Genomic DNA, 143,428 nt, shown 5'->3' on the forward strand with positions numbered 1-143,428 from the left:
TCATCATTTTTTTAATTCAGTACTTAATATATTTATCAAACAGCTTTTCAGCTTAAAAATTTCAGCATTCAGTTTCCAGTACTTAATTTTTCAGCTTTCAGTTTCAGTTTTCAGTTTTATCAAACAACCCCTAAACCTACAACTACGACCATCAATTTGCCTTGCCACATGCCAACCTTGGTACCCCACCGAAACGAATCAAAACCCAAACTAGGAAGTATAATATAGTTAATGAAATATATATCCAATACAAAGAAGAGAAAAAGACAAGGCAAAGATTATTACGTAGGGACTTCTCGGCAATCTTCTCAACAGTCCACTGCTCCTATCGAACTCCACCGCTAACTCTCTCTCTCTCTCTCTACCGCACACTCTCTAACGTGATGTATTAAAAACAAACCCTACCACATGCCTTCCCTATATAACTAGCCACGTACAAACCTAACCTTTCTAGTCTAATTACACGTTCAGCCCGAAAATTCTCTTCCGCATTCAATAATCACTTGTCGGGGAAAAATACCTAATTATAACCCAACTTAGAATTTCAATATAAGTTATTCGAGTCTAGATAAATTTTCAAAATGCATGAAGTAAATAACAGTTGACGTCCTTTTTTTTATATTAGAAAGGAGTTTGAAAAAGAAAAATGAAAGAATTATTTATTTGAGTCAAAAGTATTTCTGTTTTTTTTTAAAGGAAAAAGCGGGGTGTCACAAAGACAAAGAGAGATCAAGAATTTGCAGCACAACCCATTCCCCTGAACCTCTTTTCTTTTTTGCTCCATGGTCCGATTGATTTACAAAGTTTCCCTTTGTCACATGTCAAATATCGAGGGATGTATGTTAGCAATAGAAATAGAGTGATGGTTACGGAGGTGTTGCTCAATTAAAGACGCACGCGTAAAAAATCACTGTCATCATAAGCAAAAGAAATCGTCGGTGACCCGGTTAGCATGCGATTGAATAGATGAGGTCTTTTTTGGGGGATGGTTGGAGAGCAGATCTAGACCGGCAAATCTCAAATTATCTGTTACGCCCTCGATTTTCAGCTAAAATAATAATATATTTTCCATAACAAAAGTCTTCCTCTCAAACTATATTTACCCTTAACTGACATGCCAATCCAAATAAAGAATCAAAGTCTCTTCTTCTTCTCTCTAAATTTTTTATTTTTTTTACGTAAAGTCTCCAAAACGTCTTCTATTAAAAAAAGGGCTTCACAATAATCAAAGAGATGAGTTTATACATAGCTTTACATATGTTCAAACCAAAAGATACTACATTCAATTGCAGGTGAAGTACACAACGTGAATTAGACTAGTTGATAAACAAGTCCTTAATAATTCCAATGAAACTCCCAAGAGACGTCTCCATCAATCCAAGCTAAGTGCCATGGCGAGTACCTGAAAGGATAGGATGAGCTACACTAGCTCGTAGAGATATCCATACCTAAATTACATGCAGAAGCAAAGACAGATCACAAGGGAAAACATTTTCCAAAAGCATACGTGTTTTGTCAAAAGTGAAGCTCAAAATGTCATACTCATGCTGGAAAATATTTAACTCCATTTCTCAAACACCAACACTCTCAACCACACACGCCAATATTCTTAAATATCTCAACTTACCGCTACGGCATTACCCAACCCAATCCCTGCTTTTTCATTTCCATTTTAATGACCTAAAGATTAGTCTGAGTTCTTTAACAAAATGTTTTACTTTCTTTTCTCATACAACTAACCAACCTCTCACCAAAAATATACACACTAGGCATGAAGAGCTAGAACATAAGGTAAGCAATGACAAGTCGAACAATATCGCACCTCAACAAGGAAACTCTCCCGTCAGTCCCAAATCAAACTTCAAATCTCAACATCTAGCCTCCACATTAAGATTTCCCTTATAAGTCTAACGAACAAATACCATATATGAAACTCTCACAATGCATCACACCACGAGGTACCAATTATACATTCACACAGAACACGATGCCCATCACACATCAGGAGAACAAGCCACAGTGATTTGGAGGTCTAAAGGGAAAAATAAAAGAAAACATGTATTAACACATTAGACGATCAAAGTTAACAACTCAAACTGACATTTTCAATCTTAGTATGATAATAAATAATAACAAGATTCTCCATTTTCACCATGTCACGCGTTTCGATTTTATTTCCGGACATTAAGGACCCCGTGCGTCATAGTAAATGTCTTTTGTTCTAAGTGCACATTCCGGGTATTTGGGACCCCGTTCGTCCCCTGCCGGTCATCGCACCAATAGGTGGACCCGTTCACCTACTACTGGTCATCACACCAATAGGTGGACCCGTTCATTCCCTGCCGGTCATCGCACCAATAGATGGACCTGTTCATTCCGGGTATTTAGGACCCCGTTCATCCCCTGCCGGTCATCACGCCAATTGACGGGCCTGTTCAAGTTTCCTTAAACCGTTTCATTACTCATGTCGTTGATTATTGTTACCTCACCAAGTCACGAAGTCACGAGGTTCACAACTTGCATTCGGCGTTCGTGTGCTCCGTTTCAATCATGTACCTCACATAAAGTGGCTTTAGTTCTCTTTTCGGCAGTCGGCAATCGTATCCATCAAGCTATCGTCAAACATCCCGTTAAGTGTAAGTTAACGTCCTTGAACTCATAAAGATACATACCATCACTTATGGAAACAAACCACGACATTAGAATATGAGGACAAGAGTTTTTACAAAAATCTGCAGTGGCTACGGGTAGAACCAAAAACGGACTACGGGTAGCAGGACAAATGTTCAGTTTCTGATCAGTGGCTACGGGTAGTACCAAAAACGGACTACGGGTAGCAGGACAAATGTTCAGTTTCTGATCAGTGGCTACGGGTAGTACCAAAAACGGACTACGGGTAGCGCCTGGAAATTTCAGCGCGATACACAGATTTCAAGGGCCAACAATACACTTCAAAACAACAATCAAACACGAGATTTTAGGTACAAATTCAACTCATCAACGTATAGAACAAGTAAGAAATCCCTACATATCAAATTGGCGAAATTAATCATTTACATTTGACCATATCCAATTAAACAACATGAATTCCAGGGCGACACTTAAACCATTGAAAAGTAGACTTCTTCTTCTTTGAATCCATAGGTCATACAACAAAAACAAAGTTCGGGTAACCTAACTACGGCCTCGCGATTATAGCTTCAACATAACAGTAAAAACTGGTGCAAAGGCAGAATTAGGGTCAACTTTGGATGCAAATCTGTTATCGCTCGGACATACCCATGATGCATGGGATGTATCGTTGGAAAGCTCTATGTGTCTAGTTTCTAACAAAACAAACGGTGCGTCATTTCAGGTCCTGAGCTAGGAGTTATGGCCATTTTACCAAAGTCCACCGGTGCTGTCAGATTCTACGCGGGAATAAGTAAAATTGATTGAAAAATCATAACTCTTCCAACTTAAACCCAAAAATATTGAAACCAACGCCAAAAGTCACACCACTACAAGCCCTACACTCAGTAAAAATCCCAGGTTCAGAAACAAGAGGAGATTAACCCAACAATCAAAAGAAATACAGATTCGCAACCATTTTCGCCCTAGTCGACCAACCCTATGTTAGAAATTCACCAAAAATTGTATACTTAACCAAATCACTTGATTCCAACGCCAATCCCTTCTTAACTTAAATATGTAGCTCTTGTAAAAGACCCAAAGCCACCAAATTGTTCATCATGCCCAGAAAATTAAAAGAAGACAGCCACGCACAGATTCGCCCATCCAGGGAACAGCCGGTATTCAAAAATTCATAACTAATTGTGTGATTATCCGTTTTTCATGATCTTGGTACCGAAATCTTCGTATTGAAACGTACTTTAACTGTTATGAAGACACTAAAAATTGGTTCCTAGCAGAAGGGCTCCCAAAAGACAGATTTCCAAAATCCATGAAATTTTCAGCATATACCAGATTTGTTCAAGACTCAAAATAAATGATCAAACTTGATTCTCGCACATTAAACCAACACTTAAACATGTAAAGAAGGCAGGAGATCCCTACCTCGAAGGTTGAAATTAAAACCCCAAGAATCTCCAGGCAAAACCTCTCCCGAAAACACCTCCTCCGAGCTTTCCAACGCGATCAAAGGCTAGAACTCGACTCTAGGAGAAGAATACTCCAAGATCCCTTGGTTAATTTGGGATTTGGGGAAGAAATTTGAAGAGAGAGAGAGAGAAGCCGTGGGAGAGATGAGAGAGTGGCGTGGGTGAGTGTTGTGTTTATTGTGAGAGAAAAGAGAGAATTATAAAGAAAATTATCTCCTACACCCACATACATCTATCACATGCCATACACTCACATATTTCACAATTGCACCGAATTTTCAACTTCTTGCACATCAATCCCCAATTCATTATCCACCATAATAATCAATTCTTTTAAAAAGGGTCCTCTAATATCCCCAACATTAAAAATAAAAAGGTTTTTAATACGGGTCTCTACATTATCACTCTCTCCACGAAGATCTACGACTCCTCGGCAACCATTCCACAACACAGAGAGAACACGAGTGACAGAGGTGAAAGAGGAACAAATGAGATTCAAGGGAAATGAATAAGAATATGTATAATGGAGGGAGGAGCGCTGTGTAAATTTTGTTGAGAATGAAAGAAAGGAAAACAAGTAGTACTAGATCAAACATCGGAGTGTAAAGACCCCGTATTTATGGAATTTATTAGAGGGTTTGATTAATGTTGGAATATGGAATAAATGAGGGATTTATTGAATAATTTGAATTGGGTTTAATGTGTTAGGATTGTTATTTGAAGGAGTGTTTGTGCAATTTAAATATATGCTAGTATATAAGGTGTGTGTGTGTGTGTGTGTGAGTGTGTTGTAGGAGATAAATCTCCCATCTTCTATCTCTCTCTCCTAACGCCTCCCCCTCTCTCTTCTCGGCTCTCTCCTCTCTCTCACTCTCTCTCTTGAAAAACTTCACTAAGGCTCGAAACCCACAAAGTTCAACCTTCATTCCACACTCTAGACGTGATTTTAAGCTCGGGGTTCGTTGGTTGAAGCTCGAAAAGAAGTATCCTTGGAGGAATTCAAGTTTCAAGTTCTAGGGCTCGATCGATTGAGCTTGGATCTTCGTTTTTGTTCATTGAGGTAGGGATTTCTTGCTTTCTCTTTGCGTATATGAGTTGATTGTGTGCTTGAATCGTGCCTTGATTCGTTGTTGTTGTTGGGGTTTTGCCTTTCGAAATCTGAAAAATTGCTGAAAAGTTCCGGGGGTATTGATACTCGAGCCTTCTCTGGACCAGCCGTCGCCCAGGTATCGATACCTCATTTTGGGGTATCGATACCCCCCTTCATTTCTGGATTGTTTTCACATGTTTTGCTCTTCTCATGCTCGTTTGAATCCCGATCACTTTTAGCGCTCTCTAAGCACCTTTGAATCACTTCTAGACTTGATTGTTGGTATCTCGAGTCATTCAATGATCTCTTTAATTCTTTTGGCCCTCGTTGGAAGATAAGAACATGTTGAACTTAATGACCTTAGTGTCCGTTGGTCGTTCTTGCTTTAGATTGATTTAGAGAACATATTTGGCATGATGACATGATCGTATTAGAGTTGATATATGTTGAACTTGAATTTATTAAAAATTGAGAAATGGTTAACATGAATGAATATGAAGGAACGATACGAAGAAAGTCACGGATCCACTGTAAGGTGTGATGCCGGAAATGGGACGCACGGGGTCCCGAATGCCTGGAAGTGCACAAGAAAGCCACGAATCCACCATAGGGTGTGATGCCGGAATGTATATGGGACACACGGGGTCCCGAATGCCCGAAAATGATATTCAAACACATAACTTAACGAATATGGAGAACTTTGAAAGTCCTTACGCTACGTGTAGTTGAATGGAGATGGTTTTTAGATGCTCGTGTCCTTATTGTCGAACGTATGGAAATATTGTTGTTGCTCATATTCCTTTCGGTGCATTGACCACCTCATTTACTTATAGCTTGAGCATAGTAATCTCTACTGGGTTAGTGTAGCTCAACCTATCATCATTTTCAGGTACACCGCAAAGGCATTGAGTTCGGAGTGCATGGAGTGCTTGTTTAACTTCATATCTTTTGAAAGCCGACATCGAGAAGTTATTCTAGCATCTTTTATAAACTTCCTTTTGAAAAGATGAAATTGTAACTTCGTTTGAACTCTTTTGACTTTGAAAATTATGTAATAGTTGAACTTATCGTCTTTTGACTTATTCTGAAAATTTGGCCGAGGTGCCAATATTATAAATCCTTTTAAACTTGATCTTTTTCTCTTTGATGAATTTAGGGAATCATTTTGGGGTACAATGACGTATTATTGCGTTAGACCTTTTATTGGAAATGCTATTATTATTATTATTATTATTATTATTATTATTATTATTATTATTATGTTGAAATTTCAAGGCGTGACACGGAGAGAAGCATTCAAGGATAAAAAGGACAGAATTGTCAGACTTCAAGAATTGTCGTGGCTCTAACATAAACTATTGTGGCATTAGCGCCACCCATCCAATAAACATAAAAGAAAAAACATATCTCCGAACAAAATTTACTAAAATTGTCGAAGGGGGAGAGGAGAGAGAAATATAAAGGTAAATTTGACAATAGATGGGGTGGGCGGTAATATTGATCTAAACCCAAGAAGAAAATTTTAAAAGCAAAAATTTTACAGCCACACCCAAAATCATACCCCCCAAATACACACCCTCTCACAAAATACAAGGGTTCCACACACACTCTGTGTGCATTAGTTACCAAAGGGTAGAGGAGAGACAAAATTAAAGGTGAACTTTGAGTATAAATAGGGGTGACAATGTTGCCTTCCACGTTGAGCCGTCATACTCCTAATTAGGGACGGACCCACACAGGTCCGGTGGGGAAACGTGTCCCACCCGATTTTGTAAAATTATAAATAAATCATTAAATATTTCAATTATATTTAATAAATTTGTGATAGTGTTCTAATAAAATTGCTCTAGATATTTTTTTTTGAGAATATTTGTCTGATCTATTTCATAGAGCACTAAATTTGTTATTGACCGGCAAAATATGTTAATTAAGGAATGATAAACGTAATTTGTGTGCCTCCACTAATGCAAACTTTTGAATCCATCTTTGCTCATAATTGCATCAAGTCTCCAAGGCGAACAACTTCTGGTCAATGGAACTAGCTACGTTAGGTCCCGTTCCGTTAAGGATCTTATTTTTTAAGTATTTATTTCTCGTTTTACAAGACATGTCATTCTCTCATAATATATGCATCATCTTTAATTCAAAAAATCAGTACTCATTTGAAAAATAAATAAGTATTACTTATTTTTTTTAGCGGAACAGGGCCTTAGTCATCCAAGTACAAGGCTAGACGCGACATCTTGTTCGTTTTGGGGACTCAAAATCCTTGGACACGGTATCCAATAAATCTTTTCTGTCTCTCTCCACTTATTATTTTTAAAAACCTTCCTCAAAACCTAAACCAAACAAGGCCGGCCTGTATGTCAACGAGCTAAGGCCCCTCCCTTCCCTTGAAAATACAGGCATCCTGCAAGCTGTACAAGGTTCAGCGCCACACCACACCTCTTGTTCATGACCACCATCACACCAAAAATATATGCACTTCCAACATTTGCTAATGCCACTCCAAATTTTATTACCGCTGCTCCAAGATTTACTAGCTCCACAACAAAAAATACTAACGCTACACCTTTTGGATGAACATGTATTTAATGTTTGCCGGGCAAAAAACAAACAAACATGTATTTAATGTGTAATTTGGACATGTAATTGGGTCAACTAACAGGTTGGGTTCAGTTTAAATAAAGGGCACCGTTATTCGCAGCCCTTTATTTTCTCTCGTAGCTCACTACATTTCAGTAAATGGTTGTTGAAAATCATAAATAACATTTCGGTAAATTGCTGTTGAAAACAAGATTATATTTCGGTAACTACATGTCGAAAATATGTTCAACTTTCGGTAAACAACTGCCGAATATGCATTTTCGGTAAACATCTGTTGAAAAATATATTATATTTCGGTAATTGGATACTGAAAATATATCTCAATTTCGGTAACTAACTGTCGAGTATAATTAGAAATTTTTAACGGGCTACGGGAGTAAATAGAGGGCTGCGAATAGCAGCGCCCTAAATAAATGGGTTGGATTGCATATAGATAAAATAAAAGAGAAAAAACTGTAATAGTCCTTATAGTTATGTGTTTGTGTCAATTTGGTCCCTGTAGTTATAATTGGCTTGATTTACACTCTGTACTTTCCATTTTGTTTCAATTCGGTCCAATTGCTAACTTCCGTTAGTCCTTTAAATAGCAAAATCATATGGCTCCCTTTTTTGGGGTTAAAACAGATCCGTTCGGCTAAATAAGCCAACTTTCTTATTTTTTGTCCTTATTCAATTTTTTTTTTCGTATTTGTTAATTTTTCTTCAATTTTTTGGGGGTTATTGCATCGTCATGATGAGAAGAATCTAAAAAGTAAAAAATTATTATTGAAATTCAATTTTTTTTGAATAAAGATGAAAAAACTGGCTTAGATTTATTTTTCAACATTCTTAGTCAAGAATCAGTGCATGAGCTAAGTGTAGGAAAATGAATGGAATGACAGGGAACTATTTTTTGTAACTACTTGGACTGTTAAGTTAGGTTTATTGTAACCTAGTTGAATGATTTGTTATGTCTATGTATTAAGTTATGACATGGTAAATTTGGAACTGAGTTTATATAATATTCTGACTTTTGGACATGATTATTTATCATGTTATGACTTTTGGATTTATATCATGTTGTGACTTTTGGACATGGTTCTATATGCATTTTCAGTATTATGTAGAAAAATAAGGCATCTCAGTATTTGTCCACAAGTTGAACATGTAGACAATATCATGGGTTATGATGACTCATGGCTGATCATGAAAATGCTGAATTCGATGGCAACATTTTGTAGAAAATTATAACCAAATTCTTCCCAAGTGCCTCTTTATCAATGGAGAATGGAAGAATGAGCTGTGTTTTGGTTCAGAGGTATATTAGGGCAAGAGAGGAATGAGTAATCCTATTTAGCTAAATAAGCCAACTGGTTTTTTTTTTTCCTTATTCAATTTTTTTTCGTATTTGTTAGTCTTTCGTCATTTTTTTGGAAATTATTGCATCATTATAACAAGAAGAATCTAAAAAGTAAAAAATTACGATCGAAACCTAATTTTTTTGAATAAAGACAAAAATTAGCCAATAAGCCAATTTTTTCATCTTTATTCAAAAAAAATTGGATTTCGATCATAATTTTACTTTTTAGATTCCTCTCGTCATGACGATGCAATAACCCCAAAAAAATTGACGAAAAACTAACAAATACGAAAAAAATTTGAATAAGGATAAAAAAGAAGAAGCCAGTTGGCTTATTTAGCCGAACGAGTCTATTTTAACCCCAAAAAAGGGGGCCATATAATTTTGTTGTTTAAAGGACTAACGACGGACTAACGGAAGTTAGTAATTGGACCAAATTGGAACAAAATGAAAAGTACAGAGTGTAAATCGAGCCAGTTGCAACTACAGGGACCAAATTGACACAAATACTTAACTACAGGGACTATTTCAATTTTTTCCCCTAAAATAAATGGATTGGATTGCATATAAATAAAAATTTCCTAGCCAGTTATTTAAAATAAAACCAATAACGACCCAACTCATTTAGAATTCTTCCAGTCTCACAAAGACTCGTTCTATTGTTCCAATTGAGTTATAACTTACTCCCTCCGTCCTAATTTAATTGTCATTTTTGGGAGTTCGTGCCACTTTTTAATTGATTATATTTTATAATTTTATAATATTTTATGCGGATTTAAAAACATCGTATTATAGAACAAAACGAAATTTATCAAACAACATTCATATTGGATATAAAATTTATTATTAATTTAAGATATAACTAATTTTTTTATCCAATTAGAATAGAATTGAGACAAATAAATTAGGACGGATGGAACATTAGTGTATGTAGCTAATATACGAATGCAATGACGACATGAAATTCATTCACATTGAAATTGATGAATTGCAAAAAAATTGCCTAAGTAGCCCCAGCGAATTGTATCAACTAATGAAAAGAAATATATTAGTATTTTATATCTTAATTCAATGCAAAATGATCAATCAATTATCTCCATATCCCTCCGTCGTACGATAGCACAACCCGACAAACTTTCACGTTCAAGTCTAGCTGTGTTTTTTTTTATTCTGTCAATTAAAAAAAAAAAAGTCCTGCGTCCTTTTTTGGATGAAAGTCTTCATTCAAAAATCAATTACTCAAGAGAACATAAGAGTATTTTATTACTTAAGAGAACATAATTATTTCTTCAACTCTTATATTTTGCAAAAAAAAAAAATGGAAAATGGAAAAGTTGAACCAATGTTGCATTATAGTTTGAAAAAACTTTTGAAAATGGAAAAGTTGAACAATTTACGCGGGGTGAAAAGTCTCCTATGTAACATATTCACATAACATGTATTATATTCCCCTCCTAATAAAATGCAGTGGTCAATTAATGCAGTGGGGGAGCGCTTTCTCTCTTTCTCTCTCACATCTCACGAAACTCAAGCGGCCATATGCGTTTCACCAACTAAAATAAGTACTTATATTTCAAATAAATATTTACTTTTGAATTAAAAGTGATATACTTTATCAGAATGATTTGTCTCGTAAAATGAGAAATAAGTACTTAAAAAATAAGAATCTTACCGAAACGGAGTCTAACCTTTCTTCTCCCTTTCCCTACCCGGTTTTACAACCCTAATACGACAGCAGGAGGGGAAGACCATGATACTAGCCAGTTCTCACTCTCTTCTTTCTGTTTTCTATTTCTTAGTTTATTTTTCTCGTGTTTCTTTGAATCAGCAACTTGTCGTCTGATCTGTGAGAGTTTTCTCTCTCCTTTCTGTGCTAGTTTTTTCTCTCCTTTTTTAGAGTTTTTGGTTTCATCTTTAGGTGAATATTACGTTAGCTGATCGGGTTCTTTCAGATACTACTGCTTTACAACGGCATCCATGTCAACATGCTCTACTACCCCCATACGATGTCTTTGCTGGAACAATGTATGGTGGCTTGTCATATCTGTAGTTTTGGGAGTTTATTACCTCATTCATAATTGGTTGGAGTACGTCTGATCGTATGGGTATTTGTGTTTCTTTTTTCTTGGCTAGCACTTTATGTCTTTTAGAGATGGCTAGAAAATATAAAATTTCAGCAAAATGTAAGCCAAATGATGTCTGGGTTGGGGTGAAAGATATCAACCGCCATGTACTTTTTTGTTCTTATACAATTTTTTTTTTTTTTTTGCATTTGTTAATTTATTGTCAATTTTTTTGGATTATTGGTTAGTTTCGGCAAGAGGAACCGAAAAAGTAAAAAATTATAATCCAAATTAACCAAATTCTGTTAGAAAAAAATAAAACAAAAAAATTGGCTTATTGATTAGGTGGTGTTCCAAATGAATAGTAAAAAGAACTTTTAGAAAAAAGAAGGTTTTTCAAGCTCAAAAATGATGTGTTTACGCAAATAATTTTTTTACCAATATGGATCTTGTTTGATAGATCTCATTGAGATCTTTTAAACAGTGCAAAAAAAATTAAAAAGTAATTTTTCTTTTTCATTATATTTGAGCTTGAAAAATCTTCTTTTTCTAAAATTTCTTTTTACTGTTCATTTGGAACACCTTAGGCTCCGTTCCAGAAACCTTCTTAAAAAATAAGCAGTTTATTTCACATTTTTAAACTCAAAAATAATGTAAATGAAAAATAATTTTTTAATTTTTTTTGCATCATATAAAAGATCTTGATGAGATTTTCTAAATAAGATCCATATTGCATATTTTTAGATTTTAATAAGTTTATAATTTTTGAGCTTAAAATTGTCTTCTTAAAAAATAAAGATTTTTTTAACATTTTGGAACGGGGCCTTAATACCCTTAATAATAAAGTTAAAGATGCTACTCACACAACAATCTAAACACAACAACTTACACAATCTCTCATATTTATGTGGGGCCCACACATAATAGTATGTATGGGCTCACATACATGTGAGAGATTATAGAAGTTGTTGTGTTTGAATTGTTGTGTGAGTATCATTTTTAATACTAAAATACCCGTCGCGTAAAATACCCTCATAGACCCCTATGCGAATAGCTGGTTTTTTTCTCCTAAGCCCCAACCAACAGCAAACTTTTTCTTGTGGGCGAATTGTAAAACAAACAATTATTCTAAGACCACGTCCAAACACACACTTAAATACACGCTCCATACACAAGTGTATGTGGGTGTATTTGGACGTGTGTTTGGGTCGTGGTAGAATTACTCCCTCTCCAAAAGTCCCCCCACGCCTTGTCTCTCTCTCTCTCTCTCTCTCTCTCTCTCTCTCTGCAAATTCCTAGAGTGACGCCCTCTAGCCGTTGAGTTTCAGTTTTTTTCCGCTTCATTGCCAAAACCAACCTCTCTCTCTCTCTCTCTCTCTCTCTCTCTCTCTCTCCAAATCAGTCAGACAAAATCTCCGTTGACTCCAACTAAAACCTCTACTATATCTCGGTCATCACGTCCTCTTTTATACCTGTCTAAAGCCCTAGCCCCACCCCGTGTTTTGATCAATTGTTCAAACTTAGTAAACAATGCTCAAATTCATCCCCACCGTCTGATGATCAATCGCCGGCTGCCGTGATGAGCGAAGAAAGCCCCTCCTCCTCCTTCTCCTCCGATGATTCCGGTTCACTCTCCGCCCCCGCCGCGGCGGCTCAGCAGGTATGCATACTCCTCCCAAACATCAACCTTCAATTCGAATACACACACACTCTCTCTCTGTTATAGATGTAGATATGAAGTCTTGTCATCTATAAAAATAATAAAATCAACTGAAAAATTGAATGAATTTCGTGCCTCAATCGGTAATTGGAGAAAAAACTTATTGGGACCGTGCGCAAGGGTGAGGTTGGGTTTTGAGACCCAAAGCCAAAGCGAAGTGCTCTCTAACACGCACACTCACAAATACGTACGCTTGCATCGTTTCTCATTTGGTTGATGTGTTAACAAATGCAATTTCAAAAAAAAATGTGGTAATAAATTATTTATAACTATTTTTAGAAATAATAAACACTCGTTATTTTTTGGGATTTTTAATGTATTTATTTTAATGTTCTCTTAAAGATTGATTCTTTTCAATAATATTCCTTTAAATATAACAAGCTTGGATATCTTTCCACCAAATCCTGTGCAAAACCCCCTTTTTTTTTGGGTGAAAGGGCAAAACCACTTTGAAAACGGTATGTGCGTATGTGGGGATGCTTGCGGTAATTTATTATTGCGTGGTGATACCACATGTAATTGCCCAAAAAACTATTATTTATATATTTGCTTTGATTGTAATAAGTAATAACCCGACTAGTTGTTGTCTACAAGTAAAATGACTGACTTAGGTTAGGGTGCGTTTCCACTATATTATTTGACTACAATTTAATGACAATAGTCAAGTTGTTTACGCTAAATGGTATTATAGTTGATGTATGTGAAGAGAATGATCTGCTAAGAAATCCGTGAAAACATGGGCTTTAGTCAATTTAGTCCATTTAGGTTCAATGAAAAAGCCCATGGAGATAAGATATCACTGTCGCAATTATGTTTTGCTCCAGTTAGGAAATCACTCAGAAGAGTATCTGAATCAATGATTGTGCTCATCAAATTCTTTTAGCTGGAATTTTACTTAGAATATAAGTGCGTGGTATAAATTCAAACACGGTCTGCTTTGAATACTTTTGATCCATATGTTTCAATTATGGGTGAAATCCTCTTTAAGTTTTTAAATTTGTAACAAAACTATGGAAATCTATATTATAAATATATTTTTACTCGAAAGTGTTCCAGAAAATTGTTTTAAACACCAAACTAGGATTCCTGGTTTCTGTAGTGAATGACAGGTCTCGTGGTCTTTTATTCTGGCACAATTGCATAATTGCCACCTCCACATGATTATGCAAGAGTTTTCTTGATGGAATTTGGACATTTGAGTATTTTTGCTTGCTCATATTCTCATTGCTTTCTGTTCAAAATTCTAGAGTATGGGGCGGAGTCGAAGAAGCACTGGCAGTGCTGATTTGATTGCTCCCGGATTGGCTTCGGAGGGGCAGCGCCATTGGCGGGATGTTTTCTGGCTAGGTGTATTTTTGTTGCACATGGTTGGAATAGGTTTAGTTCTCACAGTGCTTGGATTAAATAGGCTTAAGAAGAAGGATAGGCTTAACATTGATAGGTACACAACGGGGTTGCTTCAGAAGCAGTCAGGATTGACAGAGGATTATTGGCCGTTGTACGGCGTTGCTGGTGGAGTTGGGACTGTTCTCGGGTGCCTTTGGTTGATGTTGCTCGGTTCGCGTGCAAATCTAATTATGAAGTTTGCAGTTCACATCTTGACTACTTATCTGGCCGTGATTAGTGTCTTGTGTTTTTGGGGGGAGTGGTTCTTCTGGGGTGTTGCATTTGCTGTTGGAGCAGGGTTGCAGTTCTTGTATGTCATATCAATTATAGACAGGTAAAAAAGGTTTGAGCTTGTACAACTTTTTCATCTGATATAGATTTTTGGTACATTGGCTCTGGTTTGTTTCATTATGTCATGTGGGATATGTCATCAGTCATCAGATTCATCACGTCCATTATAGTTTTCCACTGGTTGTTGGGATTGTAGGTAAGACCAAATTATTTGCAATGTTGGGATTTGGGACAAAGTGGTGACCTTATCCTGTTGACCTATCGAGACATTTTAAGTATGAATAATCACTGGGGGCTATTTTGGATCACTTTCTCTCTGGTAATGATATGGAATTTCTCATGGGAATGGTACAGATGAAATGCTTAAGGTTAATACCCGGATTGTATTTTGTAGTTTGTACATCACCAGTGCCTGTGGGTACCATTTGTTTTTGCAAAATTTATCTTATTCAGCATGAGAATTGAGAAATGCATTGATTTCTTCTTGTCTTATGGAAGTTTGATTAACATGTATTCTTCCTCTAGTTCTAGAAGGTGTTTATTGAAGCAGTCAGAGGCTCAAGTATTGCTACTCTTCATGCCATCTGATAGATTGTTAATGCTAGGAGACTACGTTGTATGTTTTGGTTTCCAACACAACAGTAACAATCGAGTGATGCAACACAAATATATTGTGCAATGAGTACTGTGAAATTGATGGGAAAGTCATTTTCATAAAGAAGCTTTCTCTTTTCCTCTAAAGGAATACCATGAAATTTCTGGAACCCGTACTTTCAGTTGTTGACCACGTTTGTTTTTAACGAGGAAACCACTTTTCGGTGCCCATAGGAATTTCATTTTTATGCATTCTGCCAACTATGTGATTTGTTACTCTATGCTCTGCTGGACATGTTATCAGAAAATGGTTGATGACAGAAGCAACAACAGGACCTCTTTAGTTTACCATACTTCTAAGTTAAATTATGAAGTTACTAACAGTTGTTGGTTTACTCTTGCGACTAAAATGGGAGGTTATTATAAAAAGAACAGAGTTTTTGTTTATTGTGTTACATGGTATTTTGTTTCCTGCAACCAATTATTACATTCCATATTCAACACAAAAAGAGGGCTTCTCCCCTGTTTTAATGCACCTGCTCATTCATTCCTCGAGGTAGAATCTGGTGCTGAAATCAAATCTGCCAATTTTTTCTTGAGTTCTACTTTGATGAAATCATTATGTACATAAATCTGTTGCGTAAATTAAATGCTAGTGGGGATTGGATTCATGCCCAAATTCGCAATCCTAGTACTTCTCTTTTGTTGCTTTTAATATGAAACAATACTCTGTCACCCATGCTAATGCTCGGGAGTAGCCTTGAATCAATGTTCCCAATGTTGTCTGTTCTTGTATTGTTTCTATGTAGAATTCCCTTTACCATGTTAATTCTGCAAGGAGCTGTGAAGATGGTATGGAGTCTTCCTGAGGTTATGAGAGTAGCATGTGCTTTCATGCTAGTTATGCTTTCATGGCTAGCACTATGGTCCTTTGGTGCAGCTGGTGTTGTGGCTTCAAGCATTGGTGATGGTGGACGTTGGTGGCTTCTTGTGGTGAGCTGGCAAGTTTTGCTCTTATTTGAATTTTTTTTACTTCCGGGTTTTGTCTGGAAAAAGTACTATCACTATGTTTCTGCCACTGAGTAACAAAAGGGGTTATTAATGTATGCAGGTATTTTCTGTAAGTTTATTTTGGACAGGAGCAGTTCTCTGTAATACTGTTCATGTTGTTGTTTCGGGTATGGTGTTTCTTGTTCTCATTCATGGTGGTAGAGAAGCAGCATCAATGCCTTCTAAGCCAGTGATGAAGTCTCTGAGGTATGCTGTGACAACATCTTTCGGTAGCATCTGCTACGGATCACTCTTTACAGCTGCTATCAGGACATTACGGTGGAAGGTAACCAAATGCTGCTTTGTTGATGATTCATATTATGAAGCATCCAAAGGTATGTCTAATTTTGCAGTTTGATTGACAAATTTCAGATTAGGGGATTCAGGTCAAAGATTGGCACGAACGAGTGTTTGTTGTGCTGCGTTGATTTCCTGTTTCAGCTTGTGGAAACCCTTGTGCGATTTTTCAACAAGTATGCGTATGTGCAGGTGATTATAGAACATTTTTACTGCCATTTTGTCACTTGTACCTTTTCTTTCCAGTGGCAACTTTTTACTTCTGCAAGGTTTCGCTTCTAGTGACCAATTCTAGAGTGTATCCACATGACCATTTGGCAACTCAATAAAAGGAGGCACACGACCATGTTGACTGAAAAATTGGAGACAAAGTGATTATGTGTCCTCTTGCTAACATCACGTGCCAAATCCACAAGACTATTTCGATATTATAAAGAGTAAATTCCATGACTCGTTTGACATTAAATTTCTAAGGAGTTTCAAATGACATAGATTGCGAATGTGTACCATTTTATGAGAGGGAGACAAGAAAACCTTTTCGAGATATATAGGTGAAAGTGTACTTCACAAACTTGAGAGGGAATGTGGCTCAGGACGGAAACCGACAACACTACCATGTGTGTATAGCGAACACCACTATGTAGATGTGGCAGTTTGTGGTAATTGTGGGATGACGTGAATCTGTTCGGTACATACTTCGTAGTTGTCAAACTGTGAATGGAATCAAGAATTGAAATAGGTCTTCCTCGAATCATGAATCGGTCCGATTTGGTCATGATATCTAGGATTGAAGAATATATTCATATCTCTGGATGAGAAAAATATATTGTAAAAAGTGATTGTTTTTTACCAAATTTGATAAAAAGGCTTGTTTTAAGTGATGAATTGAGGATCATGTGGTCCAACAGGGAAACCTTTGCCTATTTTACAAGAGATTTGGATGAATAGTACAATTTTTGCAGTTATGTAGTCTTAATAGTGACCTGAAAAGGTTTTTTCAGCTTTATGATTTCAAATTATTCATTTTGCAAGTGAAACATGTCTATTAAGCGAATAGAAGTTAGGTGTGTCGAACTAATTCATATAATACGTATCGCCAATCGTATGATTTTTTGTGCTCCAGCGGTTCACTCTACAGATACGAATCCAAATCTTGGTGTATCATACGATGTGTAATGTGAACTGTAAGGTTCTGATAACAGAGGCATACTTACATTTACATGGCGGGGTACAATGCACACATGTTACCTGTTGGCGCAAAGACGTGGTGCAAGGATGACATTGAAATATTTCTCCTCCTAGTTAATTAATGGATCGTCATTCCCTGTGGCGTAGTCTACAACTTTGAAGTGAGAACTTCCACGCTGTTATTCTTTTAAGTGTTAGGCTAGCACTATTAATGTGATTGACAATCAACTTATTACTTCTCTGATGAATATCCAATAATTCTTTGTAAAATAGTTTGAACCAAACTCTAATTTAACATCAGGAAAGCTAGTTGCAAATTGTATGGTTCTTGGGGGGTTTACATGATAATTTAACCGTCAAAACAAATAGGAAGTTATTATTTATCTCGAGCGATATCCTTACTCAAAACTTGCACTTGTCTCCTGGAACTAATACTTTACCTATTTTAGAGTTTGTTATCATGACATTCATAAATCCTTGTTTCCTTTGCTTCTTGTACTTCAGGCATTAGTACCCACAGCTTCTCCAGCTAGAAGTGGGCGTCTGCATCTCATGATTTGCATTTAAACTTCTTTCACGACAGTGGGCTCTGATGCCCCTTCTCCTTGGGCCATTTTTTAAAATGTTCTGGGAAGGTTTGAGTATCCTCTAGTCATAAATACCTGTCAACACTTAGAAACCTCTATTGGGCTTTGTTAAATGCCAAGTTTTTTTATTTGGTTTACCATTGTTATACGTATTACGGTTACTTTCGATGTTCCTATTATTATTGTTCTTGCTTTTCTTTAATTTAAAGAACATTTTGAGGTACTTTTGTGTCCCAAATTTTCTCGGCAGAAGTTTTCCTTCTGTGCTGTATGGATGGTAATATTTAGGCAATAGCTCTGTGCTTTTTAGTTTAATTGATTCATTACCTTAAATTTTGTGTCATGTTGAATCGGAAATCTTCAATTGCTGACCAATTTACAAGTACACGTTTATTCCAATCAGATTGCAGTTCATGGCAAAAGCTTTAATCACTCAGCAAGGGATGCTTGGGAGTTGTTCCAATCAACTGGTGTCGAAGCGCTTATTGCCTATGACTGTTCAGGGGCTGTTCTACTTATGGGTACTCTTTTAGGTGGGCTTATAACTGGTACATGTGCTGGAGTTTGGACAAGGATTAAATATCCTGATACAGTGGCTATGGTTGGTGCCACTGCCATGTTGATGGGAATGATCTTGGTAAGTTGATGTAATTGTGCCCACCAAAACTAGTCAATTTCATAACCAAAGCAACCCGACCAACTTTGGTTTGTTGGTGATTGGATTATACCACTTTCACTTTAGGTTGCCAGGCAAGTGATCTGACCCGCAGGCAACGCTTATCCTTTCCCATTATTGGTTGCTGGCTGTAGCATATTTGAAGTTTCAGTTTCACAAACCATTGAACTGTTCAGAACCATATTCTAAGTTTTTCCATAGTGTGTGCGAGCAAGATTTCACATTTTATGAAAAATGGTACCATTTGCGTAGACTTGTCAATAACTTGAAAAGACTTGACACGTGTATAATCTATATGAAGCAACGACACTCCTAGAGGCCAGATACATATGGTCACGCCATGTGGCGTGTCCATTAAATTTAATTAATTTTTGAGGGGGGCATGGCTAGGACATGGTGGGGGCACAGAAGGGCCACAGCGGGGACACAGGACGGACACGTATTGGCACACGGCAGTGGTTTAATATGCAATTTTTTAAAGCTTTTTCGAGGTAAATGTGTATTACTGGAGTTATTTTTGGGTTAAAGGGTAATGTGATGTGTATATGATGCTTGTTTATATGTATTGATGTTTCATGCGTATACACATAACTATGTTTCTACTGGTATAAAATAAATATATTCATTTATTCTTGCTGTGTCCTTGTGGCGTCAGTGTCCCCATTTTTTTAGAAACCCCATTTCCATGTCTGTATCCGTATCCGTGCTACATAGTGTATAAAGCGACCGTATCAGCTGCTAAGATTTGAACTTACCCTTTAAGGGCTTCAAAATTTAATTTGAATTTCACCAATTATGTCATCATTTTAATCCCAACAGCTTAAAATTTTTAGTCTATGGCACAGAATTGATATTCATCAATGTTTCAATCACTGGACTTCCAACTTATGATTCCTATGAAACAAAGAGTTTGTCAGGCGATCTATTGTCATATTTTAATTGTTTTTTTTTTTTTTCGAACTTTGTAATCATATGGAGGATTAATTCCAGTCATTTTGCTATGCAAAGTTAATATTTATTTTTTCATGGATTCTTCAAGTTGACCAACATGGCATGATATGAACTTTGTACAAACAGGTTCCTATCTGATTTCTGCCCAAGGCTTAATGCATTTTGTGTCTTCTCTTTAGGTCGGACTGGCAATGGTGGTTGTGGAGAGTGCAGTTACATCCATATACATTTGCTACGCGGAAGACCCCTTGTTGATCCATAGATGGGATGTTGAATTCTTCAACCAGATGAACGAGACTCTACATCAGCGGCTGCAGCATAGGAGCGCGCGAGCAAGGGAAGTACTGACAACCCACAGCCGGCTTGACAGTCGCGCACAACAAACACTTCATATTTGAAAAGTCACCATTGTTTAGATAATACAAGTGTAATAGGTTCCCATTTCCCTAGGCAAAAAGTATAGTGGAGTAAGTTTCCGTTTAGTTTCACTCTTAATGGTGGCTGGGTGGGCTTAGAACTGTATGGTGGTTTTGGGGTGTAGAGTAATCAGATGTACAGCAAGAAAGCCGACAAATGTACTACAGTTGGGCGTGGTTTATTGAAATCATTTTTTCTCAGCTGCATATGTTCATTGTTTTCCAGTTTTATGTTCGGCTCAAGAAGATTGATTGAGCTTATAACAGTGCTTTTTTATTCGATTTTTCATTTTTCATCTGAATTTGATTGGGTTATGCGGACTCAAATTGAGTAGTATAGAAATGAATTGAAGCTGAACCTGAATAATGTTTGATCTTCTTTCTGGGTTGTGTGGGAAAGGGATATGTGAAATTTGTTATGTTCCTTTGCACATTTCTGAGTAGGGTAACTCCCAATCAGAAAGGGGCCACCTTTGTGTAGTTTGTGATTCGTGATCCGATGTAGATGTAGGGCTTGTTTGATAACCTAAATTCAGCACTTAAAACTGAATCAATTAAGTAATAAGTGATTCAGTAGGTTTGATAACCACATTTTACATTGCTTAACAAATTAAGTACCACTTAAAATATAGGCTAAAAAGTTGAAAAAAATTAAGTAGCTTTGAGCTACTTAATTCTGGCTGAATTTTTATGTACTTACATTCAACCATCATATCACCGCCACAACCACTCCCACCAACACCTCCACCACTCTACCACCACCACTACCACCACCACCACCTCCACTACCACCATTACTCCCCCACCACATCACCACCACAAGCTCCACCACTCCATCACCACCACCACTCCACCACCACCACTTCCTCCACTACCACCACCAACTCCACCACTCTACCACCACCACTTCCTCCACTACCACCACCACCACCAGCTCCACCACCACCACTCCACCAACTCCACCACCACCACTCCACCAACTCCACCAACATCACTACACCACCACCACCGCCTCCACCACCACCACCAGCAGCAGCTCCACCACCACCACCGCTCCTACCACCACCTCTACCACTCCACCACCCACCACCACAACCATCACCACCGCCGCCACTCCACCACCATTACCATCACTACACCACCACCACCACCACAACCACTCCACCACACCACACCACTCCACTCCTCCACCACCACTACTCCACCACCACCACTCCTACCACCACTTTACCACATCCACCACCATCACCACCTCCACCTCGACCACTACTTCATCACCACCACCACCTCCACCTCCACCACTCCTCCACCATTACCAGAAGTATACTGTGACTGTTAGAAAATTAAGAGATAATTGGAACAAAATTAATTCATCATTTTTTAATTCAGTACTTAATATAGTTTATCAAACAGCTTTTCAGCTTAAAAATTTCAGCATTCAGTTTTCAGCACTTAATTTTTCAGCTTTTAGTTTCAGTTTTCAGTTTTATCAAACAGCCCCGTACTCTCAGATAAGTCTCTTCTTCTTAACGGGTAGCTTCACGCGGCCATCTATATTGAGTCCAAGTTGGTACTATTAATCAATGTCATAGAATATAGAGCATCAGAATGGCCTTCTATGCTTTCTCACTAATGTTTAATTGAGCATATTTGGCCTTCTATGCTTTCCCATATCCTTTTTTATCAAATGAGTTCAAACGCATCATCTGTGAAACTCTCCTTGGAGGTTGTGAAATTGCAAATTACAGGTATCTTTGGTGGTAGCTAGAAACTATCTATTTTGTTATGCGCCCAACATGGTGAATTTGCGGACGAGCGAGACAAAAAAAACGTTGTCAACCGTAGTCAAACACAAGACCAATATATTTGGTTGATCCCGGTAACAACCCTAGATCGATGGCTACAGTTGTACGCCTGCTCAAATATTATTGTGGATCGATCACTGCAAAGAATCAATCCTCACATCTGCAAAGCAAATACTAATGTGTATATGCTTTGTATCAGTGCGGGATATTGACCCTTGCGAGTATTCCAACAGGCAACAAGTACACTTTGTTTTGACACTCTTGGGAGTTCCGCAGTCATGCTTGTATATTCTTCCTTCCTCCATCAGAAAATTATCTTGCTTAGATATCGATATGTGCGAATAAATCGTATGCTTGTTTATAAAATGGACCGCTTGATCTTTTTTAAAATTGTATTTGAAAAGAGTTATTACATAAATATTGATATTTGATCAAGATGATTTTTTTGCTAAAATGTACTTTCTCGACTAATTTACGAGATCAAAGGTTTCAGTTATGAATGTGGACTCGGGTACCACCGAAGGTGGTAGCCGAGTGGGTAGGGTGCCCTTCATCCCCAGACTCTGTTTCGAGTCTTGTCAGTAACAAGGGGATCTGGAGGTAAACACTTATGCTCACTTGTACCTAAGTGGTGTTGTGGTAACGGTCTGTCCTCTTGGACAATAGCTATGACTTGAACCTAACATTCCACAACGTATATGGAGCCCCTATAGTCACGCCCAATGGGGGTTGCTAAGCTGGTCACCCCTTCCCACCCTTGTTCTAATAAAAAAAAAAATGTGAACTCGGGTGGGGTCCATTAATTAAAGGGGGATAAAGGAGTATTGTCACCTGCACCCTAAAATGAGAAGTGACTGGCTGTAAACCACAATGCCATCTCATGGAACACGCAGCCTAAAATAAAATAAGTCGTCGATCAATAAATATTTTTTTATTAAATAAATCCCAATGATAAGCATGGGGCACAAACATCCCACAAACCAAATAATCTCAAAAAGATCCAAACATCTGGAAAAAAAAATGTTTCAATTGCGGAAGCGATAAATAAAATTATGATGAGACACCTAAGGTCATCCACAGTGGTATAATCAAATGTCAATTGTTTTTAAAGTTAACAATGTTGGTGCAAAAGATTACTCACAATGGTATAATCAAACTTAGGAACATCCTTAGAAATAATCAAATTTTGGGCTTTGGATAACCAAAACTAACAACCTTTTTCAATAATCAAAATTTGTGGATCCTACACCACATAAGTTAATTAGTTCCAAAATTTGTATACACACGTGTTTCAACTAGTATTTTCTTCTTCCATTTTTTGCCCACTCTTTTTTTTTTTTTGGTTAAAAAAATAAAATTGAAGAATAAAAATTTTATGTAACCAAGCTTTTTCGCTACTCTATATCTTTTTCACTTCGCCAACAAACTATTTCTCTTTCTTTTCCTCCAAAAGTGAAACTCATATCTCTCGATCATCTACAATTCAATTCATCGTCGCCGGATTAAAGTATTTCACTCTTCTTTCCTGTTTCTACTACCTACCCCCGAAAAAAAAAAGGAAAAAATCATAATAGGAGGGAAGGAAGTCACTGATTTTTTTTTCAAAATTAAGAGAGGGAATCGATATATTTTAACTCATAAAAAACGTAAATTGAGGGAAGTGAATGACAGGAAACAGGGAGGGAGAGAAAATGAAATTGTAGTGGACCCCATATTTTGATTATAGACTAGAAGTAACCATAGTGAAGCTTAACATTGTTAAGCTTAGCAACCTCTTAAGTGAATAATCAAAAGCTGATGTGTCAACTTTTGGTTATCCTTTTTTAATTATACCACTGTGGATGGCCTAAGGAGGTCAAACAACAGAACACCCCGAGATACCGCCAGAGTCCTCCTAACTACCCAACTTGCCTAAAAAAGAAGTTGGAATAAATCCGTCAGCTGACGATCAATGAGTAGTAAAGCATGTATATTAGAATAAAGTTCTGAAACAGGGATCAAAATAATTTACCATGTCAATATAAATTTGGCATAGAGGTGAACAATGAAATAATCAATTAATCTAATAAACGATTCATTCGATAAATCTTAATGTTGTTCTCAATCCAATCTCCAACAACAATGGGGAACCACAACCAAAACCAATAGTACCAAATGCCAGTGAATAAATGGCTCGTAAGTATGGAGGATGGGTAATACCCAATATTTACTACCCCCTCTCTTCCCACCATCACCACTATTTATTACCAAACTTATTCACGGCGGAGTTGTAAACAATTTCTTTATAGCAGCAATCAATTGCGACCGTCCAAAAGTGTTCTTGACGGTCTGGATTTTAATGAAATCTTTTCAGGAAAAAGTTTAACTCTTCCTCGGAAAAGTTTCATTAACATTCTAACCGTCCAAACACTTTAGGACGATCGCGATTGGCTCCGTAAATAATTATTCTCGGCTCCGCCGTTAAAAAGATTTGCTCTTACCAGTTTCACCGCAAAAATGTTGGAAAAGGAAATGAAGTATCTTGGGTTAAGTCAGAAATATGAATGAAACCTGAAAAAATATATTTATAAAATATCTAATTCTTATTTTGCCACTTTTGAAAATAAGAGAAAAAGAACATTTATAAAGTAATAGTAACATGCTAGAAGTCGTGACCCACACAATTATACACCTTTCATTTTACTTTCTAGCTACTAAAGGTGATTTAGCGGCAAAAACTAATGGAAAAACAACTTCGATTTTTCTTAAATAAATAAATAAAATTGAAAAAAAAAATCAGAAAACGGTTGGCCAACCGTTAAGACTTAAGCGCGCGGTATACAACCCATGAACCGTTTTCACAACCTAACCTCTTTTGTTGATTTCCAATTCTCTCTCTCTCTCTCTCTCTCTCTCTCTCTCTCTCTCTCTGCCATGTATTCTTCAACCTCAAACGAGATGATGTACTCTCCGCCACCATCAGCACCCCCTGAACCACCACAGCCACCGCTATTTACACCACATTCTTTCCATTCCATGTACCCCACACCACCAGTAGTACCAACCGCCAATATTTCAGCGAATGTGTCAAATAAAAAAGTTGGTATAACCGCTCCCAACTTTCCTTCTTCTCATGTTCCGGGGCCTTGGTCCACTGGCCTTTGCGGTTGTTGTGAGGACGTTGGCAGTTGTAAGTGCATGCTCTGTTCGTCTGTTTCTATCTCTATCTTCCGCTAGGTTTAAGGGTACATATGGGAAACAACATGCTAATCTTGACATGCAAAGTGGTTTTACTTGCAATGATTTGTCAGTGGTACTTTTGTGGTTGAAACTAAAATTGACGGTTGGCTTTTTTTCAGTAGTTATTCAGTAGTTCGAGAGCCCCAGCCGCCACTTGGTGCGCTCAGAACCATTAATTTCAGAATCTCATATTCATGTGGGGTTCATAAACTTAGTCATGGATCCTACCAGAATGTGTGATTGGAGAGTGGTCCGGAGCATTACTTGGCGGTGCTCTCGGGTTGCTTAATAATTTCACACCTTTGTTTTTGTGTCAACAGCTGTGCAGCATGCTACAAATACCAAATCATGTACACATCCACAACACCTATTGTGATTTATTCATATAGATCCGATACCGGCTATTAATTTGTACGTTGTATAGTGATTGATGAATATTATTACTATCTCGGCCACATAATTTTTGTATGATGTTTTTCGTTTTCATATGGTAATAGTATTACGTACTGCTGCCATTCTAAAAACAATAAAAGTCGTCCCCACAGAACACTGGCAGCATTCCCTATTTTGTACAAAAGACCCGGCCCCTTATATATACCTTTTGGGAATTTCATGATAGAAAGATATTTTTATAGTCTATAGACTTTGGATCCTACTTAGAGCTTGCTACAATATATGCTACCTAAATTTAACAAATGTATTAGCTAGGGGCCATCCTTGGGAGCTTGTTTGGGGAGCCCATTGAAAGCAACGATTACGAAAATGATCATTTGCTAAATTATTAATTACTAGCCTCACATATATACTCATTTTAATATATAGTGCCCTGAGGATGCTCTTTTTATTATATATAGTACTAATAACTATATATATATATATATATATATATATATATATATATATATATATATAATTGCATGCCGGCCTCTCTCGTTTTGTTGCTGCAGGTTGCTTGACATGTTGGTGCCCTTGTGTTGCATTCGGTCGAATAGCAGAAATCGTTGATCGAGGATCCACTTGTATGTATGTCTAATTTATTACTGTAGTAATTGCTTATAGATGAGATGAGATCATGAACCAAATTAATGAATGAATTGGTAATTAAATAAGACTGAAATTAATTAATTAATTAATTTCATGACTTGCTTTTTAATTATACTATATGCACGTATAGTAGTACTACTTAATTGGTTGCATGCAGCATGTGGAGTGAGTGGGGCAATCTACTTATTGATGATGTCCGCCACGGGGTGCTCATGCTTGTACTCTTGCTTTTACCGATCCAAATTGAGGGGCCAGTATTTCTTGGATGAGAGCCCTTGTGCTGATTGCTGTGTCCATTGTTGTTGCGAGGAGTGTGCTTTATGTCAAGAGTATAGACAGCTTCAGAACCAGGGTTTTGACATGTCTATAGGTACCTCTCTCTCTCTCTCTCTCTCTCTCTCTCTCTCTCTCTCTCTCTCATACATTGGGGAAAAAAATTACTAGGTGCTCTCATGGGTCCCATACTCCCATGAATGTGTAGAGTGTTGAGGCACCAATCGCACATGAATCTGTAATAAGAAAGAGTAATCCGATTGAGATACTTCGTTGTAGTGTCCTAAGACCACTTGATAATTTCTCCACATAGTGGCGGCTAAACGGTGAAAGCTAGTCTCCTATGTAACGGATATGTATCTCCCTCCTCTCACAATGCACAAGGGGATACATATACGTTACGTGAAGTACCCCTCGGCTCAAGGAGCGTGTATACCACAAGTCAAAATGAAATTGGAAAGTGAAAAACATCCATTAATTAAAACTTTTCTGGTCAAAAGAGTACTAATGTCGTGCTACATTTTTACCTCACTGGAAGGCCTCATAATTACTTCTCCATTTCCCTTTAATGAATACAGAAGTGCTATAATACACACCCCTTATTTGTTATCAGCTATGTTAAAAACGCATCGAATGAACTGGCAGTAAAGAAGTAGGAATCAAGTTAGTATACACTATATATGTAATATGTTTGCCACTGCATCTTTTTAGTATACATGTAGCTCCTGACACTGACATAGCGTTATGTACGTTGTTTATTCATAGGGTGGCATGGAAATATCGAAAGGCAAAAACGAGGGATAGCAGAGCCTCCATCAAAGCAAAATGAGATGAATCGCTGGGAATGACAGAGATGTGTTTTTGAGTTTGTTCATTGACATTACGATGATCGATCTATCAGGATACCTACTTAATTACTAAAAAATGACTAATTGATGTTGCACGTACAATGTTTATGGTTCAGTTTTGCACATTTCTTGTGTATCAGCAACCAAAAAAAGTATTATTTGGGAGCTTCTTCTTGCAAGATTAATTTAATTTCAAGGGATTAGTTTTGTTAGTTTTATGACTTTATTCTAGTATCTTTTTTTTTTGGTCCTGAAAATTGATTAATGGGTCTGGAGTTAATGTGTAGGGTGGAACTAAAAAAAGGGAAATCGGTAAGGTAAGAAGTTGACAGGAGAGGAGAGGGAATTACATGCGTAGTAGGTTGATTATTATTATTATTATTTGTACATGTCCACCACTAATTAATTAATGCTAATTAAGGTGCTTTTATATAGACAGGTTTTACACTAATTACAGACATACAGATTAATTTAGACGAATAGGTACGTAGTGCATACTTCTTCCTTCTTCGGTCTATATATACTGTAATTCCTTCCTCAGAAGTACTCTAGCTAGCTTCGAATTCAAAAGAATATTTGGCGATCGAACAGTTCTTTTCAAATAGTACCCCTGCGCGCATTATTCTTGACGTCGTGTATTGCGTGATTGTGTTGCCGGTACTGCTTGTGTTAGCAGTGCAACGATAGAGAGCTTTTTTAGTCCTTCATTCGATTGATGATCATGATACTTTGGTATTCCATATCCTCTTTCATAGAACTATATATTTTCTGTAATTGCTTCGTATATAAGATAATGTGTAATAAATATTCCTTTTTTCCGGTGTTATCACAAAGGGTAACGGTGTTTGTCCCTTGAATTTGTGATGCATGCTAACTTAGCGGTATCAGAGTATTAATCCAATATTCTTCTAGATAAAGATTGTGGATTAAGGATTTTTTTATTTTATTTTAACGGAAACAGTTCATCCCATTAGAATAATGATTAAGGATTTACGTCTTGTAGAATTTGTAATTTTCTCAAATTCCTAATCTTGAGTGGCACCTTCATCTACCAAATTTGGCATGGCTAAAACAGTAAAAATAATGCTCTCGTTCACGCTAACCAACAGAGCTTAAAATCCTGAATGCAAAATATTTACCCCATTGCTCACCTAGAATTTTCCTAGCTCACTCAAAATCGACTTTTGGGAAAACAAGAGTTTGAATTAATGCGAATGTGGTTTATTGCTAAGTATTTGTTTGAGTGATTTGCTTATATACCCCTTCGACGTTTAACAAAAGCTCAATTTAGTACTTCAAGTTTCAATTTCAACAAATAAAACCTTCGATTTGCAAATTGGATTCAATGGCTTCTGTTAACAAAATTGATGGAAAATGGGCATGTACCCATCATGTGAGCCTTCTCCAAGGGCATATTTGCCAATTCTCCTCTCCAAGGGAATATTATGGTCAATGCAAATGTATTTTTCTTCAATGCCTTGTAGATGTTTTTTTCTTCAATTCATTACGGCTATAATGCAAAATGGTAATTTTTTCTTGAACATTATGGCAGCAAGGAGGTGTTTTATTCTTCAATGCCCTGAACATGATCATCATCATCTTCATAGTTCTGTGCGAGCCTCGGAGTGGAACCCGCAGGCCCGTCGGTTCATGGTCGGTATGGAACCCGTCGGTCGTCTTAGCATCAATGTTTTTTAAAATTCTTTTTGTTTGTTGGTTTCATTTTGTCGGGAAAAAAAGAAAAATAAACAGATGTAGTAAAGCTAACGGCTAAATAATCCATTATGGATCATTTTTTGTCCTTATTCAAAAAAAAAGTTCACATTTGTTAATTTTTTTTAAGGATTATTGCTTCGTCTTAACGAAATGAATCTAAAAAGTAAAAAATTACGATCAAAACCTTTTTTAATAAAGATAAAAATTGGCTTATTGGCTTATTTTTGTCTTTATTAAAAAAAATTGAGTTTCGGTCATAATTTTTGCTTTTTAGATGTCTCTCATCAGGACGAAGCAATAATCCACAAAAAAATTGATAAAAAACTAACAAATGCGAAAAAAAATTGAATAAGGACAAAAAATAATCCACAATGACTATTTTAGCCAAACAAGGCTTAAGCTCATTTACAGAAAAACACAAAAAACAAAATGTGGAGAAATTGATAGTACTACATGCACTAATAGGATCACTAGTTTAAATTTCTAATAAGAACATATCTATAAACCAATGGGGTTGGTGGTGAACTAGTGGTAAATAGAACTTTGGAGAAAGGGGTGTCAATAATAGTGGTCCAAAATGGCGGTATAAAGGTAATGGTTTCCCTTCAAAACCAATAGGGTTAGGAAAGGGAGAGGGAAATTGGCAAATATGCCCTTGGATAAGGCTCACATGATGGGCACATGCCCATTTTCCGTCAATTTTGTTAACGGAAGCCAACTGGATGATGACATTGAAATTCATTTGCAAATCGAAGGTTTTATTTTGTGATAACCCAATTTAAACCTTCAAAAAATTTCTTGCAATTTTGTCACCCTAGTCATTCTCGGAATAAATATCCTAACTTATGATAAATTTTGAATACTTCTTAAAGAACAAAGACTGAGCAACTTAATCAATCAAGGACTAAAATACACATTGCTAGCAAATGCATTAGTTGTCGGCGGATATTTTAAACCTCATTAATACTTGGATAAAATATTGGGAGAGCTAGTTGGGTTATAAAAAGGCTGTGGTTTAAAATTGGCTAAAATTTAATCCATTGTATCAAAATATATTTTCCTTTTCTGATTTTTCGGTTCTTCTCAATGATTGGTAGGAATTAGTTGGGAAATTAAAATAGTTGGGCCAGGGCTATCTGGACACATTGACTGAGTTGGCTCACCGAGTTACTCTATAAATACCCCTTGAGCGTCTTGTAATTCACCGAGCAATCACACTAATTTTCTTAACTCTATTTCCCCGAACATCACACCTCCCTGACACCCTCCAACTGAGCTAACATTTAGCAAGTCACTTACCGTTAAAATTTTGAGAATATATTAATTCGTGACTTAAGTAGAGTATTTTCCGATTATCTGTCAATTTTTATAAAGCTTTACAGATATCGCCATAACCTTTTAAACAACATCGTAGTACGGGAATAAGGCACTAGCCACTGCGAGGCAAAAAGAAAAATCCGGAAAGAATTGGATTAAATTTCCTAGATTTTGTGGATTTTATTAGATTCTCTAAGATTTGATATAGATACACTTGGATTTTATTAGATTTCATAAGATTTGATATATATTGTGTTTAGATTTTCTTAGATAATGTAAGATTATTCTAGATATTAAAAGATATGGAAAGATTTCATTAGATCATTCTAGATCTTGTGGTATACTAGTATAAATAGGCCACCCCTTCCCTCCCCTCCATACACCACACCACATACACCACACCTATACACACATTACACACACGACACTTAGCTAAATGAAGGAAGGAAGGAAGGAAGGAAGGAAGGAGAGAGAGAGAGAGAGAGAGAGAGAGAGAGAGAGAGAGAGAGAGAGAGAGAGAGAGAGAGAGAGAGAGAGAGAGAGAGAGAGAGAAATTAGGGAAAGAGGAGAAGGAAAAATAAAATTTAAAACAAGAGGTTCCGGAATAAATATGTAGATTTTCGCATGGTAATTGTGCTTCTCAAATGAGGTGAGTTACGAATATACTCTGGGTACATATTATTTTTCTAAAACTCATTTTGTGATTGTTTTATTAAATCTTATGTTGAATAAAAATAAATTATATAAGTATAATTGTGAAAAGAAAAAGATTTATATAAAAAAACATGGGATTATTTTTCTTAAAAGGAAGTTTAATGGATATTGGTGTAACATCTGGGCGAAGAGCTCTACTGAGCTATGTTTGAATTGGCGCCTATGGATTGTGGAAAGGATACGGCCGGGTATCCATTGGATTGATATCAATTCCATTGTTTTGCTGGGGTCGCTCCCTGGGCTACCGGATTACCGCCTATGATGGTTAAGATGATGGTCAAGGTGAAACTATGATCGTCAAGAATATGATGATTGATATATCTCTCTTTATCTCACTTGTGGTGATTGAAACTTGAACATGATTGTTCTATCTCTTACAATTTTGCAAGCTGATGGATTATTATGCTATGTTTTTATCCTACTTAATCCCATGCATATTATGTGGCCTTAGTATATCGTAACTTACTGGATTGGTTTTTTGTTTCCTAAAACCTTTTCAAGAAATTGGGGTTAAAGAAGGTTTATCAGTGCGAGTGAAAGATATCAGTTGTCATGGCTAAATAAGGAAATAACGTGCTAGAGAGCGGCGCTCTGTGTGTGAGCCACAATTATATAATTTTAAAGTTGTAATCGGTGAGCACGCTAGACAGCTCTGAATATAATATTTTATTTTTAATTTACAGTCCTGGGAGTTTTGAATAAAAAGAATAATGATAATTTTTTTGTTGTTGCGTGATATCTAGGCCTGGGGTGATTTTTAAATCACCGGCTATGTCACGAATTTCTACCCATCGGATTTGGGTCGTGACATATTTGTTGAAATTGAAACCCGAAGTACTACATTGAACTTTCGTTAAAAGTCGAAGGGATATATAAGCAAATAACTCTATTTGTTTTTTTAAACTATTGGTTTATATATTACTAAATAGATGTTTGGTTGTTAGCCGTTTTCAGGACTTTTATTGAAACAAGTAAAGACTTTCAAGAGCAATAACTAACTTATTTATCTTAAAATCAGTACAATTTTTGGGCTTTTTACGTGCAGGTTCAGTTTTGTGGACCAATCCACTCCCAACTCCAGCACAATTTGAAAATGCACCGTTAAAGAACCCAATTTTGTTTTGTTTTGAGGAGTTAGTTCAGGGAGATGTCTCTTGTCATGTTGTTTGGAGTCTTAGGTGTCTCTTTGGGTGTTAGGTTGAGTCTTAGTTGTCATGTGTCTCTTGGATGTTGGGAATGGTGTTGTTTTGTCATTGTTGGCTTATTGCCAACCTTGGATTGTTATTTCTCCCTTTGGGTCCATGCGGCATATGATTGTTGGAGTTTGTTGTTGCCTCTTCGTGTGTTCACCCTTCTTCGGCTTGATGCCTTATGCTTTGGGTTCTTTTAATCTTTATAGTTTGTTTTCCAAGGTTAATAAAAAATTTTGCCTTTCAAAAAAAAAAAAAAAAGATTCCCAACTAGTGGGTGCACTCTAAAACCCTATAAAAGTATCTAAACTACGAAAACCCTATGAAAAATGCCTAAACTACTAAAATCCTAGGAGTACCTTATGAAAGTACCTAAACCTTATGGGTACCCTATGAAAGTGTCTAAACCCATAAACCGCTAACGCTACTAACTACTCTTAAAGCAAGAGTTTAAAGCGAAGGGGGGACATGTGGGTTTGCATGTAAAGTACAGGGGTGGAAACCGTAAACTCACCGAAGTTTCAAAGAACTTCAATCCTGGGGGTGTAAGAAAATCGGAAAACCGGTAAAATGAACTCATCCGACCGAACCGTGACTTTTGAATTGGTTCTACGGTTTAGCGGTCAAGTTCTGGTCAAAAAAAAAAAAAACTGATACATTTGGTTTGATTACTGATTTTTTTTTCTCAACCAACAAACCGGAACCGATTTACTAGTAATATATGGACCAGGGAGCGTGCTTAGGTGGTGTTGTGCAATCTCAACAATTCAAAAGTGTTATGGATGGTTCAGATTTTAAAAAATTTTTTCTGGGAAAGAGTTAAACGGATAAGTTTCATTTTAATCCGGACCATTGATTACTGAGACGGCCGGTCCAGATGGTGCGCAGCACACTGCACAGCAGAGTCCCCGCATCCGTAATATATACTTATATATACCTACATTAATATGTGTCATACTATTTTCATGTCTACTTTACCCGTTTTTTCAGTTTATGTAATCTCTTTTGGTAATTCATTTTAATGGTGGTAGTCTATAAACTATTTTGTATTTCCTCTATCCCATAATGTTTGTTTGGTCCGTAAAACAAAAACTAAAAAATAATGCATTTATTTCAAGAAAAAATTCAAAAAAAAAATCACAATTAAAAGAACTTATCGATATCAAGTAAATTGTTCAATTTTTCTCGCAAAAATTGTATTATTTTTACGTCCTCGTTTTGCAGACTGAACAAACATTATGGAACGGAGAGAGTATTCATTTTGGTTCAAGACGTGAAGTGTTAATGAAGTTGTTAACATATGTTACTATGTTTTCTAAGTTTCAATATTATATTTTCTGTTTAGACTAGGTTAATATTTATGTTTTTTTGGTCTAGGTTTCTTGGTTACCATTTTTTTTTTTTTTTCGACATCAAAAAAGAACTTCATAGATAGAATAAAGAGTCAATACATGAGATCACAAATACAGCCCCAATCAAAAGATCAACCTAACTAAGAGGTTACAAGATAAGAAAAAAACATAGTACAACGAGCAAAACTAGGTAAGCAACTCCCAAAGCAAATAAATCCACTTGAGAAGATTATCCGTTGTCAAAGGAATATAGGACATGTCCACTTTCGAGTGAATTCTGGAAGATGCAGCTAAACGAGCCGAAAGGTATGCCTATTGAATTTTGATGCGATCACAAAAGGTGATACTGCAAATGTGGACTGATTGAGCGATGAAGCAAAAATCAAAAAACAAAGAGGCTGCAATTGCTGGAAACTCCTTTAACGCTTCTCAACCGTTGGAAAAGGGAAGAGTCATTGGTATAAATGTTGATGTGAAACATGTGATGTTTGGTTACCAAATTGTGTAGACTATATAAAGGCGTGTTTGAGTTACAATAATACACATCAATGAAAACAAAGTTCTCTTCGATTCTCTTTTCTAACTGAAATTAAGGGCTATTTTTATGAGCACTTTTGCGATTATGTTTTCCAATATGATCATAGTTTATGAAATTGTTTGAATGCTAATAGGGTAGAACCGAAATCAAATCGAAACTGGACCGGTAGAACGGTTTGGTTATAGTTAGGTTTTACATTTGCAAATTTGCAAAATGGTTAGGTTTCAGTTCTCATTTTTTCGGTACAGTTAAAAATGGTTTGGCTACTGGATTCTTATGGAACCGCACCAATCCGAAGCACAAACACACCAGTCCACCACATGACGACAGCGTATTCCTATTCGACGACGTCGTATTATCACCGCCCCTCTCTGCTCTCCCGTGAATGCGAATTTGAAGGCATTTTAAAGGCACAAAACAAACAAGTAGTACTACACAAGTTTTCAGAGAGATTTCCCGCCTGAGCTTCGTCTTCTTCCCGCATTTCTCAGATCCAATGGCCCCGAAGTCCGACAACTCCGAAGGTCAAATCTCTCTCTCTCTCTCTCTCTCTCTCTCTCTCTCTCTCTCTCCTTTGAATGAAGCTCATGTATTTGAAGACTGATGACCAAATCCTTACCTCTGGATTTCTTCTCTTTTTTTTTCTTTTGCTTCGTTTGCAGGGATTGTGCTCAACTTCGTGAACGAGGTAAACTGTTTTTAGAATACAGTGTTGTTTTTCGCTTGATTCGTAAATTAACAATACTCTCTGGCTATTCTCCCAAATTAATGGCTTATTTTAGGTCTTCATGAATGGAATTATCTGTTTGTGCTACTTGCTTTGAATTCGTAATTCAAGGATTCATTCAGATTAAAATATGTGTATGCTTCGTGTTTGATTACCAAGTGAGTGTTAGTGGTAAGTGGAAGGGTTGACTGTAGAAAAATGTTGCTGTTAAGCATATCTGCCATAACATAACGCAAGGATGTATTAAAAATGGTATAGAAGTATTTCCAAACCCAAAATAACAAGTCAGAAATAAATGAGCACTTCAAATCTCATGGCAGGTTTTGAGGTTGATTTTACAGTGGTAGGTGTCCCGAGTTCTATTTACGGCTCTTGTGGTTTCTCTTGGGTTAATGGGGGCATTCTAAGCTCCATTTGTTTGTTGAGAATAGAGGAAAAGGGAGAGGGAAAAGGAAGTGATTCTTTTGGTAGGTTATTGTTGGTCCCAGCGTTCACCCTCTCTCCTAAAGCCAATCCGGCTTTGGGTGAACTTCAGCTTTTTGCATTCAAACTTGTGTTTGTGTTTATATGTTATTTGTTCACTTAGAAATGAGAAGCCCTCCCCAGCATCTGTCAACTTCTGCATCCCTCATTGGACTGTGCTTTCAGTTCTTCCGAAACAACGAACCACTTGAAGTTCAAACATCCACACTAATAATTTCTTGCCTTTTCTCACAAAATAAAACGTCCTCTTAACTTTCAGCCAATTTCTCTCTTACTGGTACTTATTCACTTGGCAGAAAGACTGTACGTGGGTTACAATGTGGTAGTGGGGAGAAGAAGCTAAACTACTCAATTTTAATGCAGTGTTCATTCTTCCCTGCAACTGATTTTGTTTCATATCATCACTCGCTACAAACACCGGTGAATAGAGCCATGTTATCCTTACATATCGATGTCGGAAATTATTACCTGAATAAGATAATGGGAAGAAAACAAAGCCCCCTCTATGCTGATGGATGTGCTTTTGTGAGTCCAGTCTTGAATAAAATACAAAGAGACTCTCTCAAAGCTACCCTGGAATTATTTTCTGCCATAGCAAAGAGAATGTGCTTCTGAATTACTTTGCTTGCTCTTGTGAGTACTTATGAATACTTTGCTGCAGCTGATCTTAATTGCTGTTTGAATTCATTGCCCTTGGTAATTATATAATTATTCTCTATCCAGCAAAATAGACCATTAAATTCTCAAAATGTGGCTGATTCTCTTCAAAAGTTCAACCTCAAAAAGGCTGCAGTACAGAAGGCACTGGATACTCTTGCTGATAGTGGGCGGATATCATTCAAGGAATATGGTAAGCAGAAAATATACCTTGCTAGACAAGATCAGTTTGACATTCCAAACAGTGAAGAACTTAACCAGATGAAGGACGAAAACACCAAGTTACAAGAGAAGCTGAGTGAACAAAGAAGAGCAATTAGCGAGGTTGAGGGAGGTATTTCCTTTAAACTCCTAGGCAGGAACATGGAGTTTTGACAGAATAAAAATTTGCATGCTTATTGTTTAATTTTCCTAACTTTTCGGTTATAAGCGCTTATTCTTTGATGCAGAAATGTGCTTCAATGTGATAATAGTCTGAGTCTATGATACAAGTCTTCTATTTGGCTGATGAAATTTATGCTTTTTGCAGAAATTAAAGCTCTGCAGTCAAATTTAACTTTAGAACAGATACTTGCTAAAGAAGCAAGTCTGAGAAAGCAGGTATATGATTTCTCCTTCATACCTGTATCAAAATGTTTGTGTTCGGGATTTGGACCAACATTAGGAACTGTTCTGTATCAGGTAGAGGAGATGGAGGACAAATTGACTAAAATGCGTGGTGGAGTAACTCTCGTTAGCCCAGAAGAACGCAAAGCTGTTGAGGCAATGTACACGGATACGATAAGCCAGTGGAGAAGACGGAAGAGGATGTTCAAAGATGTATGGGATGCTATAACTGAGAACTCACCTAAGAACCTCAAAGATTTCAAGGTGCTCTAACGTCCATGTATTATGCTCATGCAAACTAATTGCAAATAGTCTCTTTCAAAAAAAAAAAACTAATTGCAAAAGTTATTGCTTAATGGTGTCTTCTTTCACAGGAGGAACTTGGCATCGAGTATGATGAAGATGTTGGCGTGAGTTTGCAGTCTTTCTGTGATCAGCTGCAAAATGGGAAGAAGCGAGCTAGGGGGCAGTAACTTTTCAGTTCTCTGCAAAGGATAATATGGTAAATCAATTGATTGGTGCCTTTGTAGAGGTAAATCTGGCACATATGTCACTGATGCTGTATGTTGAGAGTTTTATCTTCCTGCGTACCAGTAATTTACCGTCTAGAGATAAGCCTTTCACTTGTTTATGTACAGTGCTTCAGACAAATGTTTATGTAGTTGGAACTGGTCGTAGACATTGTTTGGACCAAAGAATTTGAATTTGAATTTCTCAAAGGAAGCTTAGACAGCCTGCTCTTTTTCTCAATTCATTGGTGAAATAAACAATTTAAGGAAAGCAAAGCACAAAGCAAGTTTACATGCCAAGGAAGTAGAGAAAATCACCATGACACACAGACATAAACCTATCTCCTATGCTTTACAGCCCTGGAATGCAATTACTAGAAGTACAAGCTTTAAATGCTCACCACACTTGAAAACCATATTCCTCTTCTAAATCGACAGTAGTTTGTTTTTGTGGTTCTCTTCTCAGACTGCTCTGCTCTAGTGTATTTTCTGGAGGTCCTAACTTAAACACCTAAAAAGAACCCAAGGTAGTGCTTATCATAATGGACATTGATGGTGAAAATAGCCCTTGGATTCTTTTCAGTGGAGTGCCATGGACTTGCTTGATACGTTTCTATTCTTGTTATCCTTCTTCTTAATAGGTCTGATTTTGTTGTTTCATGGGGTTTTTCTTTTTATGTAAGTACTCAATCTTATAAAAGCCCAAACAAAAGAATACAAAATCCAAGGGGCACACCCCAGGTCATAACCAGGACTAGCAACATATGGGTAAACCCATAACCAAAACACAGCTATACAACTCTATCACTAAACTTCCTACTGCCAAACCCTATACAGAATCTTTAAAATGTTGGGCAACGCCCCAGCTGCTACACAAACTCACTTCTCCTGGGATGACCAAGCTAACTTCCTCAAAAAAATCTCTAACTGAATTTAAAATGACTAAGGTAACTTGCTATATGTTTGTGCTCTGAGCTTGGAAAATCCTCTTGTTTCTTTCCCTCCATATAGCATATACAGCAGCTGCAAAAGAGCACTTCAAACTGGTACTTCTGAAACTCTTCCACTTAGCATTCAGAAGAAACCAATCAATAACCAAATCCAGATTACCAGGCACTCCAGACGGATGCTAAACTCTTCTCCATAAGTTTCCTCCAAATTGAAGAGGAGAAAGGGGCAGTCAAAAAACAAGTAAAAAATCAAAAAACTCATATAGTCACAACCAAAACCATCACACTACAACTAAGCTATTAATATGTGCAAACAATTCAGATAGTAAATGTGCACACAGAACCTATACCGTTACTAAGAACAACTACTCCCTATTATGGTATTACGATATGCTTCTCAACGCCCTTGAGCTCGTCTAGTCCTCAGAGATACCGGCCTTCTCCCGGTGTTCAACCGATACAAACTTTGTACCCTGGATCCTTCACTAGAATCTGCTTTGGCATTTTCAAACGCTGACTCTGTTTCCAGCCCTGCTTGAGATCTCAAAGGAAACCACTTTTGAGATCGAGAAAGCATACTATCCTTCTCTGATAGGTCTTCATCTTGGTTTGTCTGAAACTTACCAGAACCCAAGCCTTCATTTATATTCAAACGGTGCTTAATATCAAAACCCAACTCATGGATCCTTGACACCTTTTCTCCACCTCTTTCGTTCCTTGTCTCGTGATCACTCGCATAACAATGCCCTCCAATGGCCTAGAATGAGCTACGTACAATTCTACCCTCTTTGGTTTCTTCATCCTTTTAATCACCGTGAATTTCGTCTTCAGAATCAGAATGATACCTCTGAATAGGATGAACCTTCCCAAATCCAATAACATTATTCTGATCCTTGGTTCTTCGCAAATTATTTTCCTCAGTATTTTGAATTTTGAATTTCTTCAAATTTTTCTCGTCAGTTACCGAATCAGAACTATTTTGATCAGCAGGGTCGTGGGATTCAGATCTAGAAAGTTCCACTGCTGCTCTTGCTGCTGCTGCAGCATAAGCTGCCGATTTAAAAGCTTCTTCAGCTGCATCAGTTACATCCTCGTATTTTCTTGTGCCTTTCAGTGATACCAACAAACCTTCCATGCTTTCTATCTCATTCACCAAATTACGTAAACCATTACGATGCTTAGATCCTCCTGAAATAGCTGTCGACTCTGGGTCATTCTGCTTCTGTTCTGTTTTGAATTTCTCCTGCAATTATGCAACATCTCATGAGAGATGTGTCTAAATATTACGGTTAATATATGATTCTCATACCAAAAACATTAAACAAGATTTGTGTGTAGAAGCATTAATGTTTGAATCAATGAACGGTTTTCACAATGTGTTCTGATCTTCGGGAAAACACAACAAACTTAATTGGTCTGATTTTTCACAACTTGTTTTTTGGGAATTTTCTCAAGACCAATGTTATTTTAAAAGCATTCCCGCTAGTCGCTAGATAATCAGTCAGATTCCTGTGACTTTTGTTTCCAAAGTCAGTTTCCGAAAAGCATTCTACAAAACTTGTTTTGAAAAACTACAAGAGATTATTATACCTCAGTTGCCGCTGAAGACTCTTCCTCATTCTGCAAAACTATGTTTTTCTCAGAAGCAATTTCCTTAAGCACACTCAATCTGTTTTCCAAACTTGGCGGTCTAGTTGACAGCTTCCATATCATCTAAATTTACATCCACACAAATTGCAAACACATGAATTCCATGTTCTTCCTATTCTTCATCAACCCAAATGAATGTAAAGCTTGAATATCAGGTTAGTAAATACATACAGTGGGATGCACCCTACAATTGTTCGTTAATTCAATGGCACAAGTCACAAACTCCTTCCCGAATCGAGATGTGAAGATCATTCTCATCTCCTGAAGCTCTGGAAACTGCCCACATTTCCTAGCTGCATAGACCAAGCTTGACACTGCCTCCTTCAACTCTTCAGGACATACTCTAGATCTACATAACCGAAACTCCTATGCTTTAAACCAGAAACCAGAGGGACTGATTAACAAATCAAAGGTGGTTTAGCAAACTAACCTCTCTTCTTGAATGAGCTCGATCCTATCCAGCAACAAGTGACAATAGCCTTCAATCATGACAAAAGCGTCTAATGTATTCTGCTCCTTGATAACTGGCTCTACCTGTAATGAGACACCAATTCAACCCCCAAGTTTTCTAGAAAACAATATGTAGGTCTGTTAGGTATTTTGTTTTGGCAAGTAGCTCTATTTGGTATTGTTTCCAGTTCGTCTTTGTTTTCTGTCTTCGTTGTTCATGTTCTTGGAACCGAAAACCTTAGAAAGATCGAAATATTCATGCTTCATATTGCCTTAGTTTTCGCGTGGCAATTTGAAATCCTAAGTTAGCAGCATGTTTAACTTAGATTGTTGTCAGTATACTTCCCCGCATATAAAGTCTTCAAACAGCTTGGTAAACAATTTTCCGCATTTTGGCTCCGTTTGTTTGGACGTAAAATATTTTCCAGTAAAATGTTTTATCTATTTTTTGGTGTTTGATTGTGTAAAAAATGAGGAAAATATTTTACATGTAAAATATTTTCCATCAATTGGATGAAAATGACTTACTCTTTAATCTTCCGTAAGTTATTTTCCGAAATGAACCCGCTGCTTTCTACTGCAATTCTCATTACTCAGTTTTATCGATCATCAGTTCTGACCCACGTTCAATTCCAATAATCTTATATCTCTCCACCGTTTAAGCCCCCCTCTCTCTTTACACTATTTTGTTGATTTTTGAAAATATTTTCAAGTGCAAACCAAACACCGAAAAATAAAAATTTGAAATTTGTTTTCTGAAAAAATATTTTACATGAAAAATATTTTACATTGTAAAACATTTTACATCAAAACAAACGGAGCCTTTATGAAAAATAAAAGGAGAAACTGTTGGGGACAGTTTGCATGGTAAATTTTTTCAACTTATTTCTTAGAAAGTTCAAACTTTTTTGAACTGTAGAAACTACAGACTGTTATCTCAAAAAAGAATTTGCGGTGAAGTTTTCCTATAACTTGACAACCTGAATGAAATGACGACTGTGTTGTATCTTCTAATGGTTCTTCTTTCCAAGAACTTCAAAAATAAAAACCAAAAACGAAGAACCCGAAAATAGCAATGAGTCTGAAAGTTACCCGATGTAGAGCACGGTCATGATGGCCAAGGTCAAGTAGCTGAACAACGTCGGCACGGGCAATAGAACACCGAGCCCGGCGCTGGCTCTTGAGGACAGCGAGCCGGTAAACGGCAAGTTTGACGAGAGCCTTGAACTTGGATTTATTTAAGTGTCTCCTTCCCAACAGAGCATCAAGCTTCTTTCCCATGCCTCTGAGATCTTTCCTTCCTTTTTTTTTCCCCTTATTTTGCTTGTTCTTTCTTCACAGGGCCGTGTATTTAACTGTCTTGGTTTGCTTGTTTGATGGGTGCTTTTGGTAGTTATTTTTGTTCTTGTCAAAATACGGATAGAGACTCTGGAGTGTGGAGAAGGGAGTTGTGGTAATGTAGAAAAAAGCACAAGTTGTGACGATGAGCGTGTGTTTGTATTTTGGGTTTTATGTGTTCATAAAAGTATAGGGCAGGCCCATTCTCCCTTGCTTCTTTTTGTCTAAATGGTATTTTTGGACTCATTTTGTCTTTTGAGTTAAAAGACAACTCATTCTCCCTAATTTTCGGTATTTTTTGATTTTATCTACTCTTGTAATTTGTTTTTCTGCCATCACTTTTAGGATTAATTATTCTTGTCAACGAGAGAAATCAGAAACATAAAAAAATAGGAACTAAAGTTGAAAAAAGTTGCACTAAAGACAAAAATATCAGTTTTTTCTAATTATTTCATTTTTAGTGAGAATTTTTTTTGCTTTTAATCATAATTTTTTACTTTTTAGACTCCTCTTATAGAAACAGATGATTAATTCAAAAAACATAATACAAATCTAGCAAAAATTCAGAAAAAAACGAACAAATTGCACATAATAAAGAAGGGAAAAAAATTTACACGAGGGGAACCTTAACCTTCGAAGATGGCGAGTGAGGAAGCAGAAAGAAGAGGAGGCCTCAAAATGGGAAAGAGGTTCCAAAAGCGGTTCAGCCGTCAAAATCGTGGAAAGGGAAAGGCCCCAAATGGTCCATTGTGTAATTACATATACGAGAAACTTACTTATCTCATGCAGTCAAGCATTTTGAGCTACGTGATGAATGAACACACCACCTACCCCCCCCCCCCCCCCCCCCCCCCAAAAGATCAAACGAATGGCCTTTCCAGTCGTACGATCTATATTTTTCATTTTTTAAAACTCGTCAAGAACAAAATAATACGCCAAAAAGTACGAGCATCTTGACATGAAGTGGTGAGTAAATTTTTACTTTAAAAAGATATAGGAGCATCAATACGCCAAAAATCGTGCTTGGGTGCAGGCGTATTGACATGAAATGGCGAATAAATTTTATCCTTGAAATAGATAAGAGCATATCTAAGACATGCATCAAAATATGGCAGTATACAATTGTGAAGGGAGAGGGTGAGCTGCATGGATGGAATGGGTGTCGTTCACGGACGGTAATTGAGGCTCAGAGTAGCATTTAGACCTGTTGTTGCCTTCAGTTTCTGGTGAAGCTTCCTAATCCAAGTTTTACAAGGAACCTCAGAAAAAAGGACCCTTTCTAGTAGTTTCTCAAGAGCCACAGAAACTAATTAGTCAACTTTGGGCTCTTAACTGAGATCATAATAATAATTCATCTAAGTTGCATACTCATTTAGAGATAAAATGTGGAGTCCACCAATGTGTGCGCGGCCCAAATTTGTGTGAACGTATGTACAAATGAGTAACTATAATAAGTACGGTTGCAACATGATTGTTAAACTTGTGAATCACATTTGATACAGAATTCTAACAATTGTTACTAAATGTCTGAATGTATAATTTGCTAACGCATTAGATAAGAATACCCCTGACAAAACCACAATATGAAGGTTCTTGAGGGTTTTTCTCAACAAAACCACAGTTTGGAGGGGATGGCGAGACTGTTGTTGATGCTCCAAGAAGCCAGTGTCTTTGGTGATCACGAAGAAATCGTATTGAGGGACCCAAAAATGGGAGAACCCCACAACATGAATCACGTCATAGGCCTCGTAGGCTCACTGCTGCATATCAGCATATGAGAGCCCCACAACAAAGGGTGGGGTTTCCAGCTCCACTGGCCTGCTCTACCAATCTCTCTCATTCTGCTATTAAAAATGCCAAGTCAGAGAAAAACAAATCCATCGCGTGTATGATATTACTGTGTCCCAGCATCCTGAACTCAATTTAACACCAACCTCCATATTATAGTTGCACCAAAGATTACCAGTGCAACGCTGATATTTGCCCAACATACCGCGACATTGATATTTGCCAAACTCGTGTCGTTGACAGACAATGTCAAACTGACTCCTCCCTGAGTCCAATAAATTGCACACGACTAGACTTTTCTACATAACTTCAAGAACAACTACTATACGAATTATATCGTATGCCACATAAAAATTGCTCATGTGCATTCACCTCCCAAAGGTTAAATAGTTCGTGAATTCATCATGGTTACACATTGGATTGCTCGTACTGAATACTTCCATGTTCCAGATCACCAAAAAATACTACCAAGATACAACCTATAAGACAACATGGAGCTAGCATGAAGTATTGAAACCATAGATTATCAGCAATTGTAATGTAGAGTCGAGCAAACAAGCATGCGTCCATCTTTTCTCAATAGTCATGGCTAAAATGAGCAACAAACTACAAATGTTAGTAATATTTAAGGTCTCATACAACAGATTGTGTTGCTGAAATATACAGAAAAAAAATGTCAATTACTCCTTTAGAATCTAATATAATTTTACACATAAAAGCATTAACATCAAATCCAACACTTCGTATTCTCTACGGGTAAAAAAAAAAGTAAAGGATGCAACTTAATAATTTTTCTATAAGAAAGGCAGGTCAATAAAGCCTCTGCAAACTCTTTCTATCTTTTATTTTTATCCCCCTTCAAATGGGACATACTGAAATGTCCTCTGTACGCATTGAAACCACAGAAAGATATCAATCATTAACAAATAGTACACGTCAAATCCTTGGTGAACATATAATTTCACTCTGAGCATCATCAGCTGTTCAATGCTACAATCCAGATCCAAGACTCGCAGAGTCGCAGTATTGTCTTGAATGCTAAAATTTGAAACCAAACCACAAAAAACACACAAAAACAAATAGCAAAATAGGCCCACCCATCGGTCACTGTTGGGATACTTGGCTCACCCCAGGCATTATCCAAGTGCATGTGAGACATTGCATAGCAATCAGTCAGTGGTACTTAATAGTTGCAAGCACCCTGTTACCAAAATTCTTCTTTCAAAAGTCCCATTGACAACCCAACCAAAGCACTTCACCTCAATTACAATTCCATTATTCCAGCCCCAGGACAGCATACCATTTTTATAAACCAATGACAAAGGGAATATGTGCAATAGACTGGCACGAGGCTTGTTTTTGTTTTGGTATAGAACGGGATTTCATTTCCAAGTTCCAACAATGCAACGAAGGATCTAATTAAAAACTTATTTCTAACAGAGACGCATCTCAAATCGAAGTGCCACACAGGATCACCACCCGCAATCCATCTCCATACTCGAGTGATATATCTCTTGGGCACAGCAAAGATCCAACTTAAGGTTTAAACCCCACAAGGCAGGCCTTGGTGATTCAGGGGTGGGAACATCATGGCATTCTCAAAGCACTAAACATACACGTGTAAAAAATGTACAGAGAGTTTAGTATCCATTAGTGAGAGAGTGAATGTGTGCGTATCTACAGAACGTATAAATAGCTGGGGGGAAAACAACAGAGGGAAACGAGAAGAAAACCCAGTTACAAAGACAAACAATAACAGTACCCATGTAATCCCCAATTTATGGGGGCATGGACGGGGAGGACCAGAGACTGATCTAAACTTTGATATATGCACAAAGTGGCTGCTTAGGCCATCCACAGTGGTATAATCAAAAAAGGATAATCAAAAGTTGACACATAACCTTTTGATTATTCACTTAAGAGGTTTCTAAGCTTAACAATATTAAGCTTCACTATCGTCACTTCTAGTCCATAACCAAAATATGGGGTCCACTACAATTTTACTCTCTATCCCCCTCCATTTTCCGTTATTCACTTCCCTCCATTTACGTTTTTTATGGGTTAAAATATATCGATTTCCTCTCTTAATTTTGGGGAAAAAAAGGTGACTTCCGTCCCTCCTATTATGTTTTTTTTTTTTGGTGGTGTGTGTGTGTGTGTGTGGGGGGGGGGGGGGAATAGTAACAGGAAATAAGAGTGAAACACCTTAATCCGGCGACGATGAGTTGAATTGTAGATGATCGAGAGATATGAGTTTCACTTCTGAAGGAAAAGAAAGAGAAATAATTTGTGGGTGAAGTGAAGAAGACGTAAAATAGGCGAAGAAACTTGGCTACATAAAATTTTTATTCTTCAATTTTATTTTTTTTACCAAAAAAAATAAGAGTAGGCGAAGAAGAGAAAAAGAAAATACCAGTTGAAACACGTGTGTATACAAATTTTGGAATTAGTTAACTTATGTGGTGTAGAGTTCACAAATTTTGATTATTGAAAAATGTTGCTAGTTTTGGTTATCCAAAGCCTAAAATTTGATTATTTCTAAGGATGTTGCTAAGTTTGATTATACCATTGTGAGCGATCTTTTGCAACAACATTGTTAACTTTAAAAACAATTGGCATTTGATTATTACCACTGTGGATGGCCTTAGTGCTTACCACTAAAATAGCCGGCCCCTATACCTCCAAAAATTGAGAAACTCAACTGGCGTAGGCCATGATGAACCCATATCCCCAAATCAAAGCCGGAAGGCATTACAGAGGGCCAACCAAGAGACCCGATTCTTGGAACAAAGTAAGCAAATTGCCAGATGCATTCAACAGGTTGACATCATCCAGAATGCTATACATGACCAAAACATCAGAAATGAAAAGAAACACGAGGAAAGTCTTTTTAGGTCAGGGTGAAATTAGTGTATACAGCTCTATCATTTAAAAGTAGCCTATGCAATAACTATACATACAGAATTGCAGGTTGGAAATAAAGCAATGGTACAGTGAGTAAAATGCTGGTGCATTCCATATGCTATGCATGCTCTAATGTAGCTGTTGTAAAATGTGAAAATGCCAGTGTTCTAAAAGTTGGCCGCCTAGGCAGATTAGTCCCCGCCTAGTGCCTAGGCAGTGGTCCAACGCCTAGATTAGGCAGCCAACTAGTCGGGGTCTAGGCGGCAGACTAGTCAGCACCTAGGAGCTAGATGCCCCTTTCTGCCCGACTAGCGCCTAGCGATTATTAGAATATTGGAAAATGCAGAAGTAGAACGCTCATAAGTAGACGGTACTTCATGAGCTATTATGAGCCACTAAAAGTACAAACGACTTAACAAAGATGCATGTTAACAATTAGGTCATATTTCACAAGCAACAGATCCAGCATAAACATCTAATATCTTATAGCAAAACAAGTGCAGCATAGTATGAAATTCTGAATAGAGATTATGTAAAAGATAAGATAAGAGGTGTTATGGGGGAGCATGTTACTGAAGAGATTTAAAGGGTAGAGTTGTTCAGATAGCGTGAATGCTTAAAGTGCACAGGTTACTACCCCCAATTTTGTTTTTCATGTAAAAGCACAGACACGACACGGGACGAGGCAATTTCCTAAATGTATTTTTTTTTTTTGGTAAGAAACATCAAGGGGATTCCACCCATTATGCTAAACGGAATGACATAGAGACAAAAGGAATTCAACAATAGGTAATAATCCCGTATATTTTTCATGTTCCCACAAATGCGAATCTCATATCCAAACATTTTTATAGTAAATATCAACTTAAAATATGAAATATTAAAGAGGGTGACCAATAGCATAAAAAAGCCGCCTTGCAAACAAAGAAAATAGCAAAAAAGTAACAATGGAAGTATAAACCTCTAAACTGCATCTTAGTTTAATCCATGACTTTCCCTAGTATATATCTAGCTCCTTCAAATTCCTTCATCCCGTCCATCTTAAGCACAGTAAACCACTTTTCCAGCCAAAAACCACCATTGTTAATAATCACATCATGATGATGAATCTAAAGAACCTCTTTCTCCCAAAACGTGAACTGTAAAGATTTGATCATAAATTTGTAAATAAATAGAAAGCACTAAACCCATTCAAGAAGCATTACAAAATGATCCAACGCATGTTTGGTCATCGGTCAGCTTTGTCTGATGGGAATTGCCTTTTGGCTAAAGGTCATCAGTGGGCCTAAATTAACGAAAAGTTTGTTTTGAATGATGATAATGTAATCTCCATATGTAAGGTGTTGACTTATATGGCGGGTGTGATCTATGATCCAATATTACTTGGTTGATTCTGTACTTATACACAAAACTATTACTCACAGACACTTGCATTTTCTAAGGTGGTGGCATGCACACGTCCGGCAAGTTTTGTACCACAAGACTCTCTAGACAATAATAAGTCTTCATCACACAATGAAACACATGTCCATGCCATATTGTGAATTTCAATAATAAGTTATTTCACACAGATGACACTCTCCAAAGATGATTCCTATTAGTTGTTTCTTGAACAAAAGCGTGCCACACAAGCCCATCACTCATTGGAGGTATGGGCAGGGGAGAACTGGAACCTTCAACAATATATGCACAAAGTGAATGCTCTCATAATACCATAACTGAAACAGTGGCCCGCCTATACCTCCAAGAACCGAGGAGCTAAAGGGACGTTTTGCCGCAGAACCATACCCCAATCGAAGCCAAAAGGCATGGCAGGCCTAGAGAGCCAATTCAATTTCTGTGCACATTATCATGCTTCCTTCATTCATAGTCCAAAGCATAGTTATTGCACAAGAGGATGAAACACATTAAGTTTGGAAAAATAACCTGCAATCCAATGCACCAATGAAAAGATTCTCATTTACATTTTTAACTTTTAAGAATTCTAAATCTTGAACTTCCAATTTGGTTATTGAAAGGCAATCCAAGATAGATATTGTTTGTTTAGTTCATAAACGCTTACCAATCCGAGTCAATACACTTAATGTATAAACTCAAATCATCATTATTCTCATACTTGCATAATAACATACTCCCTCCGTCCACCTTTGTTGGTCCATCTTGGAGATTCCAACTTATTAAGGAAACAAAATATTTGTAAGATAAATTTCCTTTTTTGCCCTTCAATAAAAAATTTGGACCAAAAGTGAAATTTTAAATACACAAAAAAAAAAAAAAAGAAGGGCGAAAAAGGAAAATCACTCTCTTTTGCACATTGATGTGACTAGATGAACAATCTTTGTGGGACTTAAAAAAACATGTTTGTGGACTAACAAACGCGAACGGAGGGAGTATGTATAATGGTAGCCATGTACATGGCATGTCGGGTCCTGATCTTTCGTGCAAATATTGTATCAATGTGTAATATGTGTAGTGTTGTCCCAATTATTCGACATGATAGTCCCAATGATTCACAACTTGTTGTCCAGAAGAAGTCAATAGAAAAAGTGTTACATAACCATTTGAATCCAAATGATCCAACTCATATCACATTAAAGTAAATTCATCTTTACAAGAATGGCAAGTATTTCAGCCTTACACAACTTTAACCTATCAATGTTCTCCAAACATGGTTTAAAACCTCTTTAGTGCGTGTTTGCAAGAATTGTTTTTGCAGATTTTAAGATTCTAGCTTTTCAAAATCAGTAGGAATATTTGCCAAAAATTCTAGATAACGGATTCTAGGATTCTACAGATTCTGAAAAAGCCAAAAAAGGAATAAAATTCTCAAAATCCCAAAACTCAGTTTGGGTACCTTTCGGGATTCTGCAACACAAATTCTCAAAAAAGGAATGAAATGCTCATAATCTTGCAACTGCAACAAACAAGTTTCTCAACTTCTAACAAAATCTGAAATATAAAATCTGCAACAAAATTTGAAGCTAAAATCTAAAATCTGTATCTACAGCTATCACAAACACAGCCTTAGTCCTGTTTGGCTCCAACCAAAATTTTATAATCGCTAACGAACGCCAAATACGCATGGGAATTGTTAATAGCCAGGATAAACACTCCACCAAGTCATTTCTCAAACTTCAACAGCAAAAAAAAAAAAAAAAAAAGTTTCAAAAAACAATACGAATTCTAAGGCAACAATTTCAAGAGACGAATATATCGCAAACTGTGAATTAACCCATGAGTTGTAGGGTTCACCACCAATACAAGGCCAAAATGGATTCATCTATCGAATGTACTTATTTCGGTTTTTTGAATTGAAACAGAAACTGAAAATTAGGAATCATAAATTTTTGACAGCTATTGTTGCATGATCACTTAAGTGACTAGCCACATTACTCTATAGGGGGTTGACAACTAAGCATGAAGGCTTTGAGTTTGGCTCAAGTTGCTCAGGTGCCCGAACCCTTCACTCATTTTGAAGGATGATTGCTTGAAACTACAACCTGGCCCCCACATCTATGCATGTGAGAGGGTTGTGGTTCTTTCTACTCCTGCATTAGGAATCACAATAGGTGTCCTAATAAATAATAATTGTTTGGTAAGAAAGAGAAATATCCGCAGGGATACAACAACGTATTGGCCCTGAATACGCTGGCCATTTGGGAATTCTTCAAGCTCTAGCGGATGAGACAAAATTGATTTTCGAAGAGAATCTTCTTTCATTAAAGGAGATACTCGTTTATTCAGGATTGGGCTCCATAGCAGTTATATCCATTTTATTAAGTTATTCAGTAATTCCTTGTGGTGGGATCTATCTTAAATTTTTTCCATTTTGTTCCATCTCTATTGTTTCTTCTCTACTGCAACTACTGCATCCCTCTTGTGCTACAGACACTATTGCTCCCTACACCCTTTCCTCTGTTGCAGATCTAGTCTACGATCCCCGTCTGCTGCCCCTCTCAACCATTGCTGACCTCTGCTCTGCTACTGCTGCCTCCATTTCTCCTACCGTTGCCACTGATTTTTTTCCCTCATGGCTTGGTGCCACATTGGTTTCAATACAAACTTCATCAACATAGGGCACTACATAATCGTTAATCGACAATGTTGAATTGAGTTCCTTTGTTTATTCCACACAATATCTTCGCAAATTATGTGGCGGCTTAGTAACCTAATTTTTGCCTAAATATTTGGAAGGAGCTTGCTGGATTTTACCGTAATTCATTGTTTGAAACATTAAAGTTGCATGGAGCAGTCAGCGTTCCACACAATTGCCTATTCATGATATCTCGAAACCCCCTAAATCCCAATCTCTTCATCCACCCTCAGACAATGGTTCAATAATTTCAACCTTAGTAGCAGGAATCTTCTAAAAGGGGTGCGCTCCCTAGACGGGAGCTCACTCCTAACTTATCGGGCCGTTAAGGCAATTATTCTCTTACTTCTAAGGGAATTATGCCATTGTGGAAATAAGAAAATGAGAATCATATTAGTCAAGAAGTTTTGCAAATTGAAAATATATATCTTCCAATAATTACACTTTAAGATCGGAAATTTTTTTGGTATCTGTCACTTTTCCTTTAATGGTTAATTATTTAAAGATTTAAAGATATTTTATATAATTTATATATGCTCCTTGGGGCGCTACCAACCTTAGGAGCTTCTAGGTGCCTCCGCTCTCCTGCCCCCACTTCATGCTACTAAGATTTCAACACAAGCTTCACCCACATTAGTTTGCCATAATCAATTATCCTTAACTTTTGGTGCTCACTTGGTGGTTTAGTACTATGACAAAAAGTCAAAAACACTGCACTTGTCTTAAAGGAAAGAGATTAGTTTGCACCCTATCAATAAACAACATTCATTGCGCCAAAATAATGCTTCAGTAACTATATCAAAAGAGGCAAGATAGCGTGGCACTATTGCACATAGCATTCATTGGCAACCAGCCTAGAACCATACATTTTCATAACTGAGGTTATTTATCCTTTCCTACGGATACCTGCTATCAAATATTGCATCCCACCCCCTTTCCAAATAGGGGAAGAAGCAAGTTACCAGCATACCTCGACCACTAACATTCCTATTGAAATCCTTTCAGCATATCAAAACATCAATAGCAGATTTCCCACAAACAACAAATTTTTAAGTTCTTATACCTACAGTGCAAAAGCATGAACTTTTGCTTAGACTCCACTTACTACTTTATTTAGTTGTAAGAAAAGAATCCCAGGATGGAGGTCCATATCAGATTAGATCACAGAAACATGACTCTTGAATGCTTTCCACGGCTAGGGTTACAATTCACGATTCTTCACCATTCAATACGGCTAGGGTTACAATTCACGGCTTGACACAATTCAATGGGTCATCACTCATCGATACGAATAGGTTCCATGAATCAGAAATAGCTGTGAGTCGTAAGTGAATTGGTGGACCCAATCGGTGAATCATTCAATTCACTTTCAATTTGCTAAATTCAATTTTGACTCTTTTTTGGCCTCCTCATTGTTGTAGAATGGTTCAACTATTTTTTTAAGGTCCTTAGCATCGTTATAAGCCATCTTTTGACTATATTTCTCTTATTTAATCTCAAATACAGATTTCCCTTTTGTTAAGTACTATACGCAATAAAGGGGAAGATTTATTATAACCACCCTAAGGACCTTCGAAGGGTTTGTTTTGTACTTTTAACCTTAGTAGCAGGATCCTTCTAAAATAGGTGCGCTCCCTAGAGGGAAGCTCGAATCAGCGCTCCCAAGACGGGAGCTTGATGGTAGCTTGCTCCAAGACGGGAGCTTATCGGGCCGTTAAGGCAGTTATTCTCTTACTTTTAAAGGAGTTATGCCATTGTGGAAATAAGAATATGAGAATCATATTAATCAAGAAGTTTTGCAAATTGAGAATATATAACTTCCAATAATTACACTTTAAAATCCAGAAGATTTTCAGTAAGTATCACTTTTCCTTTAATGGTTAAGTATTTAAAGATATTTTATATACATATTTTTATATAATCTATATACACTCCTTAGGCACTCCCAACCTTAGGAGCTTCTAGGTGTCTCTGCTCCCCCACACCCACTCCCGCTCCCTCTCCCACTTCGTGCTACTAAGCTTTTAGCTCTTTTCCATAGAGAAGACCATAAGTACGTTTCACGAATCCTTACCTATTACTCCACATGATTATCAATTCATCGTTTAAAACAAGCTTTCAACTGATTTAGGTCTACAATTTTCCTCATCTCTTGCAAGTTGCAATAGAAGCAACTTACCTATTACTCCACACTCCACATGATTATCAATTCATCGTTTCAAACAAGCTTTCAATTGATTTAGGTCTTAAATTTTCATTTACAGCACATACATAAAAATATACACACATCTGTCACCAATTCAATAAATTTTCATTTCGGTCTAAAACATTTGTTACCCAAACCCATAAATATACTTTCCCACGTACTATAGAAATAATGACCCAATCGGAGTGATTCACGATTCGACTCAATTCAAATCATGATTGGACAACCTTGCAACCATGTCAACTAAAATGATTGGGTGCATAATACAACCAAAATTTTCCAATAGAAGAAAATAGAACAATTTGCATCTCAAACTTCAACTCCGACAACCTTAACCAAAGAACAAGGGGATTGCAAGGTTATATTGCGAAGTTATCAACATTGCTAGTACAGCATGGGCCAGGGTGAGAACACAACACCTTAGAACAGAAGAACTTGCATCATTATGTAATTCGATGTTGGTAAATAGAGTAAACTGAAAAAGACATACCGAATCTACATCTACAAGTATAAGAACTTCAAAAAGGAAGATATAAGATTCTACAAGTATAAGAGACATAAGAATCTACAAGTATAAGAACTTCAAAAAGAAAAATATAAGAATATCCAGATGGAACCACGTAGCAAATCACACAAGGATCTAGCCAACATAAAACATAACACCAGGAACCTTAGAACCTAAAATGATACTCAATAACTAGATGGACAGTTTAACACCAACCAGAAAAAATTTAAGGATACTTACATGTGTGGCGGAATGGAGACATGACCCCTGAAAAGATGATAGGCATATTAAACACATTTTACTTTATATGATATGCATTTTGATATCATCTTATAAACAAGAAAAACAGGAAAACAAACAGGGTGACTCACTGAAAAGTAATTTTACGTCAAGGCTGCAGCAATACACCTCCTGCGCGTAGTCCTCCAGAATGACAAAGCCATGGATCAGATGCAATGCAACTTCATTAGAATGTGTATCTATTTGAAGACGCGAATAATACAAAACAACAGCAAACATTCATAGACAGCTCTCTCACTAAGATAGCAACCTCACTACAAGGTAATGAACACATTTTAACTAACAAGAAGAAACCATTAAACTAAGAACATGCTAATGCATGTCCAACTAGCAAACATAGTTGCATAGTTAGAAAGGTTCAGCAGATGCATTTCACTCCTAAATGGTACAAACTGCAACAACCAGGAACCAATAACCAGAGAAATTCGCCAAGTGAATTACCATTCTGGGACTACCACGTCACTACTACTAAAAACCATCATGGAAAAACAGAAGCACAACTTCAATACACAGATCAAGCTATGTAGTTCAACGTGTCATAGAAAGCTCCTAGAAAACAAACCAAGGTACCTTCTCCAGAGTGCCTTTTATGCATCTAAAGCACTGAATGGTTGCTTCATAGCACTGGTAGAATCTCCTGAATGAAAAATAGAATTAGATTCTCCAAGATCCAAGTAGAAAATTAAATTGACAAGATTGATCGATTAAACTAAGAAAGACAAAAGGTAGTCAATGTACTACTGCCAAGGAACACTATCAATTCAAAACCCCAGAAACAGGATAAAAGTTCATACAACCACAATTAACCTTCAGGGCAAAGGAGGGAAAAGACGACACAGAAATGGATACCCAGCAATCTTGGGAAGTAGTCCGAAAAGCTAAAAAATAACAAGCATCTACAACTTGTACTCCAATATTCTGAAGCATTTCGTACCCACAGATGAAGTTCCAGGAACTCATCCGAAGTACAAACATATCAAAGATAAATGAGTATTTCACGTTTTTATTTTAAAAAGAAACAAAAAAAACTATTAACGGTCACCATCAAGAATTATTACAAGCGGAAGAAAAAACGCCTTCGGCGAGTTGTCTTACAATAGAAACAGAAAACATTCCACTGCAAGGACCGCCAAGAGGTCTCCAGACTCTCCACACCAAACATCTTCTCTTCCAACTTCCACCACGCCAAGAGCTGTCCCCGGAGCTCTTAAGCCAGCATAGAGAAGATAAAGAAACATAAATGCTAATGGATTAGAGACTCATATAAAGATAGCCATTATGCACAAATATCTAGTGCAACTGCGTTTCTGGACTCAGAAAATCAGCATCATTTTTCACTTGCCCGTGATGAAAGGATGGCTCAGTGCCTGTGATACTGTTATCCTCTTGTCTGGATCTAACACAAAAACTTTTTCCAGAAGATCTCTGAAATTGGCTAGCATCTTCGGATCCTCACCAGGAGAGCTCGTAAATACTGCAGCTATATCTTTTGGTTTGATTGTAGGGATCAACCTCTTCATAGTCTGCATAACAAATAAGAAGATCAATTAACTTGTACGAACAGGACACAGGTACATCTCAGAACAGGAAACAAGACAAATATTACTTCAGGTTCTATGTCTACCTTCTTTGTAACAGGATCCTCTTCTGTGGCAAGAAAATTCAAATCCTGGTCAAAATGCTGTTCTGTAAAAGCTCCCTATCAGAAGTGGAGAAAAAAGAGGAGAGAGAAATTAATCAGAAACAAGAGAAGTGATGATGAAAACTAGATACCTAGTTAACTGCTAAATATCCCAACTAAAAGTGATAAATGAACAAGAGAAGTTAACAAAAAGAGGAACTTATACACAGCTCTGAATAAGTGAACCTGATACTTACCTTTCTGAGCATCTTCTTTGGGAATGAACCTTTTAATTCCATATGAAGGCGAAGCATGTCATTATTTGTAGCACCTGGGAAAAGGACTTTCCCGGTATAGAGCTCAAATAAACAACAACCAACTGACCAAATATCCATTGGGTGGTCATAAGACAAGCCCAGAACTGCAGTAGAAGCAAAAGAATTTCTAAATGGTTCTCTTCCAGAAAAATAAAACATTATCTAGACATCCAGTGACAATAAAACAACTACAATACTTCGCTTATTGAAAAAATCAATAACAAAACTTGAGAGTAGTACGTACTTATTTCAGGGGCACGATAAAAGCGGCTCACAAGGTAAGGCGTAATTTCATTTTTACCAGCAAACATGGCATTACCAAAATCACAAAGTTTCAGCACATTTTTCGCTTCATTTACCTGAAAGGGAAAATGATCAGGACTGCAGAAGTTAAGATCAGCAAAGCAAATAAGTAAGCCAACTTTAATAGAATTCTCTGTACCTACCAGCATATTGTCCGGCTTTATATCACAGTGAAGAACACCACAGTTTCTGAGATGCTTTAGAGCAATAAAAAGTTGCTTCGCATAAGTTCGCACCGCAGTTAATTTAAGCCCAATGTTACGACCAAACTTCTTTAAGACCTCACGCAGATTCATATGAAGGGATTCAAAAACTAAACAAAGATGATTCCGGTACTTAAAAGACGAAAGGAAACGAACACAGTGGCGCTTGTTGTCAGGATCAGCACCAACTAGCTTCTTTAATATGATCAATTCCTCCTTACCAGCCTTATGCCTGCATACATTCAAGTAAGAAAAGTAGTTAATTCACAGAAAATCAGGGCCTCTAGCAGTGTTGCCAAAACGGGGAAACAAAAAAAAAAAATCCAAAATTAGCTCAAGAAAGCAAGAGGAAAGGGATTCATTAGTTACATGGTCTCATTGTTACGTATTATCTTAATTGCCACTTCTTCTGGATCACCAGGTCCAGCCTTAAGATCCTTTGCACGCACTACAGTTGAGAAGACACCTTTTCCATGAGCAGCAGTAACCTCATATCGGCCATCAAGTATTTCACCAAACCGGTGGCCTGCATACAAAAATGTGAAAGCATGAGAAGAGGTGAAGATAATCAACTCAAAACATCACAAGGCAACAGGTTGTGAGACAAAACATTGAAAACATACAGGGAAATGATTAATAAGCAACGAATTACTTACTATAATACCCTTCAGCATCATCCCAATTGTCATGAATACCACTTCTTTCAATTGCCAAACCATCTCCTTTCCCCTGTAAGACCAAAATACATGCATGGAGACTCAGTATAATTATGAACGACATCGGTCACACATGCATAGCGCAGAAAGCAATGTGGGAGTACCAACAAAAATTTAAAAAGCTGCACATCTACTAGAAAAATTTATCACAAGCTGAACTAATCATCATTGAGCCAGGAAAATGCAATATATTATGCGGATTAAAAATGCAACACGGTATTAACATGAATAGATCTTAATTCATCCACAGCAGATAATCATCCGTCCTTGACTCAATCAGATGGAAGTCAGCAATCAATTATCAATATAGAAAACGTAGTTTTAGCATCCGATAAGCGAAACCTTTGATCAGTCAAAATATCCAATCAAAGTGAGCTGGATCAACCATTATTTAGTGAGTAGTTGTCGACAACTTCCCAAAAAGAGCTGTCATTTGAGAGGGGCATCTTCTTCTCCAATTCTAAAAGTAAGACACTATCCGAAAGTAAAAAGGCTTGGATAAGAAATATCAGCCTAAAACAAACAATAATAGGTAGGCAATGTAATTACACTTATACAATATATATACATGTAACTTTGGAAACATATTACATATTCAATAGTAATGTATAACACATTGAAAAGCAGATCTTGTTCAGTTTCTGGAATACTGACATCGTCTAGCTTTCTAAAAATGTCAAATAGGATGTTATAAACACAACACTTACTGTTTTACGAACTCCAGCAGGCGACTCTCCAAAAATGTCATCCCGAAAGATATCATCTGACCTTTCACTCTGCGAAATCAAACGGAAGAAAAATCATTGACCCATATAGAAACCACCATAAAAATATGTAGATATGATACTAACAATAAAATAATATGGGAATCAAGCTTTTTGTCAGAAATCAGAATCAGGGACACATAAGAAAAGAGGCAATCCAAGCAGTAAAGAGACGCAATACTTCAACAAGTACATTAACTTTTTGGCAACAAATCACACCTTAGGAGTACCCTCTCCCAGTCCTCCAGCACCACAAGTCCTCTCGAAAGAAGATATCCCATTTTGTTGCGGAGATTTTCCCACATTAAATGATAAGTCAGTAACACAGGTATCGACACCTACACTCCTGTCATCAAGAGTTTCTGGAGTACCACTGACGGTAGCTGCCACCTGAGAAGTTTGTTCAACATCGTCTGTACCTGTCCATGTCCATTAATTGTCAGCATAAACAGATATCACATCGTAATACAACTAACATTGAAATGCAAGATAAAGATATGTGTTGAACTGTCAGCATCAATTATCAATGTCCCTAAAAACATAACTCGCAATTAAGCACATCCAAATACTGGAGGAACTCAAAGCATTTATGCTAAATCCAACTAGTTAAAAACACTGGCTAATTAATGAACAAATAAGGTATTGCACAATCGACCCTCATGTGCAACACGTGGCAATTTACATGAATAGGTCACACACAATAAACCCATAAAATGTCAGAAATAGAAAGGCCTAACAATACTGGCACACAATATTTATCTAAACTTCAGTGAGCTCAATGCTTGAAAGCAAACTAGACCAATTGATCCACTAAAAATTCTAAAATTACTAATCTCTCCAACCTAAAGCAACTACTTGACAATTTTTAGACATGAAATAGCAAGGTGTGTATCTCAAAGAAACTCACCCTTATCCTCCGACTGAGGCTCGTGTCGTTGATTTAACTGCTTACATTTATATTTTTCAAGGATAGCTTGCCTTCGCCTTCTACTTTCCTCCTTGATTCTGTTAAGATCTTCTTCCTCTTCCTGCTCCTCAAGTTGCAAAACCATCCTTTCTTGATACTCATCTTGTTCAACTTTATCTCTGCCACCAAAATAACAAAAGATGTAAGCATCACAATGAAGCAAAACTCCAGTTCCCAAAACAAACAGGGGAGTGATTTTCACTCCCTTTATGATATCCACGCTTCCTTTATTGTATTTAGTGTTGGAAGTGTATCTACTTTTCATCACTAAAAGACAAAAAAAGGAGTGTGGATATAAAAAAATGGAATGTGAAAATCAATTTCCAAACAATAATATGAATGTTTATGAAGAACAACTACCTTTTAGATTTCTCTTCATGCTCAGCCAGAGTACCAATTTTAGCAGAATGAGTTTTTTGTGGATCATTTTTCCTGGCCCCGTCCCTGTGGTCTGTTTCATCACGTCTCCTACGCCTGGAGTCATAGTACCTATCTCGATTATCAAAACCATCATCAGCGTGTTTCTCGTAAATACGATGCCTGGTAGACATTTCTTTATCCCTTTCTCTGTCTCTACTTCTTTCCCTTCCGCTCTCCCTATGCCATTTCCTCTCCTTCTCGCTCTCCCTCCTCCTCTCTCTCACCCTTTCTCTGTCCTCTCTTTCCCTGTCCTTTTCTCTCTCCCTATCTCTATCTCTATCTCTATCTCTCTCTCTATCTCTATCTCTATCTCTATCTCTCTCTCTATCTCTATCTCTATCTCTATCTCTCTCTCTATCTCTATCTCTATGCTTGGCCCCACCAATTCCTCTCTCCCTGTCCCTGTCCCGGTTCTGTTCCCTCTCCCTTTTTCTATCCCTATCCATGTCCCTACCCGCCCTATCTCTGTTCCAAGTCTCCCGACTACCCTCCCTATCTCTGTCCCAAGTGTCTTGGCTGTGGTGCCGGTCCACTCGCCTTGTAGTAGATCTGCCATAACTAGAACTACGTTCCCTTTCTTTATCCCCAAACAAATCTCTATACTCATGTCTGTGTTCTCTATTCTGTCCAACCATTTTGTCATCATCAGAATCACAAATACTTCTCCTGTTATCCGGGTACTGTGGAGAATCCCTTTGATTTGTTTTTTTCATGAGGGAAGCCTTTTCTAGAACACTTTGCGACCCAGACCTTCCCCTTTCCTCATCATGCGACTTTGATCTATTCCTACCAAGAACCTCTTCACACAATTTGGCATTTAAAGGTGAGCCTGGCACATTTTTCTGCCTGTCCCCATTGTTTTCAGACGTCAAGGACTTCATATGGACCCTCAAATCAATGTCATCATCATAGTAGCTCCTTACCTTGATGCTTCCTTCAAGAGGAGGGGACTCAGACCCTGTATCTGGCATATAGTTTTCCCTAATAGATTCCAGTCCAATATCACCATTCATGCAAAGATCAGAACTTGCATTCCCCAGCAAACCAACCTCTTTAGGGATTTTACTACCATCAATCGAAATAAAATTTTCAGTTGGGGTCACATTAATCACCAAAACCTCATCACTCTTGTCCTCCTCTGACAACTTTGAGTGAAGAAAACTTCTACCCAAACTGCCTTCCACAGTATGACTAGATTTAAGGCCATACTCATCATGAGCTATGTGAATTTCCTGCATAAATAACATACATAAAATTGATCAAGGGCACAAATTCCAGGTACATAAGCACCCAACATGAGGAGTAAAAAAGGATGCTCGATAAAAACATGTAAAAAACAAAAGCTTCTAACCAGTTCATAAAATATTGAAAGCCATCTGTCTTCAGGACACAGCTAGAATAAATTCTGCCTGAAAAAATAAAAAGAAATCGTGGAGTGCAAATCTGTTTGGAATACAAGTCCCGCATCTGTACGGTGGTTCTAACACGTTTAGAAGGAATCAGAAACTCCATGTACTCCAACAATGTCATTATGAACACAGTTTACGATAAAATCACTCAGGAAAACACAAATCAATAGGCAGCTCTGCTTGTTTGCTGAGAAACCTACCTACTTTGGTTTCTAACTTTCTAACCCACCCAATTTAGTGTCCAACTTGATTTAGAGCATCTCCAACACTACAAGAATTTAGGTAGTCCAAGAACCTTAAAAAGTGTAGAATTCCCAACTACCCACCGGCTACGAACATACTCATACCTATATTCTCTATTTTAGCTATTCATCCAATCTAACGTAACATGGTTGAATGAACTTGCTTATCCCCCAATGGAGGTCTAAACTTAGCTAGTGAAAAGAACCAGAGTCGTTTTAGCTATTACACTTGGTATTTACTCTGGAAAGAATGTTCCAAAATCTCATGAAACGCTAAAAATTTAGTGATCCAAAGCGACCCCCGTGGTTTTAACTTTTCCAGTAATGTCAGATGTTATAAGCTAAACCATACATGGATTGGAGTTTTGGTAAGACAACATATGAATTGGTCATTGCTCCAAATATGTGCATTCCAATATCTTAACAATAACCCACAATCAAGCATGTCACTTATCACCATTCCAGCTAATATAGGGCCGGAGGTATTTTCCCTAGACAAGTAAACTAGGTCACTAGAGAGTAGAGTTTTGGAGCAGTGAAAACAGCTCGTGGCTGGCTATTTTCATTTGAGCCTTCCTTAACAGGCCTTTTGGATTGAGAAGAAGCGATAGAAAAGAATAGAGTTTGGCATTTCACCAAAATAGATAGATTTCGCGGGAGATAAAGTTGGGATTCAGATCCTCACAATGCACAAGAGTATGAGTCTTCTGTGGAACCCATACGAGATACCTCCAACAAACTGTCTGGAGCAGTTACAGGACAGGATCCTTTTCTGTAAACATACTAAACACAAACCAATAAAAACTCGTACTTTTTCTTCAATTCTCACTTCTTCAGTAATTCCAACAAGTGATAGAATTCTACTTCTATTCCCCCACACGAACAACTACCCCCTCCCCACCCCCCCCCCCCCCCCCCCGGTTCGAGAAGCTCTACAACTACAAAGTGAAAAAAATTTCAGAATTCTACTTCTATTCCCACCCCCCACCTGTTTGAGAAGCTCTACAACTACAAAGTGAAAAAAATTCCCTATGACCCAATTACCAAGACATAGAAAGAACAAATTCTGCGGACATCTTGCCCGGCGTCTCTCACAACCAAGCAGATAACAAAAGAAAATACGAAACTTATGACACCGAATTGCGTTTATGGGATTCACTCCGAACTTCAGCCGCCTTAATTCCACCAGACTCCACGTCCACTCAATTCTCCTCTCTTACAAAATTGAAATTTTTACTCTCCCCCAAATTTACCAAGTGCAAAAAAGAACAGATTTTGCAGATACCAAGCAGTTAATAGAAGAAAATACCAAATGTAAACGAACAGTAAAGAGGAATTTCAACCCACCGAATTGCGATTATCGGATTCACTCCGAACTCCGCCCAAGTCCTCGTCTTCTTCGACAATCTCCCCTTCCTCCATATCATCATAATTAGGTCTCGAATTCGAGGACGGAAGAGGGAGAGGGAGAGTAACCTCCCCCACCTCTTCTTCTACCTCCCGTTTTCTTTCGTCTTCGACTTGGACTTCTTCTTCTTCTCCGTGCTTTCGGCTGCTGTGGCGGCGGTGGTGCCGGTGACGATGGTGCCGGTGCTTGCGGCGTTTCGAGGGCTCTTCTGCGTCGCCGTCGGGAGAGGAACGGCGGTGCTTGCAACGGGTGGGTTCTTGGGCGTCGCTTGCCATGGTACTCTCTCTCTCTCTGGAAGAGGAAATCTAGGGTTAGGGTTGGGGGAAAATTGGGGGTAAGATCGAGATGAAATTATTGAAATTATTGGGGAACTTGAATATGAAAAGGAACGAATATGTGATTTGGATTAATGGAAATCTGTTAAGGGTAAACAACGTTAAACCCCCCTCAACTAACCCTCATTTTTACTTTGCCTCCTTAATTTTTGAACTCAATACTTAACACCCTCCTACTATATGTGTATCAGAAATAAGTATTGACGCTGTTAACTGGCCCAGACCTGTCATTGGCCTAGCTCCGTCCGGATGGAAACAACTGCAACCTCAGGATCCGTCGTCCAAAGACTGAATCGAGCCAAAACTTCTAAACATGTTTCCACGGCATAAAAGTCTGTTTTAAGTTCTTCAATCCTTCATGAGATGGTCGCTATTTCATGACAAAATTATTTTTTGAGGTCGGCCACTTTATGCATGTATTGTAAAAATTAGGTCGACTTTCACTCTTTCACTGATTCGAAATCACATGAATATTGTTATTGTTGTCGTGATAAGGTGAAAGTAGTGAACTTTGATAAATGTAAAAATAGTAAATCAATCTACTTCCCTATGCACATTGATTGATTTTATTGTGTTATTTTTGGCATTTGAACAGATGGAGCCCACCTCAATTCAAGTGGAATGAAAATGGAAGAATTCCGACCCATGCTTATTCAAAATTGGTGCAATAATGGAGAGTGCACCTTCAGGGAAAACAAAAAATGGAGAGAGCTAATTAAGAAGGACCAACCCTATTAGAAGCACCCGAAGGGGTACATTTGAAACTTAATCTAAGCCATTCATTCTACTTGATTCGATTAAATAAATTTAGCTACCAAAAATAAGCCATGCAGTTGCGTTTTGCGTATTGGTAGGCTCCGTTCCAGAAACTTTCTTAAAAAATAAACAGCTTATTTCACATTTTCAAACTAAAAAATAATATAAATAAAAATAATTTTTTAATTTTTTTGTATCGTATAAAAGATCTCATCGAGATCTTTCAAACAAGATCCATATTGTATATTTTTAGATTTTAATAAGCCCATAATTTTTGAGCTTGAAATCGTCTTCTTAAAAAATAAGCAGCTTATTTTGGTTATGGAACGGGGCCGTAGTGATATAAATAACAAAAGTTCAACCTATGACTAAGTTCTAAGAATATTTACAATACTATAACCAAAAGTAAAAAGTTTTTAAAGTTAACAATGTTAGTGTAAAATATGACTCACAATACTATAATAAAACTTAACAATCTCCTTAGAAATAATTAGAAATAATCAAATTTTAAACTTTGAATAACCAAAACTAGCAACATTTTGACAATAACTAAATTTAATAGACCCTGATGTCCGAGATGTTCGGCGTTCTCCGGGAGATGTGTTCCGGGAAGTGAGTTTATTACTGTTTTTCTGTGTTTTTTACCGGCGGGTCTCCCCCGTCCGGTATCTGTACCAGGTTGTATCGGGTGGGTGATAATCTTGTTTGTTTTTGGCTAGGGTTTAGCTTGTTTTCTTAGGGTCTGTTTTATTTCGTGTTACTGTAACCTGGATTTCATTTTTGGTCTCACCATGGTCTCGTGGGTCTGGCTTTGCCGGTGTATGTGTCCCCGTGACTGAAGCTCGCCATGACAGCGGGGGCTTGCCCGGAGTGGCATCCTTTTGCTCGTGGCTGCGAGGGCTCACTGATTTCGTCGGTGACTCTTCGCGCTATGAGCCGGCCGATGTCGTGTTCAAAGAGCAGTTCCATGGGGGTTACTGGAGATTGCATCAGTGTTTCGTGCCTATGGTTTAAGCTGGGTTTTCCGCTGAATACTCTACTACCAAATCGAATGGCCAAACCCAAGTCATAACGCATGTACAAGTGCGCAAGCAATACTATGAGCGTGTCTTTTACAATGTCCCGAAGGACTAAAATTTGCAATAGCAAGGATTGAGAGCGGAGGGCCATACTGAAGGATTATGTGACTAGATCCAAACCCAAAGGGATAGAGATACCCAGCTAGCACAGAAGAGATCCAGGAAGTGACAAGTTGAGGCACTTATAGCAACTCCTCGGCACACATTGTTAGCTGCAAACTCCGCCAAACCATTAGAAATCGCTTGGGCAACCAGAATGAGTAGATAACGCGAAAGGGGATCCCCTTGCCGAATTTCACAAGTTGGCACGAAGGATCTGGATCTCTGCCCATCAACCAAAATAGAGAAAGACACCGTGATAATACACTGGCGTATCCAACCCACCCATTTCTGACGAAAACCCATAACCCGCAACAAACTAAGAAGAAAATTCCAGTTAACTCAATCATACGTTTTATTCTTATCCAGCTTTAAAGCAAAGAAAGTTTTCTTGCCATTCCTCTTTTTCCGTATAAATTCCAAGGTTTCATGCGCAATCATAATATCATCTGAAATGATCCGCGAAGGCACAAAACCATTCTGAAATTGGTAAATCAAGCAACCCAAAATGGACCGAAGATGATTAACCAACACTTTCGAAATCAACTTGTACAACACATTGCACAAACTTATAGGCCTAAAATCCCCTACCCTCTATGGAATAGGGACCTTAGGGATAAAGGTAATAATCGTGTAATTCAATTCCTTTAATAAATAACTAGATTCAAAAAAAGAAAGCACTGCAGCTGTAATCTCATTGCCCAACCAATCCCAGTTTTTCTGATAAAAAGCAGTGACAAAACCATCTGGCCCTGGCGCTTTAAAGCCAGACATTTGGAACAAAGCCTTTTACACCTCTTCAGCTGTAAATGGACGGTCCAACTCCTGCTACTGCTCCTCCGTGAGCCTAGACTTAACCATCTTGAGCAAATCCGAATCAACTCCCACCTCACTGCCACCCCCCAATTGTAGAACAGAAGACCCACTGCCAACTCCTCCACTAGGTCCCTTGCATTTGAAAAGCTCCAAAAAATGCTCAAGAAACATTTCCTCAATACGACCTGGATTTGTCACTATATTACCCGCTGTATCCATAAGAGCAACAATCCTGTTTCGTCTTGACCTGATGATCGCCGAATGATGAAATTTTTTTGTATTTCAATACCCCACCTCCAACCACCTTTGTTTAGAGTGCTGAGCCCAGTAAAGTTCCTCTTTTGCTAGCAAACCTTCCAACTCCTACCTAACCCCCACATCTTGCTCCAACCACAAAAATCTATCCTCTGAACTTAAGCCTCTGTTGAATTGGGATTGAATATGCGCCAACCACTTTCGCCTATCCTCAATTTCACCCTTCAAAAAACCAAAGGACAACCTATGCTAATTCGCAAGATGCCTCAGCAAAAATTTTTGCTTTTGCACCATTCTAAAAGGTTACTGATCCCGCTATGGGAATATCCCAAACTTTCCTAGTAACTTGACTAACATCCTAACAACCAATCCGGCCTTCCTCAAACCGAAATGACCTCCTCCTTTTCGGCTTTTGCCAGTGAGTATCCAAAATAATAGGACTATGATCCGACCGCTGGATCAGCAAAATAGAAAGAGATGCACTCGTGAAAATCTGATTCCACAAAGAATTCCCCACAGCCCTATCCAGCTTCTCAAAAGTAACAAACTCGGCACTCCTGTTATTAGACCAAGTAAAATTAACTCCAAAACTGGGGATATCAGATAACCCGCACTTGTCCACAAAATCTTGAAGCCAGCTCAACCCCAGAGTGCTCCGCCCAGAGCTGGACCACTTCTCCTCATGATTAAATACTTGATTATAATCGCCAATAATCATCACCAGCCTAGAGAGCTGACCCACCTCATCAATCATCAATTTCCAGAAGGTCTCTCTTTCCCTTAAAACCAAAGGACCATACATCAAAAATAAAAACCAATCCCCATTAATAGCATCCAAAATCTTGAAAAGAAGAAACCTCATGGACTTCTTTATGACACAAGCATTTACCGAGTCATCCCAAGCCGCCCACAAACCACCCCGACTACCCATAGCATCAACCCCAGAGTAAAATTTGAAACCCATGTTAAGCCCCATTTTTTGCAGAGAGTCCACACTACACTTAGTCTCCATAAGGAAAAGAAGATTAATTCCATTGCCCCGGGCTAGAGATTTCGTTGTTCAAACTGTGAGGAGATGGCCCAGCCCTCGATAGTTCCAGCTCAGAATTTTCATGGCAATGGACGAGGTTGATAAGGGCCAACCTCCTCCAAAACCCCATTTTTTGAATCATTGACCTTACCTTGACTCAAGTTCCTACACCACGACCAGATGAAATGCCGAAACTCTTCTGCAAAATGTTGGTTGCAGTCCAATTCTTCCACACCTTCATCCCAAACGGATAACCGAGGCCTCCTCACCCTGGTCTCCGACCCAAACTCCTCATTGACAGAACTCTGCTGAAATCTTTGAGTCAAAAGAGCAACCGATCAATTCCACTGAAACCGCTGCAAATCTTGATTGTCTTTTTGTATTGAAACATCCTCAATTTCCTCTTCCCAATCCAGATTGTCATACTCATGCACAGACCCAACTCCCTTCCCCCCCCCACCCAAGTCAACACCTAAAATCTCAGAGGTCGATCTTTTCCTTGAAGAGAGAACACACTGACCGTCTCCCTAGGACGCATTGAATCAAAATCGCTCCTTTGCTCGCCTGACCTCCACAACCCCAACTTCCTTTCCTTCCGCAAAATCCCCAGAAAAAGAGGATCCCGAAACCAAATTTGTCCCAAAAGATCAATTTTGCGAAGTCGGAGTTGTTTGTAAGTCGTAATATGCAATTAAGAGATGTGGATTGGTTAAAGCGTATATTTGGTGTCAGATGTGTTGATAAACCTGGGGTCTATTTGGGTGCTAATTTGGATTTTTCTTGTCGGAAAGGGAGTCTTTTTTCTCCAAAAAAGCTATGTGCACAACAGCGGTTTTCTCCCGCCTCGAGTAGCAAAAAGATGATCAGAGCCGCTCATGTTGTTCAAAATATGTCGTTTAAGGTCTCTGTAAAAAATGAGCTTCGTTCGATATCGTTAGAGGCGTTAACAAAACACCCAAAATCACTATAAAATTTAGGCTAAATTCTGAAGTGATTTTGGGTGTTTTGTTAACACCTCTAACGATATCGAACGAAGATCATTTTTTACAGAGACCTTAAACGACATATTTTGAACAAAATGAGCGGCTCCGATCATCTTTTTGCTACTCGAGGCGGGAGAAAACCGCTGCTGTGCACAGCTGCTGTGCACGTAGCACAGCTCTTTTTTCTCGCGTTTTAGACAGGATCCAAGTTAAACTTAGCAATTGGAAGATCCCTTTATTGCCTTTTGCGGCCAGAGTAGTTTTGGCTAGGCATGTCATGCTGACTATTCCAATCTATTTGCTCTTTGTGTTTTCGGGCTCCTGTGTATTTTTTGAATCAAGTTAAAAAGGGTGGTTACTCATTTTTGTGGCGTTGCTTCGTTCGCTCCGATATAAGAGATAACGCCCCAAGCGTAGGGCCTAATACGTCAGTTGAAGCATGATAATCCGGAAATCCGGGATCGTACCCAGGGGAAAAATTAATACAGCTTTGCTGGATTTGTAGATGTAAGCAAGGGCTTTCGGCTTTTAGACAGCCAACTTGGTTTTACGTGCGTAGTGGAAATGAAAAGGGTTAAATTGGAACGCGAATAAACTAAGATAAAAGACAGGTTAGGTCTAGGAATTACTAACACTCACGACTCAAGTTAAAATTGCATTTCTTACCCAAATACGCAATTCAGGATACACAATTAAGGTTCCCGAATCGGAAAATAGAATGGTTCGATCACCAAGTTAGCTCTAGAATTTATTTAGCAAATGCCTCGTGCATTAGAGCTCCAAGTATCATGTGTGGTAGGTAGGCGATGCTCCTACCTACACATGATCAAGGAGATTAACACCTTAGCGATTTGACAAATAAACCTGAACCTCACATCGATTCCCGAACCAAAGGTTTAAACTTTATGGTGAAAAACGCAATTCTACTTGAGCCATGAGGTGCTAATCACCCCATGACCTAACATTGGTAAACTACTCACCCATATCTATTGAGATAGGAGCAAGCAAAAATCTACTTAACATAATGAAATAACAAAACTTGAAATAAACTAGAGATTAAGATAGATTGGGAGTAAAGCGACAACTTTAATTAAGGCGACAACATCAAAAATTAACAACTAAAGGCAGAAATTAAAATATTCAAAGCTGAAAATGAAGAACACTCAAGAACAATGCAAAAAGATTCAAAATCTATTCTAGATCTAAAAATTATACTACTCAATCTATTCTACTTGTTTGTACAAAATGATGACACAAGCTTTTATACTCTGGGGATCCACGCGCAGAATATACCGCGAGATGCTCTGAAGATTCGCCCCTAAGGCCCTCGGCATCGATGGAGAATGGCTTAGATTGCTACGCTAAAGGCTTCGGCATCGATGTAATGTATTTCTTTCCATCGATGCCGAGCACATTAGTGCCTTCCTGGATAAGCCCTTCGGCATCGATGTAACTTATTTTCTCCCATCGATGCCGAGGCCATTATCCCCATCACTTCAGCTTCATAGCTCCCAGCAGCTTCCACAGCACCAAACAGCTTTCACAACATCTTATTTTCATTCTCTAAACTTAAGTAAATATTGCAATTTAAACATTTCTTTTACCTTTTCTTTACTTTAATTTATTTAATGAAAATAAGAAAGTACCCCCCATTTGGAAACAATGGCATTACCAGAATTTTGAGATTTCAATCCAATCAAAATGTTGACCCCCAACTTTTAGTGTAAAACAGAAAACAGCACACTTTTCTATCGAATAAATGGCTCGAAATATGACCTTAATCTTTGAATAAAACCTTGCAATTTTGAAGTTGCTCTTAAAAAAAATTCAAGGATCAATTACCGCCATTTTTTATCTCGAAAATCGATATTTTTTCGAAAAGTGATTTTTCCATACTTAGACAGATTTTCAGAAGCTGACAGGGTCTTCATTGGTTCCTCGGGTACTTGGACGCACTCGGGCCATGGATGATGTCAAAATATGCCTTATTCACACGATTTACCTGAAAGCACTAAAAACATACCTTATGAGTAAACGCAATTAAGAAGCAACTAATTAAACGATGAAATTAACTAAAGCTAGATACTAGCGCATCCTGCATTGCATTAACGGGTGCTTATCAGGCATGGTGAGAAGGAAAAGGATATAGTTTGGCGGAAATGGAGTATTTGTTGTTGGCAAGATTTGGAGTGTTTAAATCAAGCGTTGTTAGCTAAGATGGCGTGGAGGATTTTAAAATTCCTAACTCACTTCTTTCGTCGGTTTTGCGTGGAAAATATTGCTCCCACACAGATTTTCTTAATGCTAAGGCTGCTTCTAATGCGTCCTGGGGTTGGAGAAGCATTCTATGGGGGAATAAGTTGTTGAAAGAAGGCTTAAAATGGAGAGCGGGTAGTGGGAATAAGGTGGATGTATTTAAGGAGGAATGGATTCCTAAATCCTCTAATCCTTATGCTGGTAGAGATATGTCTCGGCTTTTTACTAGTTTCAAAGTGGCTGACTTGTTTGATCAAAGCTCTAGAGTGTGGCGTATGCCATTGGTCTCTACGCTCTTTCCGGGAGAGAGAGCTCAGAAAATTTCGGAGGTGTATGTTCCAATCTCTAATGTGGAGGATGATGTGGTGTGGGAGCATTCTAAAAATGGTGTTCTTTCAGTTAAGTCAGCATACCTGTTTTAGTTTTCAAAATCTCATAGTCAAGTTATTGAGAAGGTTGGAGATCTGTTTGGACCATGGGGGAGAGTTTGGGGCTTGGGTTTGCCTCCAAAGTACTACTTGTTTATTTGGAAGGTGTTGCACCAGATTTTAGCCGTCAAGGATGCTTTGTTAAGGAGGAATGTGAGTGTTGATCCGAGTTGTCCTGTGTGTGGTCAAGAGGTGGAGACAATTGAGCATTTATTTTTTCAGTGTTGGTTTGCTAAAAGGGTGTGGCGGGCTTCACATTTGGGTTTTAATTTTGATGTGGGCTCTCCAGTTTTGTTTGGGGTTTGGTTTGCAAAGTAGTTGACGGAGGCGCCCTCTTTGGAGTTGGTTTGGGACTCAGTTTTTATTTTGTGGTCTATTTGGTGGGTGTGTAATGACGACGTATTTCATAATGTTGACTGCGACTTAGTTAATCCTTTGGATAATGCGTTGGCCTGCTTTTCAGGCCTCAAGAATTGATGCAAGTTCAGGAAGAAATGCGAGTTGCAGGATGGTTGGCATTTTTAGTGTTGGTTGTGGAGCTGCTCTGAGTTGCAGTTTGTGTTTGGAAGAGGAGGGGATGATGTTCGGGGTTTGTTTCTTTTCCTTACGGATGGTGCGTGGCAGGCCAATACAAAAAAGGGTGCGATGGCTTGGGTTCAAGTAGGAGATGGTGGGCAAGAGGTGGCATATCAAGTAGCCAGGTGTAGCTCCTCTTCGGCAGCTATGGTAGAAATCAGGGCTGGTTTGTTAGTGCTGGATTAGGCCTTTGGTCAAGGGTTGTGGGAGATTTGCCTGATTGTGCAGCTTTTGTGTAGGGGCTTCTCAATCCTGCAGATGCCGAGTTTAGCTTGCAAACTGCTCTTATGGATTTGTATTCCTTATGTAGTCATTTTAATGTAGTTAAAGTTGTTAAGGTGAACAGGCCAATAGTGCAGGCTGCTCATGTGAAAGCAAGGGCAACTTTATTGAACTTGTCATCTTGTGTTTTAATTTAATGCATTGAGTTTGTTTGTCGAAAAGTTCTATTCACAGCGGCTCTTGTAGAGATTACTTACTCAACTGTTGAAGAGATCCATCAACAATCTGCAGTTGAGAAAGACCTTTACTGTAAGACACAGTAGTGGTTCTACCAAACAGCTACACGAGAAGACTTTGGAGCTCCAAAACATAATAAATTGCATCCAAAAACTGCTGCCCATGATTGGAAAGGCAATTTGGCCCTTCAGGCTACTGTTATGGTACACATCGATACAGGGTAAAGAATTTCCTTCCATAGATATATCATATAAGTCACTAAATCCTAACCTAGCCTAAGTCACATCAACGGATTACATGTACATCTAAACCGACTAACCACTTCTGAGAATCAGCTAAACCGAGAGAAAGGCATCACATAGACATAACCAAGCTGGTCATAGGAGGGACAGCCGAGGAACGAAATGGATATTCCCGCAGGTACTTGCAGTTGTCACGGTCAACTTTCAAGGCTTTAGGAATAAAGAAACCATCAAAGGTGCCTGTTGCCACAGCTTCTGGACTGCCTTTATTTTTATCACCAACATTATCAAGCTTTTGAAATGAATTTCCACGCCTTCTCTTTCCCAATGACTTCCACCTCAGTTGAGCAAGCATTGCATCTTTTGAAAGATCGACCACTTCAAACTCTTTTACCTTGTGCACGACAGAGTCCTTCTGAGGTATGCTGGATCCCATTTCATCGCTGACGGTAGCTTTTTCCGGTTCCACATCGACCATAATATTCTTCGTATCAAGGCCAGACAATATCGAGGTCACAAGATCTGGTCTCTCCTTAATATTTTGCCACCTATTTCCCAGCCATTCTTCAGAAATTCTCAAGTCGGAGATGCCACAGATCAAGTCCCGCTTCTCTCCTGCAAGAAACAAAAAAAAAAGAAGGATAAATAAATATGGTGCATCAATCTAATTTTCAATGCAATCCTGAAATATTTTTTTCCCACTATCATAAGAAGAATCTCAAGGAGCTAACCATTTCATACCTGGGAAATAAACACAAACACTATCCTGAGTTTCTTTCCGAAGCACAATCCCCTCCCACCATCCATCATGCCACCAGACATCAACAACTGCCCCAGAATTTACGTAAGTTTTGCACTTATTAGACAATAAGGTTGGCCTAACTGTTGTCCTACCACCCATTCGGAGTCCCAATGGATCAGGAACAGCAACCTTGGATGCCAAAACCCATTCCTGCAGTATCAATTAAGATAAATGGTAAGATAAGTATAAAATTTGGGCCAAAGTTAACAGGAGAATTCAACATTTCAATGTTGCATTATATCTAGTTTTCCTGATCAAAGGCAAGGGGGAAAAAAAGAACTAAGGACTACTAGTATTTTCACCTCAAGATAGTTAGTTTCATTATCACCATCCTTGATGTCTTGATATTGCACCTTGACTTTATCCTTGTGCTGCTTGATGATAAGTGCTCTAAACCAACATCCTCTCAGGCCACTGTCATGTGAGAACACTTCAACTTGAGAACCTCTGGCTAAATGCTGTGGAGGATTTTGCAAGATGGCTTGCTTTCCAGACATACAAGTAGCAGATTGGCCATTCTTTGTATTGCAAACCAAACTGCCATGAAAATTACGGATATCCAAATAGGGGCTTAATGACTCTTGTTTGTTAAAAGCCAGGTCACCACCGTCCTTTGACAGCCAAACTCTCTTCTTGGGTCTACTTTCAACGCCTTCGCTAACATTTCTAACCACCTTCAGACCTTGCTGAGACTTCACAGGACCTTTTGACGGGGAAGTACTGTACATATATCTGAGTATTTCTTGTTTCCAGTAACCTTTAACTTGGGTTATATCGAAAGGCTTGATATCATCATTGTCAAACTGTCTCCGGCATACATATGGCTCCAACTGATTGCATTTAGCTTCCTTCAGATATTTATCATAATGCTGGGGACTGAGGATAGCTGTTAATCCATCTACACATTCCATGCCGAGATCTTGAAGACAAAGAGAAAAGAAAATCTCTCTGTCATTATAATTATGAGGCAAAATGATACCAACCTCATCAATCTTGTGAAACCACCGTACCACAACCATCTTCTTGCCTCTCGAGTCCTCGTACATATCCTCCAAGTAAGCAACAATTCGCTTGTCTTCTTCAGCCAGAACATATACAAATGCATGAACCTAATAAAAAAAGAAGCAGCGAAAGCAGTCAACAAATAAGTGACGATAACAATGAATACGTTGGGAAAAAAGAACAAGAATTCAGGTAAGCACTCACAGGAATATGAACACCATTCCGGATAAATGATGGATAATGCCTTCGCCTTTTCCTGCAAGTCCAAGGAGAACCTAACCATGAAAATTCTGTAGTATGATGGCCCAGCTTCCTTGACTGAACATCCTGAAGGGTGAAGCGATTAATAAAAGTCAATGAAATGATATTTCTACATCAATATGAGAGTCAGAAGTAATATGAGACTTCAACAAATAGAAGTATAACCAGCTAGTGTCACATACATACCTTCATTGTCTCTACATCAAAAGTGCAAGCATTTTTTCTATCTGAGGTGACAGCAGCATCTAGGGATGACTGATGAGGAGGTAAGTCTGCATTCACAAATACGTATCATTAGTACTATAATAATAAGTATGCACACCGTAACAAAGAAAACTATCAACAAAATCATGCAAATTTATCTTGAAAAGAATATCTGAAGGTATGATTAGCAATCAGAAGCTAAATGCCAAAAGCCCAAAAAAAAAAAAAATCTTGCACAATGCCATGAGATGGAATAAAAAACGATCAAACAATGGCAAAAGATAAACAGAGTACCTAACACGGGAAAAGACTAATTAAAGATATTAAAAGGCAAACTTAGCCATGAAAGACCTTGTAGATTTTAATCTATATTGAGGGCAAAGGAATTCTGACGCTCTCAACCAGCTCTTAGAAATTGATTGAAAATCCCTGCCACCGAGATCAAGTCAGTTTTCCATATCACGAATACCAACAGAATTGACTTGATCATAGTTAGGGGAAAAATCATACACAGTCAAAGATAGGAGAAGATGAATGTCATATGATTCATATCCCCACAAGACGAGGGGGAAGTAGCTTATACATAACAACCAAGAATTCCAGCAAATAAGAGGAAACCTACTTTCATTTATTTGTGGAAGTCGGTGACTCAATATATAACCCCAATTCCACCTAAAATTTTCCAATTTTACATCAGATACTGAAAGGGTAATGTAGTTTCAATATGTTTGTCTCACACGTTCAAAGGGGATGGAACGTCGACGTACATACCTTTTGCATAGCACCATCAACAAACCAAATAGTTGCCGATAAAAAAACAAACCTAAATAATTAAGAAAATGATGATATACAAGGAAAAATAAAAGGCATTCCTTCGAAAATTGGGTCAAGAAAAAAATCAACGACTATTTCACCAAGACGCACTCCTCTGCCAATGAATAATTGAAATTAAGAAATTCGTAATCAAAAGAAAACCTCCAATTCCAAAAGATTTTCTTTTGTGCAGGCATCATATGTTCAAATCTTTTGGGCAGGGCATCATATGTTCACCAAATACTAAAACGGGGATTACCAATCACATGAAATTGATCCTTCAGGTTGCAATTTTCACAATACATGTATATTGTTAAGTGAAGAGATTAAGGGGACCTTGTATATCAATTGTACATGGACTTCATCAAATCCATAATTCCGAAAGGCCAAAACAGAATAAGGGTACCATGAAAAGAATAAACAAAATAAGGGCAATTGAAAATTTTGGATATTCTGCCCATGGGGAGAGAGAAATGATATTGTCTCATATCAAAACTTTATACGCTGACCTAAAGACATCAACATAGAATAAAACAGTTAAAATTTCCCTTTTGAAATCGCAAAATTGTTTTCCTCAAAACTTAAATTCATCTGCCCTCGATCAGATCTGGCTGGTACTCCCGCACCATAATAAGCACAAACGCAAAATTCACAAAACCACCCCCCCCCCCCCCCCAAATAATCAAACCCACAAGAAACAAGGTAGGGAAAGAACTCATAGAACTACAACAAAGCCATGCGCCCATTGAAGACTTATTATAATTGTAACAGCAGAATTTCCATCTTTCAGGTTCCAGGGAAAACAAGAAGGGAAAAAAATATCAAATCAGGTCGAATCCATAGGAAAGCTCGCATCCCCTTCTGTACAAACCCTAGGCCATGGAAACTGGAGGATGTCTATCACTATTATCAGGGGACACCCCTTTTGGTGTGAAGGGTGGATATTAAGTCGGCTCGCACTTTTAATTTCTACCCCTCTTTATCTGCTCAAATAAAATGTCAAGAAGAAGGAAAAAAAAACTGCTACCTTAATATATTCCTCCCCTCTTTTCTACTTAACATCACAGATTTCATTACGGATTAAGCTCAATTAAACATTTATCACTTTTCTTCTTTTATCTAATACTACATGATTTGCACACACTTAACACGATTTGCACACGCATCGCGGGCAAGAGGAGAGAACAGATACCAATCGGAATCCATCAAATTCAATACAAAATTAATTTCGACAACGTAAAACCAAAATAAGAACGCAAAATTGAAACATCTAAATCGAGATCAAACAGGAAGAAATTGACGAATTTCCCTAGATCAAACAGGAAGAAATCGATGAATTTCCCTAGCCCTTCGGTTTGTGGGATTTGATTTGATAAGATAAGAAAGGATTAGAGTTTCTCGGCAAATCACACATTTGGATTGAGTAATTTGGTGATAAATGAAGAGAAAATTACAAAAATGGCTTTTTTTTATTGGTTCCTTCCCTTTTCTCTCCCAATCTAACAACCCAAAGGGGTTGTAGCCGAAAAGGTATATACAGTACTTCACATCTAGGGAAAAATCAAATTAAATAAACAACAGAAAGAACAAAGACAGCAAAAGTAAAAGGAAATGTCCCTTTTTCTCAGAAGAAACATTCAAACCACACATACATAGGAAAATTAATCCCCAAAAATGGAAAACAACTGATTGTGTATGTATGTGTACCTGAGACGAAGGAATTCAACCAATCAACAACTTCTCTTCTCGATCTCAGCTTCAACGAATACGAAGAAGAATAAGGTGAAACCGAAATCGAAGAACGCAGAAACCTATCTTGAATAGCGTAGTGATAGGACGATGACACGTGGTGGTGGTTCGAATAAGGAAAATGTCCTTTTTTCTTCTGTTTACCTATGACGGCCAGATCTGATTTGCCGTCCCTCCGTCTGAGATAGTAACGAACCTCCTCTCTCCTTTTCTTTCTTTGGTCGCTCGACACGTGTACCTCCTCCCATCGAACGTACTCGGACGACGTCGTCTCCGCCGCTGCCGTTCTCTCCATCTCCGTTTACGCCCAAACAGAGCCCTAAATTGCAAAAACAGCTCCTCCAAGCCTCTCTCTCTCTCTCTCTCTCTCTCTCTCTCTCTCTCTCTCTAGAATTTGATGTTCTCTCTCTCTCTGGATTGGAATGGAAGATAGAATTGAGGATTGGTAACCCCTTCTCTCTCTCTCTAGAATTTGATGTTCTCTCTCTCTATGGATTGGAATGGAAGATAGAATTGAGGATTGGTAATCCCTTCTCTCTCTCTCTAGAATTTGATGTTCTCTCTCTATCTGGATAGGAATGGAAGATAGAATTGAGGATTGGTAACCCCTTCTCTCTCAGGATTGGTAACCCCTTCTCTCTCTCTCTCTCTCTCTTTCTCTCTCTCTCTCTATGTGGTGGAAGAGAGTTTGAATAGCGTTATTTGAAGCATTATATATGCAGCGGATAGAACTAGGGTTCGGAGGTTGAGATTGAGATGGACGGTGGAGAACGTTTGCCACGGCGATGACACGGAGGAAAGACGTAGGAAGTTGCGGGTTCTTTCAAAATGAATTGTTGGTTTTCCGAAATTGCCCCCGAGAGACTTTTTAAAAAATGGGTTGACGGATATAAAGTTCAAATCACAAGTTGCAGATTTTCATTTTTTTTTTTTTGGGCAGTTATATATTTGACATGAAATAAAAAAATTGAATGCGGAAACGTTTGATCTGATGAGTAATGCTACTGGTACATACGAGTACAATCTGTGCACAGATTGTGCACAGATTTTGTGATAGGCCCACCATGGGTCCCACAAAATGATCCAAGCCGTTCATTAAATGTAAAATATTTTTTCAAGAGTCCTCGTAAAAAATCAACTCAATCTAATACTTATAAGTGCTCGATCCAATCATCTAAATTTTCATTCAGATTTTCGGGTAATGAAAAGTTAGATGATTAGATCAAGCATCTATAGGTATTGGATTGAACTGATTTTTTACACGAATCCTTGAAAAAATGTTTTACATTTAATGAACAGTTCGGATCATTTGTGTGGGACCCGTGGTGGATCCCACTACAAAATCTGTGCACAATATGTGCACAGATTGTATGTACCAGTAGCATTTCGGTGATCTGATAAGGGTTTTTATTACTTTTGGAGCTGAAACCTTTTCTTGAAACGTCAAAATTTCTTTCTCTAACATTATGTTTAGAATTTACACGAATGAAAATGAGATTACAAGCAAATTTCGGATTTTTAATTTCTGTGCCTGCGGATAATAATAAAAAACAAAGTGGTGAGGAAAAGGACTTTTGGGTGTTAATTAATACAATTGGATATGTCTAAATAAAGTAAAAATAATGTTTCATGTGTATCAAATTAATATTGGGAAATAGTAATGCCGGAACTGCTTTTGTTTGTACCAAAACTCTATTACACAGAAGATTTGTACCGTATTTGGATTTCAGGAAACAAAAAATGTTTAACCGTATGTATTTATATACACTTACACAAACTCTCAAACATATGATACAAGTGAATTTGTGCAAGTAGGATGTATTATTGGACAGTAGTAAATTTATTTTTTACAAATAAAATATGCTAACCACACCTCATTAGATAGTGATTAAAATAAGATTCTACTCAAATTTTATATGATAGAGAAAATGTCTAGATTAGTAGATACTATCATAGATATTTTACAATTTTTTATAATTATAGAATTAAAAATAGTTGTTTGTGCATTTTCTGGCCTCGCCCTTCTTTATACCACAATATTAGAGCATCCGCAATGGTATTAATCAAAATCAATAATCAAAATGTGCCACGTCAGCATTTGATTATCCATTTAGTTCATAATCAAACTTAACCAAAAAAAATCCAACAATACACAATGCACATTTGTTCAATCGCAAACGAGTTTTAATCACGCACCCAACCACGCCAAATTATTCGTCTCGATGAGACGATTCCAATATGGGGTGTTTTTGAGTTATTGAGTTTTGAGTTTAATTGTTGAGTTTGGTTATTGAGTTTTGGTTATTGGTAAAAGTTGTTAAGTTTGGTTATGGAATGAGTGGAATTTAGTTATTTACTAAAAGACTTGTAACTTTGGTTATTACAATGTGGGGTGTTTTTTGAGCATTGTTGTTAAATTTGCTTATTTACATCCATTTGCTTATTACAATGCGGATGCTCTTAGGGGAGGTAAACGAGTCAAACAAGCCAAATAGATAGTTGATCAAGCTTAATTTGAAATTTTAACGAGCTTTACAAAAATGTTCGAATTTAGTTTGTTTATGAGACAAGTCGAGCGCAAAATAAGCTTTAATCAATCAAACACGAGGCAATTTCGAGTAATTTGAATTTTTTTATACATAATAAGTCAAACAAGCCAAATAATAACTTGTTTAAGCTTGATTTGAAATTTTAACGCGCTGGGAAAAAAATATTCAATTATAACAAATTAACTTGGAACAAGATTTTAACAAATCAACACGAGTTTAAATTTGAATAGTTTGATAAGTTTAGCAGCCCAGTCCCGGACACCGAGTATTTTTATTCGAAAATGCTACTCACACAACCTCTCAAGCACAACAATTCACTCAACCGCTGACGTCAGCATGACGTCATCGTAAAACGACATCGTTTTGCTTTAAATAAAAAAAAAAAAAAAACCAAGTCGCGTACTGTCACGCCTTTCCCTTCCCCTTCCTTATCCTGTTTGACAGAAAAAAATCCCCTTCCCAGTTCCCCACCACCACCGGCGACCACCCCAACCTACTTCCCATCACCACCGGCGACCACCGCAACCCAACCCCCCAGCGCCGTAGGCCACACAGATCCAAAATGATATAGACTCGCACCAAACCAAGACAAAAAAAACACAAACGGAAAAACCAAAACTAAAAGAAAAAAAAAAAAACTAGTAAGAATGAGAAATTGCACAAAATTGGAGAGAGAGAGAGATTCTCAAATATGCATTTTAAGTTTCGTGGCATAGAGATCCAAAAACCTCATAAAATTTCCATCCCCAACACGCAAATGAGAAGAAAAAAAAACAAATTAAAAAATTATTTGAAAAACCATAAAGAAATTGTGCAAAATTGTTTAGAGAGAGAGAGAGAGAGTGTGTGTGTGTTCGTGGGTGACCAAATCTGCCATTTTGATGAGGCCTTTGAGCCTGGAATCGTTCTTGATGTTGATGCGGTGGAATTGGATGCGGTCGGCCCACGGGACGGACGCCTCGACCGGTTCGAGGAGGTGCTTGATCTTGTCGCTGCAGCCGCCCACCGCCAGCACCTTGTGTGGTGTCTCCGCCATCAGCTTCTCGTCTGGGAGGGGATCTTCTCTGTCAAATTGGGAAAGGAAGGTGAAGGGAAAGTGAAAGGTGTGACAGTATGCGATCTGTTTTTTTTTTTTAAAAGCAAAACGATGTCGTTTTACGATGACATCAGCGATTGTGTAAGTTGTTATGCTTGAGAGGTTGTGTGAGTAGCATTTTCTTCTATTTCTAGTTACTACTCGTATTTGAATAAAATACATTAATCCCGCATTAATGAAGAGCGGAAACCGGAAGGATCTAGAAAAGAGGTGACGTAAAGTAAAGTAAAGCAAAGGAAAGATTCCAAATGACAGCTAATAATCCGGGCCCCACTCACTTCGGGCGCGCATTTGACTATTCGAAAAAAGCATTTTGGCGGAATCTTCTCTCTTTTTTGTCCTTTTCGCATCAGATCTGACCCGGCACGCAGCCTCCTCTCTCCGGAGTCCGGACTAGAGATGACGATCTCATTTGAACGGAAACCAAAACTTACTGCTGGAGTCGTACAAGAGCATTTTTTTCAGTAACTCATGAAAAATATTTTTAAAATAGTGAGCGGTTTAAATATTTTTTTAGAGGCCAGTAGTAAAATAGATCTAACAAATGAGAATAAATTCTTTATATCACCAGTGTAAACATTTATTTTCTTCAAATCAATTGCATTGTGACATATGTCAAAACAGTGATCTCAATTAATAAAATATGGCGATGTGGCGCAATACAATTGCTTTGGAGGAAACAAATATTTACACCGGCGGTGTAAAAAATTTATTCTCTTAACAAAAACAACAATGCTACTCACATAATAATCCAAACACAATAACTTACACAACCTCTCACATACATGTAGGGCCCACACATAGTAGTGTGTGTGGAGCCCACATGTATATGAGAGGTTATGTTTGATATTGTGTTTGAATTATTATGTGAGTATCATTTTTGCAACAAAAATCAATAAATCGTTAAATTGTGTCGCTATGCCAAACAAGGGCCTAGCAACCAAAAGGAGGGACCCCTCAAAAAGCATCAAAACGGTGTCGTTTCAATGGTTTGGGACGGCAGAGTCTCACATTCTAACCCAGCCGCTTCCTCTCTCCAAGCTCGGGATGATAATTTCCATTCCAACGGATGGTTAGCTAAACTAAACCAAACCAAACAGATTGGGACAATTTTTAACCGATTTGTTAGTCACGAAATTAAAAAGCCTTCTTGACAAAAATGCATTATTTTGGTCTTGTTCATTTGTTAGTTTTGGGTATTATAGTTTGGCAGTGGGTGGAAAAAGAAATAAGATAATGATTGAAAGGAAACGTAATGAGTAAAAATAGAGAAATGAAAATAATAATTGAAAAGATAGGGTACTGATTAGAAAACAAAACTAATACAAAGTTAAAAAAAAGAAACAAACTTTAAGTTCTCGTTTTGCGGTCAGAACAATCCTTTTGGAGGAGAGGTGGAAGCATAGAGCATCCACACCCATGCATGTCATTTTGCCATTATCATTTCCATTTTTCAACAATGAATTAGAGGGTGAGTTCCAAATCGTTCCTTCTTCTTTTTTTTGTCAAAAAGAATAATTTTTGAAGACTTTTTATAAAAAGAAACTAGCTCATTCAAGTATCAGAAATGACTTAGTAAATCAATTCGAATTTTGATCTTGTCATCTCATTTGTTTTTCTTATGCTTCTTAGGTTATTTTCCTCAGTGACATCTCTTTCAATTTTTTGATCGAATTAATAAATCAAGGTCTTACCGATCTTTGATTTGGTTGACTTTCGTTGCGACCCTTGAAAAATATGAACAGCTTGAATCATTTTATGCAAGATCCTGAGATAAGTCACACCCACCCTTGAAACATGTGGGCGTAAATTGCCAAATGGGTCCAACATTGTCTCTCTTCTTCTTTTTTTGTCAAAACGGTAATAGCTTCATTGATAGAAACATAGGTACACAAGAGGAGTAGAAAGCCATAATTAAACCACAACTACCTCTTCTAGCGAAAGAATAGGTCACCCTATTCGCACTTCTACGCAAACAACAGTTGCAACGAGGATGACAAGCCAATCGATGAGATTCGTTATTGGATCCCTGCCACCACCGCCTTCCTTTGTCAGAGAACCATCACCACCGCCACTGTCAGGATCTGAACTGCCATATGGTGATGAAGGAAAAGCCAAGAGAAAAGAAAAGAGGAAATAACACGAAGAGACTCTCAAACCTGAGATCAAAAGAAAAATCCCCCACTTTAAATGAGAAGTTATTGAATACGAGAAAAACATCACTATGGAGGAAAGAAACACCGGTCAAAGTGCAAAACCCTCTCTCCTGCCGCCACATATGGGTGCATTGGGAGGTGAAATCCCTAGGGGGAGGGAGGAGAAGAAAGAGAGATGGCTAGGGTTTTCAGAGAGAGATGCTCTACTATTTTGGCAATTGATCTACCTCGGATCTTGGTTGTTCAATGTCAACTGGGCTCTTTCTTATTCTCTCTCCACCGGCATTTTTGTCACAAATTTTGCCTTATATCTCCTTTGTCTAAAAAAAAAAAAATCTGTGCCTCTAAATTGAGGGGTTTTCTAGCCGTTGGATTGTGTCAAAAAAAAAAAAAACCTATTCCTCTGTATCGAAGAGGTTTTCTAGCCGTTGGATTGTGTGATTTTTTTTTATGTTTTAAATCCAACGACTAGAAAATCCCTCGGCACAAAGGCATAAGGGTTTTCGGCACAATGTAACCCTCATTTTGCCATTTGGGACTCACTGATGTAGCGTCCCTCCTGATACATTTATACAAAACTCCTAATGTTTGACCCTCAAAAAAATTGAAAAATCATAATTAGCCTAAAGAAATTGATCAACATTCAACCTTAGGCTTGACAGTTTCCCTTATAATTCACGAACTTGGACCAGTTTGCTCCCGCAACTACCCATTACCAGGCATCTTCTTTCTAGGCATCTTATTAAGACGAATGGTCATGCGATTTTGTTCTACTATCAAATTTGGAAGCACCTTTTTGTTATGCATGTTCGTTTTATTTTTCAGAATCAATGTTATGAAACTATTCAGAACACTCGTTCATTGACAAATTTCGAAACTTCCTTTTTGAGGATTTCACAGAGAGTACCCAAAAAGGTACCTTCAAATTCTTAAAAACCATTTCTGCTTAGTTTTTTTAATTGGATGATACTATACAACAACGAGTGCTTAACTTATCAAATACTTCTACATTTTTTTCCCTCCACACATCCCTTCCGAATTCAAGGTCCAAACTCAACCTAAATGGCTTCTGACTAATAATTCCTCATTCGTCAACAGTGAAAATATAAGGCATATGTTTGTCTAATTTCATTAGAAATGCTTACTTATACAACAATGTTTGCTAATAGTTTATCAAAAAGAAAAAAATATGCAGCTGACTGGAGGAATCTATTTCATGTACAAGCAAAACAATGAAAAGGGTAAACAAAAGTGTATACAATAACTCAGCCAATCGCAGGAATACTATCACCTGGCTACTACCAGAAAGAACTGCCCGACTTCATCAACCAGATCAAGCGAATCAAGTACTCTGGTTCGTTGGGTTGAAAGAATGAATGACATACTTAATGGCAGCAATGGCAGTATGTCTTTACTCGTACTTCAATTTCTTGGAGAAACAAAATGTAGGTTTGAACTTGGCTTAACGTCCAGACAAGAGGTCTGTTTCATCTGATCCCTCCCGAACAGAGAAACAAATTACCAATCCAAGCTGATATTCCTTCTAACATAGAGCTTATCTATGTATTCTATAATTGGGAGTGAGGCTTCTATATACCTTCTCATCTCCTTTTCTGCGGACTCATCTGTGACGAACATGATATATATCAGTTGAAACCTTATGAGTTCCAACATTAACGGAACACAACACAATGAACACACGCGCGCACATTTATGGGCATATCAATAGGGCTGTAAACAAACAGAGCCGCTCACAGAGGCTCGGCTTGAGATGAGCTCGTTCAAGCTCAACTCGAAACTAAAATGAACAAGCTCGAGCTAGAATACTTGGCTCGGCTCGTTTGAAACGAGCCGAGCCCGAGCTAATAGAAGCTCTTCTCAAGTTGGCTCGCGAGCCGAGAACATAATTTATTAATTTATTACTAACTATAAATATTACTCCCTCCATTCCAATTTAAATGTTCCATATGGATTTCCGTGCATTTTCAAACCCAAAAAATATATATTTGTACATATTTTTTTATTTTCTCACACCAAATTAAAGTCAGAGGGAGTAGTAATTATCAATATATAATAAGCCTCCTAATAAGCATTAGGCTGGCGGAAATGACAAAGTGCAAAGGTGCTTTATAGATCTGGTGGATGGCTCTTGAGTTCTTGGATTTCCAAGGATTTATCCGAACGGAATACCAGCTTTATTCTCATTTAGGCTTTAGTCCCACATCGGTTGGTTTCCCCACATGAGAAAATCAGATTTCGTTTAAAAGAAGAGCCCATCCTCCCCAACTCACCCACACCCCTTGCCCGTGACATTGTAACCGAGTCACAGCAAGCCAAGCTCGAGCCAAGTTTTTGTAGCTCGTGTCGAGCTCGAGCCCAACCCCATTTTTTACAAGCCGAACCTGAGCACCTCAAAGCTCGGCTCGGCTTGCTTACACCCCTATATTATCAGTTAGATATTTCCTTCGGATGTGAATGGGGCCGGAGGATCCCAAATTTACCAAACCTGGCATATAAAGCATGCCAACAAAAAAGGAGAACCCCCCCATGACCACTGAACGAGCAATTTCAATATTTACCTCATGGACGTGTGTGTATTGCTAGTTCCTTCTAGAAGATTCTAGAAGAGTTCTAGTTCACGAGCATTTAAACTGTGATTTCCACTGAAAGAATTACAGTTCTTCGTAAAGAGAAATCAACAATGATTCCTTCTAACAATCATCTTTACATGCTGTCAACAAGCATATGGACAATTTGGAGATGGATTTTATTTCCTAGAAGTAAAGGGAGTATTCCCATTGGAAACATTAAGGCAAGGAATGCTCCCCTTGGCAAATGGTTATGGAGATTTCCCATCGAACGGAATTTTTTCATGGCATTCCATTAGTAAGAGCAAATATTGGGTTCAAGCAAATGATTGGTGCTTCTTTTGTGATTTTAATTTTTAAACAAAGACAAGTATTAGATAAAGAATGCTACACAAAATATATTGCGGTAAACAACTGAACGTGAAGTGTTCAACAAGACACCCAAAATACCCCCCCAACATCTGTAAGTTATTCTGCTAAATGTATTAGCCCACAATGTTTGTATGTACTTGCGTTGGCTTCTCCTTATATGCCGATCTATAGACACAAACGGGGCCAACATAGACAATAGAGCGACAGAAGTTAAAATGGCTGTCTTTGATGACACCAACAAATGAATCTCTCCCCCTCTCCCTCTGCGTGCGTGGTCGTTACCTTGAGAAGGCTTATTAGCTTTTGTTTCCGCGACCAGACACATATTATTTACTTGGGCTCCTGTATCGGAGGTTTTTTTTCTCTCTACAAGCACGCACGAGCACACAGAGTGTACCCCGACATCACCTCTCAACAACAGACCATAGATTATTACGTTGAGAAGGCTTATTCAGTTTTGTTTCCATGACCAAACACATTATTTACTCGGGCTACTGTACCAGAGTGTTCTTTTTTTATTAGCAGGAGCTCCTGTACAGGAGTTGGGGGTAAAATTCCAACTTCAACAATGACCTATTTCTAATTGCCAATAACCTCAACTTTCCACGTTTTAATCTTATAGAAAACACCTGTTCATATTATTCTGGCAATGAAAGCAATGGCATACTCACCTGTTTCGTTTAGCTTCAGCAGAAGTTGTTCCCGCGTTGGGAGAGCATACATTCCAGTAGAAACTGCTGTCCGGACTGCCCATGTATGGTATGGTGCACAAACTTCTGCGTAAGCTGTTGATGCTGCTTCTTTTAAAGTGCAATATCTGCGAAACAAAGAAATATGAGATTATGTTGCCATGGATAAATAAAAGTAAAGATCACAATAATCGCATAAATGGAGGGAACCAGAAATCATCAAAGAACTACTACCTAAAAGAACTAAAGTTGATCTAAGAGTTCAGTAACACGTGATTTGCGTCAACCTACGACCAAGAAATTCCTTTGTACATAAATTTTCTTGGCATTCTTTCCATATTTTCCCACATTAATCGCTTAAATGCATTAAGTAGCACGAAAGATTTTTAAATGACTGGGGCAATTAGACTGTGCATGTTGTTTCAGAAAATAACACGATCAAGAGATATTTGATTCTCCTGAAGAAGTAAAGTTTAATTAGAACTTTGAAACCGGATTTCAAAAGTTCATATAATGCAATGTTAGCATGATCTTGCAGCATATACACTCAAAAATCCTGTTTTAATCAAAGTTATATACTCGTGCAAGTCATATCTCTGCAACAGCAGAATGCAGCAATGGTAAAACAGATCAGACAGGCACCCACTTATAGCATCATTTGGCAAGGGAATGAAGGGGACAAAAGAAAACATATATTTCAGCAAACCAATACAAGCATGGATAATATTGCAGTGAAAATCTAATAAAAGAAGTAGAATGTTCTTTGATTACAGCGGCATGTAAACAATTTATGATGAAATTTTCCTGTTAAAGTAATAGTTGTTGATCTCTAGAGTTTATGGTCATTTAATTTTTGAGCAAGAAACATCGGAATAAATATGCAAGCAATAGTGCAATACACTGTAACACAACCAATCTTAACCATGATGTCTATAAAAGGAGAATGTCTTTTGTTAGATATAGTGCATAGCCATCTGCAATATAAGACTGGGGACTCGAGAATACCAAAAAGCACATTGTACATCAAGGAGCCTGAACAACAGGGGAATCCAGATTTTTGTTCTCAAATTACAAATGGTATAGTGAATTGGGGAAAATGAAGATGCTATGGAGTGGAACATACTCTGAAGACAAGAAGTTTTTGAATAAAGCTCTAATGAGGTCGAGGCCCTGCCTAACTCTGCGTAGATTACGTGAAAGGCTTCCATGTGTTTTCACTGTATCATTTTTGACATCAATGTCAAGTATATTATTTAAAGTTCCATATATCTTTGATGCTTCCACAAGATCACGCACCTGAAATTATCAAACAAGTATATTAGATCCAATGAGACATTTTCGATTGGAAAGAAACAGGGAGAAGTAAAAAATTTGGAACCTAATACACTAGGAATCATATATATGTCAAATATATTGACATATATCACTTGACCTCAGAAGGCAAGAGACAATAACCCCATCCTGTCACCCACCCCTAAGTTTCGGAATTTGTAAGTGCACACAAGAGAACAAATTAAACAAAATTTTCAAACAAAGGCGACACTTGAAATGAAATTTGCAGAAAGATAATAAATGAAAACCCAAAGGTCCCAAATTAGTCAAATTCAGTGACCATAGCCCAGCCCACACTAAACTTATGTCAGTTTTTTCAGCCAGCTAAGCCACATATTGGCCTTTACTATCCTGTAAATTTATTTATTACCCCATATCTTGACGACAGAATCGCACATTGCAAATGACAGTACATTTGATTGAGCATTACAATGACAATGAGCCCCTCTAATTTAAAGCATTAGCGGAACATGTTCTAGAATGTGGATTGGCCTAAGTATTACTGTATTTACCATTTTCGCCTTCACAAACTTACTATTGTGTGACAAATGAAATAGATGTAGCATTTGGTCAGGGATGGATCCAGGAATTTGTTATAGTGGGGGCACCAATTTCTACTAAAAAAAGAGTTACCACCTAATCAGTGGCGAAGCTTGAATTTGAATACGGGGGTGGTACCAATTGAAATCAGGGAAACCACTACATCCCGCTTTCTCTCCCGACAGACATCATAAATTCAAATCTCTAGTAGGGGGAGCCGCTACATCCCGTTTTCTCCCATAACAAGTAGCATAAATTCAAATCTCTAAGAGGAAGAGCCACCACGTTGTGCTTTCTCCTTTGGTGAGCACCAAAAAGATTTGACAAATAAATTGACAAGTTTGAAGGGATGCCAGGGAAAATGAGAGTCCCTCTTTCACCCTAAGTGTAAAAAAGGAAGGAATTGTAATTCGTAATTTATTCATATAACTCTATAAATTGACATGTTTGTGAATTTAATTTACGTGTTTATTAACATCATCATAATCCGCAATGAAACATGCAGTAAAAATATAAATTGTGAAAAAAAATTAATGCTAAATGAATCATCTTTTTCTAATTAGTGAGAACTTATGCAGAGAGAGAGAGAGAGGGAGAGAGAGAGGGGAGAAGAGTTTTTGGGAAGGAAAAAAAGGTTAATGGTGTCAAGCCGTGGGAGTCGAACCCCCGTTTCGGACACCTGTAACACAATCACCAACCACTGAGCCAAAGTTCTACTTGTGTAGTATTTCCACATATTTATATTTAACGTTTCTAAGTAAATTTTTATAAAAAAAATACATTGAGTGGGGGCATGTGCCCCTATGTACGTCCGTGCCTGGCATTGGTTTATGCAGCAGTAAAAACTCAAAAACTCTAATATGTAATAAATGAAACAAAGTGGGCCATTGCTTAGTGCAGCGGTAAAAGCTCAGGCTGTTGAGTGTTAAGCAGGGAAACCAGGTTCGAGCTTGAGAAAAGCCTCTGTGTGAATATTTACGCAAACATGCCATTATCCAAGCTACTACTCCCAAATCCCTCGACTTCTAGGAGCAGCACTAGGATGGCCAGATACCCGCCCCTTCCTCCATGGGAGGATGTATCCTTGGCCAAATACTTACCCAGAGGTGGTTTCTCGGAAGCAACCTCGCTCATCAGGTGGTAGAGTGCTCGGTGGCATGCTTACTTGGGGTTCCCTTGTGAACGTGCCACGTAATGGAGACCTTCCAGATACGATTGGACTCCATCTTACACAAGCATCCCCGAAACTGCATAAGCTGATGTAGGGCCATGCAGTATCTACATTTTGCGGTAATAAATGCTTCACAAGAAGAATCTCCAGCTAGTAATCCAACCTAAGTATGACATACCAATGGCCCTTTTTAATTTGGATCAACATAGTTCTTTGCTTCAATATGATAAATATGAAAGACCAAAAAGAACAGTTCATCCAAGAGGTGGCTGGATGTTTATATGCCATTGGTCTATAGTAGCCATTTCTACTTATAATTGTCTTCTACCTCTTATCCTTCATTTCTCGAAACATTCTATATTCTCTCCTAACCTTGTTTAAACTGTACAAATGGAAACGAATTGTGCTCTCAGCTGGATATATTGAGGAACCCTGAAATAGTCGAATTGCTAACTCAAGGCACTGCGGCAGCCACCAGAAAAATAGTAGATGGATTAGCATTCAGGCTATACAATATATTTAGTTCCAGGATCCGATATAATTTCTACTCGAATCTTTACTTATTCCATATAGCTTGAAGATGACATGCAAGCAGGGGCGACGCCAACGTGTAACTACTGGTGTCAGCTGAACCAGCGGAATGAAATTTGATAAAAACTACCAAGTATAATTTTTGTTGGAAAATGATTCACTACACATGTGACACCACTCCTAAACCCCATTGAACCCATGTACTCATCTAGTTCCGCTAAACAACAAGCAATTTGACTGCCAATCTTTTTCCTTTCACATCATGACTGCTATGGACAATACCTATTGCATGACAATGGACCAGTCTAACCTTCCTTTCTTCATCAAATGATTAAAAGACGCTCACCCTAAATGTTAATCTAGATGTTAATGTTCATGACTTCAAGTACTCCAGTACTGATTCTTGTGCAACAGTGGAGTGATTTTTTAACAAATATCATCAAAAGAAGATTTCTCACAATTGTTTTTTATTTCAAAAATGGCATATTACATGCTAAAGGATTGGTTGGATACTCATATTGCAACAAATGTATTTAGCGCCTGTTGACTTTGAAGCCAATTGCCATCCAGGACAATTATAAAGTTCGTGATTTGATTACATTTTATTCAAACAATGGCATTGATATATGAAAATAGCTTCTTCTTTTTATGACTTAGCAAATGTAAATTTATTTGTTCATTATAGTAGAAGTATGCGGCGGATATTGTACTTATAGAAAATGACACCACTCATCGAAATTGATGGAGTCGCCACTGCATGCAAGATGCATTGATTTCTACAACTCACACCATTGCCTTCTACCATAGGAAAGCATGATCCCCAAGCTATATAATCAATGCAAGGTAACTTAGGGAGCTAGCCAAATGGCAACGGTTCAAAATAAGGAATTCCGGCTGGTAATCCCACCTAAGATTGACAAGTAAAAACTAAAAAGCTCCTTTCAAATCAGGACCAGCGTAAATTTTTCAAAAACATCAGTTTCATGAGAGGTGCTTGTGTTAAATGCTCTGTTCATATGACAACTGTAACAACCCACGCACTAGCGATTCAGGCATAAATCATCCACAAAAGCAATGTCTCCTAACCAATTCCAGGACAACGCACATTTACCTAAAACTTCAATATTGAAGGAAGTAACTTATATATTATTCTCACTCTAGTTACCAAGGACATATGGGATCGAGTGAGTAGCACCATAACCAAGCAGCTCACTTCGCCCTTTTCCTAAGTTTCTAGACCTATGAAATTATTTCCAAAAGACCTATTAAAGTCATTGAATTTTTGAACTTTCTGGCTATCATATAGCCTACTTCACCAGCTTCTAGGGTATACCAACGCTGGTCTAATAATCTCATTTCTGCTTATCATCATCTTCTCCTACCTCCTATCCCGTGTTTCTGCAACCTTTTACATTCCTTTCCAAACATTCCATTTTAACCCCAAAATGAAGAAAAAACGTATGTTCAACTGGATATACCTTGAAACCCAGAATTAACAAACGTGCTACAACAACAACCCCTTTGCAACCCGCTCAACGTTACATGCTTTTAGCTTGAAGTACATCAAAAAATTAAAATCAAAATGTAACCCCGGTTATATTGCTTTATGATTACCACGAGCCAATTCAAAGAAAACAACTTCTTCTTGCGTTTCCTGAAGCAAATTCTTTAAGTCATCGTACTTTAACTTATCAATGTACTCATTTTCAATTGAGATCATACTCAATCCACTTAATCTCTTGTGTGACATGGTAGTCCTAAGGTAGGTTTTTATCGACTTAACCTAAGAAAACTCCTCTTCGCCGAAGCAACTGTAACCGCTATATTCAATTAAATTCGATAAGTAACCACATACCATTTGGAAACCACCATCTTCTCAATAAGACCTTATAATCACACAATTGAGAGACACATATGAAGGAAATTTGAACTTGAAACTTAATGAAACTTAACCCTCGAAAAAATTAAAAAAGTACAAATCATTTTTAGCAAAAATGCCTACTAAGGTCAAAATTAAGTGAGTATCAATATACACATTTTAACGTCTATACCAGTTATTGTAATTAAAAGGAATATGAAAGTAAAATAGTTTGCCCAAAACATAAAATGATTTATTACAACAAAATTTAATTTACTAAATAAACCCTTTAACTTTTAATAGTAGAAATCACATTTTAAAAAATAAACAAAAAGTGTTGGAAATTTTTCAGAAATTTCGAATGAATAAAATAGAGGCATACTGAGGAGGGTCTCTTGAGGCAACCGAAAGGCCTCTATTTGGTTCAACGAATCTGGATGCATGGCTGAAGAGTAAGGAGTTACACCTGGCTTATAACTCCCCATGATGGGGTTTATGGCTGAATTGAATTGAATTCCCTAATTCATTGTGGGAGTTACTTGTAGAGGCATCTCTAGGCATCTCAGAGACTGAAATTCGTTCTTGTGTGAGAGACGTTCGTTCAGTTCGCCAAGGCAGTCGACGGTGGTGTTCCGGAGGCTTACGGTTTAGCCGAGTCAACCCTAAGAGGAAGACGCCGATGAATCTTACAACACCCTTGGTAGGTAGTGAATCTTTCTTAAGGAGACTGTGATATCACACAGGACTCGGCTCGTGTTTCTGAAATACTGTTTGTATATCGTTCATATCCTATCTGTTTCGTTTATGTATTCTGTAATTGTAACATTATCAATGAAATTGTTCTCTGGAATTTTCGTTATTGCCGAATTTTCCCAACAAAAAGAAGTAATAGTAGGAGGTTTAAGCAAATAATAAAAAAGAAGATGTTCTATGGAAAGACAAAGATGGAGGGGCTCCCTCCTTGGCTAGAACAAAAAAAACAAAAACAAAGGGGGACTCCCATGACTCGAACCTGCACATGACTTGAACCTGCACATGTTCTATAGAGAGGCATGACCTTTCCGCTGGGCCAAAGACTCTGACTTGTTTTTTTGTGCAAACTTATGGAGTATATTTATTATATACTTGATGGTTTTTTTTTCTTTCGATTCGCCAAAGCCCGGGGCTTGTTGAGCTTACCCCAGGGCCGGCCCTGGACCTGCTCAACCCAATAAATTTTAGGCCTTGCCGGACACACTCTTTTTGTGTATTTGAACCAAATCACCCTATATACACTTGGTTTTCAGGGGTTCTAGGTTTTTTCTTGCGAGTTATATTCCACTGACTCATCGTATTCTCCCATTTCATACTGAAAATTTCTCTTTGATGGAAGTAGGTTTTAAGTCGAACCACATAAGCCCCTTGTTTTAAATCAATCCACATAAACCCTCGTGCAATTGCTCTAAATTTCCATTTCTGTGATAACAAATCCCACATATCTATTATCCATCATCCATTACTCTTATGAAGCCGGCTCACACTTGTAATTTCCTAAAGTACCCCTTCTACTACCCAAAGAAACTGCCAAGAAGAGAGAAAAAACTGTCGCCCTAATTTTCTTCTCCTCTCTTCTCCACTTTCACATCTCATCAGATTTCAGTACGGATGAATCCCGATTCGAGATTTCACCTCTTTCCATCCTCTTTCTGAGCATCTCCAATCAATGTGACTTATTGGGAGAGATTTTGTAATTTATTCCCTCTTTTCTTCACTTTATGTACTTTATGGAAGAGTTTTGGAGGGATCCATTTTCTTTTTTAAGGCTACACCCCACCCCATTTTGGAGACTAAAACCTCTAAAGAGGACAATAAATCCCTCCAAAATTTCCCATAGAGCACAAGAAATTGAAGAAAATGGTCAATAAATTACAAAATCTCCCCTATGTCACATCCATTCTCCATTAAATGGGGAATAGAGAAGGGTTGGAGATGCTCTAACATGATTTGCAGGTGTTCTAAAGCCTCCATATAGAAGGACATGTGCGTATAAGAAGGAGAGGAGGGAGATGAACCCTAACCTTGGAGCAGTATTCGTACTCGGCGAATTTAAACGCGATGCCGAGGCATCCGAAGAGGACCGAAACGAGAGAACAGGCGTCGCAAAAGGGCTTCAATCGGAGACAATCGTCCGAGCAGCCGTTGATGTTAAACTTCCCCACCGTTCGGGAGAGCTCCTCGAACGCCTCCGCGATGGCGGAGAGCGGCGTCGTCATCGTCGTCTCGCCGTTGGCGTCTTCGAACGCACCGCCACCGTCTTCCTCTTCCATTCCCCTGTTTTCCACGAATCAAAAACAAATTCTCAACACCGCGTTCGAACTTTTAGTGCATCAAAGAAACAAATCTAGAGAGAGAGACAGAGGGACTTACTGATCCCTATCGGTGCGGGAGAAGAGGAATCGGAAGGCCATTGATTTGCTGAAGTTGCGGGGTCTGGGTAAATGGGAATATAATTTCTAGAGAGAGAGAGAAAGGGGGGGAAGGGAAATGCTGCGTTTGTGGATCGTTGGAAAGGGGGTTTTACTATTCTACTTTCGCGCCAACCCGTCAAACACACGGAGTGTGTCCTGGAAGTAATACAAAAATAAGATACTGTGCAGTGTGCGGGGATATTTTGCTTTTTCTTTTTTCCAGTCGGAGATCTCTTCCCCAATTTACGAGCACCTTTATTGTTTCCCTCTCTGATTCGGTCCGGTCCGGTTCAGTCCGATCAAATACAAAACTACGAAATTTACTAGAAATTTTTTACTCGCGGCCTGACTCAAGATCAATTGTATAGAAAGTAAATCCAGCAACAAAAGGAAGAATCCTGGGGAGCTGGGATATTTTTTATGCCTTTATGCTTGTTGGCACGATGTGTGCGTATCATGTCATTTGAAAAAGTCTTTGTACCATTTTTTGTTTTTTATTCTTAGGATAAATTACAAATTTACAAGTACCTCCTAGGCTCCTAGCGGATGTCCACATAAACACTTTATGCAAAGATTGTAAATAGATTTTTTTTGGGTCCATCATTGGTCCCACATAAATAATCTGAGCCGTTCTTCAAATGAAAAACATTTTTTCAAGGGTTCTCATAAAAATCAGCTTAATCCGATACTTAGAGGTGCTTGATCCAATCATTTAACTTTTCATTATCCTCAAATCTCAATGAAAAGTTTGATAATTGGATTGAGAACTTAAAGGTATCGGATTGAGCTGATTTTTCACGAAAACCCTTGAAAAAGTGTTTTACATTTAATTAATGTCTCGGATTTGGAATCCACGGTAGGCCCCAAAAAATCTGTGTACAATATGTGCACTTTTATCTGTGTGGGTAACAACTCTCCAAAAAAAAGAAGTAAACCCTCCTAAACTATTGCTCGGAAACGAGTTGTCCCCTTAATGTTTAAACTTGGACACTTTAACCCCCTTCAAATTTATGGACCCAATTTGGAGCGAATGGTGGTAATGGAAAATCTAAGAATTTTCTTTTTGTCATCACATTTTCCTACCGTGAAATCCCAAAATTCGCAGAAAATCAAACCGCCAAATTCTGGCATCCTGACCACCCATAGCCAAGTTATCTTTTCAGTGCCAGTCATTTTTGCCTATAGCTGCCACCTAAACCAAACTATCTTAACGGCACCCAACCCCTACCCGACAATGAATGCTGACACCACCAATAAACCCACCATACCCATCCTCAATCCGCAATCCAGAAAACCCGAATTTTGTCCGTAATTATGCTAAAAATCCTTCCCACCCACTCGTAAATCCATTAAGAGGGTTAACTGTTTGAGTTTGAACATAAGGGAGACAACTTGTTTTTGAGCAATAGTTTGAGGGGGTTCATTGCAATTTATACTTATTGTTATAATTAGGCAACACGGTTCCATTTCTAGGAGACCTTCTTAAAAAATAAGTATTTATTTTATATTTTCAAACTAAAAAATAATGTAAATGAAAAATATTTTTTTATTTTTTTGCACTGTTCAAAAGATCTATCAAACAAGATCCATATTGCTAGAAAAATTATTTGTGTAAACACATTATTTTTTAGCTTGAAATTACTTTCTTAAAAAATACTACTTAATTTAGGTTCTGGAACGACCGTGTTCAGTTCCGCTAAGGTTCTTAAAAAATAAGTAGCTTATTTGCAATTTTAAAACTTAAAAATAATACATCTATGAAAATAAATTTTTTTTATTTTTGCATCTTTTAAAAAATCTCATCGAGATCTAAAATTTATAGAACAAAATTTATATTGCACAAAAAAATTATTTTAGTAAATTTATTTTTAAGCTTGAAAATTAAAAATAAAGTACTTATTGGAATAAGAACCTTAGCGGGATGGAGACCGCTAAATTTGGCTTTAAGGATTTCTTTTTATTGGCTAAAGTTAAAAGAGGTCTTATTATATATAGTACTAACAAAGATACAGATTAATATCTAGACCAGAGTCCTAGAGTTGGCCTAATATTCATGGCTAATATTTAGGTTTGAGCAGGCACAGACGCAGGATTCAGGTGTGGATTAGGAGAAAATTATAACAAAATATAAAACATATGAAAGACAATATCAATTAAACCGATTCAAATTTCAACAACATAATCAACGAAATTACTCTATCTCATATATATATATATATATATATATATATATATATATATATATATATATATATATATATATATATATATATATCTATGTCTATATCTAGCTTCAATCGACCTATATGATTACAAAAAAATATGATCGTAAACAATTACGTTATCCGATAATTCAGGTGTTCGGATCAGCTTACGTGCATCTCGACTAATCTTTGGGACCTAGCCGTCCACCTGCAGAGGTCCCATTTATTAAAGTAAAACTCTACATGGACTGATCCCAAAGGAGTTGATTGCACTAGAGGTTTTAAAACTGAGATCTTAGGAAGAAGCAAACCCCTAAATACCAAGTTTTGATCACTAGGCCAACACCTTGGCGTTATCGTAAAGAATTACGACATGCATACATTATAGTGCACTAATCAATTGCAAAAGCGAAATGTATGACCTAGCATTCCATCCTTGTGCAAAAGTAAGAACCTAAAACTACGCTCGACGATCTTTCATGATGTAAAATGCATTTACAATGGCATAAATATCAACGCAGTGAACATATAGTAACTCGCAAGGAAATTGTCCTCCATCCTATTCTATTGTCTAGTATTCATCAGTTTCATGCATGGCTTAGAATGCTCACTTTGTTGTCGCCGTAGACTAAAGTTCCCACAAGATGACTAAATCTATCAACAAGGGGATAAATGATCGACTTTCTTGTTTTCATGAATACTTGGTATTGGGTTTTGCCCATGTGATATTGAAAACAAAAATGCTAGAGATAAATAAAATTTACCCCGAAACTACCTCGAAAAGATCAACTAGTGGTTAAGATTTACTTTGATGTGTGTGACACAATCATCAAAGTGATTCTCAACCATTGATTGCTGTTTTCGGGGTACTTTCGGGGTAAATTTTCTTTGTACCTAGCATTCCCCTTAATGCTGTGCTGTTTCGGATCTCAAAGGAGTCTTGTGATGCTTGGAATTTCAAGAGTCAAGTGTGTAGATTCTTCTCATGTTCCTATTTAAATGAGGCTGTGCATGTGTGTGACAAAAAAAAAAATAGCAGAGAGAAAATTGTGAGAGATAAAAATTGTGTGAGTTTGAGGGAGATAAAAATATCGAGAGCTTGAGAGCTAGAGTAAGGTGTTTTGTATCTCATTGTACCCATTCAATAGTAATGGAAGTTGTTCTCTCTCCGTGGACGTATCCGAGCATGGGGAACCACGTAATCTTGTGTCTCTTTTGTGTGTTTTGTTTTTCGTTACGCTTCCGTTGTGTGGGTGATCGGGTATTTTATCCCACAAAGTGGTATCAGAGCTACGGTATGGCGGGAAAAAGCACCGGGTTCGCGGTTGAGCTTTTCAATGGGCACAATGATTTTACTCTTTGGCAACAAAGGGTGAGGAATATTTTGGTGAGAGAAGGTTTGGTGAAAGCACTCAAGCCAAATCCGAAAAGCCGGAAGAAATAAAGGAAGATAAATGGGAGGAGATGAGAGAGCTTGCAAATAGCACCATCCAATTGTATCTCGGGAATAGCACTCTCCGTGAAGTCATCAATGAAACGGATCCGGCGGAACTTTGGGCGAAGTTGGAGAGTAGGTACAAGTCCAAGTCTTTGACGAATAGGTTGTCGTTAAAGAAGCAGTTGTATGCGTTAAGTATGTTTGAGGGAGGAAATATTAATGAGCACTTGGATGAGTTCAATCGGCTGATAACGGAGTTGGAAGCCATTGGCGCAAAGATTGAGGAGGAAGATAAGGCGATTATTTTGTTGGTTTCCTTGCCGATATCGTATGAGCATCTCCAAACTACATTGATGTTTGGGAAAGACACTCTCGGACTTGATGAGGTTATTGCTACACTCCTATCCCATGAGTCGATGCGGAGGAAGGAGAGCGAGAGGATATCGAAGGAGCGTGTCATGGTTGCGTCCTCTGGAAGTCAAGCTAGAGGGCGGACGATGGAAAGGCAATATGGCTCCAAGCCAAGGGGACAATCACACTCGCGAGGTGGTGAGTCGCGGGCCGTTGACAAAAGGAAATGCTATTTTTGTAACGAAGAAGGCCATATATTGAAGTTTTGTTGAAAGCTCAAAGCGAAGATAGATGAAGAGAAGGAAAAATCCAAAGCGGCGGTTGTTGAGAGCTTCGTCGAAAATGAAGGTGATTTGCTTACGGTGACTTCCGAAGGTACGGCGCATTTTGATTGGGTTATGGATTCTGGTTGTTCTTTTCATATGTGTTCAAATAGAAAATATTTTTGTTCTTATAAGCCTTGTGATGGAAGTAACGTTAGGATAGCAAACAACACGGTGAACAAAGTTGTTGGCATAGGAATGGTACGTTTTCGTATGGCCGATGGAAGAGTTGTGTGGTTGACCGGAGTTCGACATGTGCCGGGACTAAGGAAAAATTTGATTTCTTTGGGAATGTTACATTCAAAGGGTTGTAGCTTTGCGACAAGGGACGATGTTCTTGAGGTTTTCAAGAATGATAAAGTGATGTTGCAAGGAAAAATGGCGGGCAATTTATACAAGCTTCAAGGTCGAGTTGAAGTGTGGCGTGCAAATAGTGGATACCGAGCAAGGGAAAATTATGGGCGTCGGGTCACACAAGTATGGCGTGTGAAGGCGCAAACAAGCAAGTCCTTATGTGTGGAGAGCAACATCGAGGACGAAATGCCGCAATTGTTGGTTTTGGAACAAGGTGAAGAAAAATCGTGTGCAAGAAAGATGGTCTCTTTCGCACTAAATTTGGTCTCCGATATTTTCAATTAGGCACCCGAGCGAGGGGGTGCAATTTCGCATGAGCAAAAGGAGGTGTTTGTTGAGTTTTGCCCATGTGATATTGAAAAAGGAAAAGAAACAGTTGGTTGGCTGGTCATATATTTATTGGCCTATGATATTGTGTTCTTTGGAAGTGGAATGCCGGCTGTGCTGTTTCGGATCTCAAAGGAGTCTTGTGATGCTTGGAATTTCAAGAGTCAAGTGAGTAGATTCTTCTCATGTTCCTATTTAAACGAGGCTGTGCATGTGTGTGAAAAAAAAAAATAGCAGAGAGAAAATTGTGAGAGATAAAAATTGTGTGAGTTTGAGGGAGATAAAAATACCAAGAGCTTGAGAGCTAAAGTAGGGTATTTTGTATCTCATTGTACTCATTCAATAGTAGTGGAAGTTGTTTTCTCTCCATAGACGTACCCGAGTTTGGGGAATCACGTAATCTTGTGTCTCTTTTGTGTGTTTTGTTTTTCGTTACGCTTCCGTTGTGTGGGTGATCGGGTATTTTACCCAACACTTGGCACAACTAGAAACTTGTGGACAAATTCTGAAACTCCAAAGCTCATAAATCATAATTTTGCAACTGAAACTTCAAATTTGACTTTTCTTGCTCGGTGAAGACGTGAAGCCCTTTGGATAGCATATCTTTGCTAATTGCAAAGCTTGCAAATGTCAAAGTTTGATTTCGTATCCATCCGGCAAAGGTTGGATAATAAAGTTGCTATCCACACGTACGCTAGCTAGGGCCTTAAAAGTTTGACTTGCTTTTTTTTAAATAAAAAAGTCTGGCTTGCAATTTACTCTACCGCAATTTACTCTTAAGACATTCATTGATTTTTTGAAGGAAGAAATGTAAGAATGTTAGATACGGAGTTTTAAATTTTCAAAATTCTTAGATTGGCGGGTAGTAGATTTTAAAAAAAAAAACATTGGGCAGGCAAACTTATATGGTTTTACAATTTTGGAAAAAATTATTACTATTATTACTCTAAGAAAATTTTGAAATTTGGATAGGGTGGTCACTTGAGCTCATCCGCCATTGAGTCGGTCCTTGGGTTTGAGTCTATATTCGTCATTGTCTCCTACCAATCATTGAGTTGGTCCTTGGGTTTGAGTCTCTATCAGTCCTTGGGTTTGAGAGTTAAATTTTACTTCATTTTCTTGAATTTTTCCATTCTTTTGCCAATTTAAGAATCACACAAGGAGGAGGATTATATTTTCAATTTTCTATCCCTTTCTATTTCCTTGTTCTTACAAGGCATGATGTAACATCGCGTTCCTGTTTCCCTCTAACCGTTTCCAAACAAAGTTGCATACAAAATAGACCACAAAATCCTCTATTTTTTGCTTAAAAAAAATGATCAGTTTACATGTCTTAACCGCACTCTTTGTTTTTTGAGTCCATCTACAACCACACCCAAACACACACTCATACACACAAGTGTGTGGGTGTGGTTATATAATTATTGTTGTTTTTTTTTATAACTCATCATGTTCAAGCGAGCTTAAGCGTTTTTCAACTAATTCTCACAGATACCAATCCCACCGTTTACTTGAGGAACCTATACGAACGGATCCAAAAGAATTGATAGTGTTTAAGAGGTTCCAAATGAAAATCTCACAGACAAGAAATTCCTAAATTTCAAGCCACGACCACTCAGCCAACCCTTGAGTTTGGGAGATTTTTATTAAATGGCATGATTGCGAAGACATTGAAGACAAAGGGCACATGAATTTTAGCCACTAAAAGATGAGTGCTGCTAATGGTACCGACGAGAATCCCACCGAAATCGTACCGACGGTCGCGCCCAGCCGTCTCCGACCATCGGACAGCAGATTCAAGCCATCAAAAAATTCTATAAAAAAAAATCGAGGGGGCCCACGAAAAAAAGGGTGCTTGATCAAGCATCCTACACACATTGGATGTCATTGATTCCCGCGTGGGCCCCCTCGATTTTTTTTTAAGAATTTTTAGACGGCTCGCATAGACCGTCTGGTAGCCGGAAACGACGCGCCGCGACCGTCGGTACGATTTTGGTAGGGTTCTTGTGGATACCATTAGACTTTTCTCTAAAAGATCCATAGCCGCTAAAAGTACAAAAGGAAATTGGACCAAATGCTAAAAGTAAACTCGTATTTCCAGGACCTTTGAGTCGTTTGCACTGGAGTAGTGGGTAAAGAATATTTGTTTGTTTTTATTCCTAAAAATATCTTCTTCTTTTTTCTTTTTTTTTTGAACCACTCAAAAGTCATTCATATATAAAAACGCCATACGGTATCTACAGATTTCAATCAAAACCACGAAAGGGTACAACTGGAATAACCGGAAGGACTAATTGAAGCCTGAGAGCAGGGACCTCTTCACACCGCCACATACTCAAAGGCAGGGTCGGGACACGTGGAGTATGCATCCAGACAAACAATTCCCTTCGAAAATTAAAACCCTAATCGAGGTGATCAATGCAGCACAGAGAAATCTGTCTTCCCCAATATAGTAATCCAAAAGCCAAATCGCCGGCGAAACTGCGAAGCAAAAACTCGAAGAGTTTTTCCTTCGCCGGAGAGGACGCCACTCCAAAGAGCAAACTCCTGCTGGCACGCGGAGTTCTGGCCACGGAAGGGCAATCGTTGACAGTCCAACGCAGCTCCAAAGCCACGGCGGGCAGACCACTGATCAGAGGCAGCAACCAAACCAAACCAGTCAAGGAAAAACTGGATTAAACCAAAACAGAACCATCGTTATTACCCACCACCCGCCGGATCTTGGGGGAAACCCAGACCGGACACCCACCGGATCTTGGGGAAACCTAGACCGGTAACACAACCGGAACTCGCCGGAGAAAAGAAAACAAAAAAACATAAGAAAAAAAAGAAAAAAAAAACCCCGACCCCCACACCTACACCACAGTTATTGTACCCCCCACGCCACACCACTTCTTGAAACCAAGTACCTCCACCGCCGAATGCAAGCCAGCAGATCAGTAAACCCAGGGGGACTCGAGGTCGAGAGGGAAACGGAGGCCACCGGCCAAAGTCCCTCCCACCGGCCACACACCAAGGAACTCAAACCTGAGGAGCGAAACAGAAAGCAGAGGACTGGAGGAGAAGGGCGAGAGAGGGGCGGGAGAAATGGAGGAGAAGGGAGGGGGAACGGAGGGGGAGGAGGCGGCGGAGGCCTCCCCCAAACCCTAGAACAGGCGGTGCTTGAGGCTAGGCTAGAGAGAGAGAGAGAATCGTCAGGATAGAGAGAGAGAGAGTTTGTTCCTTCCTAAAAATATCTTGAGTACTTGAAAATGCTGTAATGGACCCCCACAAACCACCAAATGAGGAGCGTCCCGTTGTGTCACGTCCAGGCTAAAGTTTCATCTCGAATAATTGGGAAAATAAAATTATAAGATGATACTGTAGTAGATTCATGTGCACGAACAAGAGTGGTGGTAGTCATTATTTGGGACCAGTAACGTGTTTTAAAAGGAAAATGATAATGTCAAAATTGTTTTTATTGGTATCAAAACTTTAGTGCATAAAAGACTTGTATCATGTGCAATGTACAAGACTTTTATGCACTGAAGTTTTGGCACCAACAAAAACAGTTTTAACATTATCATCACTCTTTTAAAAAGGCTACTGATTTTGTCACTATTTTTTTTATTAACGTCACCCCATTGCAAATGTATTTTTGCACTAAAAATACACTTGTAGTGGAGTGACGTTAACAAAAAAAGGAGTGGCAAAATCATTTCCTTTTAAAAAAGGGATTAGTCTAGTTCCACGCTCATTTTGCACACACAAATACACACACCCGCACAAGTGTTGGGTCCCACACACACTCCACCACTAACGAGTGAGTGAGAGACCCTATGCTTGTGTGAGGTCCCGTTCCAGAAATCTTCTTAAAAAATAAGTAATTTATTTTACATTTTCAAACTCAAAAATAAAGTAAATGAAAAATAAATTTTCAATTTTTTTTGCACCGTTTAAAAGTTTTTGGCAATAATGATAGAGTTACCAAACCAAGACTGTACAGAAAATGTACAATGGCTGTGGCCTGTGGGGCCCACTTTTGAGACCCACACGAAGAATCTGAAATGTACATTAATTTTAAAATAATTTTTCGAATGTCCTTGAAAAAAATCAACTCCATTGAATGTGTGTGAGTGGTACCAATAGCACGGTTCGTAAAAGTGGATGTGGAACTCGAATTGTTGTTAAAAAAGACGCATCACATGTGCACTGGGACATAAAAATTTCCGCTTCAGCTTTGACGATTTGCTGTTATTCTTCTTTTGGTTTTCCGGACAAAGCAATTTTTATTCTACATTAACAAGTTGATGCCATGCCTCTGATAAAATACGGAGTATGATGGCGTGTTTGATAAACGGATTGAGTGGTGGGATAGAATTGTTAAAAATTTCCATGGGCCGGATTAACAGTCACAACGAATAGGCAAATCCCCCAAAATGATGGGATTATTACCTATTCAAAACAAACATGTTATTCGCAATTCTACAATCTAATCCTGTCGAAAATAAACATGAATAAAAGATAAGTTTCATCTTTTTATTAAGGGTAAATTTCACTTACCTCCCCTGAGGTTTCTGACAATGACAGACACCTCCCCTCACGTTTCAAAAATTGCACTTACCTCCATTCTGCTTTACTTGTCGGCTGCAGATTCCCTCAGCCGTTAGTCAACTGTCACTAAAGGTGACGGAAAATGGTGAGGTCAGCCAAAAGTGAAGATTCATTTCCCATTTTGCCCTCATCTCTTGTCTTTAGCCTTTTATACCCTCTTTTTCATTCCAAAAAATGCAATAAACATATACCAAAACACTATATGTTGATGATATATGTTCAATGAATATCAACAATAGAAAATACATGTTCAACATTTTGGGCTAGCCAAAAGTGAAATTTTTTTTTTTTTTGTCTTTTCTAATTTTTTTAATTTTAATTTTGGGAAAAAAAATTATTACTTCTTTTAGTTTCTCTACATAAGAGGAATCTATGAAGTAGAAAAATATGGACCAATTTAAAAATTTTAATTTAATACCAAATAAATAAAATAAACAAGATAAATCAACTTGTTTTAATTATTTTGGGTTTTTTTTCTAAAGTTTGAAAAATATGATCCATGGTGTTTTAATTTTTTTATTCTACTCATTGAGACGAACCTAAAAATTAGAATGGGTGGTTCTAAGATACATGGTGGTTGTTAATTATTCTACTCAAAGTTTAAAAAGGTTCACTAATGACGAGAAAAAAACCAAGAGAAATAGGATTCATAGATTTGTAATAAGTGAATGGGTGGTTTTAAGATACGGGGTGGTTGTTAATTATTATTCAACTACTTATTTGATTTTTTAGTTTCAGGCTACACATAAACATGTATAAATCTTTGGCATTTAAGTGAAATTAAGCTTAGTTTGGCATGAACGAACATTTATTTCTTTGTGTTTTAAGGAAAAAAACTTCCTTGTATTCTCAACTTGTATAAATATAAATAAGTCTCCAAAAATAACCCAACATAACTCTTTTAAACCCACCTTAAAAGCTCTGCATAAGTATGTTAATTTTTTTGAGCCAACGAAAAAACAAAAAGAATATTTGGCATCTCAAATTAATTTTTGCTACAAAGACAAAAAAAAACTACTAAACAAGTTTTTTAACTCTATAACTTCTTTTCTTTTCTTTTTTGATTTTTTCGTTGTTAGGGAACTTTTACTATCTTTGGTTCAATTTTATACTTGTCCCTCGAATGATTAAAGAAATTGGTAAAGAATTAGACAAGAATAAATGAAAATAAAAAGTTTCAAAATTTTAATTTTTGAGATCCCATATAGAGCAGAGGTGACTAATCAAATGTTGAGGTGATTAGGTTTATTTTTTTGAGTTATTTATTTAGTCAAATAGACAAAAGTATAAGAAAATTTGAGAAGGGGTAAAAAAGTAAAAGCCCAACTTCTGTTAGGAAAAGTTACCCGACAACTCTGACAGGGGAGGTAAGTGCAATTTCAGAAACGTGAGGGGAGGTGTCTGTTATTGTCAGAAACCTCAGGGGAGGTAAGTGAAATTTACCCTTTTATTAATAATCTTACCTCATTAACAATCACAATCTTAATTCCACCTAATCTGTTATCAAACACGAGACTACAAACTCTATCGCAATTCCCTCCATACTGTCTATCTCTCCAATCGATAAAGGTAATGATACACCCACCGAAGTTCTTCCACCGAACCACTCACCGTTCCACACATTGTCTGCCACGTGGCAGTGGACCTATTGTGCAAAAAAAAAAAAAAAAAAAACAGCTCCAATTCAAAAAACGCGCGTACTGCGTTTCCTGTTTCCAAAACAGAGAGAGGGAGGGAGATGGAGAGACCGTCCACCACTAGCGCTGACGACCACCACCGCCGACCCCAATCACCACCTCCGACCACCACGTTAGCTGCTAAACCGCCGGTGACCACTTCATCCACCAAGGTCTCTTTTCTTCCCCTCTCTCTCTCTCTCTCTCTGTGAATTTGCCAAGGCAGTAGTAAGCCATATTGTGTACTAAACATCTTCTTGGTTTTGTCATGTTTTTCCTTTTATGTTTCCCCAATTCATGTTCTGAGCCATGGCTGAGAAATTTTTGAAAATTAGTTTACCCTAGGTTTTTAAAATTCCCAAATTTCATAGTAGGGCTTTAAAACATTAACGTTTCTTGTTTGATTAGATTCCTAAGTGAAATTGTTATCCCAGTTGTTAAGGGTTTAATTTATTTTAACCAAATTTACTTGTATTCCTTTTTGTTGCTGCGATTATTTTGCATTCACTATTTACAGTAGTTGATTTTGTGCTAGTTGGTTTTGCTAGTTGGTTTTGTTCTTCGAACACAGACACCCAACTAAGAACAACTTTTTAGGATTTCGAGATAGAAGAATTGTGAAGTATTTATTTGTTTATTTTTGGTCGGCTAGAACTATTAATGAACATTCCTTATGTGGGTTCTGATGCCATCTTGAACATGTAGGAGATGTCATCGAATTTTGTTCCGTTGACACTGCCTCCTCAATCAAGTGGAGATAGTGAACAAGAAGAAGAAGAGGTATTGAGTGGTTTTTCAGAACAAGAGTGTGATGAGATAGGTATTAATGTGGAGGGAATGGAGAAACAGAAAATTCTGTACATACAGTTGAGGAACCGAAGGAGGGAATAATATTCGACACACAAGAGGAAGCTTATCTGTATTACTCAACATATGCTAAAGAAAAAGGGTTTGCTGTGGCAAGAAGAAACTTGAGAAAGGGAATAGATGGAAAAGTGAGGCATGTTTGTATTGAATGCAATCGTGGTGGAAAGGCACAGATGAAAACAACCAATCCAGTCAAACCACGGCCACAAACAAAAATTGGCTGTCGAGCTTGGATTAATTTGTCTAAGAACCTGGATGGAAAGTGGAAGATAAATCGGGTTGCCTTGGAGCACAATCATGAAAATAGTTCAGGAAAGGCCAGGTTTCATAAGAGCTATAGTGTCCTTGATGAACATGTGAAAAGTAAGCTCCTATTGAATGATAAAGCCGAGATTAACTTGTACAAGACTTATAACTCACTTCAGATTCAAGCGGGGGGACCTGAGAATCTTCCATATCTTCCCAGAGATTGCAGAAATTATGTGAATAAAGAGCGACGTAAATTACTTGTTTAAGGAGATGCTGAGGCGATGTATAGCTATTTCATGAAGATGAAAACCGACAATTCTGACTTCTTTTTTGCCATGGATTTGGATGATGAGGGTCAACTAGTGAACGTATTCTGGGCTGATGCAAGGAGTAGGGCAGCTTGTAAGGAGTTTGGGGATGTTGTGACGTTTGACACAACGTACTTGGTAAACCAGTATGACATGCCTTTCGCTCCATTTGTAGGCGTAAATCATCATGGTCAGTCAATATTATTGGGATGTGGACTTGTCTCTCATGAAGACACCAAGTCATTCTCGTGGTTATTTAAGACTTGGATGACATGCATGTGGGGTTGTGCTCTGAAAGCAATTATTACCGATCAATGTATGGCTATGAAGAATGCTATAGAAGAAGTATTCCCTAACACCCGACACCGATGGTGCATATGGCATATTTTAAAAAGGTGCCAGAGAAGTTGGGAAAATGTGACGCGTATAAATCAATTTCATCTTCTTTGCACAATGTAGTTTATGATTCATTGACAATAGAAGAATTTGAGGATGCTTGGGATGTATTTATCAAAAAGTATGACCTCCAAAATAATGAATGGTTAAATGGGTTGTACTTAGAGAGGAGTTGATGGGTGCCGGCTTTTGTGAAAGATGTATTTTGGACGGGAATGTCATCCACACAAAGAAGTAAGGGTATGAATTCATATTTTGATGGTTACATCCACTCAAAGACGACCTTGAAACAATTTGTAGAGCAATATGAAAATGCATTGGCTAGAAAGGTGGAAAATGAAAAACATGAAGATGCAAAAGATTTGCACTCTTACATCCCATGCATGACCGCAGCTGAGTTAGAGAAGCAATTTCAAAGTGCTTACACGCATGCGAAGTTTAAAGAGTTTCATGATGAATTTTTTGAGAGACTTAATTGTTCTTTGAAAGGAAGAAAAGTAGGTGATGTTTGGTCGGAATATGAGGTAAAAGAAGACATCACATTTGGAGAAGGAGAAAAGACATGGACAAGATGTGTGCCATTTACTATCGAGTTTAATGGTGAGACCAATGAAGCAAATTGTAATTGCCGATTGTTTGAGTTTAGAGGAATGGTGTGCCGTCATCAACTGATGGTGTTCCATGAAAGAAGAGTTCAAAGAGTACCTGAGAAGTATGTCTTGAGAAGATGGAGAAAAAATCTAAAAAGGGCCCACACTAAAATTCGTATCAACTACGATAACTCCTCATCGACAATTGAAGCACATCGGCATGACAATATGTGTAATCTCTTTAATGAGGTTGCCGATTTGGCGGAAGATTCTCAAGAGAAGTATGATAAGGTGATGGGACGGCTACAAGAGCTGAAAACAGAGTTGATTGAGTCATCGGTTGTGTGTGGAAGTAATATGGTTTTTGATACTCAAAATGATTCATTTTCACTACAAGACGCCATTCTACCTTCCAAAGAGAGCCAGAACATCCTTGACCCGGTACCTGTTCGTCGAAAAGGGAGACCGCCAACAAAAAGAAAGGAAGGTGTTGTTGAAAAATTTGGTAAGAAGAAAAGAGAACAAACAAAGAAGACATTGTCAAACGAAAAAATGAAGGTATATATATTTTTGTTGCATATTGGTTAATATAGACGTATACATATCTTGGATGAATGTTTATAGTCATATTGTTTTACACATTTCGGGAGAATGCAGATGGCAATGTTTTTGGGACACAAGAGAGTGTTGCAAATCTAAATGTAAGAAACTTTTTATTGCTAAGTTCGTTCCTTCTATAATCCCTTTATTATGTTTCATGTTAATTTTTTTTTGGTTGGGCAGAGTTTCCAAGGTTATACGGGGCAATTCATGTGGTCAAATATGATGCCCCATAATATGCAACCAAATATGGCCCAAGCCGGAACCATCCTCCCATTTCCTCCAACTTTATGCCCAACCGGAATAGGTTCCAACCAATTTTTTAACAACTTCCAAACTTCACAAAGCAACATGCCAAGTTCACTTCATAGTTAAGTTTGGAGAGGACAATCGGGTACTCAAGTTTGGGAAGCAGGACAATCAAGTTTTTTGGGGCAAGGTTGGGGAGGAGGACAATCAAGCAATCACCAAAGTCAAAGACAGAGTTGGGAAGGAGGACAACGTATAAGTTATTTGGAAATGATGAATGTAGGAGATAATGGTGAACAATATAAATTTTTTTTATGAGTATGAACATGTCTCTCCTTTTTTGTGGGCAGAGTTTTCAAGTTGATGTTTTTTACTTTTGTTGGACTGCCAGTATTGTTCGAATTTCATCTGCTGCTACTGCAATTTGTATGAAAAATCTTAGTTCCAATTGCTCTAGCGGTTGCTCCAAGTAAATTTGAGTTGTTATCTTTCGCTATGTCCATATTGTGGCATGTCCCAAATTAATAAGCAAGCCAAAGTAGAACTTTACTTGTTTGAAATTGTGTTTGTATCGTGTTCTGTCCGTAATCACTTTTAGGAGTATAATCCTTGGAAAAAATTGACATAGTTCTGTTGCTTTTTGGCCTAACTCGACGTCTCGCGTCTCAAACTTACAACAGCAGCGACAATCAACTCAAACTGAAAACAACATTGTATATAAACTCAGTATATTAGTAGCATGTATTCCACCACTTAACCCAACCATGAAACTCCATAGCACAAATTGATTTCCAGCAAATTTTGGCACAAATGGACTGCCAGCAATTTTCAGCACGAATTCAGTTCATCATTCCCAGCAAAAGAAAAACAGTAGTTTACACAAAAGTAAATATAGTCAATGCATCAATACCCAGCCCCTCAGTCATGGTTACAAATCCAGATGGACTCTTGGCCATCCCCAAAGTTGGGAGTTGAAAAGAGAGAGACAACAACCACTAATCTAATACTCTTAGCCCTCCAGAAAGAGGAGTTGAAAGAGAATTGGATAATGGATTTCTAGACAGCATGCAAAAATCATCCCAAATGACCACAACTAGGAGTTGAAAAGAGAAAGTACTATTCACTCGATAAAGATAAGCATTTGAGTGAATGGAATACCCAACATAGCAGCAGAATACCCAACATTGTATATAATCATTCACAATTCAATAAATTTAAAACCCTCACTAGGCTGTTCTCATCATAGTTATCAATTACATTCAAAGTTAGGTTTCAACAAAACTATAACTTGATACTACAACTAAATATTCCAACAAAATTTCAACTTGATATTCCAAATTACAACAAATTGATTATTTTTCTTGGCCTTTGATTCAATTGAATAGCTTCAATCTCTTCACCACCTTCTCAAGTGATCACTCCTACTAGCCCTAGCCCTAATTTTCCCAAAAACTTGATGCATTTCAACTCCCAAAAATCAGTCCGTTTGATCCCCAATACTCTGTCACAAAACCATCCTAAAACAGGTCCAAAATCAACTCAGAAACTGCACTAAAATAAGCTCATTCCAGCCCTGAAAACAGCCACTGTTCTAGCCGCAAACAGTCCAAAATATTTGAATCCTTCTGCCTCATCAAAAGGTATTGGTGACTCTGTAAATTCAATCCACAAAGACAAGAAAAAACTGTTAATACAATCCTCTGCACAGCAGCACATCAAACAAGATTCTTAGCAAGTGAAAGCGAATTCAATTCAAAGAGGTAATCAACCTCAGATTAGGTAGTCCATTCGGTGTTTTTGGTCTTGTTTCCTTTATTCTCTCTAGTGGTTCTCTGAGGTTTTGTCTCAGGTACCTTAGGAGTTGTTTCTTTCAAGGGTATGCCCCTTAGAGTTGTAAATATGTTTGCACTTTATAAAAGGAACGTGCTTATCCAAAAAAAAAAACTACAAAGCCATACACAGAGGTAATTCGTGCACACAAAACACAAATTTTCGCTATGGGATCTTCACCGGAAGAATTACGCAATGAGAATGCAATACAGGTCAGTAAAACTCTACATATGCATGTTCCAATTTGGCTTCAAATGTAAATATGCAATGTCCAGTCGTGAAAAAAAGGGAGAAAAAAAAAGAGACTAGCAACAATTTTAGACACTGGCAGCGGAAACTCTACCCATAAGAGAATCAATGGCGAAGCCTGCAAGCCCTTTCTCTGAGGGAGCATGACAAACACATGTGAGGCATTGGTAGCAATAAATGATAGATCATGGGTAGCAAAAAAAATTTGCAATTTCAAATTTTAAAACCCTAATTTTTGGGGGTTTGAAGATGGAAATTTTAGGGCAAAATCAGCAAGTTCAGAGAGATAGAGGGCGAGAGAGAGAGACACAGAGAGAGAGTGCGAAGAGGAGAGACCTTGGCTGGCGGTGGAGTGCGTCCAGATTTAACAATGGGTGTCTCTAGTTTTCGCGATTCTCGCGAGATGGTGGTGGTCGCCAGAGGTTGAGCGCTGACGGTGGTGGTTGGAGGTGGTGATGGGGGTCGTCGGTGTCGGAGGTGGTGATGGGGGTCATTGGCGTCGGAGGTGTGGCTGTCCCCCCTCTCTCTCGACACCAGAAGAATGGGGAGTTTTTTATCAAAGTAATCCTTTTTTTAGAACTATTAGCCGAAATACTCTGATTTTCAAACTATTTTTAAAACTAATCGGTAGAGCCACTTCAAAAAGGGCTACCTAAGTAGCACCATTACAATTGACGCTATTTGCCATGTGGCGTTCTGCCATGTGCTACGTTGGCTGTATGACGTGGCGCTTGTATGACGTGGACTAACGCCACTTGAAGTAGCTTTACTCAGATAACGCCATCTCAAGTGGCTCTACCTAATCAGGTAGCGCCATTTCAAATGGCTCTACCTTATAAAATAACAACGAAAGTAAAAAATCGTTTAAAAAAAATTGCGAACAACGTTTGTGGTATTTTAATATTTGGCTGTTGAATAGCGAAAACTACTTTTTGCTTAAAGTTGTGGGCACGCGCCCCGGAAATTTTCATTTGGCAAAATTTGGGTGCGGCCCCCTTTCTTTTTTTGGAAAAGCGCGGTGAAACGCTTTGATTCAGAGTCGCCACTCGGGTTTTAGCGGGATGCACCCAAGGAACCGAACTCGAAAACGTTTGCCACGTTTGTTTGATTTTGGAAAAGGCTTGTAGACTGGACCGTCGTCACCTTCGATATCTGAGGTTCGGGAGTCAGGTTATGAGAGGGGAAGGGTTTTATGGCACCCCTCTCGCCCAATCCGGAGATCGGTCTCTACTCGGACATTTCTTAAAAACGTTTGCATTTTTCTCTCATTTAGTCATTTTTTAGCCAGTTAGGGAGGGGGAACAGTTAATGGGGGTTAAAACTGTAACAAGTTGCAATTTATGTGACAAAATGCTAATGGATGATTTGCTTGCAATAATAAACATAGATTGAGAACAAGCACTGAGAGTAACCTGAATAAGTTGGAGTACGCTGCTTAAGAGGGGAATGAGTAGGCTCCGCACCAGCATGCACTGGCCGAGCCACTACATGCTGATCAGACCTGCGCACGCCACACCTGATCTAGCGTACTCCACTTATCTGGTCTCACAGTCTTTGTTCGCAATCCTTTGGGCTCTGGAAAGGGACCAGCGCACACCCAGGACAAACCACGCAGTTTAATAGAACAGAATATATACAGTTACAGCCAGATAAAATGGCTTCGAGCCATGAAAGATAACAGAATACCCCAAAAATAGTGTGGGAACATAAAAGGAGGCCAAAACTGAGCTAAGATGCAAGGGCCAGCCACTAGATCTTGGGAAAACTGTCGTACGCCAACCATATGACACCGTATGCTAGTTAGCTTTATTACCCAGTGCTTGGCTTTGCATCATCTGGGCTCTAGAACATGACCAGAAGGATCCCAGAGGCCTTCTAAACAGATAAGGAGTAAACATTAACTATTACAGCTAAGCAGCTCTAAATATACAGAAAGCAGTAGACTAGTTGTTAGCATGCTAAGGTGATTGACAGAAATGTAAGCAAGTAAAAGCGATGATAAATGATCCCCACGCCAGTAGTGCACATACTGCCATGACTGGCGTGCGCCATGTTTGACCCCACACGATTGCTATATTTTACCAGTTTAAGGCCAGGACTAGTATTGCTTACTAGCCTGGGCCTTACGAACTCTGACTTTTTTTGAATCCACAGGCCGCGTGCGCTAAAATAAATTGGTAATTCATGTATTAGATTGACAAATTTACACTAAAGTTTATGAAGTACGTACATTATCCAAATGTCACTTACATCAGCTTCCCAAACTTCTCGAGAGCGGTGCTGCTGTTGTAAACGTAGAATCGACCCATCTCTGGGCCCCGGGTCAGGACTACGAAGCGCATTAAGGTTGAGGTCCATAGTATGACCTATATTTTAGATTAATTGTCAATTTCGACATATTATCCTCATTGCTAAACAAAATATAGGCAAATTTATAAAGACTTGAATAAGGAGTTTTGCACCTACTCAATTTAAGGTGATTTCCAATTTCCCATGAGGTACACTACCCAAGGTAAAAGAATGCGTATAATGAATAGGAAGTGTATATCTTGCCATTCCATACCTATTGTATTATGTTTACGAAAATATGGATTGACAATAACTACTTTGCTTAAAATTGAACAAGATAAAACGATTGCCCATAATATAACTAATGACCAACAATTCATAAATTTGCATTACATAGATCAAACAACAATACATCACTAAGAACTTTCTTTAAAAAAAAATACAACAGAATTCATTTATGAATCATAAGTAGCTTTCCATTTCGCTTCAACTAATCCAAAAAACTATCTTATCCTCCAATCCCAAAAGATTTAAGACAAAAAAAAATAAATTCTTTTATGAACTTTCAAGACTCTAAAAGATTTTGAAGCATTAGTTTATTCTGATTGGCACATGGTATGTCGAAGACAAAGCTAGAACATAAGAAAAAGATATGTAAATCAGCACACAGTAACAAACAAAGCTGTTTGAAAACAAATCCACATTACGCGCAAAGAACTTGATGATAACGATTTAGGATGGAGCACGATTCAGAAATTGAATTTTATTGCCGTCAATCCAAGTAGAGTCCTACTGTTGTTGACAACTGGACCTAAGTTCATTATTCAAATTGGAATTGGTTTGACTGTGTCCAACAAAAAAAAAAAAAAAATCCCTCTGTAGCTTTCACCAATCTATAGTAGGTATTTTTCCATTTCACCAAAGCCATATCTCACGTGTGGACCGGGGATTAATGCCCTTGGATTTTCTTCCTTACTCCTCTCCATAAATGCTTGTAATAAGAAAATAGTAGAGGGTAGAGAATGCAAAGAAAGCACAGAGAGATACATACGGTGAACGGCCAGCCACAGATTGTGGTCGGTGTTTGACGACGTTCTCGGCTAGCGCGAGTGGGGGGGGGGAGGACCTGACAGAGAGCAGAGCAGAGGAGAGAGGGAGAAGAAGTGCCGTTGGGATTTGCGGTATACAAGCCCTAGCTCTATTGGGGAAAACGTTGTTCTAAAGGACTAGAGCCAATTCGGGTGGCTCTACTTGATTGGGTAGAGCTATTCCAAATGGCTTTAGTCCACGTCATACAGCCGCGTGGCACGGGGTATAATTCTGTGGCACGGGGTATAATTCTGTAGCGTGTGTAGCGCCAATAGGAATAGCGCTACCCAAGTAATGCTTTTTGAAGTGGCTCTACCGATTAGTTTTAAAAATAGTTTGAAAATGAGAGTATTCCGGCCAATAGTTCTAAAAAAAAGATCAGTTTGATAAAAAAAACTCAAGAATGGGCATTGTAATTGGAATTGTCATTTTTCTTCTGTTCTGTATTTTTTTTTTTTTTTTGCACAATGGGTCCACTGCCACGTGGCAGACAATGTGTGGTACGGTGAGTGGTCCGGTGGAAGAACTTCGATGGGTGTATCATTCTCCAATCGATAACCCGCATCAAACGAGGCAAAACTTCCTTTCCCGCGAGAAGGGTAATGTTGGTGACGAAACTTACCCATCTGAAAATGGCGTTGACATTGGAAAATGGGAGAAAGTCTTGTTCTCTCTATATCTAGAGGGGAGAGAGAGAGAGAGAGGGGGGGGGGGGGGGGGGGGGGGGGTTTTGTTCTATCTTGAGAGATAAGAGAGGGGACAACCAGACAACAAAAAGAAGTGCAGCCAGCAATTCAAAAGAATGTTTAAGACGCAAGAGCGGTATTTGGGAGAAGGTCTTGTTCTTCCAAAACTGCACCCACCAATTCAAACGAATGTTTAAGAAGGAAGAGCGGTTCCGGATTCTAGCAGTGGAATTTCACAGAACGATAAAAATGGCTTAAGCTGCTGTATCAGTATACGGAGCGGCTTTTTCCTTGTCTTTGGTGACTTCCTATCAAGCGTTTTGGTAACCAATAGCTCCCCCCTTCTGAATCGAACCACTCATCCAATTAGAAACCTAAAATGTTTAAATGGCTTAAGCCGCTTTTTCCCTTGTCTTTGTTGGTGACTTGCTACCAAATGTTTCGGTAACCAATAGCATCCCCTTCTGAATCGAGCCACTCATCCAATCAGAAATCTAAAAAGTTTAAATGGCTTAAGCCGCTGTGCGGACACAGCTCCGGCTTTTTCCTTTTCTTCGGTGACTTCACATTAAAATTTCGGCACCATTAGCTTCCCCTTCTCTGATCCAATTGGAAACCTAAATAAGTGATGGTTGGTTGGCCCAGGGCTGCTAAGGCAACAGCAAATTCTTGCAAAATATAGAAGATCTACGTGACCCAAGAATCAAGAGCGTGAAAGTACATAGCGAGCAGAGCCTCTCAAAATGTGAGCCTAATTTATGATTGTAATTTAATCCAGCTAGAAAGTTTTCAATCGGTTCGGATTTTGAGAGAGATTTTTGCCATAATAAGTGAAGAAAAATAGATATAAAAAAATAAAAATAATAATTAAAGAGCACTTACTGAAAACTGTGCGCAAAGGGAGGGATTGGTTATAGGGACCCAAAGCGAACAGTCTTCGGATTGTGGCTTATACTACATGACAATATTTGAGAGTCAAGTTCCACTCGGACCCTGTTATTTATTTTTAGGTATTTTTGGACTTGGTCCCTACAAACTCCAAGGAAATTTTACCTTGGCGAATTAAACAGTCAGATCTGATAAAAAATAAATATATATATTTAAACAGTCAAGAGTCTCAATCCGACCCTTGACAGCTTCACAGCAATATGACAGCCTCATTGCTACCATCACAGATCACGGACAACACCAGTCAACTACGTTATTGTGAGCAAACTGCCAATAACCTCGATCCACCACGTAAATCTAGTATGGAACATTTCCATGACCATATACATAATCTTGAACTTAAAACTTGAAATGCAAAATATTTCACAACAAATGTTGATGCCACCAGCCAGAAAAACAGGCCGTCTATGTAATGACTAATAATACATCCTTACTAAGAAGATTACTGAGATAAGACTACTATGGAAGCATGGCAATAGCTGCACAGGACATTCAAGTCCCCTCTCCAGCACTAACATTGAAAACTCCAAAGCTAGGGTTGGGGATGAAAAGAAAACAAGAAAAGCAGAAATAATACCAGGTGAGAGGAAAGTTGGAGAAGAAAGAGAAAGAAGAACAAGGGGAAGAAAGCCATAAAACCCCAGGACTCTAATAGTATCATTCGTCAAATTCATGCATGTGATCCAAGAGGTAATTGGCAGCCAGCTCCTCATTCTTGTTGCAGGCAATGAACACCTCCAGTACAAGAGCCCGATCGAAACCCATTGCTTCAAGCTGGAAGAAGACAAGAAAGAAGACACGATGATGTGGCAAATGGTTAAAATCAGAAGTCAAGGAGTACCAGACATCATCAAGTAAAGGTAACAACCCATCATCTGGGTCCATCTCCACAAATAAATTCAAAAACCAATAAACTCAACATGTATCACATGCCAAAGAATCCATGATTCTAATTCGTAGTGAGCTTAGAGAGTCAGTGAGTAAAGTAGACAAAGATGTGTGCTAACAGACCACCCAAATAGGAGGAATGGGTAATATAACTGCTCAACCAGATTGAACACCAAGTAGTCAACCCATTTCAATCCCAAAGGACTGAAAACATGGCTCCAGAACTCCCCAATTTTATGTGCTTGATTACGCACAACTAGATACCACTTAAAACTAAAAAAGGCCTGACTTTTAGCTCAAGCTTATTGATTATATTGATTATATACCGGAAATACACTCTGCATTGTGGTTCTAAATCTAGAGAAGTTTGATCTCAACTGAAAGATTTAACCTAGAGTTCTGAATTACAATAGTTTCAGATGTGCCATTTTTGTCTGCTATAATCACCAACTCTGTCTGCTATAATCACTAACTCGGGCTGCTTAAATCTTTTCAGTACTACTGGTTTCTCCCTGAATCAGTACTGATTCTCCAATGTAGAATAGAAGTAAAGCAATTGGAAAAATGCAAAAGCTCGAAATAAAGGCATCCTCAACACCAGAACAACAGATTAGAATCAAACCTAATAAATGACGAGCCCTCGATGTTATTTATCCTGAATTATTTGAGAAATACTGATACACAGCTATTAATTTTAGTATTTGGGAGGATCACAAAAAAGATCAAGAGAAAACCAAAAACAAATAACCATTTGGAAGGAAAAAACTTGCCCGTTCTATGGCTTCACGCTCTTCAGGTGTAACTTCTACAGCCTGTGGCACTGCTTCGGCAAGGTCCCCCAGTATGTTCCTGATAAAATATCGAAATTAGCTTACACAATTACCCTAACAGCTATAAAGTATTCAATTTATTACTTGTAATCTTAGTCGCGCGAAATGGGAGCGCATGCAGGGAAGCGAGAGGATATAGAAGAATCTGAAGTTGGCAGCATCTATAGGAGGGTGTAGGTGTAACCATATATAAATATGTATTATTGTTAGTCCTAGTATAGATGTCAATTAGTAACTAGTGCCAAGTGCAACCTACAAATATTAGGTTTATACCAAGTACTTGAATATGTTTGAGTTAATGTTTTTCTAATATCTAATCATTGTTTCATAGTTTCTCTTGCTTGGCAGTTGGTAGTTCTGTTTCTTTTGGGATTATTATGCTCAAGAGGTTCTATGCTAGTTGGGAGCAACGATCTAGGGTGGATTCGTTACCCTAATAGAAGGATGATCCTAGTACTAAGCTCGTAACTCGAAAGTGTGAAGCCAAGAACCTACCCTTCTCCCCCTTCAACAGGTTCATTGATCAGCCGTAGGAAATCAGCCTGGTGATCCTGGATAAGCCTCATTAGGTGAGGATTTTGCTTCCCTAGCTCCTGAAGCATGGGCTGTCAACAGAGAAGAGATCACCAAAAGCCCATCAATACAAAAAAATAAAAATCATATGCACAAATTTTTTTGCTAACCAACTAAGAAGAGATTTGCTGTAGAAGAATGGTTAAGAACCTGCAAGATTTGTGGATTAGCCTGCACCATTGTACGTAGGGCTTGGAACTGACAAAAGGATAAAAGAACAATTCAAAATGTGACACAATGCACATAGAAAAGAACATTTGTGCGCACACGCACACACGAGAGAGAGAGAGAGAGAGAGAGAGAGAGAGAGAGACCTGCGGACTGTTGCTTAGAAAATCAAGGTTGCCCCCACCAGCAGCATTTGAACCCATGTTTGGCAGGCCCTATTGCGGGAATATCTTAGACCATAACCAAAAAGACTGCATATTCAATTAATTATGCCCATAGATCAGCTACCTGAGGGAAGAGATCCAAAGGATTAGCATTGGGTCCACTTGAAGGAACAGGTGCTGGTTGTGCTGGTTGTTGAAGCTGAGCCGGAGAATTTGGAGCCAGCCCACTTACGGGGGCACGAGCCACGGGTGGAACTTCTGCATGCTCAGGGATACCCTAATATAAAAAGTAAAATAACGGAAATATAAATCTCAATCTACTGACACAGAACCTCCACCGGTAAGTCAAAAACAAAAACTGCTCAAGAGAATTAGATCTCTAACATGCATAGGACCATGCACAAACACACACACACGGGGAGAGAGAGTGAGAGAGAGAGAGAGAGACGAATCACTTTTCTTCACTCGTGATGCAATCCGGAGGTGGTGCTGGTGAAAAAAGGTGTACAAAGATATAGTACAAGAATATCCTTTTGAGAAAAAAGTGCACCACATTCAAGTTAACGAAGATAACCCAACATTCTACTCGCATAGGAATAATCTGGATTAGGAGAGAAAGATAAGGGTGTGCAATGGGATTGACAAGAGATTTCGATAGTTATGAATATTACCTGACAATTACCCAAGAATTTCAAACATCAAAGATAGGACGGGAGACCAAATAGAGCTTAGCTTGCAATAAGTAAATATATTGCTCATCTATTTTAGCAATATACCAAATGCTGTTTTGCAATATTTGGATCAATCTTCGAAATCAAATTAAAACAACCTGGAAGGCAAGTACTATTTTGAGTGATTAATCCAAAATACAGAAAGCTGAAACATTCAGGATTTAACTCACACTCAGCAGAATCACATAATGATGAAAATTGGCACCAAATAAGTCCACCTCCCTAACATACACCAAATTATGTTTGCTATACCAAAGACCATGTCAGTTCATCAGTCCACAGTCTAACACCAATAACAACATGAGTCTTCTTTCACAATGAGAAATAAAAAACAAAGTTATTGACTTGCAGACTATCACCAACTAAGTTCCTAATGAACAAAAAAATTGAACGAAAAATTTATGCAAATATTCACTTTGTTTCCCCATTTATCACTCATCGAATTTAATGTAATGAAAGGATACTAATTTTTAAAAAAATAGCTGCATGATTAGGGATATGGTCACTCCTTGGTTCTATCTTACAAGGTCACCGGTGCCTAATTTGGTATATGTGTTAATTTTCAACCTAATGACCACCAGGTCTTCAGAAGCAACATGTATATTTGAAGTGTATATCAATCGTGTAAATTTATATCAACATGCACCTACATACACTGCAATAATTAGCTACCTATTCGTACACAAAAACAAGGAATGGTATATTCCCTATTTCTCCCTTTGTGAAAACAACAGGTGGCTAGAAAAGTGGCAATGTTCTAAATGGCGCTTGGCGCTAGTAGGGCGGAGACCCACCTCCAAGCGCCAAGCCGCCTAGGCGCCGCCAAGCAATTCGGTGTTTTTTTTTTTTTTTAACAAACCATTATCCAATCAAACTATATTCTATGTATCCATAATACAAGTTCAAAGTTCTACATAACCATAATGCAAAATTTAATGTACAAACCCAAATGAAATTAAGTAGTAGCAACTAGCAAATAAGTTGAATAAGACAATAAATAGAAATAAACGAGATCGGAGATCCCTAATGCCAAGTTAAAAGTTCATCTCTTTTCTTTAACTCTTCTCTTTCATACCCTTCCAAAACTTGATCTACATTAGTTTAATACTATACATTCTAGGCCGCCAAAGGCCTCCAAAGACGTCAATGATGCCGCCAAGCCCCGCCAAGGCCCACCAAACACCGCCAAACCTCCCTGGGCGCCAAATCGCCGAGACCGCCATGGCCTCCAAGGCCGCCTAGGCGGCCGCCAAACACCGCCAAACCTCCCTGAGCGCCAAATCAAACGCCAAGGGGTATTGGCGTGGCGGCAGGGTACCTCCAAGCGCCTAGGCGGCCTCGGCGGCCGCCATTTAGAACACTGAAAAGTGGAGAGATCGACAAACCATGGGGAAAGACAGAATGAGCTAAGTAAGGCAAGGGAAGAGAGAGAGACAAAGAAAGATGTTTTAAGTTACTTTAGCAAGGGGGAAATGAGGGCACGCATGGAACAAGTCCCATGTCTTCCGCTTCTACTATAATAATCAATCTCCACAACATTCCAGGTGCACTGGAGAAAGTAAGACTACTACCAATAGGGGGAGAGAAAAAAAGACAAAGCGAAACTACAAGTTATTATAAAAGAAGCAGAGATATTATGACAGACGCCTTCTCTTATGAAAGTGCTACAGCAGTTCGTAGACAAATATTGACAACCTGAGCTGGTGTTTCCCAACTAAGTAGCCCCTATTTGAATGGCAATGACAGCACATTCTGTAAAATGCACACAAGAAAGGATCAAGTACAAAGGAAGACACATACGGAATATAGATATTCAACAGCTCTCTCAGGGTTGTTGTAAGCAGCCCTAAGAGCACGAACAACAGTTTCCCTGTCCCAAGTTCCTCCACCCATGTCAATAATTTGTTGGACTGTTCCGTTAAGGTTACCACCGGCAACCAGGTTGGATGCTGCTTGTCCATAGACATCGGTTTCTGACCTGATTGAACATGAATTATTGACTATTACTAAACAATTAGAGAAATTTCTGGAATAAGACACAGAAAGCCATAGCCTTCACAACTTAACCAATATACCAGAAAAGTACTCACGCAGCAGTAACTGGGGAGCCAGGAGCTGCAGCAGGTGCAGATGAAGGGACAGATGCAGGCCTGTGGAGTGTAAATGAGCATGATGAGAAATACTGAACAAAAATACAAAACTATATATTATAGCACTATATTTTCATATTAACGCCAATGAAAAACTCAGACTCACAGTGCTGAGATTGCAGCAGAGACTTGAGCAGCTGTGGCAGGTGGTGGGGCACTTGTCTGTGGTGCCTACACATCATAGATCAAAGCAAGATGCATCTCACCTCATATGTATCATAATTTCAGATACACAAGTAAAAGAAAAGGTAGGAATAAAAAACCAAAACCACGCAGGAGAAAATTCCGAAAAAGAAATCCCACTTTATTTAAGATGCCATGATTAAACATACATGCAACTATATTGACCAGGCATTTTAAAGTTCATGAGAGAACGCTCTGCATTCCCTCCTAATAGGGAAGAATTTCAAACTTCATTGCTGGCAAGTCGACATACTAAGCCAAAACAAAAGTTCCCCGATCCTTAATCTCTGAATAAAAACTTGATATCTTAAGCACAGGCAAGTGGTCAATTGAGAACTTCTCATTGTTATGCCAGAATCAGTAACACAACGCAAAGTTAGCTCATAAGCCTTTTCTGGTAGACTGTAGTCTTTCCAAGATAAATCAGTTGCAGGGCTTTTGCATGTAGGTATCTTTCGCTTTCAGTACGCACGAGTTACAGCCTCCAATAGTCAAGCTATTTTCCAGTAAGCCAAAGTATGTGTGAGTCCAATGGTTCTTGTAATTAGTAGCTTTGAGTAGAAACTGAATTTATTGCAAATCATAAACTGTTTGATCTTCTGAGTGTAAGCTTTGAAAACTATGACAGGGTCGACTATAACTAGGAACAGTATGTCAAGTTGAAACCACTTCACCATGTAGGATGGACAAGTATAAGAGAACGTTTAGAACAATATTAACATAAACTTGTCACAAATTGGGTCACCGTTAATTTGATCTTCAGAACCAAGGAGGAAAAGTAAACACACAGAGTAACAATGACTGGGTGATCTTAAAAAACTTCTGCTCTGCAGAAATTTCATTGCGAAACGTGCAATACTACATAACCAGAGCTAGGGCTGCAAACGAGACGAGCCGAGCTTTACCATACTGGAGCTCGGCTCACCTTAATTCTCGAGCTCCAGCTCAAATCAAGCTCAGACAAGTAGGCTCGAGCTCGGCTCACGTGGCTCACCAAAGCTGGAGAGTAGCCCTTGCGCAGCACGTGCAAAGGAAAGAGAGCTGAATACTTTGTTTTTACGGATACCAATGGTTCTGAGTTATCATGAGTTCCGATGCGGGACTAATTTTTTTCCCCTCACAACATAAAAGCCTTCCTCAAGACTTGTCCCACATCGGTAAAAGATGTGCAAGGTGCGGCTGCCTGAGCTATAAAACTATGCAGTAGGGCTACTTACGGGTGTGGCGGCCTAAGGGCAAGACTAACACGTGGCAAGTCAAACTCAAAAGTTCTGTCTACAAAAATATGTATGGGTATGTATACACACACACCAGCCTTCACATGCGGACGTCCTTAACTAGGAAAAATGGGGATGCCAAACGCCAGCCGTTGGATTGTGTTTTCAATGGTCCGGATCTGCGGACGCTTTCTTAAATGGTCCGGATTCTTACCAGTAAGAAAGCGTCCGCAGATCCGGACCATTGAAAACACAATCCAATAGCTGCCGTTTGACGTCCGCAGATTGTATATATGTGGACGCCCTTACCTGAAGCGGAGTGTGTGTGTGTACATACATATATATTTATTTATTGGTGGTTCCAGGAATAACTAATTAGACACCTAAAAAAACACTTCATAATTCCCGATCAAATTTTAATGATCTGAGCCGCTCAATGTGATCAGAACGTGATTTTAAGGGTATCCGAGAGAAATAAAATAAAAAATAAAAAAGGACCGGGAATGGCTTGATCTAAGCAGTTTTTAGCTTAGATTTGGTGAACACACACACATATATATATATATATATATATGTATATGTTGGCTCGCGAGCTCATATGAGCTGAGCATCAAGTGGCTCGAGCTTGGCTCATTTACAAAATAAGCCGAGAATGATGGCTAGAGCTCGTTCGTTTATTTGACAAACCGAGCAAGTTTGAGTGAACCATTAGCGAGCCAAGCCTCAAGATGCTCGCGTGCGGCTCTGTTTGTTTGCAGCTCTAAGCAGAGCAAAACATTTAGATCCAAAAAAAAGGAACTAAGACTCATCGCAACAATCTAAGAACGCCCTCAAATTAATTTCAATACTGGTTTCACTTATATACTACAATGGAGTGACCTGAACAAAAAATAGCCATACTAGAGACTAACGCACCAAAAAAAAGTGTTGATTACCTTCGTTGTAGTTGCACTTGATGTAGTTGAACCTTCTCCAGATGAGCTCTTATTCTAGCAATATTCAATGACAGTTTAACCAAAAATAAGTATACAAAAATCAATATTGAGACCAAACAGGATATTAATAAAACATCATCATCTGATCAATGCAGTAGATAAGTCAATAAGCTTGTCATAGTAGGACCAGCCCTTCACTTGCATGGCATAGCGAAGCAGCTCCAATCCACCAGGAAAAACCACATTCTTAGGCTCAACTAAAATGTTGTAGCATTGATTGCGCAAAGCCGCTCTGCCAATGTGAAGGAGCGGCAAAAACAAGGCGCATATATTTCTCATATGTTAAGAGGAAATATATCCAGACTCCCAGAGTATACTAACAACTTACAATTTACATGGCCCAACACTGGCAAATTCTATTAAAAGGTGATGCTAATTGTATATTCCGCGCGCAAAAGGGAAGGCAGACGCCATTTGGCCCTAGACCCTAGTGATTTCACCTCACATAACACTACAGATTTGTTGTGTTTTCAGCTTTCTGATTTCCATCCCTTCATGACTGTAGATTTCACATCATGAAGCTAACTCACAGGTAGTTTAATCTTTAAAATAAAATGCAAGGAGCACTTTCCTTATTTATGTTCACAGCCTCCAGAGAAAACCCACATTTATGCACCTTATAGAGATGGCCTGATGGCGAAAGCAACTAATATTATTGTACTTGATCAGTTCAACCACTACAATTTAGTTCCAGTTCATCAAGGTTTTGAAAAACCAAGGGGAAGTAGGGGTCTTGACAGGTCATACAACCTTACCAGAATCGACAAGGTTCTAAGAGGTCTTGACGGATCATGCAGTAGGTTACCTTTTTGCAATTTCCTCATTTTCATAATCACAAGCTTTTAGCTCTCCGAAGTACAAAGAATCCTGATCCAATGTCAATCGCTAAATAATCATGAAAGCTATTTGCAGTCATCATTTCAAATTGGTCAAGTCTACTCAGTCCAATGTGAACACTTTTTCAGTAGAGTATACATTTGCTTCCACCAAGGAAAAAGGACATGCCTCCAATGGTGGAGTCTTCCCATACAAAATGTGTAGCGAATAGACAATCATAAGAAACAACTGGGGATGTTCGTAAGGACTCAGGACATGCGCGTCACTTTGTTGCAAGTGCAGTACAAGAAAATAAAAAGCGAGCAATAAGTTCAATAGGGTAACAGTACGTACGTATTTTCCTTCCTAAATTTTGAAATTGAAGACCTAACATTCAAATCGATGCTGATAAATAAAAAACTTCAAATCGACATTTTTTGTTTCCACATCCAACAAATTGACATGCCAAGTGACTGTATGTAGGTTTCTATGTCTACTCAAAATATACACAAACCACTCTACGCCAGAGAAGGTCAAACCTCCCATGCAATCCTCTAATATTTGTCATTATCATGATTCATGAATAGCGATCAATTTACCTTCAACGAGAACACAGACAAGTGGATGTTTTGAGAAAAATGCAAATGGATGTTTGTTTCTCATCATGTCCCTGCTGTCTCCCTCTTCCCCAAGAGTTTCAAAAACTGTCGGGTAATGTTCTACCAACTCCTATATCCAAAACTATGCTTCTAAAGATTGCGGTATTCAAAATGTAGGATACATCCATTCGCAAAACTTAACATTGAGCCACAAATGATTTGCAACTATGATACATCATGACCGTGTGACTTACATGGACTCTTCAAATAAAGTACATGTGTCAAACAAGGTATGCGTCTCACATGTTTATTTCTTAGTACCAGGATCCAACTATAGCCTATAGGGTGGTGAATCCACCTCACAATCTCACTCCACGCTACCAAATCAGAATCTCAAGCATATAAGTTCTGAAAGAAACAAAAGAAAAGTTACCAAGTAGAGATGCTAAAATATATTAACTAGAATATAATCAGGTTCTTTAGTATAACCATAATACTCACTTGAATATCAACAAAATATTCGCAATTGAAACCAATAACGAATATACATGTATATAAGACTAACAATAAGATAACATGTTGAGTATCTATATTTATTTTCAAATTTATAATTCTAAACAGGCTCCAATTGAACCAACATTAGATTCTTATACATACTCTCGCTCCCCCGAACCCGCTCCCATTTCATGCAACTAAGAGTCGGGCATCTACCTAGCAAGCACATTTTGCAATTCGAGTTTACCTTGTAACTATGTAGAACCTCCTACCTTTAATGAAACTATTTATGGCACCTTGTAAACACCATTCTACCCAAGTTTAAGGAACATGAATATTTTGCTCAGTCCACGTGCTCCACACCTAACACCCGCTCACTTTTCTTCAAAACAAATTTTACAAATTGTTTATTCTTCATGTTTTCCCAAAAATAAACGAAGAAAATAAAATTGACAAACATAGTAAGCAATTCACATGAGAAGGACGCTTTAGCATTAATGATGACAACATTAGAGGTAGTACAATAATGATCTACAGATTATCAAGCTGGACGTCTATACCATAAATATATTAAGAAGAACATGACATTCTATGAAAAAGACAATGATTAAGTGCATAGAAAAAACAATCCAGCTAAAGTCACCTCACTGCAGAATGAAGATAGATTTACGTAGGTATAAAAGAAGAGTTCTTAGACACTTCAATGGCTGCAACATTTTACCTTTGCTAACATGATGACAACAAAACTATTTTCAGCAACCTTATTTTCGTCCAATGTCGTGTCATCTTTAAGAACCTGCCCTTGATGAATAAGCATCAGTTGCGAAGCAGGATACACATTTGCCCCTTGAGAAGATTCGATTGTTTTCTTCGCATCAGCGACCTGGAAAATATGGCGATCAGCTCTACTACAGAGAGAATTACCCAAAGATGTATGAACAGGAAATATACAGATAAAAACAAGTGTACAATGAAAATAGAAAGCTTGCAACGACAATCCAAGGGACTCTCGAGTGGAGGGCTTGGGATCAGCCTTCAACTTTGGAGATCAGATGAGCCCAAAACAAGCTCCATTTGATATGCTACCTTAGCTGCTCCATGTGTCAGCAGCTAACATGGTCACTAACTTAGCCACCGAATAGAGCAGTAGAAAGGCGTCTGTACTCTTTGATCCCACTTTCAATATAGATCATAGACCCTTTAACCCGCTTTAACAAATCGATTGGAGAACCAATTCACTGTCTAAACTAACAAACTCTTACACACACTTAACACATAATTGGGTCTCACTTTTATCTCTTGTTCTACTTTAACATTTCCGGTGGAGATGCTCAAACAAAGCCTTGCGCCAACAGTTTAGATTGGCTACATGAATCTTAAACTTCCATTCTACTCTATCTATCACAACTGTAAGTCTGTAACAAACACAGGCTACAATATCTTTCCTTGAGCATTAATTGTCTTTTTCCTACCCCAAGCCTAATATCAATGCAAACCTACATTGAATATCAATAATCATCTATTGGTAGACATCCCACAAAAGGGTAAGAACTTCTAACTAACTCGAAGCATACGAAACCTAACTTTTTCAACTTTACCACATATGCTCACACATTTAAGCTCCACACTCTCGAAACAAAAACTTCTAACTCACTCAAAGCATATGAAACCCAACTCTTAACAGAAATGCTCACATGAAAACAGCCGCACAAATGATAACTAGATACGGGTGCACCCTAAGTCACATAATCCTCCAGTACGACCCTTTGCTCCCGCTGTCAATCCTTGCTCTCTGAAATTTTAATAACTTTGAATGTTTTTGGAAGACGCTTTCACGCTCACACTCTCGCACGCGCATTAACTGACTTAGGGTGCACCCACGATGCCTGTGCAATCCTATCAAAACAAGATACATACACGTGTAATTCCTAATTTCTTATACATATATGTGCAACGCGATTGAGGAGCAAACTGTAATGCTTATTAACCAAGAAAAAAAAAAAAAAGCATACAGTCCACAGCATTCACCTCTGATCCAATAAAACCCTAATTTCTTCAACAAGAAACGACCAAAGTGAAACCCTAGTAAACAAAATTACGATGTGGAAGAGAGAAGGAATCAGTGACACGAACCGTGTCCTCAGGTTTCAATTCGATTTCGAAGTGAGTGCCCTTCAAAGTTTTTACGTTGATCTTCATTGTAGGGTTTCTGTACTCAAACTTCGGCGACTAGGAATCGACTTCTCGAGAGAGAGGAGACGGAGAGATGAGTAAACTCGCTGGCGCAAGTAAAGAATGAGAATCACCGAATCCTTAAACTTGTCGATTTCGATGTAAATTTATACCGCCTCCATCGAAGTATTTTGAGTGACGAAAAGTACGATCTCCTACTTCAGGAAGGCTCTACCAAATTCAATACGTCCATGATTAAAAAAAAGTTAAAAAATATGTGCTGCAAATTAATCCAGCCGTTCGTGAAATGTTTTTAAGGCTTGACCTGGTAAAAAATCGTTCAAGTTGGTTCAGCTGTTAAACAAATAAACTTGAGCCTCAATTTTAGACTCGTTTATAAATGAGCCAAACTTAAGCCTAGACATGAACCTAACAATATTCAGCTCAATTAAACTTGTGAAATTGGAGTGTGTGTATATATTAAAATACACACTATGACATAAGAATTTCACATGTATAACCTTTAACATGCACAAACTTTTACTACAGGTAATTATTTTTTTATAACTTGTACATGTACATACTTTTAAAAGTACTATAAATTTTAATTTTAATATGATTTTAACAATTTTTATAAGTACTATATAGATATATATATATATATATATATATATATATATACATACATACACACACACACTAGGGTTTGTTCATGCGTAAAGGCACAGCGCACGTGAAATCTAATTAGTGACAATTATGCAATTACAACTGTTTGAGAGAGAGGGAGGGAGAGGGAGAGCCGTAGGATTATGAAGCCAGAGCCGGCTTATGGTCAAAGGCGGGGAAAGCCTGCGCTTCCAGCCCCCAAAAAAAGTTTAAAAAGAGGGCCCTCAAAATTTTATGATCCATATATATCTATGTGTGTGTGTGTGTGTGTGTGTGTGTGGGGTCCAAAAAAAAATTGCCCTAGCCTTCCTTTACACAAAACAGATCCAATTAAAATTTAAGAGCCACAAAATATGCCAAAATGATGGAATTACTCATTAGTAACACTAAGGCTTTAAAAAAAAAAAAAAAACAACTGGAGCCTGGAAGATATTTTCAGTTCGGTGATTGCAAAGTACTCAATCAGGCCTTATCTCCTACGCTACCATCTATGTTGGATTATCAAATTTTTTATAGTTAGAGCGAATTAGAGAGAAAATGAACTCCTAAAAGAAAAGCCGCGCAACCGATAAAAAAGAAGAAGAAAGAAACGCAGACGCTTGAAGAGTCGAAGGTGAGGGGAGATATAGGGAGGCCTCATTCAAGAGGTTCGCTTTCAGCCTTTAAAATTTATGAGCTGGCCCTGTATGGAGCAAATCAATAGTTATAATTTATAGAGAGATAAGATTCAAAAACCATTCTCACTTATTATGTAGATATATATAATTTATTTATTCAGTTTTAGACTTGTATAAGAGTGTAAATAATAACTTATTTATTTTTCCAGTTTTAGAAATGTATAAGAGGAGTCCCCTTCAGGTAAGGGTGTCCTCATTTTAAATAAAATGTGAACATTCCCTTTTCTCATCTTTATCGATCAAATTTTGATGATCTGAGCCGCTCAATATGTTCAGAACGTGATTTTAAGGGTACACATGAGAAATCAGCAAAAAATATGATTGGGAAGGGCTTGATTTGAACTATTTTTATTTAAATCGTTCGATAAAATATAAACAAAAACTGCTCAGATCAAGCCCTTTTTGGTCTTTTTCTTTGCTGATTCCTTCCAGGTCCTCTTAAAATTATGTTCTAAACACATTGAGCGGCTCGGATCATCGCAAATTGGTTGGAAAAAAAGACGTCCTTAACTTAATACGTTAATGACACCCTTACTTGAAGTTTTGTGTGTATAAGAGTGTAAATATGTTCTTCTTCTTCTTTTTATTCCTCAAGACTTCTGAAAAAGTTCGATTTTTGACTTAAACCTAGGCAAGCTCGACTCGTCAAGTTTTTATTGAGAGCTTAAAAACATAACGAACAAATTTGAACACTCAGGCTCCGTTCCGGAAACTTTCTTAAAAAATACTCTGTAAGTACTTATTTTGCCACTTCTCATTCAAAAATAAGAAGGGTCATTCTACAAAACCCAAATAAAAAGTTTCATTCACATTTTCAAACTCAAAAATAATGTAAATGACTGTATTAAAGATCTCAATGAGATCTATCAAACAAGATCCATAGTGGTAGGAAAATTATAAATTTATTTGCGTAAACACATGATTTTTGAGCTTGAAATTGCCTTATACAAAAAATAAGACTGTTGATATAATAATGGGCGCCGGCGGAAGGAAATCGTACTGCGGCCGCGCCGGGCCGGCTTCGGTCACCCAACGGCCGATCCGAGCCGTCCAAAAATTCTTAAAAAAAAAAAAATCGAGGGGACTTATGCGGGAATCAACGGCATCCGAGGTGTGTAGGGTGCTTGATCCGAGCACCCCTTTTTCGTGTATATATGATCAAGCACCCTACACGGAAAAGGAGTGCTCGGATCAAGCACCCTACACACCTCGGATGCCGTTGATTCCCGCGATAGCCCCCTCGTTTTTTTTTTTTAAATTTTTGGACGGCTCGGATCGGCCGTCCGGTGGCCAGAGATGGCCCGGCGCGGCCGCCGGTTCGATTTCCCTCCACGGCTGGTCAGTACCTATATAAATTCTTCCAAAATAAGTACCAGCCTTCTTATTTTTAGGAACAAGCCTTCTTATTACACAAAAAATAAGTTCTTATTGTATTTCTGGAACGGGCTCTTAGCTTGATTCAACTCGTTAGAGACACCCCTTGTACTTTACCTATTTTTTCAACTACATCCCATTTACTTCATTTTTAAATACTCGCACCCCTTGTACTTCAGACTAGTTTGGAACTGTTAGCAATTTTGTCAAATGTAACGAAAAGACTATTTTACCCAATCATCTTGCCCTTCCATCTTCGTTCACGTGTTCTCCTCTCCCTCTCTCTCTCTCTCTCTCTGCAAAGATCTGGTTCTTCTTCAATGGTAAACAGAGAAAGCTAGGGCTTGGAAGATTGCAAATCGTCTGGTTCAAAGGTCGTGTTCGTAAGGTACGTCCGTTGATAGCCCTAAAGTCATCTTCTAGGGTTTTGAGTTAGGTTTTTTTGTTATATTTCTCTGAAATTTACCCAACATCAAATTGTAACACTTCCTAAAAATAAACCAGCAAATTAAAACTCCTCGATTAAACTACCCTGCTACTTAAAAATTAGTCATCAATAAGAAGGTAATTTAATTAAATCCATGACCATGCAGAAGAACAGATAACAAATGCTATTTAGTGAGCATACCATTATAGTGGTGGCATTTGGATCCTTTGGCATAAGCATTTATTTTCCAACAGGTCCTCTGATCTTCACTTCGGATCCTTTGACGGAATTGCTAACAGTTCCAAACTAGTCTGAAGTAAAAAGGAAGTGAGTGTTTAAAAAAGTGCAGAGAGTGTAGTTGAAAAACAGGCAAAGTACAAGTGGTGTCTCTGAAATTTACCCTATAAACTTTCCCCCCAAGCATGCATTGAAGACACCAATCAAGATAGGATTCACTGAAAGTTTTGCCGCTAAGTATCCTCTCATTCTCTGTCTCCATGCTTGAAGCCTCTTCTCTATAAAAAAATGATATATATATATATATATATATATATATTTTTTTTTGGCAGACTAGTTCCATGCGTCAAGCATAAAAGGTAGGAGATGATATTTCTCGATTTGTTAAGGCTGGTAAACAAATTCGAGCTCAACTCAATCCTAGGCTTAATCTTTCGTGAATCAAATACTTATAAATCATTGAGGGAAAATGTCAAAACAATAACTGAAAATTATAAGGTTTCAAAAGCATCACTTGAAATTCTAAAAAATTTAACCGAACATTGGAAGAGTTCAAAAGTATCACTTAAACTATCGTCCTTTTTCGTGCCATGTAAGTATCTAATTATTTACAATTTTTCTTTGGGCATTTAGAATGAAAATCAAAACAGAATGAGTCCCTACAATTTCTAATAAATCTTTGGGGGCCTAATTTCTATTGGGCTTAAGCTCTAGTTGATCAACTCAAGTTTCCTAAAGGGAAAATGATGGCCCAGAACGTGTTTTTGATAATTAACTCGGCTGAACATGCGTAAATTTAACTCGGCTCGTTTGCACCCCTAATATTAGTTAGGGTTGCAACAAAAAAAAAGTAACCCCAATCGAAAAAATTAGCTTGGTTTGGCTTTTTCAGAATATTGGTCTGATTAATCTATCAATTTTTCAAATAGAATTGGATTGATTATGTGTTTTGTTTTTATTTTGGTCGAAGTAGAACCATATTAAACTGAGCCGAACCAATTCTTCTTACTGGGAGAATATTGAAAATCACTTTTCGACACAGTTTGAAAATTTTATTCACATCATTAGTACTGTTCCTTTCCATATCGGAGTAGACTGATAACAATTTACTCCTATTTTTACAACCAGTATGACGTACGATAAAAGAAAATGCGATTACCCCAAAAGCTCCGGGCTTAATTTTTATGTCTCGGCTTTTTAGGCCTTTCAGGATATTTGAGCTTTATTTGTTTTAATTTGGGCATTGTCAGGCCTATAGGGTGTGTTTTGGGCTTTGCGCTCAGGTGTTTGGGCTTGGCTTGTTTTTGGGCCTTGGCCTTTTTTCAACTTTTGTTTGGATCCCCCCTCCTCTCTCCCCTTACTTAATGTATCCATATCAAGTTTCTTAATAATTTTTTTGCCGTTTCAAAAAAGAGAAGCTCTGGGCATCCCCAATTAGAAAGATGGGTCGAAGGAATAAGGCGCGAGTCCACAATCAAGAATAAGAAAGCTAATTGTTCGAGCACAATGCATGAAACAAGGTTCGAACTGAAGATATTAAGGAAAAATAAGAGCCATAGGCTAGCGCCAGTGGCTAATAAATAGATAACGTCAAAAAATTTATTGTGAATTCTAAGTCCGGCGTGAATGACCTGTTTTTGACAGGACTCGTAAGCTAGTCCAAAGACCCCTTACTGCCATAACAAAAAAAGAAAAGAAAAAAGATAACGTCAAGCAAATCCACTTTGACTCCTGGAAAAAATTGTCACCTAACTTGATGAAGCTTCTAACTGTTGCTTACTAAGTTACAAGGAAGCTGCAAGTAGATCCTTTGCCCATGCTATTGATAACTTTGGGATGCTTGTTCAAATAATAGTTGTTTTGGGCTTGGGCTTCCATCTTCGTGGCTTTTAGCTATAACTTTTTGGGCCTTGGCCCTTTCTAACTTTTGGTTGGATTTCCCTCCTCCCTCTACCCTTATCAAGTTTCTTAATAAATTTTTTGCCGTTTCAAAAAAAAAAAAAGAAGCTCCGGGCATCCCCAAAAAGATGGGTCGAAGGAATAAGGCGCGAGTCCACAATCAAAAGAATAAGAAAGCTAATTGTTGGAGCACAATGCATGAAACAAGGTTCGAACTGAAGACCTCCGATTAAGGAAAGATATGAGCTGTAGGCTAGCCCCAATGGCTAATAAATAGATAACGTCAAATTTTTTTTTGTGAATTCTTAGTCCGGCGTGAATGACCTGTTCTTGACAGGACTCGTAAGCTAGTCCAAAGACCCCTTACTGCCATAACAAAAAAATAAAAGAAATTAAAAAGATAACGTCAAGCAAATCCACTTTGACTCCTGGAAAAAATTGTCACTTAACTTGATGAAGCTTCTAACTGTTGCTTACTAAGGGGCTGTTTGATAAAACTGAAAACTGAAACTGAAAGCTGAAAAATTAAGTACTGGAAACTGAATGCTGAAATTTTTAAGCTGAAAAGCTGTTTGATAAATATATTAAGTACTGAATTAAAAAAATGATGAATTAATTTTGTTCCAATTCTATCTTAATTTACTAACGATCACAATATACTTTTGGTAATGGTGGTGGAGTGGTGGAGGTAGTAGGAGTGCTGGTAGTGGAGTGGTGGTGGTGTAGTGATGGTAGTGGTGGTGGAGTGGCGGTGGTGGAATGGTGGTAGGAGCGGTGGTGTGTGGTGGTGTATTGGTGGTAGTGGTGGAGGGGGGGTGGGGGTGGTGATGTGGTGGTGGTGGGGGGGGGGGAGTGGTGGAGCTGGTGGTGGTGGTGGTGGTGGTAGTGGAGGAAGTGGTGGTGGTGGTGGTGGAGTGGTGGTGGTGGTGTAGTGATGGTAGTGGTGGGGGAGTGGCGGTGGTGGTGATGGTGGTGGAGTGGTGGAGCGGTGGTGGTGGTGGTGTAGTGATGGTAGTGGTGGTGGTGGTGGTTGTGGTGGTGGTGGAGCTGGTGGTGGTGGTGGTAGTGGAGGAAGTGGTGGTGGTGGAGTTGGTGGTGGTGATGTGGTGGTAGTGGAGGGAGTGGTGGTGGTGGTGATGTGGTGGAGGAGGGGTGGTGGTGGTGGAGGTGGTGGTGGAAGTGGTTGTGGTGGTGGTATGACGGTTGAATGTAAGTACACAAAAATTCAGCCAGAATTAAGTAGCTCAAAGCTACTTAATTTTTTTCAACTTTTTAGCCTATATTTTAAGTGGTACTTAATTTGTTAAGTAATATGAAATGTGGTTATCAAACCTACTGAATCACTTATTACTTAATTGATTCAATATTAAGTGCTGAATTTAGGTTATCAAACAAGCCCTAAGTTACAAGGAAGCTGCAAGTAGATCCTTTGCCCATGCTATTGACAACTTTGGGATGGCTTTGCTTGTTCAAACAATGGTTATTTTGGGCTTGGGCGTCCCTCTTCGTGGGTTTACCAGTTGTTAGTGTCTAGTGGCTCTAGACTACGGGCCAATTTAAGACTGGGCCAGACCTCTCAACCATATCAGTCTGTTCGGGTTATTCGGCCCAGGCTCGGGCTCGGGCCTAGATATTGGAATACGTTATGTCTCCGTCCCAAATTTCATGTACATTTTTCGGCGTGCATGTCATTTGTAAATTACTTATATAGTTAATATAAATAATTAAGATCTACTCACTCCGTCTCAAATTGAATGTCAATTTTTAATATTCGTGTCAATTTCAATTCCTTATACGTTTTAATATGGATCTATAAAAAAATGCAATATGAATCTTGTTTGATAGTTTTCGATTAGTTCTATTATATAAAGTTTTCAAACTCATAAAAAACATTATAGATTGAAAGATATAAGTGATGAAAAATGACATGATTTTCAAAAATTGTCATCCTTTTTGAGACGGAGAGAGTAACAAATAAGGTATAAACAATTTTTTGAGATGTTCATAAGGGTGATACAGGACAAGAAATTTGGGACGCAAAGAGTAACTAGGACGTCTGTCAACGTGTATGTCACATAATGCTCTTTCCTTTTTGAGAAAAAAAATCCCAAAATTCCAAGTCAGCAACTTATATTCTTCTTCCCTCCCTATTCATTTTTCCACTCGAATTTACATGCACTTTATGGCGTTGAAAGTAATATTCTCTGGTGGATATATATATGGAGTACTGAGTGGTAAAAAAATCCCAAATCTTCATATCCATTTTTCTTTAGAGAGAGAGAGAATACTAATGGACTCGAGAAGTTGGATTCCATAACTAAACCAAAAAATAAAAGAAAAAATAAAAGAAAAAAAAGCTGGATTCCATTGTTCCATCTTTGAAAAAAGAGAAAAAGAAATTGGCATAGTCGATGCATGCCATAGGAGAAAGAAAGGTTGAGATTTGCCGTCCAAAAGAGAAAAAGAAAGGAAGAAAGAAAGGTTGAGATCCAAAGGTCCAAAAGCTAACCGTGATACTTGCACATATGTTTTTGCATATATCTTGCACATACATTTTCAGTGGGCCCATATCGGGATCTCACAAAATGATCCGAACCGCTCATATTTTTTAAAATATTTGTTGGAGGGTTTCTGTAAAAATCAGCTTCAACGGATATCGGTAAGGACTTTCTTAGAATTCGTAGGGCAAAACAGAATGATTCGTCCTACGATTTCTGAGAAAGCCATTACCGATATCCGTTGAAACTGGTTTTTTTACAGGAACCCTTCAAAAAATATTTCAAAAAAGATGAGCGGTTCAGATCATTTTGTAGGACCCCGATATGGGCCCCACAAAAATGTATGTGCAAGATATGTGCAAAAACATATTATTGTGAGTATCATTACTGTTGAATAATTTGGGGCGATGTTTGTTTTTAAAAGTTGCAGTTTAAATTAAGTAATCCCCCATTTGAAAGTGATTAATTAGCCAGAAAGGATTAATTTACATGCGCTATCAACTAACCATAAACAGACAAAATTGGAGTGTAATTACCTACCAAGCACAATGCTTGTTCAACTGGTCCCCCACCTCCGTGTGAGGTTCTCCCATGTGGGTAGGGTAGGGTAAGGGGGACTGATAGATACCAAATCTACCACACATTTCTGTGGCAACATGTATGATCCCATGGAAACGTGCAATGGACATGATATTATTATTTCCAATGCATCTATCTAAAATATGACTGATTAGTAATTCTTTATCGGTTTGGAACGGTGGTTCCATTGACGTGTTGTGCCCAACACCTTAGATTTTGTTTAGAACTAATAAATGAGGGAAAAGAAAAGGTGAGAAAAATTTCACTATTCACAAAACTTGAATTCTTTATTTTCTTTCCTCTTTCTCTCCATTCCACACAATTGGAGGAATTTTTTAACTCTCATTTATTTTCTCTCACTTTCCCTAAGTAAAATTACTATTTTTTGCTTAAAAGTGGTTATTTCTCAAAATATTTGGGTAAAAGTAATTTTTTTTAAAACTTTTTCGATTGAGACGAATCAATAATTCTCAAAAATTTGGTGCAAAACTAACAAACGCGATTTTTTTTGCAAATAAGCTTCAAATTAATAATAAGATGAAATCAAATAACTATGAAGACAATAAAGAGAAGGGTGAATCGAGACCGTTGTAAATTGAGAGAGGCTTTCAATTATTGTAGGAAAAATATAGCATAAAAATGTTTGTACACTGCACTTGCCAACCCACTCTCTCGATATTTAATTCTCACTTTTTATCAAAATGTTTAAATTTATTCCGCCTATTTCCAATAATATTTGATTTAATGAACCGAATTTTTGAGGTGTTACACTTTCAATCCTCAATCTAGCTATCGTTTTAATTTCCAATCCTCACCCTCACGAATTTTAGTAATTTAGAAAGATATTTTCTCGCTCTTGCTCCAGTTTTCGCTCAACTCATACACATTATATGACGTCGTGACGACTTATCATGTACTGTATTATCATCTCTTTGAAGATAGTGGACGGTGTCTATCAGCCTACGTTCTAGAAGGATTGGGGCAGGCCATCTGCCTTTTTAGGTTTCAAATATATGCATAAAGATGAAGTGATGAAATTGATCAAACTAAAGGGGTAGTTAGCTGTCCAATTTTTTTTTGCTCGGCAGTTAGCTGTCCAATTTCATCTACCTAGTTGTTGGTTGTGAAAGTATTCCACAATACTTAATGGAATGGGAGGGACAGTAGTGCACCAGCCGAGCGTCCATCTCGGTGCGGACAGCTTGAATTTAATCCGAGCTTCTACAAATCCTAGCCGTCTATTGTTCGGATGAAAATCTGAGCCGTTCATTGCCGATCGAGATGGACGGCCGGAGTGACAGCACTACCTGTATAGTGCAGGGGGTGTACTACAGCACCCCGAGTATACACTGACGGTTTAAACCCCCTTCTTCTTCTTTTTCCTTAATAACAAGGTGTACAGTTTTAACTAAATAGACACTGTTGTGTATTTGTTAATTACCAATCAAACTTTAGTGGTGTCCATCACAACAAGAGCTTCGCTAGCTTCAGTTTATTAGATGGAGTAGTATTATGTATATATCGAGCCGAGTAGGTTGTTCGATCGATCTTAAAAATTTGAATATCAAAAGAAAATTCTTCGAAATTAATTTGTTATGCAACAAGCCAATCATACGTGAGTCGAACTTGAATATATAACCTGTTTCTTTAGGCCGTTAGTCCATTATAATTTGGAAGATGGGTGCATGAGAAAGTTAGAGCGCGGTCTACAGCAATTTTTCTTGATACCCGAGTCTAGCTGCGAGGAGAGAAAGGATGGCCTACACTTATCTCCCACATAAAATTCATTTGGCCTATGTTTGGAAAAATCAGCAAGTGCTTTTACAATCACGCCACTGCGATGTGTTGGGCCCTCTACTATTACACACTCATGAAGAGCTCATGTTTAAATGTATGGGCCGCAGATTTGGAGGCGAGCCTAGGGTTTTGAGAATCACATGTGATTGCGTTACTGAACCACTGCTCCAATACTCTCCCTAAATTATTTGTCTGGTGTTTTTTTTTAAATTTTTAAATTTTTTGTTTAGCTTTTAGTTGTAACTTTTGAGATTGATCATTCACCTCGATGAGAGGATACAAAATGTATAAAAATATAGAGCGAAGTTCAAAAAGTTCATATAAGATGACAAAAATACCTCCCAAAAAAAAAAAAAAAACTACTAGCGGTTTGGTATTTTTTCGTATTTAGTGAACTTTTTATTTGTTTTTTGTCATAATTTTTTTATTTTTTAGACTTATCTTGTCGAGATAGATAATTAATTCAAAAAATATAAAGTGAACGGAAAAAAATTCAGAAAAATACCAAAACAAAAAACACACTAAAAAAAATTAGGGAGAATGGACGACGACTCCTATGTTTGGGGCTAAAGTTTAGCTGTGAATCCCTTTCCCATGGAAGCTCATGCAAATCATGCTGCCAAACTGAATAATATCTACCTTTTGAAAAATCTTGCCGCTTTGTTTATTGTTTCTTTGTTGGTGGAAATTTCAATGTCAATATCTATTGTCATGACTCATCTTATCATATGCGTAAAGAAAATTCTTTGAATGAGAAAACGGAGACCGTTGATCTAAAGTGGCTTCTAGCTTGCTGAATAAGGCGTTTGAATTATTGGACCCCAAAAAATAATGGAAGAATTATGCAGCAACTTGGGTCCAACATTTGGCCAAGCAATTTAAAAGAAAGGACCATCTGTGTGGACCATGACATATATGCATTTGAACGCTCAACTGCTCCCCCTGATTTTCTTGTTTGGCAGCTGTCTCCGTCGGATGCCCTAAGGGTATGTTTGGTTCGATGAAATGGAATTAACAATGGAATGAAATTGGAGAAAATGAGATTAGAATATCTTTTCTATTCCCAAGTATGGTTGTGCGTAGAAATATTCATTCTCATCCTCAATGGAATGATGTGGCAATAGTAGTTTTTTAAGTGGAAATAGTCATTTTTGGCGTGGAAATAGTAATTTATAGAGTGATAATAGTGAATCTTGGAGTGACACTAATAATTTTGGCCATTCCATAGAATGACCATTCCAATGTTGATTCTATTGAACCAATCATACCCTAATGTAAGGCCCTTTTTCACCAAGTTTTTTAATTTTTGAAGTATTTATTTTTTGCTTTAGGAGATAGGTCATTCTCTCACAATACATCACCTTCAATTAAAAAAAAATAAGCACTTATTTTAATTAGTGGAAAAGTTTCAAAAAAGTGTATTCTCCTATTTTATTTTGTACATTGAAGGATAAGATTCTATTTTGCGCACTCCAAGGGCCGGATACTTCAAAATTTATTATGATATCATTTTTTTTCGCATTTTGTTATTATCTTAATGGTATACTAAAAATTCTTCAAACACTGAATTACTTTTCTATAGGGATAACATAGAAATATGTCAAACTTGAAGACAAAGAGAGAGAGTGAAAGAATATGAAGGGTCCTTTAATAATTGGAAAGTCCGATGGGGCACCTAAAATCTTACAAATCTTCAAATTTCTTATAGTTTGACATTTGAAGATTATGTTGGAGATGCTCTTAGCTAGGAAATTTCAACCACAGTTTTTTATTTCTTCATTTTCAATTGTAATTTTCATACAATATCGGTTACAATTTTGGTTGGTGTCGAATTTATATCTCCACCACGTCGTACATTTAAATCTAAGGAAAAATGTTACCCACATGCAATCCTTAGGATGGTGAATAATGTGTAATAGGTTGTATTTAATTGTACCCCCAAATTGTTGGGCATTTTATCTCTAGGTTGAGAAAATAGAAAGTAATTCCCACAAAGTCTCTTCTAATTAACAAAACACTAAAATCCTATGAAAGTGCCTAAAATCCTAAATACTGTAAGTGCCTAATCTCTAGTGCACCCTATAAAAGTGTCTAAACCCCCGGGTACCTTATAAAAATGCCTAAACCCCTAGGGTACCCTATAAAAATATTTAAATCTAAACCCTAGGGCTCTATGAAAGCACCTAAACCCTATGGTACCCTAAATCTTAGAGTATTCTAAAACCTAAAACCTTAAGGTACCCTAAAACCCTAGGGTACCGTAAGATTTTAAAGTATACAAGGGTACTAGGGTACCCACTAGGGTACCATAAAACCCAAGCATACTCTAAAATCCTAAGGTGACACTTCTATTCCATAAACAGTAAGTCTACTAGTACAGAAAATTGGTACAGATTTTTTGTACAGATTTGTTGTGGGGCCCACTACGGGTCCCACACAAATAATCCGAGCCGTTCATTAAATGTAAAACAGTTTTTCAAGGGCCCCCGCAAAAAATCAGTTCAATCCGATACTTATAGATGCTCGATCCAATCATATAATGTTTTATTATCCGGGAATCTAAATCAAAAGTTAAATGATTGGATCGAACATCTATAAGTATCGGATTGAACTGATTTTTTGCGGGGGCCCTTGAAAAACTGTTTTACATATAATGAACGGCTCGAATCATTTGTGTGGGATCCGTAGTGGGCCCCACAACAAATCTGTACAAAAAATCTGTACCAGTAGACTTATCCTTCCATTAATGGTAAATGCATTTTTGTAAAAGTAGACCTAGTGGTAATTAAGTGTTCCATCTCTCCTTAATGGAAATTAAGTGTCACTTTTCTGTACTTAAAGGTAAAAATCTCCAAATGTGGTACCCACAAAGAAACTGGTGAATTTTGACTAGTTTTGTCAATTGTGGAAAAGACGAAGAAATTAGCAAATTGTACCCTCCGAATCTTAGACAAAGAAATTGGAGAAATTTTTTTGTTGAATTAAGAAACTAAATTGCTGGTGCTGAATTTTTCTTCCGTTTTGTCAAACGAAATACCGAGGGTTGTTGAACTCAGTCATGCATGGGTAGGGCATACGCACATGCAAGCTTTTAAGTGTTCCAGCTCGATTTGTTCAAAATTATGTAAGCTTATTCTTGTTTATGAAGCTCAAGCTCAGCTCAGCTCAAACTCGAGTTGAACAAATATAACAAAGCCGATCTTGAGCTAGCTCAAAGTACTATATAAAATAAATGAAGTAGTGTAAAATTACTACATATAATATGAATACCAAATTTTACGGATATATATATCTCCAAAAATTTGAATCTTCATGTTGGCTTGATTATTTTAGTTAACATATATAAAAAGATACAGTTTTTAAACGTATGTTGACTTGATTAATTTTTCTAGTAAATAATGATAAAAGATCATAGTTTTTAGCCGCCAACCAAAGAGGAGTATTTCTCAGGTTCCATACATAAGGATAAGTATTTTATAAAAAACATTACACCATTTTCATGACAAAGAGAAGATATTATAATAAATGCTTCAGGAAAGGAAACCATTTGGATATGGGTAAACTACACTTTGCACCCCCACACTTTACCTTGGGTGTCACTTTGCCCCATGAACTTTGAATTGTACTTTTCAAGCCCTCAAACTTTCTATCAAGTGGCAATGTCCCCCTTGTCATTAGATACCGTTAGAAAAAATATCGATTCAGTAATAATACTCCTTCCGTCCGGATTTAATTGTCCCTAGTTCTATTCTAACCGGCTAAAAAATGGGTTATATTTTTTAATCCGTAGTGAATTTCATATCGAATATAGATCTTGTTTGATAGATCTCGATTAGTTCTATAATACAATGTTTTTGAAATCACGTAAAACATTATAAATTGGAAGATATAATCGATTGAAAAATGACACAAATTCTAAAAAAGGACTATTAAATCCGGACGGAGGGAGTAGCTTCAACAAGTTTAATTAACATGCAAAACATTGAATTCTTAGACAAAATTGGATGTTTTGTGAACGCCCTTATCTATATTCGATTGAGTTGATTTTTTTCAGGAACCCTAAACAAATTTTTTTGCATAAAATAAGTGGCTCCGATAATTTTTGTGGGACTTAAGATGGGTTCCAAAGCCATCTGTGCTTGAGGTATGTACTCTTCTGATAAGCCACAATAGTGAAAATAAATGAGACTTATCCCTCTCGTTTTGTCACACTTGCATGTCCATACTCGTTTGATTTCATTGATATGGCGCGAAATGTGTGATTTTAGTGCATACAGGTAAATCATGGAAATAAGGTGCATTCAGAAGCTTTGGATGATTCCAAGTGTGTCAAAAGGACCCGAGGCTGATAAACACCCAGTAATGCATGTTCTTAGTGCTTAAGTCCTTAGTTTTATCATATTTACATTTATAAGTTAGTGTTTTTTTGATATTGCACGTAAGGTGTGTTTTTAGTGCTTGTAGGTAAATCGTGTGAATAAGGCATGTTTTGACGCCATGGATGGTCCAAGTGCGTCCAAGTACCCGAGGAATTAAGGAAGATCCTATCGGCCCCTGAAAATCTGTCTAAGTATGAAAAAATGACTTTTCGAAAAAATATCAATTTTTGAGATAAAAAATAGCGATAATTGATCCTTGAATTTTTCTAAGAGCAACTTCAAATTTGCAAGGTTTTATTCGAAGAGCAAGGTCATGTTTTGAGCCATTTCTTCGATAGAACAGTATGTTGTTTTCTGTTTTACACTAAAAGCTGGGGGTCAACATTTTGATTGAATTGAAATCGCAAAATTCTAGTAATGCCATTGTTTCCAAATGGGGGATACTTCCTTATTTTCATTAAATAAAATAAAGTAAAGAAAAGGTAAAAAAAATGTTTAAAATGTAGTCTTTACAGGGAATGAAAATAAAATGCTGTGAAAGCTGTTTGGTGCTGTGGAAGTTGCTGGGAGTTGTGAAGCTGGTGCTAAAGGCCTCGGTATCAATACCAAAGCAGCAGAGGTATTGTTATCGAGTGTGTTAAAGGAAACGACTTAGTGAGCTCGGTACCGAGGGCCTTCAGAGCAGAATTTTTAGGGCATCTTTGAAATATTCTGTGCACGAAATAAGGGCTTGTATAAATTTCCTGTGATGTCACAAGGATAGAATATAGTAACCTAGATTTTACGAAAATGATATTGGTACCGACGGGGTTGGTACCAAAATCGTAGGGACGGCTGAGTCGGGCCGTCTCCGGCCACCGGACGGCCAATCTAAGCCGTCCAAAAATTTTATAAAAAAAAAATGAGGGGCTCACGCGGGAATCAACGGCATCCGAGGTGTGTAGGGTGCTTGATCCGAGCACCCATTTTTCATGTATATATACGTGTTTGATCCGAGCACCCCTTTTCGTGTATATATGCGTATATATATACACAAAAAATGGGTGCTTGAATCAAGCACCCTACACATCTCGGATGCTGTCACGCTCTGGATTTTCAACATAATAATAATAGCATTTCCAATAAAAATCCTTTGCAATAGTTGATAAGCACCCAATAATGCATATTCTTGGTTCTTTAGTTCTCTAGTATGTTGTGTTTGTACATATATGTTGTCGTTTTTATGCGATATTGCATGTAAGGTAGGTTTTTATGTATTTCAGGTAATTCGTATAAATAAGGCGCGTTTGAACGCCAAGGAATGCTCCGGGTGCAACCAAGTACTCAAGGCCACGTGCCACCCCGTTGTGGTGCATTGAAGATGGTTTGGAGGTTGCTCAGGTCACCCAAGGGTCAAGGGAATTGAAGGAGAAGTGAAGATTTTACCAAAGCAATTCACCTTCCGACCAGCTGAGGGTAGAATTGTCATAACTTTTGATGTACAAACTACTTTTGATCCAAACCACTTGGGTTAGAGAGTAAACTCGACGAGCTTTCCAACGGTCTAAAGAACACCTAAATCCGAGTTCGGGAGTGTCCGGAGCGTGCCTGTGAAGTTTGCCCAAAAATCTATCAAGCGGGTACCAGTACTGGGAGTTGCCCATTACCAGTACTGGGTGTCCAGAGGTCAATTTTCCAGCCCGTTGAAGCCTGGTACCAGTACTGGGAGTTGCCCAGTACCGATACTGTCTGGAAAAATCTTTAGGTTTTTGTTATCTTTTTCAATCTTCCATTTATGAAATATTTTGGAGACTTTTTGATCCTTTGTAACTTAACTTTAGAGCCCTATAAATAGGCTTGTATGCCTTTTATAAAAAGGATGGCCATTTCTAGTATTTTTTAGGCCTATGTCTTTCTTTTTCTTCCTAGGACTCCATT

At 38.0% G+C, this 143,428-nt stretch overlaps 8 protein-coding genes, 2 long non-coding RNA genes and 1 pseudogene across 33 annotated transcripts; 4 read left to right on the forward strand and 7 right to left on the reverse strand.

Annotated features, from left to right (window-relative positions):
- Nucleotides 1-1,200: 1,200 nt before the first annotated feature.
- Nucleotides 1,201-4,301, reverse strand: LOC131310918 (uncharacterized). Its single transcript, XR_009195340.1, has 2 exons — nucleotides 4,057-4,301; nucleotides 1,201-1,402 (listed from the first exon to the last, which is right to left on the reverse strand). It is a non-coding gene; the product is annotated as an uncharacterized LOC131310918 (long non-coding RNA).
- Nucleotides 4,302-12,425: 8,124 nt separating this feature from the next.
- Nucleotides 12,426-20,556, forward strand: LOC131310772 (uncharacterized). The gene is made up of 7 exons (XM_058337967.1): nucleotides 12,426-12,859; nucleotides 14,167-14,639; nucleotides 16,000-16,183; nucleotides 16,302-16,526; nucleotides 16,613-16,729; nucleotides 18,716-18,949; nucleotides 20,119-20,556. The coding sequence occupies exons 1-7, from the start codon at nucleotides 12,779-12,781 to the stop codon at nucleotides 20,335-20,337; spliced, it is 1,533 nt and encodes a 510-aa protein (XP_058193950.1). The 5' UTR covers nucleotides 12,426-12,778; the 3' UTR covers nucleotides 20,338-20,556.
- Nucleotides 20,557-25,055: 4,499 nt separating this feature from the next.
- On the forward strand, nucleotides 25,056-27,747 carry LOC131310775 (protein PLANT CADMIUM RESISTANCE 11). The gene is made up of 4 exons (XM_058337970.1): nucleotides 25,056-25,329; nucleotides 26,327-26,398; nucleotides 26,581-26,793; nucleotides 27,462-27,747. Exons 1-4 carry the CDS (start codon nucleotides 25,074-25,076, stop codon nucleotides 27,542-27,544), a joined length of 624 nt encoding a protein of 207 aa, XP_058193953.1. The 5' UTR covers nucleotides 25,056-25,073; the 3' UTR covers nucleotides 27,545-27,747.
- A 6,994-nt stretch (nucleotides 27,748-34,741) lies between these two features.
- On the forward strand, nucleotides 34,742-37,572 carry LOC131310774 (homologous-pairing protein 2 homolog). Its single transcript, XM_058337969.1, has 6 exons — nucleotides 34,742-34,895; nucleotides 35,034-35,059; nucleotides 36,305-36,572; nucleotides 36,768-36,838; nucleotides 36,920-37,108; nucleotides 37,219-37,572. Exons 1-6 carry the CDS (start codon nucleotides 34,868-34,870, stop codon nucleotides 37,315-37,317), a joined length of 681 nt encoding a protein of 226 aa, XP_058193952.1. The 5' UTR covers nucleotides 34,742-34,867; the 3' UTR covers nucleotides 37,318-37,572.
- Nucleotides 37,573-38,018: 446 nt separating this feature from the next.
- Nucleotides 38,019-42,212, reverse strand: LOC131310773 (uncharacterized). The gene is made up of 5 exons (XM_058337968.1): nucleotides 41,496-42,212; nucleotides 40,384-40,487; nucleotides 40,125-40,302; nucleotides 39,894-40,016; nucleotides 38,019-39,546 (listed from the first exon to the last, which is right to left on the reverse strand). The coding sequence occupies exons 1-5, from the start codon at nucleotides 41,682-41,684 to the stop codon at nucleotides 39,109-39,111; spliced, it is 1,032 nt and encodes a 343-aa protein (XP_058193951.1). The 5' UTR covers nucleotides 41,685-42,212; the 3' UTR covers nucleotides 38,019-39,108.
- A 980-nt stretch (nucleotides 42,213-43,192) lies between these two features.
- On the reverse strand, nucleotides 43,193-62,289 carry LOC131311926 (uncharacterized). Of its 20 annotated transcripts, none has more exons than XR_009195646.1 (19): nucleotides 61,847-62,287; nucleotides 58,789-60,080; nucleotides 58,369-58,547; nucleotides 57,681-57,880; nucleotides 57,405-57,473; nucleotides 56,638-56,710; nucleotides 56,351-56,507; nucleotides 55,922-56,213; nucleotides 55,720-55,834; nucleotides 55,416-55,579; nucleotides 55,162-55,236; nucleotides 54,880-55,060; nucleotides 54,633-54,743; nucleotides 54,108-54,174; nucleotides 53,609-53,660; nucleotides 53,478-53,504; nucleotides 43,676-44,008; nucleotides 43,469-43,582; nucleotides 43,193-43,410 (listed from the first exon to the last, which is right to left on the reverse strand). XR_009195646.1 is itself a non-coding variant. In XM_058339564.1 (14 exons), the coding sequence occupies exons 1-14, from the start codon at nucleotides 62,180-62,182 to the stop codon at nucleotides 54,592-54,594; spliced, it is 3,252 nt and encodes a 1,083-aa protein (XP_058195547.1). In that variant the 5' UTR covers nucleotides 62,183-62,289; the 3' UTR covers nucleotides 54,417-54,591. The 20 variants fall into 20 exon arrangements, 2 of the variants coding, with proteins under 2 accessions (XP_058195547.1, XP_058195546.1); XR_009195645.1 differs by having other exon boundaries at nucleotides 43,469-43,585; XR_009195651.1 differs by having other exon boundaries at nucleotides 43,193-43,582; nucleotides 53,609-53,648.
- On the reverse strand, nucleotides 48,201-48,299 carry LOC131312189 (small nucleolar RNA snoR100; annotated as a pseudogene).
- An 8,806-nt stretch (nucleotides 62,290-71,095) lies between the features above and the next one.
- Nucleotides 71,096-76,834, reverse strand: LOC131310183 (uncharacterized). Of its 5 annotated transcripts, XM_058337072.1 has the most exons (8): nucleotides 76,197-76,269; nucleotides 76,011-76,059; nucleotides 73,842-73,919; nucleotides 73,473-73,558; nucleotides 73,230-73,352; nucleotides 72,326-73,132; nucleotides 71,963-72,173; nucleotides 71,096-71,836 (listed from the first exon to the last, which is right to left on the reverse strand). In XM_058337072.1, the coding sequence occupies exons 4-8, from the start codon at nucleotides 73,476-73,478 to the stop codon at nucleotides 71,334-71,336; spliced, it is 1,650 nt and encodes a 549-aa protein (XP_058193055.1). In that variant the 5' UTR covers nucleotides 73,479-73,558; nucleotides 73,842-73,919; nucleotides 76,011-76,059; nucleotides 76,197-76,269; the 3' UTR covers nucleotides 71,096-71,333. The 5 variants fall into 5 exon arrangements, with proteins under 5 accessions (XP_058193055.1, XP_058193053.1, XP_058193054.1 ...); XM_058337070.1 differs by lacking the exon at nucleotides 73,842-73,919 and having other exon boundaries at nucleotides 76,197-76,300; XM_058337071.1 differs by lacking the exon at nucleotides 76,197-76,269 and having other exon boundaries at nucleotides 76,011-76,150.
- A 6,125-nt stretch (nucleotides 76,835-82,959) lies between these two features.
- Nucleotides 82,960-93,520, reverse strand: LOC131311501 (ACD11 homolog protein). Its single transcript, XM_058338995.1, has 5 exons — nucleotides 93,341-93,520; nucleotides 92,992-93,244; nucleotides 86,626-86,798; nucleotides 85,485-85,630; nucleotides 82,960-83,478 (listed from the first exon to the last, which is right to left on the reverse strand). Exons 1-5 carry the CDS (start codon nucleotides 93,379-93,381, stop codon nucleotides 83,372-83,374), a joined length of 720 nt encoding a protein of 239 aa, XP_058194978.1. The 5' UTR covers nucleotides 93,382-93,520; the 3' UTR covers nucleotides 82,960-83,371.
- A 21,775-nt stretch (nucleotides 93,521-115,295) lies between these two features.
- Nucleotides 115,296-127,257, reverse strand: LOC131310783 (ubiquitin receptor RAD23c-like). Its single transcript, XM_058337988.1, has 12 exons — nucleotides 126,940-127,257; nucleotides 125,528-125,689; nucleotides 122,837-122,890; nucleotides 120,608-120,672; nucleotides 120,442-120,501; nucleotides 120,152-120,329; nucleotides 117,745-117,897; nucleotides 117,603-117,671; nucleotides 117,439-117,486; nucleotides 117,211-117,320; nucleotides 116,656-116,734; nucleotides 115,296-115,771 (listed from the first exon to the last, which is right to left on the reverse strand). The coding sequence occupies exons 1-12, from the start codon at nucleotides 127,003-127,005 to the stop codon at nucleotides 115,655-115,657; spliced, it is 1,161 nt and encodes a 386-aa protein (XP_058193971.1). The 5' UTR covers nucleotides 127,006-127,257; the 3' UTR covers nucleotides 115,296-115,654.
- Nucleotides 118,354-120,304, forward strand: LOC131310785 (uncharacterized). The gene is made up of 2 exons (XR_009195301.1): nucleotides 118,354-119,105; nucleotides 119,727-120,304. It is a non-coding gene; the product is annotated as an uncharacterized LOC131310785 (long non-coding RNA).
- Nucleotides 127,258-143,428: the final 16,171 nt, after the last annotated feature.

Source organism: Rhododendron vialii, chromosome 12a (genome assembly GCF_030253575.1).
Source record: "Rhododendron vialii isolate Sample 1 chromosome 12a, ASM3025357v1".
In the NCBI taxonomy this organism is placed as follows: Eukaryota; Viridiplantae; Streptophyta; class Magnoliopsida; order Ericales; family Ericaceae; genus Rhododendron; species Rhododendron vialii.

Excerpts from the sequence above, each read along its gene's own strand:
- LOC131311501 (XM_058338995.1), bottom strand. The coding sequence starts at position 93,381 with ATGGCCTTCCGATTCCTCTTCTCCCGCACCGATAGGGATCA. Across the intron at positions 86,799-92,991 it reads AGTACGAATACTGCTCCAAG|GTGCGTGATCTTGTGGAAGC; the intron begins GTTAGGGTTCAT and ends TGATAATTTCAG. Across the intron at positions 83,479-85,484 it reads GCTGAAGCTAAACGAAACAG|ATGAGTCCGCAGAAAAGGAG; the intron begins GTGAGTATGCCA and ends TGTTCGTCACAG.
- LOC131310183 (XM_058337068.1), bottom strand. The coding sequence starts at position 76,347 with ATGGAGAGAACGGCAGCGGCGGAGACGACGTCGTCCGAGTACGTTCGA. Across the intron at positions 73,353-73,472 it reads TTGATGTAGAGACAATGAAG|GATGTTCAGTCAAGGAAGCT; the intron begins GTATGTATGTGA and ends TTCACCCTTCAG. Across the intron at positions 72,174-72,325 it reads ATGAAACTAACTATCTTGAG|GAATGGGTTTTGGCATCCAA; the intron begins GTGAAAATACTA and ends TTGATACTGCAG.
- LOC131311926 (XM_058339563.1), bottom strand. The coding sequence starts at position 62,182 with ATGGCAAGCGACGCCCAAGAACCCACCCGTTGCAAGCACCGCCGTTCC. Across the intron at positions 58,548-58,788 it reads CATGAAGAGAAATCTAAAAG|AGATAAAGTTGAACAAGATG; the intron begins GTAGTTGTTCTT and ends TTTTGGTGGCAG. Across the intron at positions 57,881-58,368 it reads GCCTCAGTCGGAGGATAAGG|GTACAGACGATGTTGAACAA; the intron begins GTGAGTTTCTTT and ends GGACATGGACAG.
- LOC131310783 (XM_058337988.1), bottom strand. The coding sequence starts at position 127,005 with ATGAAGATCAACGTAAAAACTTTGAAGGGCACTCACTTCGAAATCGAA. Across the intron at positions 120,502-120,607 it reads TCTGCTGCAATCTCAGCACT|GCCTGCATCTGTCCCTTCAT; the intron begins GTGAGTCTGAGT and ends TACACTCCACAG. Across the intron at positions 120,330-120,441 it reads GGCTCCCCAGTTACTGCTGC|GTCAGAAACCGATGTCTATG; the intron begins GTGAGTACTTTT and ends ATGTTCAATCAG.
- LOC131310772 (XM_058337967.1), top strand. The coding sequence starts at position 12,779 with ATGAGCGAAGAAAGCCCCTCCTCCTCCTTCTCCTCCGATGATTCCGGT. Across the intron at positions 14,640-15,999 it reads GTCATATCAATTATAGACAG|AATTCCCTTTACCATGTTAA; the intron begins GTAAAAAAGGTT and ends GTTTCTATGTAG. Across the intron at positions 16,527-16,612 it reads TCAGGACATTACGGTGGAAG|ATTAGGGGATTCAGGTCAAA; the intron begins GTAACCAAATGC and ends GACAAATTTCAG.
- LOC131310775 (XM_058337970.1), top strand. The coding sequence starts at position 25,074 with ATGTATTCTTCAACCTCAAACGAGATGATGTACTCTCCGCCACCATCA. Across the intron at positions 25,330-26,326 it reads TTGTGAGGACGTTGGCAGTT|GTTGCTTGACATGTTGGTGC; the intron begins GTAAGTGCATGC and ends TTGTTGCTGCAG. Across the intron at positions 26,399-26,580 it reads CGTTGATCGAGGATCCACTT|CATGTGGAGTGAGTGGGGCA; the intron begins GTATGTATGTCT and ends GGTTGCATGCAG.
- LOC131310773 (XM_058337968.1), bottom strand. The coding sequence starts at position 41,684 with ATGGGAAAGAAGCTTGATGCTCTGTTGGGAAGGAGACACTTAAATAAA. Across the intron at positions 40,488-41,495 it reads ATGACCGTGCTCTACATCGG|GTAGAGCCAGTTATCAAGGA; the intron begins GTAACTTTCAGA and ends GTCTCATTACAG. Across the intron at positions 39,547-39,893 it reads AGTCTTCAGCGGCAACTGAG|GAGAAATTCAAAACAGAACA; the intron begins GTATAATAATCT and ends GCATAATTGCAG.
- LOC131310774 (XM_058337969.1), top strand. The coding sequence starts at position 34,868 with ATGGCCCCGAAGTCCGACAACTCCGAAG. Across the intron at positions 35,060-36,304 it reads TGCTCAACTTCGTGAACGAG|CAAAATAGACCATTAAATTC; the intron begins GTAAACTGTTTT and ends TTCTCTATCCAG. Across the intron at positions 36,839-36,919 it reads AAGCAAGTCTGAGAAAGCAG|GTAGAGGAGATGGAGGACAA; the intron begins GTATATGATTTC and ends GTTCTGTATCAG.